Source organism: Carettochelys insculpta, chromosome 8 (genome assembly GCF_033958435.1).
Source record: "Carettochelys insculpta isolate YL-2023 chromosome 8, ASM3395843v1, whole genome shotgun sequence".
NCBI lineage: Eukaryota > Metazoa > Chordata > Testudines > Carettochelyidae > Carettochelys > Carettochelys insculpta.
Genome location: NC_134144.1, coordinates 37,423,699 through 37,543,333, shown reverse-complemented (window position 1 = coordinate 37,543,333; position 119,635 = coordinate 37,423,699). Strand labels below are relative to the sequence as shown.

The 119,635-nt window shown below is 42.0% G+C and overlaps 3 protein-coding genes and 1 long non-coding RNA gene across 13 annotated transcripts; 3 read left to right on the top strand and 1 right to left on the bottom strand.

The window, feature by feature from the left end:
* Window positions 1–7,353: 7,353 nt before the first annotated feature.
* Window positions 7,354–75,219, top strand: LOC142017252 (uncharacterized). Of its 3 annotated transcripts, XM_075002123.1 has the most exons (36): window positions 7,354–7,393; window positions 11,819–11,988; window positions 13,208–13,776; window positions 15,927–15,947; window positions 18,976–19,035; window positions 20,373–20,426; window positions 20,758–20,802; window positions 23,815–23,841; window positions 24,385–24,429; window positions 25,043–25,087; window positions 27,299–27,352; window positions 30,508–30,576; window positions 32,507–32,575; window positions 35,164–35,232; window positions 39,163–39,231; window positions 39,976–40,044; window positions 40,125–40,193; window positions 43,152–43,220; window positions 44,898–44,969; window positions 48,425–48,493; window positions 50,177–50,248; window positions 52,729–52,797; window positions 52,918–52,986; window positions 54,614–54,682; window positions 56,094–56,162; window positions 58,396–58,464; window positions 60,721–60,789; window positions 61,564–61,632; window positions 62,502–62,582; window positions 63,527–63,562; window positions 63,944–63,980; window positions 64,192–64,749; window positions 67,120–67,346; window positions 68,179–68,269; window positions 69,899–70,087; window positions 71,295–75,219. In XM_075002123.1, exons 2-36 carry the CDS (start codon window positions 11,832–11,834, stop codon window positions 71,300–71,302), a joined length of 3,483 nt encoding a protein of 1,160 aa, XP_074858224.1. In that variant the 5' UTR covers window positions 7,354–7,393; window positions 11,819–11,831; the 3' UTR covers window positions 71,303–75,219. The 3 variants fall into 3 exon arrangements, with proteins under 3 accessions (XP_074858224.1, XP_074858225.1, XP_074858223.1); XM_075002124.1 differs by lacking the exon at window positions 69,899–70,087; XM_075002122.1 differs by lacking the exon at window positions 71,295–75,219 and having other exon boundaries at window positions 69,899–70,138.
* On the bottom strand, window positions 13,645–48,558 carry LOC142017255 (uncharacterized). Of its 7 annotated transcripts, none has more exons than XR_012646498.1 (6): window positions 45,238–48,558; window positions 36,008–36,055; window positions 27,659–27,893; window positions 25,828–25,858; window positions 20,716–24,298; window positions 13,645–13,734 (listed from the first exon to the last, which is right to left on the bottom strand). It is a non-coding gene; the product is annotated as an uncharacterized LOC142017255 (long non-coding RNA). The 7 variants fall into 7 exon arrangements; XR_012646497.1 differs by lacking the exon at window positions 13,645–13,734 and adding an exon at window positions 33,756–33,911 and having other exon boundaries at window positions 20,471–24,298; window positions 44,932–48,558; XR_012646496.1 differs by lacking the exon at window positions 13,645–13,734 and adding an exon at window positions 44,932–45,078 and having other exon boundaries at window positions 20,471–24,298.
* Window positions 75,220–77,805: 2,586 nt separating the features above from the next.
* BBS5 (Bardet-Biedl syndrome 5) lies at window positions 77,806–99,137 on the top strand. 2 transcript variants are annotated; one of them, XM_075002127.1, is made up of 12 exons: window positions 77,806–77,941; window positions 84,126–84,208; window positions 86,571–86,636; window positions 88,320–88,369; window positions 88,765–88,892; window positions 89,744–89,879; window positions 90,876–90,971; window positions 91,930–91,992; window positions 93,951–94,085; window positions 94,193–94,276; window positions 96,927–96,950; window positions 97,067–99,137. In XM_075002127.1, exons 1-12 carry the CDS (start codon window positions 77,880–77,882, stop codon window positions 97,166–97,168), a joined length of 1,029 nt encoding a protein of 342 aa, XP_074858228.1. In that variant the 5' UTR covers window positions 77,806–77,879; the 3' UTR covers window positions 97,169–99,137. The 2 variants fall into 2 exon arrangements, with proteins under 2 accessions (XP_074858228.1, XP_074858229.1); XM_075002128.1 differs by lacking the exon at window positions 90,876–90,971.
* Window positions 99,138–99,283: 146 nt separating this feature from the next.
* KLHL41 (kelch like family member 41) lies at window positions 99,284–111,695 on the top strand. Its single transcript, XM_075002125.1, has 6 exons — window positions 99,284–100,472; window positions 104,119–104,276; window positions 104,366–104,473; window positions 106,713–106,898; window positions 108,801–108,947; window positions 111,112–111,695. Exons 1-6 carry the CDS (start codon window positions 99,363–99,365, stop codon window positions 111,221–111,223), a joined length of 1,821 nt encoding a protein of 606 aa, XP_074858226.1. The 5' UTR covers window positions 99,284–99,362; the 3' UTR covers window positions 111,224–111,695.
* Window positions 111,696–119,635: the final 7,940 nt, after the last annotated feature.

The following is a 119,635-nucleotide window of genomic DNA, read 5'->3' as shown; positions in this document are numbered from 1 at the left end:
ATGACAGCTTTTTGAAGAACTTAACTTCAAGTGATGGCTGGCTTTAAGAAAATGTAGATTGACTTTAACCGATCTAACAACATAATGTCTTGTTGTTTTCATCTAGCAATAGAAATTCTCCATCAATTTATACCAGCTGTAAGATTCCGCATTCCTCATCTGTGTTTGAGCTCTAATAAGCATAGCTAAGAAGGGAAGCAAAGGTGATATTATGCCACTTTTATACTTCAATTACTTCTCTGTTGGCTGGGGGCAGCCTGAGGACTGTATTAAGCTGTGCTGTCTAGTTATTGCTCCTAAGGTGTCTTTGCCCCAGCTGGGGATTACTGGAATGCAACAGTGCTCTAAGTGCCATTCCTTCAGGCACCCACTTCACATGCAAACTGTACCGAACTGAGGAAAAGCGTAGTGAAAATCCAAGCTATGCTGACTCTATGCCATCTAGGTATTCTCCTACACTAGGAGACTCCCCTGACAATTAGTTAAGACAGTTTTCTAGAGCAGCCTCCATACCGAATCAGTTTTTGGCCTCTGCAGAGAGCCAATCAGGATAAGGATATTGGCAGTTGCAATGGTATTCTGGGTGATGTGAATAACAGGGCCTCAATTTAGCAAAATATTTTTGTATTTAATTTTCCCACTGAAGCCAATGGGATTTGAGCATGTGTTTTAATATGCTGAATAGCGATGGGATTACATACATGCATAAATTGTTTGTTGAATCAAAGCTGAGATTCATTAAACTAAAATAACAATATTTATATATAACTAGACACTTCCTTCTTTGGAAGAAATTAATTGTGTTGGAGGGACAGCTGAGATGACATTCTAGTGATAATTTTTATACTGTTTTTAAATATCAGACGTGTCGCTGTGTTAGTCTGTATCCACAAGAATAACAAGAAGTACTGTGGCACCTTCTACACTAACAGATTTATTGGAACATCAGCTTTCACAGGCAAGACCCACTTCATCAGATGCACTGACATGCATCACCATGCATCTGATGAAGTGGGTCTTTGCCCATGAAAGCTTATGCTCCAATACATCTGTTAGTCTAAAAGGTGCCACAAGACTTCTCGTTGTTTTTACTGTTTTTAAAGGAAGCAAGCAAAACGGGCTTTATCCTCTAGAGCACATTCTTCTTCTTGCAAAATACATTTGTTAAAAAAATTAAATACATACCAAGTATTTCTAGTCTTAACGAATGTTTGTGAATTATTACATAAATGTAAGTAATATAACAAAGAACTGCTGCAATAAGCATGTTGGTTCTAATTTATGTTATCTGTGCAGGTGGCAACCTTAACTTTCCTTTTCAGAAAAGCTTCAAAATACATCAAAGTTATATATTCTGTACATCTGCATCATTCAGTTATCTGATATGCTGTCACCTTAAGCATAGAGTGGATGTTGAAAACTTTACAGTTTCAGAAGTCTACAAGTCTAGAAGTGCATAGTATAAGACAAGTCACATACCAGGAATTCTGGTCAGAATATTGCAATGCATCACGTGCACTCATCTATAAAACTACATTCAAGGCAAAAGTACACCTGGGGGAAAAAAAAAAAGAAGTCTGTCCTGAGGTAACCATCACTCAGCCAAGCCAAGAAATTGCAAACAAAAAACCAAGTTAATCAGTTAAGAAATCATTTGACACCTCTGTTTGAAGATAAGAAATTGACACAGTGAAAGAATGGCAAGGTTTTGCTTACAGCAAGGGTGAGCTAAGTGTAGCTGCTCGGGCAGGCATGAAATTTCGTAAGTGGGGAGTAGCATGATCAGCTGCTGGGTCTCAGGCCCATCCATTTCATTAAAAATGCTGAAGTATGTTACTGTTTGTGTGTATTAACATTTATATTCCTATTATAAAAGTTTCTACATTCTACATACTGAGTTTGTTACACATGCTGAAAGAGGATTTTTTCCATATGAACAAAACTGAAATTTCTTTTGATTTGAATTACATTAAGCAGGTTTGCAGGTGGGGTACTGTGAACTTCAGGGGGGGAAATGGTGCCTGATGTAAAAAGTTTGCTCACCCTGACTTACTGGATACACACCTTCCCAACCAGAATTATGAAGCGGAGGGGTCTAAACTGGGATTTTGATAGCTTAGCTACGTCTGCTGGGCTGTGGATTTCCACTGCGGCAGCTCTTCTAAGATCACAGTAGGTTGGTCTACACTAGGGGAGAAAGTTGACCTAAGATATGCAACTCTGGCTACAACAATAGTGAAGCTGGAGTTGACATGACACATGTCAACTTTCTCCACTATCCCCACAGCAGAAGGTTGACGGAAGAAATTCTCCCATCAGCTTCCCTTAATCCTCACAACTGTGAGGAGTACTGTGGTCAACATGGATACCTTCATCGTTCAATTTAGTGCATCCGTAATAGATGCACTAAATCAAACCCCAAAAGATTGATCTCCGTAGCGATGATGCTGAAGTAAGTGTAGACACATGCAGTGTGAAGTAGCAGGTGGTGTTCAGTTTATCTACTCGCTACTCTGTTAGCTCTCCTACCAGCCTTCCCACAACCCCTTCTGCCTTCTGTTGTGGAGAGAGGCACCATGGAGTAGAGTTGTGGAACTCTCAGGAGTATGGGGTCCCCCTGAAAAGTCTCTCCAGCCTTGTCTTCAGTAGAACATGTTACTGTACTTGAATACAGCTGTGAAGAATCAGGTTAGCTAACAAGATGCTGACTTAGGCTTTGTCTGCACTACAGCATAAAGTTGACTTTAAGACACATACTGCCATTTTACAATGTGACTGTCTTCACAGCAAATACCATTAGGTCAATTTTAAGGGACACTAAGGTTGACCTTCTTGCCCCGCCCCTCTCAGGCAGTGTAGTGCCAAGTTCAAATTTAAAAAGTTGAATTAATGCTCGTGTGGAAACAGCGTTATTTTACATTGATTTTATTGACTCCCAGACGTGTCCTAGAGGTACCCCACAATACCCCACATGGGTCCGTTCTGGCCACTTTCACCTCCATTGCTCTCCAGTGCAAGAAGTAAGTAACAAAAAGCCCAGGAATTTGACTTCATTTTGTTTCTGGCCAGTGTGGCTAGCAGACCTCAAGAACACACCTCAGGAGCGATCACATCTAGCCATGAGTTCTCAGGGTTGCAGTTCTCAGAGTTCTCAGGTTTGCAAAAGAGCCCCCACATGGAACCATCAGAAGATCCAGGATCTCATTAGTGTGTGAGGTGATGAATCTGTCCCGACTAAACTGCAAACCAGCAAAAGAAATGTGGACATTTATGGGAAGATTTCCAAGGACATGCTGGAGAAAGGGTACACCATGGATGCTCAGCAATGCTGGGTCACAGTCAAGGAGCTCAGGCAGACTTATCCGAAGATAACAGGTGATCTGGATCATCTCCCAAAACATGCCACTTTTATGAGCAGTTTGATGCGATTCTGGGGAAAGAACCCAATCACAGTTGGCAAGAATTGCGTAGACTCCTTGGGAGACAATGTTCGGCTCTCTGGTGAGAGCAACAAGGGTTAGGAGATGCTGACTGCGGAAGAGGAAGATGCCAGTCATCAAGCAATTCAGCAGACATCCGAAGAAGCTGATCTTGCCAACAGCCAGGAACTCTTTGTCACCCTGGAGTCAGTCCCCTCATTGCAGGATGCTCCGGAGTCCAGCAATGCTGGAGAGGGCTCTTTAAACTGCTACAAGTGGGTTGTGGGTGGGTTGGGGTACAGGGTTACTTTTGTTGAGCATATTTTTTAAACTGCTATAGGCAGATTGTGGGTAAGGTGAGGCAGATCTATGCACCCATAGCCTGGGATCCCTAGAACACCTAGTTAATACTTCTGGGGATGGAGGTCTTATCCTCTTTGAAGATCTCCATAAGGGTCTCAGCCAGGTACTCTTTTATTTTTCTCACAAGGGTTATAGAGCAGCCTGATTTATTCTGACTTTCATGATAACACATCTTGCCACACCAAGCCAACAGTAAGTAATCTGGCATCATGGCACCACACACCATTCTTGAAAATTTTCCAGCCCTGTGCCCACAGAGTATGAACATATTTTCTTTTTTACTGTCTTATTCTAAGGAGACTGATGCTTCTTTTTGCAATCTAGAAGCAGCATGAGAAGTTTCATGAAAGTTTGCCCCTTCATCTCACTGCCCCCTGTCCATTTTAGTTTCCCACAACTGCCCTACCACACCATGTGGCTGGTGGGCTCTCTGTCTCCCCCTTCCTCCGTGCAGCTGTTGTACTCTCCTGGCCTCCGCCCTTCCCACCACGCTGCTTGTGTGGTCTCCAGATTCCCCCTGCTGAGAAATTTTTGTGGAGGGCTTTACAGTCCACAGGAGTGCCCCACTGAAACCAGCCATGCGGCTGGCAGGCTCACATCCTCCCTACACCACCATACCAGGCTGTGTGGACCCTGCTCCCAGACACTGGCATGTTCTGTGCAGGCTTTTCCTGCACAGGATTTAGGAGGAGACACTGAGAAAGTTTTTATGAGTTTTACATGTTACAGGGCTTTGTTTCCAGCCCTCTCCCCACACCTTAGCCACCAGGATCTTATTGTGTCTGCAGTGAAATTGTCTGGAGAAGTTGTAGCTTCTCTTCAGCGGAGGTTGATTCACTGTCATCCTTAAAAAGCCAAAAGTGGCCTTGGGAAAAAAAAATGCTGTGATTGTGAAAGTGAGGCCCATTCATAGCATAAGTTTGTGCATTGTGTCACATTTAAACGTTATATCTAAATTTTGACTTTGAGTGTCTTCAACAGGCAGCATGAGTGGGAGTGATAGGGTCACTGTGATGCACAGAGGAAAGGAACAAAGCAGGACCTTATCCTGCAGCAGCTGCAAGAGGCCCAGAAGGAGCAAGCCCAAGCCACTGCTGATAGAAGGCAGACACAGCAGTAGTGACAAAGAATGATACAGGAAAGGGCCCAGGACTCAGCAGAGCTCCTGTCAGCTCTCAACAAACAGACTGACTTCCTCGGGTCCACGCTGGAACTGCTGAGTGCCACCCACCACAGATTGCACACTTATACAGCCTCCTCACCCTGTTGCCCAATGTCCCCTTGATGTTGCCCAAACTCTTCTTGTCGGGGGACCCTGAATGGAGGAGGAGAGGCCAAGGAAATTCTCGTGGTCCACACCCAGGCCCTCGCCACACTGCAAAAGGCTTACATTCCCCCGCCACACTGATGGCAGGATTCCCTTTTTTTTCCACCTCTTAACCCTCCTGCTCCTCCACAGTGTTATTTAGTAGTTAACATGGGTGGGGTGCAGTTGGAGGTGCTTTCATAAAGGTCAAGCACACATCGTTGTGGGAGGTCAGGGTGGTATCAGAAAAGTTAAATTCAGCAGATTCATGTGGCTGTCTGCTCATTCATAAGGCTATTTTTGAAAGCATATCTGATTTTCATTGCATCTCTCTGTGGATTGCTGATTGCTTGCGTCTGGCTGCTCATAAACAATGCCCGGGTCATCTGCCTCTGCCATCCAGGCTGGCATGAAATTTTCCCCCTTTACTTTGCAAATGTTATGCAGAATAAAGCAAGCTGAAACCACAGCGGGGATGTTGGCTTTGCAGAGGTCCAAACAGGTCAAAAGACGCTTGAATCTGGCTTTTAAATTGCCAAAGGCACATTCCACTGCCATTCTGCGCTTGTTCTGCCATTGGAAAACAAATGGCCCAAGGAATTTCGCACCATTTTTCCAAAGCCTGGCCCTGACTCATGCCACTGCATGGTGCTAGCATGGAGTAGGTTCAGTGGAGGGCAACAAAAATGATTAAGGGGCTGGAACACATGACCTATGAAGAGATGCTATGGGATTTGGGCTTGTTTAGTTTACACAAGAGAAGAGTGAGGGGTGATTTAACAGCAGCCTTCAACTTCCTGAAGGAGAGCTCTAAAGAGGATAGAGAGAAACAGTTTTCAGTGATGTCAGATAGCAAAATAAGAAGCAATGGTCTGAAGTTACAGAAGGAGAGGAGTAGCTTGGATATTAGGAAAAACTACTTCACCAGGAGGGTGGTGAAGCACTGGAATGCGCTGCCTAGAGAGGTGGTGGATTCTCCATCCCTAGAGGTTTTTAAGTCCCAGCTTGACAAGGTCCTGGCTGGGATGACTTAGTTGGGGTTGATCCTGCCTGAAGCAGGGGGCTGGACTAGATGACCAAGGTCTTGATCAGCTTAGAGCCATTACATAGTGTGTATCTATCATTACATAGCCACTTCCTGAAGTGTCATGGAGTATTTTATTAGACAGTGAGCAGCAGGATGAGGAGGTTGATTTGGATGACATTGAAGCACTGGAGACCAGGAATGCACAGATGCTGGATGCCCTGGATGCATTGCTCGCAGTGGAGCATCGGTTCTGGAGACGTGAAATCAGCACACACTGGTGGAGCCACATCGTTTTGGAGGTCTGGGATGACCCGCAGTGGCTGCAGAACTTCCACATGAGCAAGGCCACTTCCATGGAACTTTGTGATTTGCCGCTCTTCCAGATCCCCTGCCCTTAAGCACCATGATGCCAAAATGAGACCTGCTTTGACAGCTCACAAGTGAGTGGCAATTGCTCTGTGGAAGTTTGCAATGCCCAACAGCAATTGGTCAATGAGAAATCAATTCAGCGTAGGCAGATCTACAGTGTGGGCTGCAGTGATCCAGGTAGCCAAGAAAAATCAATTCCCCTCTGCTGCAAAAGACTGTGACTCTGGGAAATGTGCAGGACATAGTTGACACCTTTGCTGTCATGGGGTTTCCTAACTGCGGTGGGGCGATAGAACACACACTCCAACCCTGGCCCCGGACCACCTGGCCTCAGAGTACATAAACCACAAGAGGTTCTTCCTGGTGCTGCAGGCATTGGTGGATCACAAAGGTTGTGTCACCAACATATACGTGGGATGGTCTGGAAAGGTGCACAACGTGCACATCTTTTAGGAATTCGGGTCTGTATAGAAAGCTCCAGGATAGGACTTTCTTCTCACACCAGAAAATCAACATTGGAGCTGGGGACATGCCCATAATGATACTGGGCGGCCCTGCCTACCCTCTGCTGCCTTGGCTCATAAAGCCATCCACAGGCTTCCCGGATCGCAGCAGGCAGCACTTAACTACGGGATGGAGAGATCTGGCTGTGCCTGGAGGGGCGGTGGCTGTGGGAGGGGAGGTGAATGCTCCCTTTTCCTTCCCCAGTTGTTTTTCTTGCTCCGCTAGCGCCCCTGCTACCAGACATCAGTCCCCCCCAGAAGCTGCTGTTTCCCCCGCCCGTCCCTCCCCGCTTACCAGAGCCGGCTGGAGGCAGCCCAGGGAGGCGGTCTCTGCTGCCAGAGGAAGCCCAGCGCTTCCCGCTCATGGGCAAAGGAGCCGCTCGAGCTACCCAGCCGCAGCCCCGAGGTAAGGCAAGGCCCGGCTCCTGCGTGTCACCGGTGGGCCAGGCACGCGGCGCTGCTGCCCGGGCGCCGGTCGGCGTTTCTCCCAGCTTTGCTCTGCTGCTGAGACACACGGGCTCCCGCCACCAGGGCCGCCGCGCTGCGCAGCTCTGCCGCGCGGGGAGACGCAGCCCGCTTGGGCACCGAGCGCCCCCGGCCGGCGAACGGGCGCGCGGCGGGAATTGTTGAGGGGCTCAGCGCTGCGAGCCTGCGGCTGGGCCCGGCCGTGCCCTGAGCAATGCCAAGAAAGAGCGGGGGGTGGGTGAGACGGGGCTGAGGGGTCCCGCAGCTCAGTCTCCTGCGGCGGCCGCTCGGCTTTGCCTGGGGCCGGCCCGACCGCGCAGACAGCAGGCGCGAACTCGCTGGTGCACGTGCGTGTCCCAGGGCGGGCCTCGGCGCCGTCGGCAGGAGCCCGGCTTCGTTCCCAGGTCAAGAGTGTTCGCGTCCGGACGCCGCTCGGCCGCACCCGGCGTTTGTGGGCTACTGGGGCAAAAGGCAGCGCCAGGGGGCGGCGCCGCGCCAAGCTGGGGCACGGGGAGGGAAGGAGCCCCGAGCGGGTGCCTCTGGAGCCCACTGCGCGCCGGTTCCCTTGCCCCAGAGAGGCTCAAGGCAGCTGCCATAAATAGGGGCGAGTGGATGGGGGTTCCAGCTGTGTTCTCCCCTAGGGTTCATTCCCCCGCAGCTGCCTTGAGAGGGGCATCGCCCGGGGAGTAAAAGCTGGAGTGGTCCCCCTCCTTGATCCTTCTCTCCCCTTGCCTAGCAGCCCTGCACCTCACAAGGCACCTGTGAATTTCTGTGTTTAATCAGAATTCACCACAATGTCTCTACAGCTAAAATCTTGAGTGCACAAGTATTTTAATTTCTGAAGCTACGGCCACATAGCAAAGGTATTTTGATATAACAGCCGTTATTTCGAAATCACTTTCCAAGCATCTACCCTATGCACATGCCATTTCAAAATAAATTCAAAATACCAGGCATGTTATTTTGAATTTTGTAAACTTCATTGTGTAACCCACACACCTATGTGTGGTTAATTGTCCCATGTAGTGGTCACCACTTCACAGGCTGTATCTACACCAGCCCCTTTCTTTCAGAAGGGGCATGGTAATGAGCAACTTGGGAAGATGCTAATGAGGCACTGTCATGAATAGGCAGCACCTTATTAGCATAATGGCAGTTGCACATGATTTGAAAGCATCACTTTTGAATCGCACGCCACCCAGCAGATAGGAATAAGGGGATTTCGAAGTTGCCAGGGTCCTTTCGAAAAGAAGCCCCGTCTGAATGAGCCGCGTGGCGGCGAGCCATGTCAATTTTGAAGTGCTGCGGCTGCCGGCATTCTAATGAGGCACTGAATATGTATTTCAGTGCTTCATTAGTAAACTTCAAAATGGCCATTTGCATGGCCATTTCGAAGTTTTGGGCTAGTGTACACATAGCCCTACAGCCTAAGTTGAAAGTTAGTTGGCTTTCAGCTCATGCTGTAGAGGTGCCTCTACTTAGCTCCAGAATAGCTATTGTGGAATGGCTTATTTCAAAATAACTCTGATGTGTAGACATAGCCTGACTGAGCAACCCCAACTACAAGAGCATGTACATGTAGCCTGGTAAGAGAAACAGTGAGAGAGAGAGATTTCTTTTTCTAAAAATACTTTGCAATTGCTTATAATATCACCTTGTTTCCAGTAGTGAAGCTATTTATAACGTGCTTGAAAACTTCTACAGTGGCCACTGGCTGCTCCCTTCCAAAAAGGGCATGCAAATGTGGCAGATAAAAAACGCAAACTAGGCACAAATTTGCATTTTCTGTGACTCATTTGCATAATGGTGGCCACTCACCATTTCAGAAGAGCAGCTTTCGAAATGCAAAACAGCCATGTGGACAGCGTTCCTTTGAAAGGAAACCCCGCTTTCGAAAACATCCTTCCTAATTCTTACATGGCTGTTTTGCATTTCTAAAACAGCTCTCCCAGAATGGCAAGTGGCTTTCATTGTGCAAATAAGGCACTGAATATGCAAATTAGTGTATCATTTGAATTTTAGATTGGCTGTATTTGCATGCCCCTTTCAGAAGGGAGGGACCAGTGTAGACGTAACCAATATGTTTCCATTATCAAATACACTATCATCATGTTGGCAGCAAGAAGAAAATTCCTGCTCCTAGGAACTTAAATAAAAATAGTTCATTCTTAAAAGAACCGGATTTTAAAGTACATTTGTAAGTGTATAATGAATTCTGAACCATTGTACAAATGCTTATAGGTTTGTGACTGGAAACCACCATAAACCAGAGAATTATTCCGTCTGCTAGGCCAGTGGTTTTCAACCAGTGTGCATGAGAACTGTCCAAGAGTGCTGTGAAATTTTGTCAGTTTCCTCTCACTGTGGCTCTTTGCAAGGGGTGGGGGGAATTGACAGCCCTGTGCCATCTGGGGCTCAAGCAGCAAGGCTGCCTGAGTCCCAGCTGTTGTGGGGTTCATCAATTTCCCCTCTCTGCAGTTTGTGGTTGGCCAACACCACAGAAATCCATTTGCACCAGATGAAATGCTGCTTCCTGGCCCAAACCAGCTGCTATGGCAAGAGGGAGGGAGAGACAGGAAGCCTGTTGGAGCTGGAATGCAGTTGAACTGCTGTGTTCTGGCTCCAACAGGCTGGTGGGTAGGGGAGCCTCTCTGGAGCCACCTCCCCCAGCTCTGCGTAATTGAGTAGCCTCTGAAATTTTCCCTAGCATGGTGTTGAGCAGATTTTGAAAATGCGTCTGTGTCCTCCGTCTAAGACAGTGTACTCTGTGTTGGATCTGAGACATTAATGCGTTTTAATCCTTGTTTAGCTTGCTGTATGCACTACTCTGTTGCAAACCTCTGTAGTAAGATCGTAACCGTAGTAAATGTAAGTAAATGTGACATTTATGAGCAATTGATTCAGCTGAAAAAAAGTAGGTGTGGCATGGAATTGTTTATCTCATTGAAGTGTGCCATGTTACTGAAAAGGTTGGGAACCACAGTGTTAGATTGCTGTCCTTGGTCATAAACTATATAGAATGCTTAGAAAAAAGGCACAAGACTGTCCAGTCTTGATCATTTGAAAATGCACCCAAGCAACTTCAAATAGGATTAATATAAAAATAAATTATAACCTAATTCAAGTATTTTATCTGCTCCTGCTCAGTTTGAGAAGTAGTGGTCAAGTCCCTGGTGGTGGCTGGACTACACTGTTGCGTTCATTGTTTCCACCCGTGGTGGAGCACTATGAGTGATATTTCCAGATTAGGAAATCTGAAGACAAATGTTTCAGTAAGTACAGGCAAAGTGACTGAATAGGGAATTTCTCCAGAATTGCAAAAAATGGTTTCATGGCCAATCAATTTACTTCCATTTAAGACTACGTCTACACTTGGGAAAAACTTCGAAATGGCCATGCTAATGGCCACATCGGAGAATACTAATGAGGCGCTGAAATGAATATTCAGCGCCTCATTAGCATGCTGCTGGCTGCAACTCTTCAAAAGTTCCGCATTTCACTCATGTGCGGCTTGTCTACACGGGGGTCCTCTTTGAAAGGACCCTGCAAACATCGAAATCCTTTTATTCCTATCATCTGACAGGAATAAGTGGATTTCGATGATTGCAGGGTCCTTTCGAAAAGGACCCCCATGTAGACAAGCTGCACACTAGTGAAATGTGGCACTTTTGAAGTGCTGTGGCTGGCAGCATGATAATGAGGTGCTGAATATTCATTTCAGTGCCTCATTAGTATTCTCCGATTTGGACATTGGCATAGCCATTTTGAAGTTTGTCCCAAGTGTAGACACGGCCTAAGAGAATTGTAAGTGGGCTGTGTAAGGGACTGGCAGTCAGCAACTGTGAAATTCTGCTCCTGGCTCCAATATTCCCTTGCTGTGTGTCCTTTTAAAAATTGTAAAAAGCATCCAATTCTTGAAGCTGTATGAAGTTAGACATCCACAAATCTAGGTATCCCAAAGTAGTGACAGTTTGGGCCTTATGTTCTATTTCAGTTCTCCATGGCTGTGTCTACACTAGCCCCCTCCTTTTGGAGGGGGCATGTTAATGAGACAGTTCGGAAGATGCTAATGAGGCACTGACATGTATATGCAGTGCCTCATTAGCATAACGGCGGCCACACGTGATTCAAAAGTGCCATTTTCGGAGTGCACACTGCCCACATAGACGGGGGCCTTTCGAAAGGGCCCCCTGACTTCGAAAGCCCCTTCTTCCTAAAACCAAATGTACAGATAGCCCCTTTGAAAGTTCTGCTTACAGCATGTACTGCTGTTTACATCATATACAAGAAAAGCAGACTCATGCCTCATTGACCTTGTGCAGCCTAAATAATAATGTGCATCATCGCTGTATTTTGTGTTATTTAGGAAACCACAAGACATGTTCGACAGATTCTGGTGTCTTTTGTGGCTACTAGGACAACATTTGTTTTTGGCACAAAATCTCATTGAAGACAAAAGAAATGTAGTAAGGCGACAAAAATCTAAGCATCTTCTGTCAAATGCTATAGAAAAAGATCCCGTTCCAAGTGATCAAGGTGAATTTTAACACATTTTTCTTAATGTTTATTCAGATTCTAGACTGTATAGTTAACTTGCTCTTCAAACAGTATATTTGCAACCTGCAGAGCTAACCCACTTACAATTTCATTTGCCATATTTTTACACTCAGATGTACAGTTTACTTGGGCTAGGTGAAAAAGAGCTTTGAAGAGTACAGTGGGAGGAGTCTTCTGTTACATTCTTAATATTTGTGGATCTCAGTAGTGATATTGTCAGGAAAAGAAGAGAGGCAGACACATTTATTCAAAACTAATTTTCCTAGTTTTTCAGAAGATTAATACTAGCTAATTCGTTAGCCCCCTGAGCCTGCAAAAGTTTATGTACACACTTAAATTTACACTCTTCTGTACCAAACATATAAGCACTCAAAAATAGTTTTTAGGTCTGAAAAATTGGGTCTGTCCCACAAAAGCTCATCACCTAACAAATTATTTTGTTAGTCTTTAAAGTGCTACATGGCTGCTTTTTTGTTTTGTGAAGATACAGACTAACATGGCTACCTCTCTAACACTTCTGCACAGTACAGGGCACTAAATGAAGTATTCTAAAGAGTTCATTGTTTGGCCTGCCAGAGATACAATTGTGTTATGATCATAAATTACATATATTACAGCAGCCTTTAGAGATTGGGAACCAAAATATGCTAAATGCAGTATGCACACACAGAGACAGTATGCCTACTTTAGAGAGCTCACAATCAAAATACACATGATAAAGGGCAGGAAATAAAACAAAGGTACAAAAAGGTCAAGTGACTTGCTTAAGATCATACTGCATGCCTGTGGTAGGCCCATGAGTAGAACCCAGCTCTCCCAATTAGCCACCCAGAAATTAATCTTCTGAGTCCCTTCCTGTAAGATACCAGGTGGGATTTCTGACTGAAGGTATAAATATTTTCAGAACATTCCTTATGGAAGGAGATTGTCCCACTTTCAGAGTTTTCCTTCACCCTCAGAAGGTTTCTTCTTCCCCAGAAGGTCTCTTCCAACTTCAAATGGTTCCTTATCCCATTGATTCTAAATCGCTCCCAAATTTCAGAAGGTTCCTCATCCTTATGCTTATTCTGCAAGTATTCTTAAACTTCCAGAAAATTAGATTCTAATTTCAAAGCCTAATACTTAAATAAAAATAGATCATTGTATGAGTTATACAGCTTCCTAATGTAGTTACACTTGCTTATCAAATTTATTCCAGATGAAGATTGTGTTCTTGAAATAGCTTTTCTGTTGGACAGTTCAGAAAGTGCTAAGGACTATAATCACGAACAACAGAAAAAATTTGTACTGGAAACAGTGAACAGTATGAAAGAAGTTCAAGTCAATTCTGGACATACTTTCAGCTGGAGGATGGCCTTGCTTCAGTACAGTAGCAGTGTTCTCATAGAGCAAACTTTCCGAGACTGGAAGGGTCCTGAATCTTTCAAATCCCGCATTGCTCCTATAACCTACATAGGTCATGGTACCTATACAACATATGCCATAACCAATCTCACACAACTATACATGACTGAAGGGACTCACGGCAGTGTGAAAGCAGCTGTGCTCTTGACAGATGGAGTGGATCATCCAAGAAATCCAGATATTTTTGCAGCTACTGCTGATGCAAAACATCAAGGGATTGTGTTCTTCACAGTAGGAATGACTAGAGTGGCTGAGGAGGTGGCTAATGCTGCTAAGCTTCGGCTTCTGGCCAGTGTCCCAGCATCAAGGTTTGTTTTCAATCTACAGGAGAAAGGAGTTGTGGAGAAAATTGTGAAAGAAATGGTATGTATGGACCAAGGATTGAAAACATTCTATCCAAATGTTTGAAAAGTTTTTATCTTTCCAGTGTTTTTGATTTTTGGTGTTCTTTTAAAAAAATCAGTATTTTAAGGATAGAAACAACACTCTGAATTTCAGTCTGACACAGTCACCTCCACCTCCATGGATCTCCCCAGTGGAAATATTCAGGCTGGATGCTGGGAGCTGAATTTGCCCTAAAAGATCTGTGATATTTTTATTATATTTCCTCCTCAGGAAAGGTATTTTAACATTAGTTATATTTGTCTAAAGGGTGACATTCTAGTTCTTCTGCAACAAGTCAGAGAGATAATATTGTTTTAGTCATAGGTTCCAAATTCACCTCTGGCATAAGCACTCCTCTATAGATTTCGACAAGGATACGTCCACATCGGAATTTGACCCTAAGTCTCTGTCAGGGTCCAGTGGGAAATCTTCCATGAAGTCTATATGCAAATGTGATTCTAGAGTTGAAAGTTTCCTACACATTTTGCACTATGTTGTGGACTGTTAACTTAGATAGCATTCCTTCACAAGTGTGGAGTACACAGCTATCTTCTCCTGCCACTATAAACACATAAACAGGCCAAACATTTGACTGAATCCTACAGACAACACTAATAAAAGGGCAAGACTGTCATAGTCAAAGTGACAATCAACCTTGAAAGGTCTACAGAATTGTAGGCTATGTCTGACAGCACTCTAACAAGCACCTGTTCAACCTAGCCACACGGACTGCCACTGACTTTGACAATCCACCTGTCCATCTAGGCAGATAGACCAGTGACTATGAGTTAGCCAACCTATCTTCTGAGGAGTTATTACTTTAGCAGATGCCCCATTCAGTCCAGACTACTACTCAGATTAAACTGCTTCATTCCCTGGTTCTAAGCCATTCTCATTTATGTCCCTTTTTGCAGGTTTCTCACCCTGCTTTAAGTCAGTTCTCCCCAGTTGATTGCTTTGATTTATAGTGTGGTTGCCTTATGTTGCTTTAGTAGTGGAGCAAAAGAACCACTACTAAACTGGGCAACTGAAAGTTACACATTGACCAGTGACAGTTCAGCAATGTTTGCAAGCTGCACCTCAGTCTTGGTAGACTGCAGGTGTACAGTTAACACCTAGCTTATTTTGAAACCTATAATTCTTAGTAAATGAACTAGAAATGTGTCAGTAAATCATCCAATAGAAAAGTTTAGACGCTGCCCTACTGAAACCTAAAACTAAGCATGCTTGATAGCATGCTGTGTCAAAAGCTATTGCCTTCTCCTTGAGGCCCATAAAATCGTTGGAAGTTAAGCACCAAAATAACTTTGAGGATCTGGACTGAGATTTCAGATATATTATAAATATTTCTCTCACAATAATAAGTGGAAACAATCTTCTCTGGGCACCTAATCAAAAGCCCATTTAAGTCAAAGGGAGTCTTTCCACTGATTTCATCAAGCATTGGAACAAGCTACATGCACCTAAATCTCTTCCACTGTGTTGTAAAATGTAACAAACTTATTTGGGAGTGTTGCTGGCTAGTTCATTATTGTTACTTGTTGCTGTATACTTACTACATCACTAGAGGTATAGCAGCCTTCCTGACAGCATTGATATATATATATATATATATATATATATGTATAAAACTGAAGATACACATCTCCTAGAACTGAAAGGGACCTCAGGAGGTCATCTAGTTCTGTCCCCTGCCCTCTTGGCAGGACCAAGCACCACCCCTGACATCTATTTGCCCCAATCACTAAGTGGCCTCCTCAAAGTTTGAGCTCACAACCCTACATTTAGGGAGCTAATGCTCAACCCACTGAGCTATCCCTCCCACGAAGAACTCTTCTGTAGACTTTAACAGAGATATGTCCACATCTGAATTTGACCCTCAGTCTCTTTGCTTATGAATGAGTTAACATTACAGAATAGTTAACTATAATAGCAAATCTGGTGGAAGTCTTTCAATAGCTTGAAATTATGTTAAGTCGATGCTGAACAAGGAATAGATTCCATTAATGGTAATCAAAGATAGAAACAATATTCTTAGCTTTCTAATTCTCTGTCTGTCAACATGCATTTTTGACAGGTGGATTATGACATGTAATTTGTAATGTTGTTTTCAATATCTATCTTCACAGAGAGATCTGGCTCAGGAAGGGGTAAGTATTTATTCTGCACAGAAAAAAAGTACCAGAATTACTGTTTAATCATGCTGTCTTGTAAACATAATGGGCTTGTCTACACTACCACCCTCCTTCAAAGGAAAGATGGTAAGTAGGGTGTTGTGAGTTTACTAATGAAGTGCTGCAGTGTATACGCAGCACTTTGTTAAGCAAATTCCCCCCGCAGCAACTTCAAAGTTTTAAACTTCGAAGTACCAGCTTGTGTCTAGCTGCAGCTCACCCGCCGGTACTTCGAAGTGCCAGGGCAATTTGCAAGTCGCTTTACTCCTCAAAATTTTGACTTTACTCCTCAAAATTTGCCCCGGCACTTTGTAGTACTGGCGGGTGAGCCGCAGCGAGACGCGAACCCGTACTTTGAAGTTTAAAACTTTGAAGTTGCTGTGGGTGGGAATTTGCGTAATGAAGTGCTGCGTATGCAGTGCAGCACTTCATTAGTAAACTCCCAACATGGTACTAACCATCCTTCCTTTGAAAGAGGGTGGTAGTGTAGACACAGCCCATATGTAATGGAATGGAATAGATATCCATGTAACAGAAAAATAATGTCTGAAGGCCTGGATAACTCAGGGATTTGATAATGGGGTGCAACAATGGAATGGCTCATATGGGTAAAGTTTCATGTGTTAGTGTTTGCTGTTTACAAGAACTACAGATTTATGTGGCCTGACGTAGTTCATATTTTCCAAGGGGAACAATATCTCAAATATATCAGATTAAGCTAATGTGTAAAGTTTTCATAAGTTTATATGTTAGGTATTAGATATTTAGTGAAATTATTTCTGTTATGCATGTAACAGTAATATATTTACAACACAAATATATAATATGGGCCTTTCTAGTCCATGTAGAACAAACAACTTCCACCACGGCCTTCCATCTTTACTGATCTCTTGCTGCAATCTAAACTTCTTCCCATGTCACCTGTATATCTTTCAGTTCAACCTCCATGGTGCATTTCCACGATATCTTTGGCATCCTTTTCTTCTTGGGGTTCCACTTATACACACTGGAGCAAGGACTGCTGTAGGTGCGACAGCACCCCCTGACTTGAAGTGGTTTCCATTATACACAGGGTTTATAGTTTTGTTCAGAGGCTTTCAGCAACCCCACTATAAAAATTGTATCTTGTTACATTATTTACGTCTTTCTTTTATGTATGTCATGGCCATGGGCAGCTCCATCCTCATTCTCTAATCTCCTGTCCTGGCAGCTTCTGTTTCATCCTCCAGAGTTTTTCATTTATGGTTTTTTTTTTCTGGCAATCCGATAAAGGTTTTGTCTAATGCAGCTGTTTAGTAAAAATTGGAGTTCAGACAGTAGGGTCTTAAGAGTCTAAGTTTCAGAACCATAGTAAGACTAACTTTTCCGTGATGTTAGCTATTCTAAGTTTAGTTTGGAAGGCAAAATTTCTCTCTCTCCCGATCATCATTAGCATTACAAAAGGAGGTCTGGCTTTTACTTTCCTGGCTGTAATGTCTTTTCACCCGTTCCATGTATTCACAATTCTATCGAGAAATGTGAAACAGTGGAATTCTTCTATGTCTGTCTCAGAAAGTGTTATTTGCGTTTCTTGTCCAAGGTTACTACAGGCATCAGACAAGAATGTCTTATGTCACCCACAGTCTTTTTGCAGCAGTAGTTTGGGTAGTAAGAAAGACCTTAAAACAGCCAGGGGGAATAACATGGATTTTTCAGCATAAGTTAGATTGCAAATGCTATTCCATATCTATAAAGAGATGAAAGGCAAAACGTGGTTTCCAATGCACAATTAGTAGGTTTGAAAATAAAGAGAGAAAATGAAAGCCATCAGAACCAACACACAATAAGAAACACCACAAAAAGAATAGTAACAGAGAAGAAGCTGTGCTAGTCTATACGCTATCAAAACAAAAAGCAGTCAAGTAGCACTTTAAAGACTAGCAAAATAGTTTATTAGGTGAGCTTTTGTGGGACAGACCCACTTCTTCAGACCATAGCCAGACCAGACTCGTCTGGCTATGGTCTGAAGAAGTGGGTCTGTCCCACGAAAGCTCACTTAATAAACTATTTTGCTAGTCTTTAAAGTGCTACTTGGCTGCTTTTTGTTTTCATAAAATGAATGTCATAAACAATAACTTTTCCTCTTCTGCCCTCCCTGCTCTAAGTAAATCTTCCTGTAACCTGATGGGGAAGACAAACTGAATGATTTCATGAAGTCCACTAGGGATCCTGCTATGCTAATCAAATTTCCCTGTAGGCATTCAGATATGGTGATGATGAGAGGGAGTATAAAACCTTAAAAAGCCTCCTGGGGAGGCTCGTTATCTGAGACGGTCAGATAAGAGTGATGTTTGGGATGCTAACTTTGAAAGTTCTGAAGTTGAATAGAGATTTAATAAATAAATAATTTTTAAAAAATTAAAAAACTTTTTTCATATGTATTGAGACTTCAGATTCTTGTGGTGTGAAAGCATAAAAAGTAACTACACATAATCTTGATGGATCAGTAATCCACAGACACAATAGACAAAAGATAGAGAGAAAAAATGTGGGAAATTACAATTTATTAATTAGATTATATGAATGTGTATATAAGTGTTTTGTTTATACATTTATGTCATGCATTCACATGCAGTGCAATAAGGGGAGGTAAAGATGCATGGTGCCCCTTATTCTTGTGTATCAGCTATCGATGCAAAAGAAAGCTGTGTAAAGGCGGCTGAGCAGCACAAAGCTGCTACATTCTCCCCCATCCACCATCCTGCACAGCACCAACCTTTCAAGGGGGTTGTGGCAAAATCAGGATTATGTAGTGTGGTATAAAAGATTTCTTGGCTTGAGAGAGTAATGACAACATTACTCATAAGCGGTAAAGTAACTATAACTAAAATATACAGGTTTTTTTTATTCTATTGCAGTAATTCACTGGTGATTGTAGAGTAACTATATGGGAACTGAAAAGAAATGTTGCATTGCTTCCTAACATTAAAGCGCACTGATTTGCTGTGAACATTTTCATTTGAAGTGTCCCCAAGCTCCCACCTGTAACTGTGAGAAAGGGGAAAGAGGCCTTCCTGGTCCTGCTGTAAGTAGCTGTCATTTCCCATCTTCCTTCTGTTAGTGCTTAATGCATAAAGGAATTTGCAATTAGGCTTGCTGCAGGCATTTTGATTAATCCTCTGAATCTGATCTGTGAGACACAAAGGCAATATAAGTATTCCTTTGTACTGTGTGGAAGTGTCAGATCAGTGTGCAGAGAGTTTGCCTGCTATCCTTGAACTCTTCCTGTGACATTTTCTCTGAAAGGGAACAGCAGTGTGATTTATAATCTGCCAGAGATCTGCTTTGCTCACGGCAGATGTACAAAAATAAGCGTGGTTAAAGAAAAAGTAGGCACAGCCTGTGTGGAAGTGCAGAGCTATTCTGATTTAGTCTGACAGCCAGATCAGATGGATCTCATTAACTCCAACTCAGGAGTATGAAAACCTGAGATAATTTGAGGCAAGAAGGAAAGAGAGAAAAGAAGAGAAACATCCTCTAGGACTTCCTAATGTTAGGAATTGCCAGCTCCAGAGGGAACTGGCTTGGGGTAAGGATACAGAAGAATGAGCTTCCTTGGAGAGTATATAGAACAAGACCCTCCAGGAAAAAATGCAGTTCTGTATCAGACCCAATGAACTAAACTCCAAAGTTTATCTATTAAATTGAATCCTGAAAGTTTTAATAGCCCAATATTATACTCATTAAAATCAAACTGAAATACATAAGGATTATATGTTACTTGCCCAGGATCAGAGTCTGTTGTAGGGTTAGGAATAGTCTGGACCCTATCAGTCTTGACTATTTTTCATTGAACTTGTAATAAAGATTGAACCTTACTGCGTTTGCATTGTACAGAGCAGCACACTTTGTTCAAAGTAATCTATATTATGTATTGTTTTAGTTCAAGTTACAATAATGCACCACTACATGAAGAACATAGCTCTCTTTTATGTAAAAGTGTATATTTCAACAAGCTCAAAACAAACATGGATCATTTATCAGTACTAAAATGAACAACTATGAGCTCTGCAAAACCATCTGTTGAGGAAATCAACTCCTAGATGCTTTATAGCAATGATAAGAAGAAAACAGGTTTTCTATGAAGGCAAGCATGTCACTTCCAGACATGCTGTTTGACATCTTTGATAATTACACTGATTTGGTTCATGTTCATGAAACAAATGTCCAAAAGGTCCAAAATATAACTTCTAAAGTCCTTCATGTGCTGCCAAAATAAAATTATTTTCTCTCATAACTTCTTTTGTGGTGATGTTACTTGGACCTATCTAAAAGCACTGACTGATTTATATAGAATTTGTGATGTGTGACATATAATATGTGAATTTTTTATGACAGAACTTTTCATTCTGATGTTTTTAGGGTAAAAAGGGTCGTCCAGGTGATGATGGTGCGCCCGGCCAAAAAGGAGTTAAGGTGGCATGATTTCTTAAAGATTTAGTAAAAAGCACTTGACATTTTCATTTGAATTGAAAGTCTCTTGCAATAGTACTGTATGTATTTAATATTTATGTACTGAGAAGATATATCCAAGTTATTTAGTCTTCCTTTTCTCTTGAAGTACAATACACAATGTAATTTACGAACAGCTTCTTACTTAATATCTTGCATATTAGATAATTAAAACTTTGGAAGAGGGAACTAGTATGCTTCCTTTAATATGTATACTAAAGAGAACAATGTAAGTACAGTTTAAATCATTTACCCTGTCCTTATTTTACTGATCTTGATGTTGAATTCTTCATAGGGGGAGGCAGGTCTTAATGGAATTCCAGGAAAAGATGGAACAGAGGTAAAAAGGAAATCAGTATTTTCACTATTCATTACTTTGTTCATTAACTTCAACAAAGTGATTCCATATTTGCAATAAACATTATAATAATCAAGCAGAATTTTCAGTTCCAATTTACCAGCAAGTGATTTATTAACACAAGAAATAGAAGAGCTAGAAAAAGTGAAAAGAGTATTGTTGTTTGAAAAAACATGTATAACTCCTATTTAATAGTAATGGCAGTTGTAAGTACACACTTGCACTGGGGTTATACACTTTCAAATGGTTAGTTCACAATATAATGCACGTAACACTGGCTATCTTCCTTACTAGGAATTGTAGAAAATTTATTAGGAAAGAAAAGGGACAGAAGGAGCAGTGTGTGGCCAGCAGAGTTGGTCTATTGGTGTTGGTCCATTACCAGATGGAAATGGTAGAATTATTAATAATTATCCAGAAAAGTTAGAAGTATTCAGTACCTATTTCAGTTCTGCATTTGGCAGACAACAGATGATATACTCATCTCGTATGTTGATTATGATGATGATGATGATGGCTGCAAAGAATGGGACAGTCAATCCCTTGTGTTAAGGGATAGTTCAATATTTAGATTTACCAAGCCAGCACAAAATAGCTTCTCTAACACTTTACTGGTTACCCAGAAATCAACAACTGTCATTTCTAGTGGGGTTCTACAGGGATCAGTTATTGGGTGTATACTAGTTAGCATTTTGAATCACCTTGACATCATCAATAACCCTTGAAAGCAACATAAAATCATAGCTGATAAAGTTTACAGATGACACAGATAATGAAGGAAACATATCACTGATGCAAAACATCAGTTGGTAAGCTGGGTGCAAACAACAGTATCCATTTTATTATGAGTAAATGCATACGAGTAAAAGGACAAAGGACTGTCTGGGAAGCAGTAATTCTGAAAAAGATTTGAGGGCCATGATAGATAAGTAGCTGAACAGAAGCTTCCAATGCAACAGTGTGGCCAAAAAGGCCAATGTCGTCCTGGGAGGCATAAACAGAAGAATCTCAAGTAGCAGCAGAGAGACTATTTTACTTCTGTATTTGGCCCTGGCATAGAATACTGTGTCTGGTTATGGTATATACAATTCAAGAGGGATTTTGATAAATTGGAGAGAGTTCAGAGAAAAGGCATGAGAAATGATTAAAGGATTTGGAATCAGACCTTATAGTGACAGTATCAAGGAGCTCAATGTATTTAACTTCAAAAAAGAGATGTAAGAGGTGATTTAATTACAGTCTACAAATACTAACATGGGGAACAAATGATAATGGGGCCTTTAGTCTAGCAGAGAAATACATAAAATGAGCCAATGGATCAAATGATGAAGTTAAATAAATTTGGACTGTGAGTAAAGTGTACATTTTTAAGTGGTGAAGATAAGTAAACACTGGAAAAAATTACTAAGGGTCATGGTGGATTTTCTATCATAGCAAATTTTTAAATCAAAATTTGATTTCTTTTAAAAGGAATTATTTTGGGAAAGTTATATAGCCTGTGTTATAAACATAGACCAGACTAAATGATCACAATTGTGCCTTCTGGCCTTGGAAACTATTCATCTGTTTCCTGATGTTAAAGTTATAGATTTTTTAGGCCCTAAGAAATCATTTTGACCATCTAATCTGATTTCCTGAATAACACAGGCCCGTTGCATTCAAAGACAACATAATACATTAAACAGAAACAAAGCATTACTTTTCCATGTAAAAATGGCTGTAGCTGGCATAGGGAAAAGATGTGATCCTAAATGGCAGTGACAATACTGCTTGGGAATGTGAGGGAAGGTGGTCTGCAAAACATTCTGACATGTCGTCTGTTCTGTGAAAAAGTTTGAAAAGTTCCTGGTATGAGCTCAACATTTACCACTGAAGTAGTTGTCACTATGTCCTTGATCCAGCCACTTGATAGACATGCTTTCATTGGCTTGGTGGGAGTCCACATAGACACTGAGGTCTGCATTGGCAGATATCCTAGCAGGACTAGAAAATGTATTGACAATGGAAAGAAGACCATCTGCATTTCATTTTGTCACCTGAATTTATTAACGCTTAGTTCAGCTTTGTAGTCCTTCCACTCATACAACTGCCGCACAAGGACTGGAAAAAAGACAAATGCAGCCACAGAAGAAGACTCCATGGGTGTTGCCCGGCTGGAGAATCCATGGGAAAAAATTAGCGGATACAGAGCATCCTCCAGTGCCAAGCTCCCCCATCTTCCCTTTCCTCCAGCGCATCTCCCCTGACAGCGGCCCTGTGCTTACCAGCTCCTCCTTCTCCCTCCCAGCACTTCTGGAGTGCCACAAACAGTTGATTCACAGTATTCAAGCTTTTGTGTTGAGGGGGAGGAGTGTAGATGGGGCACGCTCACAGGAGGAAACAAGGAAGAGATAAGGCAGAATGGAGCCAGGGTGGGAAGAGACGGAGGCTTGGGGAAAGTGGTGGAGTGGGGACAGTGCCTGGGTGGGGTGGTTGAGACCCCCCAACAAGATGAAAATTCAGTGCCTATGATTGCAGCAGTTCTTCCAGAGCTGCACTTGTTTTGTGCAGGGCACTGAACATTTTTCCCATCCTTAGTTTCCTCCAATTTTGTAAAGAGTTAGGCAAAAAGTGTCAAATTTTGAGGTCCTCACCATACCGACGGCACTTCTACCTCTCCAGAACCTTTGTATTTATGTTTAAAGGAGTGTCAACCTAGTGTCAAGCTCTAGATCTCTAGCCTTTGTATAATTAAAATCTCGATTTAAAATTGCATTGACATAGGGTATGTTGTACATGTAATCACAGATATTATTGTAGATACCTGTCATAAACACAGCTGTGCTGCCACTTCAGTCAGAAAACCAGTACTGTATCTGAATATCTATTACAGCCTGATGTGTTAGGTTTTTTCTGTAAAACTATGAAGTTCCAGCTTGTATAACAATGTCACGAGTAATTTACTTAAATCTGGTTATAATATCTTCCAACCTTTTTTTTGTTGTTTCTCTCCAGGGAAAATCTGGCTACAAAGGAGAAAAGGTATGATTTGTAATGGGAATATTTATTGACTTGTGGGTATTGTCTCACAATTATACACATCAACTTCTCTGGTTGGCTGTTCATGAGAAGTTGTAGCATTTGGGATGTATGTGCTGGCAGGCAAAACATAGTAGTAGCATCCTTCAGTCTACGTAGACTATGGATCACGCCCTTTGTAGTTCCATTTGGCATCCTCATTTGCAGCGTCGGCTGTGACTGTGAAGACCCACACGAGAGTGACAGTCCTTGCTGCATCTGTTGCATATGTAATGGGTGTCTGGCAGGTCCTTGCTGTGCTTTCTGTGGGCTCGCTTCTCCTTTGCTAGCTGTCTGATCCTCAACTCACCCTTCTGAAGGCCCTTGTATAGGTCCTGCCTCCATCTGCTGCGATCGTCTGCCAGCTCCTCCCAGCTGCCTGGCTTGATATGTACTTCCCTGAGGTCCCTCTTGCAAACATCTTTGTAGGCAGGCAAACATAATGAATAAAAAATATTCTTGTAATCCTAAGTAAATGTTATGCATATTTATGATTTGTTTCCTAAGGGGGAGAGAGGTGACTGTGGCACGCCAGGGATAAAAGGTGACAGAGTAAGTGTATGTTTAATTATACTTTAAGGAAAACATTGTTACAGAACAATGTGTCTTCTAAGGAACGGTGAAATGGAGTATGGGGAAGTTGCAGGATACGAATGCCTGAGATTTAAAATTTGATATCCCTGAATAAGGAGCATTGTGGGAGATTTAGTGTCAATATTATTTATAAAGTTGAGGGAGAATACAGCTAACAATTTTTAAGATCAAATAAAGATAAACTGAACAAAAGTAATTTTGACAGGAGTTGAATCAGGCCCACTCTTAAGGTGGAAGGTGGACTGAAGGGTGTATGACTATGAAAATGGAAACCAAGATTTTAACTCCAGCCCTGGGCTTGAAGGTTCAGTGTGTGGTAGTTGTAAACATGTGTAATGATTTGTTAAATGTTTGATGCAAAATTTGACTCAGGTTTGTATCAGACTTCCAATTCATCCTTACAGTACAAATTTAACTACTATGTCTTTGTTTTCATATATATGCAGTCCTTTATTGCAATGTGTTGACATCTTGATTTGTTGGTGCTCTTCAAGCTATATTTTAATGTATCTGAATATACTTTTCAAAGTTTCAGATTTTTGTAGGCACTTTTTTCTTTCTTGGTTTTCAGGGTCCAGAAGGTCCAGCTGGCCACATAGGACCAAGAGGTCTACAGGTAACAAACAGAACAGATGTACTTTGCCTCCTTTAGTTCACAACATAGCCAAGCTGGGATGGCTCAGCTGCCTAATTTTCTAGAGCCAGTCCCGTGCAAAATATTCTGTGCCTTACACATATATTCTCTTTCATTGCAATAATGACAGGGATTTTTGGAGTTCAGTGATTATGAACTGGCAGAAAGAAGAGAGTGTACAATGGACACCATAGCAATGGGAAGACTCTACTGTTGTCCTGTCCGATTCTGTGGGCATTACTAAATATATATTTATTCCTGAACTGGAGCTTCAGGTAGTTTGGCCCGAGTGTTGATCTCCACTGTACATCAGAGACTTTGTTCTCCCCTGAAAATGTGTTCAATTTATTATTTTCAGGATTAATTTAGCACATTTGTATCCTTTGTCTAATTCAGAATGTCATATTCTGCATCTACAGGTCAGCAACATCATTTGTCTTTGTCCTAGAGCTTGCTCCTTTACAAAGTACCAGGAGACCCTTCTAGAGTCCAGTTCTGGTTTTTTGTTTTTTTTTTTTACTAGGACAGCGTTCCTGGGTGAAATCTTGGACCTATCTGGCAGCAAAACGCCCTTAGATTGCGACGGGGCCAGGATTTCATTCTTTGTCTCCACTGCTCTGAAGGAGGAAGTGGGGACTAACCCTTGATTAGGCAGACAATGACAATAAGCAACACGTTTTAATAAACAGAAAGCATATACAATGTCAGGCCTGCCGACCTACCTTAATTGAATAGTTGTTTTAAGATGTAATGCTGGAAAAGAAAAAACATCCATAAGATAGAGCCTTATCTTTTATGAGACCTGGGCACTGAACTGTTGAAATAAACAAGCATACTATTGAAATCTGACCTATGTAAATCAAAGTAATTGGGCCAGATCCTAAGGTGATGAAAACTGGCATAGGTCCTCGGCAGTCAATGGAGCTAGCAGAGGCAATGAAACTGTGCTGATTTTACTTGCAGAAGATCTAGCCCATTTTATCATTTTCTGTTAGGGGCTGAAAGTGATGTATATTGCTCAAGCATATTCTTATATTATGAAGGAATTAGAACAGTCCAGAATATTGCTAGTTTGTGCATTTTCAATCGGTTCTATTCCCACTGGAGGCAATGAGGTTTTGTCACATAAAATAGCCCAATCTCCTGCCTATTATTTTAAGAGAATCAGTTATACAAGCAAACTTGTAATACCACTTCATAAAAAACCAAAAACAATCCGAAAATCTTTATGAAAAATATGTAACCCAAGCAAGTCAAAGATATACATTTTAACTTGATTAAATTTGCCGTAACACCCTTTTACTGGGAGCAGTATTTTAAAAAAGAACTCCCAAGCCGTACATAACTAAAATCTGGATAAGCCTGCAGTATTGCCATTGTTGTGATGAGCTGCAGATCAGGGATCTCAAACTCACTTTATTTTAGGGCCAGTGCCAGTCTACAAACCCTCTTAGTGGGCCAATGGGCACCCTGCTCTGGCTGGGCTGCACAGGGCAGGGGGCTCCATGAGTTTTCCACCTCCTACACATCCCATCATCCTGCCTGCCAGACCTCACCACCACCAGCTCAGTGGGGCTAGAGAAGTTTCCAGCTGCTAGCTAAGCACTGCTGCTGGCATGTCCCTTTGACCTGGGGAAGGTATGTGCAGAGCTGTCCTGTCCATAGCGCTGGGGCACTCTCTGTTTCCTGCCTCCATGGGGAAGCAGAGCCATTTGGGTTAGCCTAGGAAATGGTGATGGAGTGGAGTAAGCTGCTGCATTGCTCTGCTTCCCTGCAGTGAGTGTGAAGGGGTTCCAAGGCTGCATCCTTGGTGGGGAAAAGGGGTGCAGTGTGGGGCAGGGGGGAAGGGGTGGTGGCAGGGTATAGCTGGCAGCCACATGTGGCCAGATTATGTAATTGCTCAGGCCAGTGCTGGCCCATGAGCCTGAGATCCCTGCTGTAGATTTAGATGACTGTCTACTTCTGTTCTACTTAAGAAAGACCCAATTTCTGTCCTCAGATGCTTATGCACTGCTCCCATTGACTTCAGTAGGAACTGCATTCTTGCATACCAGAGCACAATTTAAATGTGGTTTAATTTGGCAGCCTTTGTGGCAAAGATTTTCCTGTGGATTACAGTAAATTATTTGTTTCTCAAAATCCCTTGCTCTAAAAGTCTGGAAAACTCTGATAAAAATATTTATGTTTTGACAGGGTTCCCAAGGGCTACCTGGAGACCAAGGGCCAGAAGGTGTGCCAGGGTCAAAGGCAAGAATAAAAGGATATCCTTTTTATTTCAAATGTTTAGACAAATACAGTTGTCCAGACCACAGTGATTTTTTTTCTCCACCTTTCCTGTCTTTTTGTGTTCAAACTGTTTTGGCTAAATGGGGATGGCAAGGAATTCATCTATCCAATGTCCCAGCAAGTTACCTAGCAAAGAATTAGTCTGTTCCTGATGTTTATGAGAGTAGATTCTGCTGGATGTTGTCTTTTCAATAGAGTTACTTCTATCCCATTCTTCTAGTACTTGAACACAAAGTATATTACCCCAAAATATTTGTTGTCACTTACCACTCCATGTATCAGATGCATTCAATTTAGAAGACAAACATGTTTTACTTTCAAGTGCCAACCAAGGAAATTCAGCCTGGGATCTGAAACCCGTATGGTGTTCCTTTTGGATTGTGCCTTCTTGTTAGTAATATGAATTCTGCAGCTGGATCTCCTTGAATAGCCTTGTTGATTATGCACATGAAAAGAGAGCAAATCCATTGTGTTCTCTCATAGCTGAATTGGCACTGCAATGCTAACAAGAAATGAAAATCAGATCATAACTTACATGCATCAGAAAAGTAAATCTGGCCTGGAATCTGCACGGTGAACGACTCTGAATAAGGAGGGGGTGCTATTTTTATGGTGTCAGCCTTCTAGACTTGCACAGGAACTTTCCTATGGCAGTAGAACAAAATCTCCTCTATGCCCTTTGAACGACCACAAACAGGCTGGATGCCTTCAAGTGTATGACACCAGTGTGTTAGTTATTGGGTCCCCCCCACCAATACAACTTCGTGCTGCAACATGCAACTGGAAGTAAACTTCTCCTTTAGCGTATTGTCCAGGGATGGAGAGGGCAAGTGCTCACCATTCTGAGATCCTGAGTTCCCTGACAGCCTCCTCCTGTGTACACCCTCATATCATCATGGGTTGAGCTCATCATCAGCCTGGCTCATTACACTACTGAGCATCCTATTCCCATCCAACCCCAATTAAATCCACTCCAAGGACACTAGCTGGTAACTTAGTGCTGACAGTCCTGGGTTAGCTCTTGGCTTCTTGTGCTGTGCCACAGGCAGAAACTGAGCAAGATTAAAAAAGATGTTGGACATTTGTAGGAATAAGAATATCCAGAGCCATGTATAACTAATTATGATAACAGTGTTGGGGGAAAATGTAAACTTCATGCTTGAGGGTGTATACCTATCCATGGCAATTGCCGATCAGGACGAGAACTAATGACAGGAGCAAATTATCCCACCTCTATCTCCTGTGGGGTTCTTAGACATTCCTCTGAAACATCTGGTACTGGCCACTTGCAGAGACAGGTGGATCACAGGTCTGAGCCAGCACGGCAATTCCCATGTTCCAAGGACATCAGCTTTCTAGAGCACTACCAACTTTGCAGTTAGAGGTTCAACTGTCACCGTTTAAGTCAATGGGAGTTTTTGTCATTGATAATGACAGGACTAAGATCAAGTCCTCAAATGTAGGCTTGAAGAGAAGTATAAAAGTAGGCAGGCTATCAGTGGGAGTAGGTGCCTAAATACTTTTTAAAAAATCTGGTCCTTGAGTGTTAAATACTATGGGCCTGATTCAAAGCTCACTAAAGTCAGTAAGTGCCTTTCCATGTACCTCAGTGGGCTGTGGATCAGACCTCTAAATTCCAAGATTCAATCATTCAATTAACTAACTTTTCAGTTAGAAAAATATATTTATGCAAGGTTTCTCAGTATAACCCACAAACAATACCGAGAAAGCACCTTCTTTCACCTGGCATGTCTCCCCTTTCTAATACTAACATTTTGTGGGCCACATTTCCCTTTTCAGTGTATAAATCCCAAAAGGCTACATTCTGTTTTTTATTACCAGAAGCACTCAACAATCCTTAAAATAACAAGACTGACACACAGACAAGAAGATTCAGAATTAAAGTGACCACAGTCACTGAATCAGAGAAATTAGAAATGGGAAAGAGCTCTTAGGGCTAAACTTGCCTAGCCTAGTAAATTTGGTTCGTTTAAACATTCTCATTAATTTCATTGTGCCTGTTCCTGTGAGAAAGAATAACCAGTGTAAGAACCAGGTAACCTAATCTGTCTCACTACCATTTTGTGTTTTGATCCCTTGTGCCTTTTATATTCCCATTTTAATCCATGGGCCTCTATCTATCTTCCTGGGCTTGCATCACTTCTTCAGGGAAGGCAAACCAGCAGTCGTGTAGCACTTTAAAGACTAACAAAATAAGTTAATAGGTGATGAGCTTTCATGGGACAGACCCATTTCTTCAGGTACACTAATCTACAGTAAAAACTTGGTTATCCAGCCCCCAGATAACTGGCACATTGATTAACTGGCATGTTGCAGGGTTGGCTGACTGGCCGGTAGCAGTGGGGCCAGTGGCCGTGCTCCAGTATCTGGCACTGGGGTTGCCAGATAATAGAACTTTTACTCTATTAGGTTTTAGAGATTTCCCCGATTTAGCTCAGTTCAATGTAGACTCAATGTAGGTTACCAACATTGTAATATAATACCAGTGGGTTTGAAATATTCAACTCCAAACAGGAGTAAATCACTTAAGCTGGGTCTACACAACAAAGTTCTGTCTACAGAAGTCACTGTCGACAGAGTTTTGCCAACAGAATTTCTGTCTACAGAACAGGTCTACACCTAATAGGGCCTCCCCCTGTTGATGCCATCTGTCAACAGAGAGCAGCCAGACTGCCCAGCCCTCTGTCGACAGCACAGGCCATTGGAAGCTCTGCAAACAGGGCTGCCAGGTGAACTGAAAGCCCTCTGTATCAACAGAGGGCCCCCTGGAGCGTCTACACTATTTCTGTCTACAGAATCTGTCTACAGAGGTGCTATGCCTCAAACTTTCACGACATAACTCTGCCAGAAAAAAGGTTGTGTTCCTTCAACAGATTTTAAACAGAACGCATTTGTAGTGTGGATGTTCCCTAGTTTTGTCAACCGAAGGCCTCTTCTGTCGACAAAACTCTGTAGTGTAGACACAGCTTTATTGTTATTCATATTCAAAATTCATTCTTTTTAGACAAATTGCATGAGTCTGGTTCTTCTAGAAACCTACAATGCTTTGAAATGTTTTAAATGCAAAATTGTTTCCTTTTTATTTTTTTAAAAAGGGTGAAAGAGGTCTTCCGGGGCCACCTGGATTGACTGGAGAGACTGGAATAGGATTGCCTGGCCCAAAGGTAAAAATTCTAGTCATATAGTATAGTGTGCATACCTTTGTAAAGAATAAAAACAGCAGCGGCTAAATATATGCACTTTTGATGTATCATCAGGAAAAGTACAATAAGTGCTGAGGTTGTAATACCTGCAAAGCTAGTCAAACTGTTCATAAATTTTTAATACAAAAAAGCTTTATAGCACCGGTATTATTAAAACCAGTGACTACATGGCTAATTGAATATGAGACAAATTTTGTCATAAACAAAGGAATATTCTGTTATGCACACACTTGGTAATTCTGATAATTGTCTCAGAGAACATGAGGTTACGGTAAATGAAATGCTAGCCTTCTGAAAAAGGGCTGTATCTGATGCATACTCTACTTGGTTTGCTATCAGTGTCTCTTTTTTAGGCAAAAATTGTAGGCCTCTCAGCTGCCAAAACTCTTCTGAGTTAGGGTTCAGAAGGAGTCTCCATTAATTTGTCAATTATCAGTTATCAAAATTCATAATTTAAAAATGCTACTGTCAAACACAGAGAATTACCAAACTACTCACAGTGCATACTGTGTCTTATGCATACATGTAGGTCTGAATCATGGTCTAAATTTAATTTCAACCTTCAAATTCAAAAACCATGTTTGAAAACACAGTTTATATAAAGAAAAACGTTTTTCCTTAAAATAAAGCAAAGCAATACTGGACAGACGTTGCAATCACACAGAATATTTTGGGGGCCCATATTGTATTAGTTTTATGAATGGCTTATATATGATTGGGGAAGGTTACTACAGCTCCTCTAGGTACTAAAAAAAATTAGTGAAACTTTTAGTTTCAATGTTTCACCTTAAACAAAACTCTAAAAAGGTACCACCTGCTGTAGTGGTGTGAAGATACTGATTCAGACTGGATTTTCCAGATAATTGGAGACAAAGGAAAGATGGTTGATGTACAAGGATGAGCTTGAACTGACACAGGGTCTTTGTGCTGATCAAGAAAACAGACAGGGCCTTCTGTCCAAGGTCCCAAAACTTTACAGTAGGTTTGAAAAGATTTTGACCTATTAGGATGCCATAAAGTTGAGGGTGACCTCTTGTAAGCTTTTAGAAAGTGCATAGGAACTTTTACTGGGTTTTTATATGTTCTCTCTAAAGTTTTTACAATAAGGTCTTGCTTACAAATTGTGTGTGGTTACTTGTAACTGCTAGCACCAGTCTGGTCTTGGCCCTCAGAGAGTAATCAAAACACAGGCAGTGGCCTTTAGGCAGCTGGGGATATTGCAGGGTAAGGCAGAGAGCTGTGCAACCTTACAGTTCCAGTCAGGAGGGAGAGAGGCATGGGTCCCTGACCCCGAGAGGTAATTGCTGGGAGCCAGAAACTTTAAGTGTGTGTCCAGCTGCCAGTTATGTATCTTAAAGGTGATTTTAAGTACATGAGAATAAGATGTGACATATGATTGTTAGTAAGATCACTGAGCTCACAGATTCCATGATCTTAATAGAAGTTCACAACTTTTTCAGCTTCAGTCCCCTCCATTGAGGCTTGGGCTTCAGCTCCAATGTGATCATACTCTGATTTTGTACATTTTTTACCATGACTGTTCCATGAATTTTGACTAATTTCACCATGACCAAATAGTATCAATTGCTATAGTCCATGGTTATAAGCCACCTATTGCTGATTTTGATTCTATTTGTGGTGTGGCAGCAAAGCTCCTCCATGATCACTGTGTCAGCATTCCATTCATTCCCCCCATGCCATGAAACTGCATCAGTTCCACTATCTACTGGGTCTTCTATGTTGCCAGGGAGGTGAGGAGATTAGGATTTCCCTCACTATTATTACATGCAGGTAGATAAAACACCGCACAAAGCATGCATGATTAAAAAGTGTTTATATATTGTGCAAATACAAAAAAAGAAAAACCACTTTTAAAAATATATGTTTGAAGGGTGACATTGGCTCGACAGGAAGACCAGGCCCTGTTGGCCCACCTGGAGCTGGTGAGCCAGGACTGCCGGTATGTTCTGTGTTATGATGGCGGGGGGAGGGGAGAAATCCCTCTGAAGGCCTATATCTTAACAAGTATTTGCATGCTATATTATTCCAACTCTTTTCATCTTTAGCATAATTCTCTCTTGTACATGTCAAATTATCTAGGGTTTTCATCTCCCTCAGTCATTTGAATAGTCTATCTCCCATTCCTTATCTTCAACTGCGGTTCTGCTCTTTGAAGTAACTATGAAAAACTGCACCTTCTTACTCAAAAAAAAATAAAAAATCTACTCTTGCATGTATTCTAAGCAACATTCGATGACTTAAGGTTTTACTGCCTTTCACTCCACTTAGCGCTACCAAGCTAACACAGCTAAGAGAAAGATATCTAGGTTCTGTTCCTTCTTGTGGATTATGAACCCACTTCTTATGTTATATTCCAAAGAAATGTATCTGTGCAATTTCTGTAGAACCGTTTAGGTTGAATAGGTTTCCCTAAAAATCATAATTTGGTCAGCAAAACCAATGACTGATGGAAAAGTGAACCCTTCCACCCAGTTATTGGGTTTGTAGGGCTGTCAATGAGGATTTCTGCCCTTCCTCCACATATCTTTTAACTTACCAAGTCAAGTCACTTGAGGCAAAGCTGAGGCCCAATTTACCATTTTTCCAGTGTCAATTTTTGGATTAGAACCATTCTTCAGAGTCAAGTGCAATCTTTCTCTAAAACAGTGCGGTTTATTAAACTGTTCAATGTACTCTGGGCCAAATTATCTTCTCTTCAGTTCAGTGAAGTTGCACTACTGTAACCAAGAGGAGAATGGGGTCCAGAATGATTCAGGCATAGCTTTTTTCCCCCATAACAGGAAGAAATTTGAAAGAATAATTTTGTACAACAGTTTCCCTTTAAAATGAGAAAGCTGTATTTGATGAGAAATGGACTGATCTCAATCCAGCTTGAAAAGAAATTCATGCAGAAGAATGAGCACTTCTTGTTGAAGGGGTCTGAATCCACTGGGTAAACAGCCTTATTAACACCAGTAATGGTCAATCAGTAAAGGTGCCCTTTTCATTGTCTGAACTGGCTACCCATACTGCAGGTAGCTACGTGGGAAAGAGCAGCCTCTGTGGAGGCCTTACATCCCTGATCCTCTGCATGTAGATGCAAAAAGATGGGGAAAGGACAGAGACACGTCTGCCTGTACCTCTATATGCCAACCACCACAGCTGTACCATTGCACCAGGAGATGCGATCATGTACTAGATGTCGAACTGATGTCACTCAGGGTATCCCCTTAGTGTAGAGAAGAGGACATGGAAGCAGATTGCAGGTCAATGCATTGTTGCCACACTTGTGGCTCCTGATAAAGCAAGAATAAAAAACCCTACTCATTATTAGTCTCAACGCCAGATTCTGCATTTGGTTCTATAACTCCCTTCTCACTGGGAATGACAAGCTGGAGGTGGAAGAATCAATATCCTCAATCTTTTGAGGATCCCTCCTTTCTTTTGCAGTTCCTACTTGCTTTACAATCATTATTTAACAATAAACTGCAAAACGTCTGGAAAATTGTGTTTCTGGTTAACTGTTTGTTTTTTAAACAAAAATATAATACTGAAAACTATAACAATTTGAAAGGGAGTTTCCTTTTTATTACTGAAGGCAGTAGGATTTTCTCCATCTACATAGAGGGTAGTTCTGAAGCTGTACAGAAGACCGTCTCCAGTCATAGTCAATTTCCAGGCTGTGTCTACACTTGCATTGCTCTTTTGAAATAGGAATGCAAATAAGGGAAATCAGAAATGCATATGAAGTGCTGATTTACATATCTTGTGCATATCCTAATTTTTTTTAGGAATTAGGAATCTTTTGAAAACGGCATTTATTTTTGAAAAGCCCCATCTGCACTGCTTTTTTCTTTTGAAAGAATCTCTTCTGGAAACAGATTATGCAAATGAACCACAAGATATGTAAATCATTACTTAATTTGCCCTTCTGATTTCCCTCATTTGCATTCCTTTTTCGATAGAGGAATGCAAGTGTAGACACAGCCCAAGAGATTCTACTCTACTGATGTAGTGAAATCTGTCACTCTGCCATTTTCTCAGGATAAAGTTGTGAGGCAGAAATACAGTGGCTCCCTGTGGCTAACCAGCCTAATATGTGAAGATGCTGGATCTATCTTTCGCACAGACCTTTGCCAGGTTATGCTCCCACTAGCATAACACAGAGTCATAGCTCTCTTCATGAACTTTCTTTCATATTATTTTGTGTAGCCTTTAGTCAGCTTCTTTCTGGTTATGTTCAAATGTTAAAAAGTATTAATAATAATTTCCAAAGGATGGGGAAGAAACAATTAAGATGAGTCAAGAGAAGGAATGTTCAATGACTCAGAAGTAAGTCACTAAGATAATCCTGTAAAACACGTTATTGCTGCAGGCCAGAAATCTCTCTTGATTTATTGTGACTATCACATTACTGTATTATTTTAACAGGCTATAACTATGTACCAAATTCAAAGAGGTGTTCAAAGAGCAACAGCAAGGCATATTGCTCTGTTATCAGTTTGATTAGTTGATATTTTCTGCGCTGTTTTAAATTTATTTTAACAGGGGCCTCAAGGACCTCAAGGAATTCAAGGAGAAAGAGGTTCACCAGGTGAAGGGCTTCCAGGACCAAAGGTAGCATAGCAGACAGTACATAAGACCCAATCTTTATTCCATTTAAACCAGGGACCCACTTTCCATTTACTGGAATGTATACAGGCCCTGATCTATGGTGAAAATTTTATCTAGTCAAATTACCCGACAGGCTCGGAGGCAAATAGGTCACTCAGTTAAACTAGTACAAATTCATTGAAGACAGTGGTTCAAAGTTTCTCTCTGTCATAGCTGGTCTTTATGGAGGGAGGTCAGGTATTTGGTATTCAACCATAACACCTGGTCAAAAAGGGAACGTGGCCATTCCCTCCTACATTTTAAATCTTCACCCACTCTCATACCCCAACCCCCACATCAACGTGCAGCCCCCTCACGCTTACCAAATCCCTTAATTTCACCCCCCTGCTTTGAGCCCTCCCTCCCTCATCCTGAGCCCCACCCCAGAGCTATCACCGTCTCCTGCATCCCAGTCCCTTTTCTCAACACACAGCCTCCTCCCACACTCTAAATCCATTGGCCCCACTCCCCAGCCTGGAGGCTCTTCCAGCAGCTCAAACGCCTGACCTCCAGACACACACCAGAGCCTGTACCCCAACCCAGAGTTCCCACATTCTGAATCCTTCTTTTCTGGCCTCACCCCCTAAACTCCTGCCCTAGCCCAGTGAAAGCTTATGAGGGTGGGGGAAGAGCAAGCCCCCAAGGGAGGGCAGAATGCAGTGAGTGGGGGGATAAGGCTAAGGGAAGGGGCAGGTCTAGGGTGATTGGTTCTGGGTTGTTAAAAAGTTGTCAACCCTACCTTTGAGGGCTCCATAGCCTGTAGTCTCTCACCGCTGCTTTGGGGGATCTGAAAAGGGAAAGGAATTGGAGCTTTAATTTTAAAAACAGCCTATAGCACCTTGCTTTGGAAGGTAGTCTTGAAAACAGACTAATCTAAAATGATGGTTCTAGAGTGAAAACTTGTCTTTGATTTTTCCTGTATCTTCATACCCACTCCCCTTTACCTTTATCCAGTGCTCGCATTAGGGTTAGTGAAAATCTTGACCACACATCCCTGATTCTGTAGAGAACCCCAGCTGAGGCAAGGACAATATTTCCTTGGCCATTGTTGTTGGCATTCAGATACTAGTTCACTGATGAGGGAACAGCACTGAAAATATTGCTAGTTCTCTTCCAGATGTTGGCCTGAAGTTGAGTCAACTCCTAGGCTGACCAGCTAATGCAACAGACAGACTACAACAACAGACAAATAGCATGAGAGATAGAGAAGTCTAGGTATGGGACTCACAAGAGACTCCCATATTCTAGTTCCTGCCTGAAACTGATTCCCTCTGTGATCTTCTATGCCATTTTCTGGTGTATTATACCCATTTTATAAATGCAGACTGGCTCTTAAATACCTCCCAGAGAAATTGTAATGATTATGTTATGTGTAAATGTGCTACAGATACTAAAGGTTACCAGAATTTATATTAAGTCTTCCAGTGATTTGGGATTTAATGACACTCAATCCTCAAATGTGCTTGAATGAGTGTTTCTTGCAGATCTTTAAAAAAATATGCTCACAGCCACACATAGCCCCAAGCATAAGCAGGAGTGCAGGCAGAGGGCCTAAAGAGTACATCTGTCCTAACACTTTGGCTGCGTCTACACTAGCAAGTTCTTTTGAAAGATTTTTTGAAAGAAGGGGCTCTTTCGAAAGATCCCACAGAGTGTCTACATGCAACAAGCATTCTTTTGAAAGTAAATTGAAAGAATGTGATGCTCCTTTCAAAATCACTCTTCCTTTCCCATTTCAGGAAGAACACCCCCTTTCGAAAGCTTCTTTCAAAAGAAAATGGGTGTAGATGCTCCGCAGGGCAAAGAAAAAACAGTCTTCATTTTTGATCCCGGCCCATTCTTTCAGAAAAACAGGGGCTGCGTAGATGCTCTCTTTCAAAAGAGCAGATCGCTCTTTTGATCCACTTTTTTATGTGGCTAGGTCTACACTAGCCCCTTCCTTTCAGAAGGGGCATGGTAATGAGCGAGTTGGGAAGATGCTAATGAGGCACTACCATGAATATGCAGTGCCTCATTAGCATAATGGCAGCTGCATGTGATTTGTGCCACTAAATAGGAAGAGGAGACTTCTGAAGTCCCAGGGATCCTTTCAAAAGGCCCCCATCTACACGGGCGGCATGCAATTCAAAAGCAGCGCTTTCAAATCATGCGTGGCCACCATTACGCTAATGATGTGCTGCATACTCATGGCAGCGCCTCATTAGCATCTTCCCAACTTGCTCATTACCATGCTCCTTCCTTTCGGAAGGGGCTCATGTAGACGTAGCCTGTGTGGATGCGCTCTTTCAAAAGAAATTTTTTCGGAACAGATCTTCTGGAAGTGCTTCTTTCGAAAGATCTCTGTAGTGCAGACATAGCGTTTGTATTTCAAATGTGAAAGGAGTCAGGTAAAGTTGCAGTATATCCCAAAGAACTAATGCTCCCTCTACCCGCAAAATCCCCAAAGTGATTCTGGGCACTGTTAGAAGTGATCATGGCTGTCAGACATTAGTTACATTTGGGGGAGTGGTGAAAGGTCATTTTTGCAGGTAGGGCCCCAAATGCGAATGTTGGTTTTCCCTTGTCTCACCTCTCTTGCATCTTATTTAGCCCAATACTGCAATAACTGGTCTTGATTTTGGCTGTTGGTATCAGAACATTCACTTTTAATTAAATTAACCATGATTTTGGATATATATTTCAGGAGCAATCGTGTAAGTTCTCTGATGTTGTTAGTGTTGATCCCTTACATTTACACAGCAAAGAAAACACACAAAGAAATCACTCCACCAGTACTGAAATGAGCCACTATTTAGCAGTGCCAAGCGACACTCCATGACACGTTAAGGCAGTGAAGAATGCATCTAACTGAAGCAACAGAGGGAATTCAGATAAGCAGAATGAATGTTTTTCAACCAGGCTGGAGTATGGCCAAGAAAGCAAGATTTTTAGCACTCCAGTGCCTACAAAAATGCACTACATTTTACTGCCAATTTGAAATGAAGCCAAACATGTATCAACAGATTCTATATTATTTGCATAATCTCCAGTCCTGTTGCCAAGTATGTCCTGTCACTGACATTAAATCATGTCTTTTCGAAGCTGATTTGTAAATTTAAAAACCAATTACACGGTTGCTTCTAAAAAAGCATGTTTGTTAAAAGGTCAGAGTTTGGACAGAAGGAAATTATATGCAGATATCCTACAGCAGTAGGAGTAAAGAATGTTATTTTAAGTAGGAAATTTTTTTAAAATAAAAATCTACAATCAGAAATTTAGTGGCAGAAGATCTTTAGCTCTACTGACTTCACTATGTAGAACTATGATAATGTATAGCAGCGGAGGGCAGCTACTATATGCTTTAATAAATAGAATTTCCTTGTGTTTCTATCTTTTTCTCCTTATTAACTTGCATTTTCCTTAAGACCTCTTTCTGCAGTTAAATTTCCTTTAAAATACTCCTTTGGTGTGTGAAAATCCATCTTCCCATAATACCCCTTGTCTATTCCGAATCACCTTCCATTTCCATCATTATGCTTGGCTGCCAAATGGAGAAAGCCATTTGGTACTCTCAACTTATTATATTAAAACAGTGACACAATATGGATTCAGTGCTGAAATCCGTATTCAGGCAGAATGGTGAGTCAAATCGTGCTGACCTTATTTCACAAAGATTGCTCACATGAGTAAATGAGCAGAATTCAGCCCTGAGCAGGTTATGAGGCTCAGCCTGCTGACATTTTAAACCATTAATTTGAAAGGAAGTTGGATTGAGCCTGTTGTGTTTGAAATTAAAAGAAGGGTAAAAAGAAGCTTGTTCACTTCTCAGTCTCAAACTAAGGGCTGTTCTCCAACTTGTATCAAAGAGAGTAAATGATCACAGATTGCTGAAGTTAACAAAATTTTTTCATACAGGGTGAACGTGGTTTTGATGGTCCAAAAGGTCCTCGTGGCCAGCCAGGCATTGGCATAAAAGGTGAAAAGGTGAGCAGTAAATAGATCAGGCGGTTAACAAATTACAAAGGAATCTGAATGCAGTGGGAGTTGATATTAGCAACAAAAGATGCAGTGAAGCAAAATGAAGAATTTGATATCTACAGTAGGAGCCTCACAGTTACTTATTTTATGGTGAGATTTATAGCCAATACACTGCTCCAACCTATTCTAAGATCTCTTCATAGTAAATGTGAGCTGCAACAAAAAGTGATTGATTCTGTGGGAAAGTTAAGGTCTGGACTAGAGGCGAAAAAAGACTAGCAGTTGTTTACCATGTGCTAAGATGTATAAACGGATTCTTTAGAAGTGTAGAGTCAGAGCCTCAGCTGGTGGACATCCATTGACTTCACAGGAACTATGCCAGGATACACTAGCTGAGGCCATGTCTATACTAGAAGGTAAAATTGGTTTTAGATGCATAGATACCAAATTACACAGCTGGAGTCAATGTATCTATAAACTGATTTTTGCTGCCATCCACACAGTGGAAGGTCAATGGGAGAAACTCTCCTATCAACTTCTCTTACTCCTCGTGACTGCCAGGAGGACGAGGGTCAATAGCAGAGCCATGACAGTTCAATTCAGCGCATCTCCACTAGTCATGCTAGATTGAACCCTGGAAGATTGACCGCCAGCAGGTTGATCTTCCCCGAAGCATAGACGTAGCCTGAGCATGCAACCTAAACTGTTTCCATATCTGTACAAAGTAAACAATTGTACTATGTTCAACAGGGTGAAGTTGGCCCACCTGGTTTACCTGGGCCTATTGGGTTATCTGGCATTGGTATTCAAGGAGAAAAGGTGGGATTTTAATTTTTAAGTGTTTCTGTAAGTTTGGGGGAATATTTTACATTTAAAGATTAATTATAAAATCTTTTCAGGGGGTAGAAGGTCCAAAAGGACCTCCTGGTCCAAGAGGACTACCTGGACAAGGGCTACCTGGCTCAAAGGTAAGGAAATTCACTGACGTAAGAGCTACAGTGGGAATTCCTGATTTACCATTAAATGTCACATGTAAGAAATGTCTTAATTTTATATTAATAAAGTATTGAAAGTAAGTACACAGACTCAGCTACAATATGTTGTTATGATACTAAATTTGGGCTCCCACCCCATTGCAAGGCCCTTGTAAAACCAAGGCAACTGCTGTGTGCCTAGCTTTTTTCTATGGTCTGCTGCTATCAAGGAACCTTTTGGGACTCTATATGCCAGAAACTAGGGTTCTCTGCCTCATACTTGCAGTTCCTTACATAGGCTGCAGGCACTATTCCTGTCTCCCCAGAAGAATATTTTAAGCTTGACTGAACAGTGCATCAGTCGTCCAGCAGTTGCATTCTACTTATACCCCAACCTCTCACCCAGATTCAACCTGGAGCCCCTTTTACACTGCAAGCTGCTTGGGCCCAGCCCAGAGCCTGCAGCCCCTTCTGAACCCTGACCCCCTTTCCCTAATCTGGTAAATGTGAGTAAGAGTGGGGAAGAGTGAGCAACAGGAGTGATGGAGTGAGCAGGGAAAGGACAGGGTAGATCCTGGGTTGCCCTGAAATTCAAAAAGTGATCTCAGAAGAAATATTGATAATGAGCAAGAAATATGAGTGTGTAAAGTTATTCCAGTGGTCTCTGTGGTCCTTACAGATTAACCTTAGGGAAGTCCAACCTTTTCACATCCGAGATCACTTTTTGAATTTCAGGGCAACCCAGGATCTACCCTGTCCTTTCCCTGCTCACTCCATCACTCCTGTTGCTCACTCTTCCCCACTCTTACTCACATTTACCAGATTAGGGAAAGGGGGTCAGGGTTCAGAAGGGGCTGCAGGCTCTGGGCTGGGCCCAAGCAGCTTGCAGTGTAAAAGGGGCTCCAGGTTGAATCTGGGTGAGAGGTTGGGGTATAAGAGGAATGAGGAGGCACTGGAATCCATACATTTACTGTGATTCCATCCAACTGCATTGATTCTGTCACCAGTAATATTTCATGAAATATTTAATTTTCACTATCTGAAGTGCTGTTTCTGATAGCCAGTAGTCTTGATAAGGGATCAGACAGGATGGCAGCTGACACAGCTATACGGTAGACCCCCCCGACTTGTGCAGGGGTTGCATTCTTGCACAACCCTGCATAAGTCAAATTTCATGCAACTCAGGGAAGCCTGGCTCCAGCAAGTGGAGAGAAGCCAGGAACTAGGCAGCAGCCTGGGTCCCTGCTCCCCTCCCCTTGCAGAGGCAGGAAACTGACCAAGGCAGCGAGAGTCAGGGTTGCTTCCACTGACAGGGGCAGCGAGAGTCAGACTTCCTCCCCTGACAGGAGCGGAGAAACCATCTCAGCTGCCACCACTGACACAAGCAGGGAAACCTCTTCTATCGGGGCGGCAGCACTGGATAGTTTCACTGCTCCTCTGAGTGGTGAGGGGTTGGCGTCAGGCTCCAGCTCCCTGACACTCAGAGTCACATTAACCTGAGACGCATGCAACTCCAGTGCTCCTGAGTTTGGACAGAGTCGAGTTTTCTCAAATTTGTTTTAGATTCCAAACTAGAAGCCTGGCAGCCATACTCAGTAATTTGTCTTATTAGTGTTCTGAATAGCATTACCACTGCTTTCTTTTCTCTACCATGGGGAGCTGAAGAAATGCATCTAAGTAATTTGATTCTGCCTTTACATTTATCTCTAATATTATCAATATGATCCTTCTTAGTGAGCATGCTGTCAGATACAATGCATAGCACTTAGCTATTTTGAAATACATTGTCTGCACACATAGTGCTTATTTTGAAATAGACCCAGTTAAGATAGGGTATAGTGCTTATTTTGAAATAGCTATTTTGAAACAGACATTATTCCGTGTTTTAACAGCACCTATTTTGAAATAGCTATTTCAAAATAAGCGCTATGCCTCGTAGAATGAGGGTTACCAGCTTCAAAATAACTCAACTGCTATTTTGAAATAGTGGTTTTGTCATGTAGATGCAAGGATAGTTATTTCAAAATACCAGCTGTTATTTCAAAATAACTATGCTGTATAGACATACCCTAAGTTTTCCTTCAGGTAGTTTTTTACAACTGCTTTCCTGCTACATATTTCTTGGCTTTATGTTCACCATCTGGACTTCATTATTAAGCCTGGCAGTAATGACAAGAGAGACAAAGTCTCAGGCCCACACTGTCCTCTTCAGGGTCACAATCACCCTTTCACAGGGTCTCAATTCTGCATCCTTTCTCATCATTAGGCATGTTATATAGATGTAACAGGGTAAGCAATCAAAAGGGGGGATGCTAATGAGACACTTCAGAATATGCTAATGAGGCACTACAAATAGGAAATAAGGGGATTTCGAAGCGTGAGGGGTTCTTTCAAAAAGAGCCCCATGTAGACAAGACGCGCATGATCAAAAGTGACACTTTCAAAGTGCTGCGGCTGCCATTATGCTAATCAGGTGCTGCATATTCATTGCAGCACCTCATTAGCATATCCCAATGTGTCTCATTAGCATCCCCCTTTCGAAAGTGGGGTGCTAGGCTAGATATAGGCATAACGAGAAGTAACTAGGGAACAGAAAAGAGCTCCTCACATTTGGAATGATTAAAAGCAGAGAGAAGTTGTACTCATGATATAAAGGGACGGAAGATTAAAATGTATTTGAAAGTCAGATGTGCTTTCAAAATGTCTGCTACGTTATTCAGAGATTTACAGCATTCACCACTTCCAGTGATAAGTTTCCCAAGAAAGTACAAAGTAGTCAATGTGCTGGAGAATTTAGCCCTATAGGTCAAAATTTTAAAAAGTTAGGACATTAAATAATGGACTTTACTAAGATGAATGCCCTTTCTGTACATATAAGATGCCAAGAAAACAGAATCTACAGAGTCTTATCATTGTGATGTTAATGCTCTTCAAAAACATTTTCTGTTTAAGGGTGAACAAGGCTTGCCAGGAGAGACTGGAGCACCAGGAGGAAGAGGTCTTGGGGAACCTGGTTCAAAGGTCTAGTATTAATAGAGAACTCTTTCCTTAGACTTGCACTCCTAAATTACTTAAGGGCTGCACCTACACTATAGCGATCTGTTGACAGAAGTTACTGTTGGAAGAGATCTTTTGACAAAACCTCTGTCAACAGATCACGTCCACACACAAAAGCAGAGAGAAAAAGTGATCCGCTCTGTTGACAGAGAGTGGCTGGATTTCCTGGGCCTCTCTCAACAGAATGGTCAACCGACAGCACAGCAGACAGAGCTGACCTGTAACCCGGAAGCCCTGTCTGTCAGCAGAAGGGCCCCAGAGAGTCCACACAGCATTTTTGTCAACAGGTTCTGTCAAGAAAGGCATTCTGCGTCATGCGGAGAGGCAGAAGGCTGTTGGAAAAAGTGCTGAGTTCTGTCGACACACTGTTGACAGAACACATTTTTAGTATGGACGCTCTGCGAGTTTTGTCAATAAAATGCCAGTTTTGTCGACAAAATCCTCCAGTGTAGATGTAGCCAAGCACTTTTGAAGCACCCTGAGCACTAAAATGTGAACTTCAGAGCTAAACTTTAGGTGGCTAGTTTTAAAAACTTTGGCCTCTAACTGTTAAGAGCACTGTTAAGAGCACTGGTGTCCATTAGCCAGAAAAGCTAATGATCCAACCAACAGACCAAATGATGCACATTGCATATATGCTAAGAAGACTTTTCCAGTGACATAATGGGAAAACCGCAACTAGATTGTGACTGTCATTGTATAACTGTGTGAGATCAAAATCAGTCATATATGGACAGCTGAATACAAAATATATACCTATGTTTATCTGAATCCAACATTACCACATTTAAGCTGACCCCTAATATATATGCTCAGATCCTTAGCAAGTGTAGGTGTAGTTTAACCTAGCACTACTGATTCAGTGGAGCTTATGTTGATTTATATTACAGTAAACGCTTTCATATCCAGCAGCCCCAGGACCGGGAGGTTGCCAGAATTTCAAATATTCTGGCTAATAGAAAGGTATACCTAGAAATGCACAACACTAAAGAATAACAAGATGAGATATTAAGAAACAAACAAATATGTATGCAGAGTACTTTATTTACCAACAACAGTAGTATTGTACACTTAAACTTATACTGTATTTGCTGTATTTATTTGTATTTACTTTCACTATGCTGTACTTATGGAAAAATTACTAACATTTACTTGTTGTTAAAATGCATTTTTTGAGTGTTCTGGATAATAAAATGCCAAATATGAAAGAGTTTACTGTAGCTGCAAGTTTGGGCTCAACATATATTAAGCTCAATGCTAGGATTTACTTAAAATAGTGTCACTTTTATTAGTTAAAATGAAAGGATAGTGATCTTTTAAAAAAAGTAAATTGAATATAATTATGGAGAGATAATAATTAAGAACCTTTCATTGCATAGTTAATCCTTAATATACAATGTATGCTCTTAATAATCAGCTAGTACAATATTTCCTGATCAGTCCTTCCTCCCAGGTCTGAAATTCAGAGGAGTTCTATGTACAGAATGACTGAAAAGTTAAATCTCATATGCCTTAGTGTTTTCTTACAAAAAATTAGGAGCCTTTTTAAAAAGGAGGTTTCCCTGGTTATGAGAGATAATGGTACTACCATTACATTAACACTATTGACATGTTTTTATTGATCTTCATTATTTTTTCCAGGGAGAACCTGGTTCTGCAGGACTGGCAGGTCTACCTGGTCTTCCAGGAGAAGATGGAGCCCCAGGACAAAAAGTTTGTGTTTCTTTGTTCTGAATCTTCCACTGCACTCCTCTGCTCCCTTGCTGCCTGCCCCATCCCTTATATTGATACTCTGGTCCAGCAGAGAGCTCTCCCATGGAGTCTAGGACAAAGGGATTGACATTGCTGAGGAAGGCATGGCCGGTTGCTCCACAGAGAAAGGGAGATCCATGTACAGTAATGACCTTACATGTGTACACTGAAATTTCTCAATGAGGTCCTCTAACAAGGTACACTCACCACTGAGTTGATTAGCTCTCACCTGGTCTGGTGCCTCCTCCTTTGGTTGCTCACACCATGGACCACGGTTTCTCTCTGGACTCAGGATACTCCCTCTGCATGACTCAGCTCTCCATCCAGATCACTGTCCAATCCACCCCTTGCAATGTATCAAAGTCCCTGGGGAAAAACAGTCTGTACCCCATCCCAGGCAGTCTTCTGTACCAATTCCAAGTCTATGCCACCTTCTCAGTGGTTGATATGGGAACACACACTCCCACACTATTCCTGGTTTTGCCTCAGCAACCCTATGCCTAGCAACCAGTCTCCTCAATCCCAGGCAGACACTGTTGCTATTTACCTGGAACACTTCCAGCCTTGCCTTGTTCAAGCTTTCCTTATCCAACTTCTCTGGATTGACTGTTGTTTCAAAGCCCAGATCCCAGGGCTTACGTTCCCTGCTGGGTTTCATCCTTTCCAGGGAGTGCTAGCAGACCATCTCCCTGCAGCCTCCTTCTTTTTCCTCTTTTGTGTGGCAAAGCAGACTTGACTGGATAGTTTATAGTTGTCATCACCTATAGTTCCTCATTACTTAGTGATTTATAGTCTCTCTTTTCCCTGTGTCTTGCAGGTAATGTAACAGTATCTTTTAATAATACCCCATTTCTCCAACATTTATACTAATTAACCAATGTAATTTTTTCTTATCTTAAGCTATTTAAATTCCTCAGAAAGGTTCTCCTTTTTTTCTCAAAGCCCTTTTGCACCTACAAAGCTCATCAATTGTTTCATTCATGGTATAAACCCTACATAGTTTTTGAATAAATAAATCCAGCAGTAAACTACTTCCATTCAAGCCACAATAGCCAGACAGAGCTGTAAACCAAAACACTTTATTAGATCTAGCCCTGTCCAAAAGTATGTTATAAGCTACTAAAGTTGGGGCTGCTTTTTTCAGCAAACATCCTGGCTTTCTACAAGCTTAGCTTCCCTCTGCCCAGCTGAGCTTCATCATCATTTAGCCTTTATCAGTCCCAGCTGTTCTCCAGGTGTATTCTATTTGGTTAATTGGCTCCTGTAAATCCCACTAACCCCATCAAAGCTGGTGTGGTGTGAAATGAACTTCACATCACAAGTCCACAGTTAGTACTGGGGCCTTCCATATTGCCAATGATACCAAAAATTGATATGACTGTATGTGAGGATGAGCTAGAAACCTCTGACAGTGCCTTTATCATTTGCAAATATAAATAAATAAAAATTTTGGTTCAGAATTCTCAGTGCAAAATTATATCTTTATGAAGTCTTTCACAGAACTATAGTAAGAGAGACAGCCATGTTAGTCTGGACTGCCTTTTTGTTTTCACAGAAATATGTTCACTATATCTGAGTTACTTGACGGCACGGGGCTGGGTCATTGACAGTCAGACCCAGCGGTCAGAGCAGGAGTCAGGCTTAATGATCAGAGTTGACATGCCAGACCCGAGGAAGTCAGAGAGTCAGACCCAGCAAGCAAAGCTAAGGATCAGAACTATATTATCTGAAATCAAGGAAAGGAGAATCACAGCTGGTTCCATGGCAGGAGCAAGGCTCAAAGAGGACTGGAATAAGGCCAGGGAGCAAGGGTTAGGCTCAAGTAAGGCAAAAACAGGGCAAGGAATCAAGCAAGCAGAGGAAGGGAGAAAATCTGGGGGCATGTGTGCTGAGCTGCCAGTGCTCTGTTACTGCTGCTGAGCTTATAAATCAGGTTGCTGATTCTGTAGTCAACAGGCACTGGAATTAATCAGGCAGTTCAAGGGCAATGCAGCAGAACCTGTTACTTTCCAAGTAGCATAGTTAGCAAAGGAACAGGCCAGCATTCTTGGCTTTGAATGGTTATTGGCCAAATGTAATGCAGAGAAGAGTGGAGCAAAGCAGGAAGTTCTCCCCAGATTCGGCAGCTGTCCATGTTCACTGAGGTATTGATTAAGAATCTGCACAGAAAACCAGACTTTATCATCTACAGTGAAAACTTGGTTCTCAATAAATAAATAAATAGAAATATCATCCAGCTAAATAATAATGAATCAGTACAGCATGTCCCAGAAGATACTGGAGGTTTGCTGGCATATGGCATCAACTGAACAGTGTGGCCAAATACTCAGTGACCATACTGGATATGCAAGGTCATCTTCCATTCATCTCTCTTTTTAACTCCCTCCTCAAGAATCAGAGCAGAGCATCAAGGAGCTATCCTTCTTAACAAAGATTGGGGCACCCACCAGGGAGCAGACCCTTTCTGTAGCTTTTCTTGCAGATAGGTATGAAAAATCTGAAGCTGTGGTTCAGAGAGGCATATAGGTGACCAAAGGGAACCTTGGCACCTGGCTGAAGGTCCATCAGGCAGTCATAAGTTCATTGTGTTTCCTTTGTGTGTGTTTCCTTTGTTGAATACATGCACTTCAGTTTCTCTAGAATACTGCAACATTTTATGTCTTTCAAGCACATTATTTCTACACACCTGGAACAATAGTCTATGTCCCTGACAGACATAGCTATGCCATCCTAACTTCCAATGCTATTGCCTCTGATGCAGATGAATTACCTACACCAATAGGAGAACGCTTTTGGTCGGCTTAAGTAGCTGCACTGAAGTGCAAAAGCGCTGCCAAAGCATTTTCAGTGTGTAAATATATCCTAAGACACTTCAGTGCTCTAGTCTCTCTCTAGGACAGGTTTTACCAGCTCAAGTAAAATATATTATGCAAGGGGACACCTAGTGGTTAAATTTATAATACATTTTGTATAACATTATACTTCTATGTTTAAAATAATGTACTGAGCATGACATTGTTTATCACCAGAAACATATCTCCTTGTGCATCCTTGCAGGAGTACATAAATGAAACTATTTGAACACCTGAGGCCCCCTTGAAGCCAATGGGAGTTTAGCTATTGTCTTAAAGGACCAAAGATTCCGCTCTTGCTCTTTCTGAGCTGCAGTTTATTCAAACTAATTCAGAATTTATCTTAATAAATGTCCATACAAACTCTTCTGGGGTATTGTTTACTCTGAATACGCAATGTAGGAGTTTCTATCTGGGTATACAGACTAAAGGGAGAACTTCTACCTCCAGCCATACAACTTAAAAGTAAACTTAAAAATAAAACTAATTAAAAATGCAACTAAATTCAAGTGCTGCATTATTGCTTTGCTGATTTTTTGTTTTGGTTTGTTTTTTTTGTTACAGGGGGAGCCAGGAGTTCCTGGCCTTCGAGGTCCTGAGGGTGCCCCAGGAACTGGAATACAGGGTGAGAAGGTAAGAATTCTTTGTGAAAATTAAAGTTAGCAAAAGCAATGCTCAGAGAATCTTGGTGAAGTACAGACAAATTTAATGAAGAAAAATTGCACTAAGTGATTTTATGACCTGGCTGCGGAGTTTGTTTCAATCTGAGCCCCATAAAAAAATTAGTGAAACTGATAAAATAAGATGAAAAGCAAGCTTCCACTGTGGAGGTGAACAAGCAACTAGCCAGCAGCAATACAACATGCTGCTGCAAACTATTGTCTCCCATCCTGTAGCTCCTCAGGTACGTGATCTCTCACTCAAACTGCTACTCATCTAAGGATGACTCAAACAGATGTTTTCATGAGTGGGTCTGTGTTTGCGTGATTTGGTGGCAGGAGGATAAATATGTCTGATAATTTTCTAGCAATCCTTCTGGACACCTGAAAAAAGGGATTTTGACAGTGTCTAAGTAGAAGCACATCCAGTCCTCTTTATATAACCCAGGGTCACCGTAACAGTATGTTTTAAGGGCTAAGAGAAACTGAAGACTGTAAATTACGGTTATCTAAGAGTAGTTCGGAAGAGTTCCCCTCAAGGAAATATATTTAGGTGCTATCTGACAGAATAAAGAAACAGTTATGCCTGGGGTTGGAACCCTGTTTCAGAAGTTCAAAGGTTTAGGCTTTCTGAATGGTTATATTGTGTGCATTTTTGTTATAACTAAGTTCTAATAGTTTTAATAGTTACCTCTTTACAACCAACACTCCATCTTAGCATTTTTCTGTTTAGAAACATATAAGCAACTTATCCAGCTTCGCTGTTTTGGCCTGTTGATTTTCTCTGACAGATAGATCTTATTATATATATAGTACTTTTACCTTTTAGTTAAAATAGTTCTTTAGTTATTAGATGTTTTATTAATTATTTCATGTAAATAATATGTCTATTATTTGATTCTACTTGATGGACTCAACTTTACTGATGCAAGCAAATTACTCCTTTTTGGGTCTAATTCTCTTCACAATGGTTTTGTTCCAGTGTAGCACCATTGACATTTAAGAAGCACAGACGTCATTAGAGGACAATTAGGTTGACTGATTGTAGCTGAATTAATTGACTTTCCCTTGAAATTTGTGAAAGTTTCTTGTTCAGCAGCTATAAAATAATGCCCCTGTTTAGTTCATAGCCTGCTGGGCAATGAGAGCTAAACAGATAATTTCCTCTAGGCCCCATTTTTTGAAGAGGCCTAGCAACCAAGTGGTGTTGTGACATACCATGTGGGGTCACAGCACCACTCAGGTTTCACCCAGCAGCCTCTCCTCCTCCATCATGACAGAGGAACAGACAGGCAAATTTGAGGGAGTGGTGTTGAAACGTGTGAGGTCACAGTGACTAACTGAAATGTAGCCCAGACAACCTCTCTGTCATGATGGTGGGGTTCCTGGGCCAAACTGAGTGGTGTAGTAATCCTGCATGCTTGGTCATAGCACCCCTACACAGTTTGAGGTGAGTGCAAGGTGGGTTTGCTCTTCAACCCCTCTCTGCCTTTCCATGGTTATTTTTAGAAGAGTGGGGGAGCTCAGTTTCAGATTTTGCCCTGGACCCAAGAAGATGTGTGTAGCCCAGGTTTGACTGACAGTTACACAAGATTTCAAATGCCTTTTTGCTAACCATGTTGATAAAATGTAGAATGATGATTCTTCATTTGTGTAGGGTGATCAAGGTCAGCGAGGTGTACGTGGATTATCAGGACCGACTGGAGTACCTGGACCTGCCGGTGCTAAAGTACTCTTAATGTTATACTGTATCATTATAGCTGAGGTCTTGAGCCAAAGATCAGCCTCATCAATAGTGAAGATGGTGTGGTGAAAAGGTCATTGCCTCCTACTTTCAAGCAGGGGGGTCCATGTCCCCAAATTTTGAGATCCTGAAATCAGGCTCACCTGAAGGGGGAGGAACAGAGGTGTCCAAGCCTTATCCTTGGCACCTAACGGAGCCTGAATAATAATTACTGCCTGTAATGGCAGTTCCCCTTCTCTGCTATGGCAGAAAAGTGATCAGGACAAATCTAAGCAGGTTATTTGTGAACATACGTGCATCAGGCTGCAATGCCATCCACTCTCTCAACTTTGATCAAAATCATAATGGAGGCTGGCCAGGCCAATTTTTGAATGTGCGGCTAGCAACCTGACACATAGGCCGTGTCTACACTAGCCCAAAACTTTGAAATGGCCATGCAAATGGCCATTTCGAAGTTTACTAACAAAGCGCTGAAATACATATTCAGCGCCTGATTAGAATGCGGGCGGCTGTGGCACTTCAAAATTGATGCGGCTCACCGCCATGTGGCTCGTCCAGATGGGGCTCCTTTTCGAAAGGACCCTGACAACTTTGAAGTCTCCTTATTCCTATCTGCTCATAGGAGTAAGGGGAGTTCGAAGTAGCCGGGGTCCTTTCAAAAAGAAGTCCCGTCTGGATGAGCCACGCAGTGGCGAACCGCGTCAATTTCGAAGTGCCCCAGCCGCCCGCATTCTAATGAGGCGCTGAATATGTATTTCAGAGCTTCATTAGTAAACTTCGAAATGGCCATTTGCATGGCCATTTCAAAGTTTTTAGCTAGTATAGATGTAGCCATAGGGTTGCAACATCACCCATGTTTGGCCCATTTTGGTTGCTTCTTCTCCCACACACTTCATGCCAGGCACTACATTCAGCCCTTTGGCATGCAAAACACTTCTGCTGTACCTTCTCGCACCCTTGATCTGACTTGTCCTGTATGCCAGAAATAACTGCAATGCCATGAGCTCTCTTCTGTAAGAGATATGAATAGCCAGAAAAGTAAATACTCTCACCACTTGATGCAAAACTTATTCCTTCAGCTAAAGGATTCACTCAGTAAGTTCTTTAGATATGGAAACATAAAATGCCCATTCACATATACCCAAACAAACATTTAAAAAGCCCTTTAAGCTAATCCCATTATTTTTTCTAGTCTGAGAAAGAAGAGGAAGACTACTGTTACTACTAGATTTAAATATTTGGGAGATACTTAGATAACACAGTGACAGGGCTGTCTTGGGGTATGTCTACACAGCACTCTTATTCTGAAATAAGCTATTCCAGAATCATTTATTTTGAAATAACACTGCTACACACAAAATACATTTTTGAAATAGCACTTCGCTATTTCAAAACACAGTGTCTACACACACAGAGCCTATTTCAAAATAGAGCCATTGGATGCACTATGGCTTTTTTCAAACTAGGCACTCTTCCCTGTTCTAACAGCACCTATTTCAAAACAGCTATTTCAAAATAGGCATTATTCCTTGTAGAATGAGGTTCACCAATTTTGAAGTAAGGCAACCACTATTTCAAAATTATTTGTGTACATGCTAGGGCAGTTATTCTGACATAGTATCTGTTATGCCAAAATAACTTTGCTGTTGTAGACATACCCACACATATACAACAAGAAGTCCTGTGGCACCTTATAGATTAAGAGCTATTTTGGAGCATAAGCTTTTATGGGCAAAGAAGCTTATGCTTCAAAATATCTGTTAGTCTATAAGGTGCCACAGGACTTCTTGTTGTTTTTGAAGATACAGGCTAACTCAGGCCCTCCCCCGCCCCCCCAACAATAGATACATATGGAACTGACATGACAATTTTCTTCTTATTTACACTGGTTTCATGTTAATGTAACTTCGCTGACTTTAAGTTACTCCTAATTTACCCAGAGGAATCAAACCTATCATTTCTAGCAATTTCACATCTCTCCTCCAACTTTCTCTGAACTCTCCTCATGTTGACAAATAAACAAGGGGCTGGGGGCTAAAATGGGTAAAGTATAGAGAAATGAATGTTTAAGAAATCCAAGTCATGTATTTTGAGGTAGAAATCTCGTATTTTAAGATAAGAAAAATGGCTGAATTTCTTAGTGTTCAGTTTATTGCAGTAGTAAAGCCCACTGAGAGTCGTCTCATAAACTCCAATGGATTTTGGATTGAACCTGTAGTGCATTAGTATAAGAATCTTCTAACTTGAAATACTGTACAATGAACCAGGAGAAAGAAGAATCCCATTTTCCACTAAGGAGTCAGTACTGTGCTGGTAACCAGTCTAACCACATTTGTCAGAACTTATCTGTGATCACTTGCAATTTGATAGAACATTAAAACATCCTTCAAGAAATGTTGCTGCCCAGGTGCTGCTCAGGCCCACCTGTCATTAAAATCCATTCTACTTTTCCTCATTTGCTGTAGGGTGAACCTGGTGGGCCAGGACGTCTTGGAATGCCAGGGCTTCCTGGTCGAGCTATTCCAGGACCAAAGGTAACCTCTGCACTCCAAGCGGTCTGATGTTTATGATCATCAACACATGGAATATATTAACCATGTGCTGACTACTGAAGTGAGCTAATTAAACCTGCATATCTGTTTTCTTAATCATAGGGTGACATCGGGTTACCTGGTCCTGCTGGCCCAGTTGGAGAACCAGGAGTTGGGATTCCTGGTGCAAAGGTAAACCCCAAAGGGATCCCAAGTTTGGCTTTCTCCCATAAGTAAATATCCCGTAAGTAGAACAGCTGGTAACCAAGGATAGCAAATGCCCTATAACTGTCAGGGTAGATAACTGCAGTAGGCTTGCAGAATCCCTTAAGTACGACCAGAAAAAGATATTTAAAACCATCTTACTCGTAATTTCTTAAATAACCATTTGAATACTTGACACCAAAATATCAGTTATTGACTGTATTAATTCCTCCAAGCCACAGCAGACTTTATTAAGGATCTTTGGTTTAAGCTGCCTCAATATGTTTAATTTAATGTTGGTAAAAATTTTGCGAACAGAACATCAAACAAATAAGTTTATTAACTCTTATTATTCATATATTACTATCTATTGCTATGGTCCCCATTGCGGTTTGCTGAGTATCTATGGAATTATTTTAAATAGTTTAAAATAAAAGAGTCTGCCATTGTTTCTTTACAATCAGAATGTTTGTGAGTGGGTTGTGGTACAAATGTGCATAACTAACCCAGGGAGCATCATGTTTAAAAATCTGCTACGTTATGAGTTCTGAAAGTGATTGTCTGTCCTCATTCTTCTGAAGAGAGAGTGTGAGTTCCATTATCTAGGCTCTGCTTCTGGGAAAGTTCTGTCTTTGCACTTACAAGCCTCCAAATGTTGGTTAGTTTTATTGTTCCATAACGGTTGTGAAAGTCACGACTACAGAGGAAAAGAGAAGCTCTCAGCTAGCTAGAGTCAGTTGCATGGTGAGCTTGAGCTTTCTGTGTGGTTTTTTTTTTTTTTTTGGTGGGGGGTGAGTGGTGGGGGAAAGCAAGCGGAGAGAGCAGAGCACTTGGGTGGTCACAAAAACTTATGTGAGGTGCACATAGGGTGCTGCATTTTCTCCCTGTTGCAGTGTTTTCAGGAGGTGTATTCATTCCTAATTATGAATTGCAGGAAGATCAGCAGTGTAACCAGGTCAAGTCAATAGTAACCAAGACGACGGAGCAGAAGGTCTTGAAAATAGGAGATTATATAGGAGAGTCAAATTATTACAAATACATCCACAGCCCTTCAGTCTTGCCTAGCTCCATCTTTAGAAAGCTACTTTTCATCTGGGTGCTATTTAGGGTAGATACCAAGAAAGCTGAGAAATAGTGCTGTTTTATATTTGATATCAAGGGCCCACAAAGTTAGATATTATTGCTATTTCTGTTTTTTTCTCCTTTGTCAATTTTGTGCCTGTAACAGTGTCTTGAGTACAGTTAGAGTTAGCTGTTGTCGGTGACAGTCTTCCACACAGTAATAGAAGAGTGAAAACCATTTTAAAATATTAGAAAATGAGCTTTTGAAATGACATGAACTAGTAAGGAACTTGGGAACAGAATACCTGAAAGTACTTTAAAAACATTTTTCTAAACTGACTGGATTTCAAGTTGATGGTTTCCCTTTCAATCCTCTGTTTTACCCACAGAACAAATACATCATCGGTCACTGATAAACTGAGACATACAAATAAAATAAAGCCATTTACAGTATTTGTTTGCCAAATCCTGCAAAGGAGTTTCATTTTTGTGTAAACCTACCCAACAGCAATTATACGGGCATGCACTTGAACTATTTTTCTGCTGATTTCAGGGTGACCGTGGTCAGCCAGGACCACCTGGTCCATTTGGGCCAAAAGGAGATGGTTATCCAGGCCCACCTGTAAGTAGACAATTTTTCACATCATTTCTGAACAAACAGATATGAGTAGAGGAAATAAGCCTCCATAGCTGTTGGGCCACAGAAAGTTTATGGGTGTCCTAGGCTCATCTGCCATTGAGGCTCATCATTCTTTTGAGAGCGAAAGGGAAATTTCCCACTGGGAACAAAGAGTTTCTAACTCCTTCTAACGACCAAAGTCTCTCATTCATTTGTTTACAATTTTGAGACCACAAGTAGGAAGTTTCTAATGCCATCACTGGTGTTTCAAGCAGAATCCTTACTATTTTAAGGCAGGGCTTGTTCTTCCCTTTTGACCTAGCTGATAGAACAGCCAGCCAGGGAAATGATACAGAACTGTGGCATCATGTTACAGTTCTGAAAAGCAAAGTTTGCACTGCTGTACTACACTAGTGGGACCTCTGGGAGGCATCATGCTTCAGAGAACTCCTACAAAAAGCAGGCATAAAGAGCAAAGCAACATTTGTGTTCCTCTTCTGTTGGCCATTTTTGCCGACTTAAGTGGTGGTGAGGGGACAGAGAGATGATCTCAACTCCTTCTCTTCCCTTTCATCCACTTTCAAAGGCTAGGGCTGACAAATGCTCCCTAGCCCCTATGAAGAAGGTTAGAAGAGAAGAGGCTCCTTATATCCTCATCTTTCTTTTGCATATGCATGAGCCAGGCACAGTCTGATGCTTTAATCACTTGCATACCTGTACTGTGCCAGCAATACACACTACAGGAACATGACTGATATGGCAACATTCCAGAGCATAGTGAACATTTACTGGAATGGAGCCCAAAGTGTCCAATGATTATGAGTCAGCACAGATCTACATTAAGTTCTCTAATATTTCTAAGTCTCAACAATTAAAGAAGTTGATGTTTCAAAATGTTGTCAAGTGAAGTTAGTGAATGTCAAAATAAAAATTATTGTTATGTTTTCTGATGCATTTGTGAAATATGATGCTGGAATTCTTGCATCTGGCTCATGGTATCAGAGGATCCTCTATCTCCAAACATGCATACTGTTCCTATACACTTCAGCACATCCTTTCATTAGGGTCGGATTGTGTGTTACTTATAAAGGAAGAGTGTCACACAAAAACACAACCCATCATTTCTAGTTATGAGATGTACTAGTTTGCCAGTACTGTGTTACCAGACAGGTTGTACATCCATGGTGACAGGTATCACAGGGGTAGCCAAGTTAGTCTGTATCTTCAGAAACAACAAGAAGTCCTGTGGCACCTTGTAGACTAACAGATATTTTGGAGCATAAGCTTTTGTGGGCAAAGACCTGCTTCTTCAGGTATCTGTTAGTCTATAAAGTGCCACAGGACTCCTTGTTGGTACAGTTAATGTAGCCTCAGACTAGATTAATCGTCTGCCTGTGTGTGTCTTCCATGTTAGGGACTTCCAGGTCTCCCAGGAGCTCCTGGTGAACAAGGCCCCGAAGGAGTTGGATTACCAGGACCTAAGGTACAGGCCATTAAACTCAAGCATAAAGCAAATTCTTCTTTACATAGATATTTCCTTTGGATAGGTTATATTCAAAATGCAGTCAAGTCTGTTTAATCCAGATTTGGTTTATTCATTAGCATATAAACTATCCCTAACAGAGATTTCTAGTGCATGGAGAAAACGTGTACTTTTTCCATATATTACTGCTTATATTCCTCTGTATTTTTAGAAGTATATTGTTTGAAAACAGACCAAACACACTCCGTATTCAAGGCAGTTATGGCCAAAGGATTTTTTGTTTTCTCTTAAGACAATAGTTACAGCATGTTTAAAATAGAAATAGTAATTTATGATTTGCCTAACGGAAATCTCGTGCGGCTTCTCTGACAGATACTAGTAACTACTAAGGAATAGTCCATGGTGACACCATCAAAGGGCAACAAAGGGCTATTATGGACTATGCATACAAATGGAAGAGGCTCAAAGAAATCTACAAAACCACAGGGAGAGCCCAGATTCTGCTTCAGTTGAAATCAATGGCAAAACTCACATTGACTACAAAACGCATCTGATCAGGTCTATACTTAGCTATGTGTAGCACCATTATCTGTTTTAGATATGGTATAGTATCATCATTAATGTAATTGCCCTTTCATGGTGCTCCATGGTACTTTTATTAGGTGGTATATTTCATTCTTTTGTTCAAATATTGCTTCAGAACTCAGTTATCCCTGACAGGATTTGACGCCAGTTAAACAATAAACTTGTATCCTATATATGTCTTTCCAATGACTGGTGAGTGTACAGAGAACAAATAGATATCACTGTACTTTTCTAGGAAGGTCACCTAGATGTCCCGCCAATTGTTAATATAAATAGAAAGGAGCTGGCAAGGTGATTTGAATTATATTTTGACGGTATTTCTACCACAAAATGTTTTATCACATTTTATATCTCTTGACATAAAACTCCCTCCCAATGTGACCAGAATCCCGACTGTCCCAAGACTGTGAGGGGAACAAGTGCCAGCAAGCAGTAACTAAATAACATGCAGTCTCATTAAACTCCCATTAGAGTCTAAAGACAGACTCTCATTGGCTCAAGGGCAGATGAATCAATTCCCTGGTCACTATATAGTAAGAGTACAGGTTTAACTTGTTCTGTACAGGTTGAACCTGTCTCATCCAGCACTCTTGGGACTTGACCAGTGCCAAAGGAGAGAATTTGCTGGACCACAACAAATCAATATTGTCTGGCACATTCCCAACACTTCTACTGTTTACTGGGCTATTAGAAGACATTTAGGAATAAATTACAGCTAAATAATAGCACAGAACCCTGAGAAACAGGATTAGTAGCTGTATGCAAACTTTATGGGACCATGGGACACTTGGACACACCCATGGTAAGTGAATAACTGGATAGTCTGGATAACTAAAATCATGCCGGATTACAGATGTTGCCAGACGAGAGCATTCCAGATTACAGAGGTTCAACCTGTATTGAAATTATAGTGTATTTATGACAAAGGCCATTGTAACAGCTAAGGAGCTAGTCTTTTGTTCTTTAGTAAAATTGCACAATTTGTCAGGGTTCATTCTTAGTTTAACATGTTTTCTGTGACCCATCCAGCCCCGCTCTTTAATCAGACTTGTTCAGGCATGTACTTTGGTATTTAACTAATTCCTCTATTTCCTTTTGTCTCCCTTTAAGCACTGCAGACAATGGAAATAATAAAAACAAGTGAAATACTGCTGTTCACTTGGCCAGATACAGTTTCCCAATTCAGTGGGTGTACTATACTACACATTGGGTGGGGAGCCCTAAACCATCGGATAGTGTATTTTACCCCTCAGTTTGGACTCATCTCCCCACTGTTGGCATTGTGATCTGGCACAAAGGGTCAGAATGTCACTTGGGCAACCACCAAACCTGAGTGGCACCAGATCCAGTGATGACAGTGAGCAGCCAGGCCCAATTCCACAGGTCAGAAAACATCATTCTGGGACGAGTCAGTGGTGAGTTCATGCTCAGGCCCATCTAGGCTCCTGCACCTCATCTTTTCCTCTGCAGTGGTGGGAAATATCTATATTTACCTAGGGTCCAGTGATAATTACTCTTCTATGTGATGTGTCAATATAAATACTTCAGTGATTTTGTAGTCCTGATTTCATAATTTCTGTGGATGCAATTGAACCTATAATCCCATGACTGAATTCAGTAGGTGTTTTCAATAAGTATCAATTTTCAGGGTGATGCAGGTGTTAGAGGACCAGTTGGTCTCCCAGGTCCCCCAGGAGAAGGCCTTCCAGGACCAAAAGTAAGCCAATTAAATGGTTATGTCTCATTCCTTCAACAATTTTCTTTAAAAAGAAATATAATGTTTAATATATATTTTGTCTTCATGCTACTCTACAAATGAGTCCCATGAGTAGTAAGACAGAAAGAGAAGTCAGCATCCCCATTTTGCAGAGGGGAAAATCAGAGCTAAAGTAGTTAAGCGATTCACCCAGCCCACATGCTCTTTTATCTCTTACTATATACAGAAATAAAAATTTGTCAATTTAGTGATTGAACTCTCTCAAAGAAGTGTCACTTTTTGCAAGCTTACTATGGGTAAGATCCTTCCTCCCTTCAATCATGAGCCATGAAATCCTTGGCTGTAACAAAACTACTGACACAGGATAGCATCCTGTGAGCCTGTCACGTAATTTTGTAACACTCCCACAAGTTCCGTCCATATCAGAATGGTGGACAGAGTGTTGTCCAATGAAACTCTGACTACACTGACACACATTTATAGGGATGGGCATGTCTGTTGCTGAAGCTAACGAAGTCAAGATGCTATAGTAGCAACTACAGAGCAGCCACAGCCCATACGCTGAGTACAAGCTTAGGCCTGCAAGGCTATCTCTATATGGCAGGTGCTATTTCGGGATATGAAGGTATCCTGAAATAGCTGCCCGCATCTAGGTAATGCACCTGTTGTCAAAAGTTTTTGGGCTAACAGATGAACTGTTCCACCATCCCTAAACACATCACATGAGAAGTACAGGGATGCCTCGAAATAGGGCTTTACTTCAGCATGTGGCACTGTTTACACAGAGCCACATGCTAAAATAGCCTATTTCACAGTTAGGGTACCATGTAGACATAGCCTAAGTGGGCTCCACTGTATGATTAGAGCCTTACAAATGATGCAAACAAAACTTCATGCATAGAGATCAATTCATCAAAGGAGTAAGAAGCACATTTTGTTTTTCAAAATCTATTGAATAACCTTGATTTCCTAATTTTTACCAACAGATCTAGTGATAATGATTAGAGTGTCCTATTTATATAAAATTCATGAATGTTAAAGTGTTGATTGCAGTTATGTTCATCTGAGTAATAGAAAATCCATGTATCAGAGAGGTAACCATCTTAGTCTGTATCTTGGAGAACAAGAAGTACTGTGGCACCTTGTAGACTAACAGATTTTGGAGCATAAGCTTTCGTGGACAAAGACCTGCTTCATCAGATGCAAGTAGGCCTTTGCCCATGAAAGCTTATGCTCCAAAATATCTGTCAGAAAATCCATGATTTTCTTTAGAATTCCATTTTAAAGGAAAAGTTTATAAATAGGCAACAAATTACCATTTGCTTGGTTTGCCATATATACTCATGCATGTGTCTTGAGATGTTTTAAAAAGAATTTATTGCTGGTTGAAGGTGCAACATTGGAAATTATAGTTTTTTATCCACAGTGCACTTGTCCCTACTGCTCCACCCATGTCCCACATCCTTTTACCGGAGAGTTCACCTGTAAGAGTGAGAGTGATTCACCATCATTGTCCACTGTCAGTCTTTAGTGACTCCTCTGAAAGCTGAACCATAATTCAACCGAGAGAAAGCTGTGCTAGTCTATACACTATCAAAACAAAAAAGCAGTCCAATAGCACTTTAAAGACTAACAAAATAATTTATTTGGTGATGAGCTTTTGTGGGACAGACCCACTTCTTCAGACCATAGCCATACCAGAACAGACTCAATATTTAAGGCACAGAGTATCAAACATAGTGATCAAGGTTGACAAATCAGAAAAATATTATCAAGGTGAGCAAATCACAGAGTAGAGGGCAGAAGGTGGGGGGGGGTGTCAAGAATTAGATGAAGCCAAGTATGCAAAAGAGCCCCTATAATGACCTAAAAAATTCCCATCCTGGTTCAACCACGTGTTAATGTGTTGACACATTATGGTTCTCTGTGCCTTAAATATTGAGTCTGTTCTGGTATGGCTAGGATCTGAAGAAGTGGGTCTGTCCCACGAAAGCTCATCTCCTAAGAAATTATTTTGTTAGTCTTTAAAGTACTACTGGACTGCTTTTTTGTTTTCATAATTCAACCATTAGTCATCTGATAAAATTTGAAAAACAAGTATCGCCTTATTGTCTCTCTGATGAATTCTGGCCAGGCTACTTCTAGGAGGACATCAAATGTTACAGAAGAGGGATATGAAATTGTATGGTGGCATAAGAATTTGTGTGTTTTTTATGAGACAATATGTTTAACAGGTATGGCTTTTCTTCTATTTAGGGAAATGTTGGACGGCAAGGGTCCCCAGGCCCCATGGGACCTCCAGGTGAAGGTATTCAGGGATCTAAGGTATAAAAACCTCAATAACTTCAATGCTCCTATGTAGCTTAGGGGAGAACCTGACCATCAAAATATAAACAAGATGAGAAACAAATAACCTGTAATTGAATGAAGAAAAAGGAAAATTCTCTCTCTCTCTTTCTTTCTCTGTGGCTATGTCTACACTGGCCCCTGCCTTTCAAAAGGGCATGCAAAAATAGCTGAGCAAACATGCAATTGAGGCAGATTTGAATATTCAGCACCTCGTTTGCATAATGATGGCCACTGGCCATTCCGGAAGTGCTGTTTTCAAACGCCAAAACTGCCATGTAGATGGGGCTCCTTTAAAAGGAAGCCTCACTTTCAAAAGCACCCTTCTTCCTGAAAAAAATTTGGCTTTCGAAAACAGGACTTTCAGAATGGTGAGTGGCCGTCATTATTAAGAAGGAAAAGAGGCATATCTGGCCAGCTTGTGCAGCCCTTATTCATCCTGGTAAGGACTTGCTCCTGTGAGAAATCCCAGTCACTTAAATTTATCTTTTTACACAAAGAGGTGCTGGCAGGATGAATAAGGGATTCACAAGCTGGTCCTTCTAAAGGGTAGAGAAATGAAGCTCAGAAATATTCTTGATGGGAAGCAAGAAAAGCATATGCTGAAATATATCTGCATAAAGAAATCTACATAATCTGTGATATCATTTTGTATATTCATTAAAGTATCTTCAATATTGCCTGCCTTCAATTAACTTTAATGCATGAGGAATGGCCATCAAGTGTTAACATTTCTGATGGAAATATCATTAGGGTGAGCAAGGAATTCAAGGAATGCCAGGACCTCGGGGGCCTCCTGGGGAAGGATTACTTGGACCAAAGGTACAGTATAATATAATGTCTGGTGTCCAGTTCTCCCCTTGAAGTCAACATACAGGAGTCAACTCCCAGTGGAGTTTCTTTTATTCCTGGAGAGAGACTAGGGATGAGAATTTGTAGGCAATTATGTAATAAAGAGTGCAGTTAGAGATGAAGGAAACAAGTAAACAGTATTCCAGATGTCCTGTTTTCTCTTGCCGCACTGTAGGCTGATTAGGTTCTGTAGTATTCAGAGATTTTTAAATTAAGGTTTTACTAATGTGACAACAGATTATTCCATTTGCCATCTAGATCAGTGGAGCCGGGCCCTTGGACCTTCTACTCTCTTGATATAGTAGAGCTTCTTTTTATCACCATACATATTTCTAAAAAGTGAGCCAAAGAGAAACTCACAGGAGAAGGCCAGCATTGTAAATCCAGAACTTTCTTCCCTCATGGATATGTATCTGATTACAACTTACACAAGTAAGAGTGAAATAAAACAATGAAAAGCTGTATCTGATCTGAGTGTAATTTATAGGTACTGTTGTAAGTAATCTGAGCTTTATCCTGAAAGGTGCAGAACACCTCACTGTAAAGTGCTCGGTGACTGCTTTTAAATAAGTGGGATTTGGGAACATCTAGCCCTTCACAGGATCAGACCTTTGCTTTAATATTTTAAGTACCTTTCACAGTACTACAATTGAAATGTGTTTTGAAATATGGATTATATAACGTACTACAATAAAAAGGAGCCGAACGTGGGTATAATAATTTTTAGTCCTTTCCACTAGGTGCTGCACGGGCTTTCAGCAACAGCTAGATATTAAAATAAAAAGTTTAACTGAATGGTGTGACTTACAGCTGTTGTCTAACTCATGCATCATTCCAAGGGTGATCGTGGTGCTGCCGGTGAAAGAGGAAGAAAAGGAGAAAAAGGCAACATGGGTGATCCTGGTTTGTCTGGAGAACCTGTGAGTTCCTACCGTTTATCAAATAGTTTGCTGTAAACAAATTTTAAACACCCTCAGTATATGCATAAAATGTGTTCACCATTTCATTGCAAATAATCTGAAATGCTTTTATAAAATGAGTCAAACTATGCAAGGATTTTAAAGACCACATTCCTTGTAAAATAGACATTTCCATGTTCAGTGAGAGTCCAGAGGCAAAATAATATAAGCAGCTTCTTCCTTAGAGAAGTGAAAAGTCCATCAACAGGCTCCCCTCTGCTCCCTGGAGCCAAGAAACTGACCAGAGTTGCTGCCCAGATCAGTTTCCTGGCTCTGTAAGAGGAAGGGAGGCAGGAGCCAGGCTGCAGCCTGGTTCCCAGCTCCCCGCCACTTCAGGGACTGCTCCTGTTAGGGGCAGCAGCCAAGAGTCAGGCTGCCATCCCTGACAGGACCAGTTTCCCCACGTTAACCCAAGACACATTCAACTTGGTTGTGCATATCTTGAGAGTTTACAGCATTGATCCTCTCATTGTCTACTTGTGCACTCAAAGGGCAATCCTCGAATTCTTGCAGCTGCTCCTACAGTAGCAGGTTAGGAGACAGAATGTTTTTAAGAACTGGCACTTGCAGCGCTTGACAGTTAGGAAGCAATTTGCACAAGTTCTCCCTTCCTTGGATGGCAACTCACAGCTCTGGCAGCTGGAGGTTTGGAGCCTCCTTGTCTCTGTAGCATTCTGATCATTCTCCTGACTAGACTCCAATTACAGCTGCAGTCACACAGGACTTGTACATGCAAAAGGCTGTAGATATTTTGTGTTGGACTCAGCCCTAATATTTTAACAGTACTTTTATAGAGAAAAGAGTTCTTATTAGCTAAATATTATATCATCACAGGGCTAATAAAATAATGACTCAAATTACAACTGTGGTTACAAATCAATTGCTAATAACTAAATATATTGCAGGGCAGTACTGGACCCAAAGGAGAGCAAGGCTTAACAGTAAGCAAATCCTATTGTAATTTCCACAAATGCAAGATGTTATGAGTTAATGCATCACATGGGAATTACTATTTGAAATGTTTCCTGACTAAGTTTTAAACTGAGAACATTAATAATAATTCATCTCACAACCGACTAAATTATCCACATTTAAGAAACAATATAAAAGGTGTCTGACTTAAGTCACACTGACTTCAATAGCACTTAAACAGTCATGTAAATAATGCAGCTGAGGCTCAGTAAAGGCATTAATTAAGTTCACAGCATGAAAGACTACGACATTTTTACTCAGAGTATCTGAAATTAAATGATTGGCAAGGGTAATATAGGTCATCTGAGCAAGTACAATTGTCAATGTTTATTATTGCTATTCTTATTTAGAGAGAAGATATAATAAAATTAATTAAAGAGATATGTGGTAAGTGGTCAATCTTTATTAATTTACTTTTTACCTTTTCCTTTCCTTACCTAATGAGTACAGAATAAAGTCATCATTGCATAACCAGTTTATGGTAATATAATAAGCCATACTCCAGATATAATGGAAGCAATATCTTTGTGTATGTGAACAAGACTAAGTTTAATAATAAATTAAGAACTAATCATGATTTTTTGTTCTTCCTCTGCAGGTTGTGGCATTAAATGTAAGGAAATACCCATGGAGCTTGTTTTTGTGATTGACAGCTCGGAAAGTGTGGGACCAGAAAATTTTGAGATAATTAAAGACTTTGTCACTGCGTTAGTAGATAGAGTAACAGTAGGAAGAAATGCCACCAGAATTGGTCTTGTACTCTACAGTTTAGAGGTTCGGCTAGAATTTGGACTTAACAGGTACACAACCCAACAGGATGTGAAACAAGCAATTAGAAAAATGTTGTATATGGGGGAAGGTACATACACAGCAACTGCTATCCGCAAAGCAACACAGGATGGATTTTTTGGTGCTCGAAGTGGTGTGCGAAAAGTAGCTATTGTAATAACAGATGGCCAGGCAGACAAAAGAGAAGCTGTTAAACTGGATATCGCTGTCCGAGAGGCCCACGCAACCAACATTGAAATGTATGCGATAGGAATTGTAAATACTTCAGATCCAACACAAGTTGAGTTCTTGCGTGAACTTAATCTGATTGCGTCAGATCCTGACAAAGAACATATGTATCTGATAGATGATTTTAATACCCTTCCAGGTAGGTGCATTTTGTTTTAACCATGTAAAATAGTTGTACAGTAAACCCCCGACTTACACATAGGTTGTATGCCAGGCAACCACATGTAAGTCGAATTTTGCACAAGTCGGAGGAGCTGGGAAACTGACCACCACTGCTGCACTGGTCAGTTTCCTGGCTCCTAGGACCGGTGGGGAGCCATGAACCAGGTGACAGCCTGGCTCCCAGTTCCCCTCCTTGCAGGAGCCGGGAGCAGAGGGGAGCTGAGAGCCAGGCTGTTGCCTGGTTCCCAGCTCCCCACCATTTCTGGGAGCCAGGACACTGACCAGTGCAGCAGCAGCAGCACTGGTCAGTTTCCAGACTCCCACAAGTGGGCGGCGGGGAGGAGATGGGAGCCACCTGGTTCCTTGCTCCCTGCCACTTACGAGTTCGAGTCATGTTAATCCAAGTAATGTGCATGTCTAAATTGCGTCAACAGGGATTTTACTGTATACTAATACAGAGCATTCTAAACTTGTCCAAGAGAAAGAATGGCTTGTTTTTCCTTTCTGTGTAAACATCCAAACATCTTGATCTAGAACATGGTTTCCCAAACTGGGGTGGGGGGGTGAAGAAATTCCAGGGGAGGGTTCAAGGTGACCCAGCCCCCACCAATCATTCCCCCCACCTGAAGAAAAAGCCTGCCTTTGCTTCTGGCTCTCAGCCCCTGTCATTTTATGTGAGTGACCTGGAGCAGCCGGTATAAAAAGCAAGCAGACGGCAAAGATCCACGTGGAGCTAGCTGCCTTCTCCAAAGATGAATGAGTGCGTTGTGGGGGAGAAGAGGAGAATGGGGTTAGATGAGAGCTGGAGTAAGAACGGGGGGCTCGTCGTGCCTGGTTTTATGGGATGGGAGGAGCTTGGGCAGACAGCTTATGGGGCTCGGGCAGCCAGCCTGCTTGTGGGACTCGTAGTGCTTGGGCAGTGGGCCCCAGCATTGCAGGGTTCAGGTGGCTCAGACTTGCAGCTGGCCCTGGCAGCACGGGGCTCAGGCTAGCAGGTGGGCAGCTGGCCCCAGCAGTGCGGGACTTGGGCAGCTTGGGCTGGCAGGCAGGTGATTGGCCCCAGCAATTTGGGGGTTGGGCAGCTCAGAATGGCAGGTGAGCAGCTGGCCCTAACAGTGTGGTGCTTGGGTGGGTGGCTCGGGCAGCTGGCCCGCGGCTGGGGCAGGCAGGGAGTAGGTGGGCAGCTTGTCCCAGCAGTGCAGAGCTCAGGTAGCTGGCAAGTGGCTGGCAGGGTGCGGGGGGCGGTGGCTGGCCCCAGCGGTGCGTGGCTGTGGCGGGTGGTTCTAGCAGCACAGGTCTCAGGCGGGCGGGTGGCTGTCACGGTCAGTTCTGGTGGCTCGCCTGGGGCTCAGGTAGCTGGCCAGCTGAGGGCTGCACCTGGCACCTTCAAGGGGCCAAGAAAAACTGTGTGCTTATTTTTAATTTTAAATAACTTTTTATATAAGTTTTTGTGTTTATTTTAAATTACAAATTGAATTTTATGTTACAAGGGGTTAGATGATGGTAAAGAAAAGGTGGGGGGGGTGTGAGGGTTTCTCAAAAATCAAAACGGGGGGCATGATGCCAAAATGTTTGGGAACCACTGATCTAGAACATACTAAACGGTACTACGGGCACCTTGGAGGAATGGGAGCCAGGGTTCTGTACATCATCTTTGTAGCCACTAGCTTGCAAGGCTGGTAAAGTCATGGTCCAACTAGTTAAAGCTGCTTAAAGATTGCTCTAATTTACAGTAGGCTGCACATGCCAAAATGGAGTCATACTGACAGCTGGGAACTGCAGGAGCATTGAGATCGTCCAGTAACACCTGCTATGCCCTGCGGCTGGCTGAAGCATGGTTCTAAGATTCTATGCTGGCTCAGTGCCAACCCAGATTCCCACTTACAAAATGGGAATTCTCAAATAGGAAATTAAGCCTGGTGTTCAGCTGATTTACACCTCTTGCATAGCGCAAAGCAGCCAGAGCAGGGAGCAGGATCTGGCCCAGTGAGCCAAATCCTGATTTCTTACTCACTTTCATGGGATCAGTTACATGACAAGATAAGCAGGATTTGATCTATTATGAGGTAATAACTAAAGAGCTATTTTATGAGATTCCACATAGTTGAATCTCTCTTGAATAAGCACAGTTGGTTAAATTTAGATGTTCAGATCTTGTTTTATGGCACAGTGTACCATATATACTGGAGTACATGTCATGAGGACTTAGGGAGCTGGAAGATTTATGGTGAATTGTCCAGAAGCGTCAACTGTATTATTATACCATATAAATAACATAAACAAACATTTTCTGATTGAGTCTCTGTTTCCATAAATTATGCTGTTCTTTTTTATTTTTTCCTTTAAGCTTTGGAGTCCAAATTAGTAAACCAGTTTTGTGAAGATGAACACGGTGCCTTAATATATAATCGTATTGGACATGGTGCAATTATAAGTGGACCATCTATCCATTCACTGTCTTCCACTTCTTCACATTACTTACCTCACAGCAACAACGTTAATGGACACTCAGTTACATCAGACAGCGAGGGAACATCTGTGAAAGAACGCAAGCTTTCTCAACCATTATTTCCGGTATGAAAATGAATAATTTATTTTGATAATCAACTGGCTTGTATGCACACCCTTGTCTGCCAGCTAATGGATGCAGTATATCAGATTTTTTTAAGCCCTAGTGTCCTCTACTGGTCAAGCTAGTGAAGTGACTCTTTTACTTCACTGGGGATTCTCAGAGCCACATGTTGTGAATGAGAATTCTGATACAGCATCCATTCACCTAGCTAACAGATAGTAACAGTATTCTTGGAGAGACAAGGATTGTTACCATCATGTTTAGTAACATTTGTGCTATAGTGTAAAGAATGAGGTATTGACAGGGCAGTTATACTCTGAAAAGTAACTCTAAGAAGTGGCATTTCTACTCAATGATTCTATCTTGCATTTTTTCCTAATTCAAAACTCCTCTTGTAACAGCCACAACCACAAACCTGCTTTCTGATGAGACATGTCAAACTATTCTTCTGGCTCACACATCACCACCAGAAATAAATATTCCCCAACGTTACTAAATTAACAATTCTCTGGCTGATGCATGATCCAAAACAGAATATACATCATTCTCACATACCACTATAATCTTGGCTAATCCGAGTAAAAGCATTATTCTTTTCAGAAAAATAAGCAGGTTTAACTTTGAATTTGCATAGAGAGTTAATCAGGATACTCAAATGGTGCCATTTTTCATCACTCTTAGTACTTTAACAACATTGATGGTTTCCCGGGAGAATCCCATCTAGTCCTCGTCTTGAAAATCAGAGTGACCTGTGAATTCTTCAGGAGTCCCTTTCCTTTTCAGGGACATGATTAACCTACAAGCATTTTAAACAATGTTAAATATTTGTTTCAGACCAAAGAATCATCTGTGGCAGTTTATGAAGACTACGAAGAGGAGTCTGAGGAAAATGGGCAGCCGTCCTTGCCCTCAGTGAACACCAGAGGTATTTTCACGATCATCTTGCTTCTCACTATTTCACTTCCGAATTCTTCTAGGCGAGAGAGAAAAATACTAGTTATTTTGTCTTCATCTTCAGTAACTGTATCATCACTGCTAGACAAAATGCTGTCACCATCTCCTTCACCAGTTTCCTCTGTGTTGCTTACATGCAGCTCAGGTTATACATTATACCCTATTTTTAGTTTCGGTTACCTGAACATTAACCTTTAATAGAGATCCTGAATCAGAATTAATTCTTCAGGACTAACTATCTTCCTAAGTTTGGTAATGCTGTGATGGGGAGGAGGGACCATTTTAGGATTTTTTAGAGTGGACTCGGTCCCATTGCTTCCCCAGCATCTTTGTCCAACATGTCTTGCCTTTCCCAGCTGTCATTTCCTGCTACTTCCCTTATGCTGGAAACAGAAAGAGTGTCCAGGGCCAGAAAGAATGTGAGGGGAGGTATGCACTCAGAGATGTGGGTGTGATTCCCAATATGAGGAGACATACTTACACTACCTCTCATCAAGTTATTGTGCTAAAAACAGAATGTAATTATGGCAGCATGTGCTGTGAGGTGCTAGGTACGCATATATAGTAGTGCCTAATTCCCATGCACCCTCATGTAACTCGAATTTTACCTAAGTTGGGGGGGTGGCATTTTACACCAGCGGAATGCACGTTCTGCAGCTGGGGAAGCAGCAGGAGCACCTTTTGAAAGCTAAGTCCTGGTGTTGGGGGGTGGGGGGGAGCAGCTGGGAAGGGTTAAGCCTGATAGTGGGTTGGGGCCATGGGAGGGGGGCAAAGTGGTTAAGCTTGAGGTGGGTTAGGGCTGCAGGGGAATGGGGAGGTGGAGTTGAGCCAGAGCCGGGGGCGGGTTGGATGAACTGGGGCGGGGCAGGGGTTGAGCCACAGCCACATGCGGGGGTGGTGAGCATGAGCCACGCATGGGAGATTTGAACCTGGGCCGGGGGGGGGTTGAGCGGGAGCCAGAGGTGAGGGGTGGTAAGCTGGAGCCAGAGCTAGGCATGGAAGGTGAGCCAGAGCTGTGTGTGGCTGGTGAGCATGGTTGAGGGGGAGGTTGAACCAGGGTCGCATGGGGCTGGGGGGAGTTGAACTGGGCCCAGGGGGAGCGGGATTTTGAGTTGCAGTTAACTCACGTTAATGCGAGTTAAGCGCAACTCGAAATCATGCATTTTGAGGGTTTACTGTACTTGGAACAGTTAACCTATTCCATAGTTCGCACTGCCACAGATATCTTCTTTTATCATTGATTTATTTCATCAGCTCTTCTGGTGTGTGCAGTACTTGATTACCACCTCTTGCCTTTATAAATGAAGTGTACACATCTTAGGGAAAAAAAAAAAACAAAAACCACACTGAATACAGTTTCTGATTCTAACAACTATTCTAATGCTAGGGCTCCAATACCACAGTACCAGAATTTAGATGGATTATGTATTGCAGGTAATTAACATAAAGGTTTTAAACCAGAAGCTCTCACACACAGTACCAATTCAAGAATACCCTATATACTCCCTATACTTTGTAGCAGTAAAACAGTTTAAAATGCACAAACATTGAGATCTGAGTTTTCACATGCTGAGAGCTCTTTTATCATTTGTTTTTTAAGATAATATTCTGGATCCACGATGTAAACTGAGATTAGACCAAGGGTCATGTCGTGTGTATATAATAAAATGGTATTATGATAAGCATGCCAATGCCTGTGCTCAGTTTTGGTATGGTGGTTGTGATGGAAATGCTAATCGCTTTAACACTGAAGATGAATGTAAAAAAGCCTGTGTATATTATTCTGGAGGTAAGTTTACAGGATTTTTTCTACATTAAAAACTACTAGTGTTTTGTGTGATTCCCTAGTTTAGTTGACTATCAGCTATCCTATGTTACAGTAAACTCTTTCATATCCTGCATTCTATTATCTGTAACTCTAAAATAACCAGCATTTTAACCATAAGTAACTTTTAGTAGCATTTTCTGTAAGTACAGGACAGTGAAAGTAAACACAAACAAATACTGTGTGGCTGCGTCTACACTACAGCCCCCTTCTGAAAGGGGAATGCAATAAGGCAAATCAGAAATGCAAATGAAGTGCTGATTTACATATATCATGCTTCATTTGCATAATCACACTTTTGGAAGAGAGTCTTTCAAAAGAAAAACAGCAGTGTAGACAGGGTTCATTCAAAATAAACCCCGTTTTCAAAAGCACCCTTCTTCCTGAAAAAAAATTAGGAGGAAGGGTACTTTCAAAAATGGTGTTTTATTTCAAATGAACCTAGTTTACACTGCTGTTTTCTTTCAAACAACTCTCTTTTGAAAATATGATTATGCAAATGAAGCTTGGGATATGTAAATTAGCACATCATTTGCATTTCCAATATGCCTCATTTGCATTCCCCTTTCGAAAGGGGACTGTAGTGTAAATGCAGCCTGTAAGTTTACAGGGTACAATACTACTGTTGTTGGTTTTATGCTTGGTGGTTGTTGGTATTCCACGTACATCTTTGTTTCTTAATATCTAATCTTGTTTTACTTTAGTGTTATGCATAGCTAGGTATACCTCACTATTTTCCCCAAATATTTGAACATCTGGCAACTTCCCAGTCCCAGGGCTGCAGGGCATGAAAGAGTTTGCTGTACATACAAAAAAAAAAAAAAGTTAAAGAAAGTTAATAACAAGTCAACCATTAAAAAGGTAGAAAATGCCTAAATTAAAGCTGTCTGTGTAACCTTAATGTTGCCCTCTTGTGCCTAAGCAATATGGTATGTGCTTTACTTACACAACAAAATCCTTTTTCTCTACAGGATCATATTCAGTAGTACACAGAATGGAAGCTTTCCGTAGCACAGTTGGATGCTAATCCTAGATTGGGGGTCCATAAGTACTACTGTTAAACAAATAATATGAGTAGGCAAATCTAAATAGTATCTATGTCTTAGCTTAAGTAACATTTTTATATGCATCTCTGAACAGTATAGTTATGTGTTTTTCCCCTCTGTTACAGATAACTAAAGCTTGATGTTAATTCCGCAACAAAGACGACTTCTTTTTTTTTTTTTTTAAGTAAAGCCTGAAAGTTTTACACCAGTGCTATTTTTACACTTGTAAAGTATTTTGATATAATACTTCGACAGATCTCTGTGGATCATGTAACATTTTCAAAGCAAAAAATACTCAGGGGTTATCATCACCTATCTGTCAACTTGCAAACTGTCAATATTTGAGCTTCAAAGAGAAGTACAAAGGAAAGGAATTTTAAAAGGAATTTGCATAGAGAAGTGTTTCTTAAACTATGTTCCAAGGAACATTGGTGTTCTATGAACAATTCAGAGGTGAACCAAGAGTGTCTCACACTTTTAATATCATACCACTGATGGTATATATTTTCTGTTATTGAAATCAGATATAATGTTACTTCTTCATTGCTATGATACCCGATTAAATTACTTCATTTTGTTTTTGCTGTACATGTTGCTGTTTGGGGCTTTTTGGTGGGAGGCAGGTCAGTCAAGATAATTTTTTTGAAGAAAATTTTCACTGGTGTTCCAAATTAAAAATATCATTGTTTGGTGTTCCATGGTCTCAAAAAGTTTAAGAAACACTGACATAGAGAATCCTTGAGTTATTTATGCAGCTCGACCAATGAACAGTTCCAGATCTTGGAAAAGTCACGTACGTCCTCTGTGTTTCAATCCACCCATTTGTAAAAGGGAGAAATACTACTCTTTTTCCTAATGGAGAGGGTCTGAATTATAAGAACTTTAAGTTTACAAAGTACTTTAAAATCACTATGAAAGTTATTGTATACATTCAAAATATCGTATTCTTAACTATACAAAAACATAGTACTTTTGATGTAAAGACTTTCTCTATTTTCCATGGGCTAGCAAGGTAGATTTAATCTACTGTATTTAAAAGTGTCTACAAACTGGTATTTCTAAGATAGATGAATTCAGTCCTAAAATAGTTCTTTAATTTTTAAAGTATCTTTAAAAGATGTGTGTGATTTTAAATGCATTTTAATATTCTAACCTCAACATTTTTAAACTCATTTATGTTCAGAAGATCAACAGCAGCCTTGGCCTGACAATAAAAAGCCATTCTGAATTACTGTCAGGTGACCATCCGTCCCATTTTCCCCAGGACAGTCCCTTATTTAAGCTATCCCAGAGGCGTCCCAACTTTTTTTTAAGAAAATGGGGAAACTGTCCCATATTTTGTGGGGTTCTGTTCCCCGGCACCCAGTGGCTCAGGGTGGCAGCTGCCAGGGAGCCCCACTGCAGGGCAGATGCCCAGTTCTCTGCACCCTGTGCCTTGGCGCAGCACCTCCACTGCTAGGAAGCTCCTCTGTAAGGAGGCTGCCCTGTGCCTCAGGAGAGCAGCTCCTGCTGCAGGGGAGCACCTCCATGGGGAAGCTGCCCCATTCCCTGGCACTTCATGGTGTCAGTCCCTGCTGCCAGCAACCTCTGCCATGGGGAGCTGCCTTGTTTCCTGGCACTCTGTGCCTTAGTGAGTGACCTCCTGCTGCAAGGAAGCTCCTCCCTGTGGCAGCTGCGGTGTTCCCTGGCCCCCACTGCTGTGAGGCTGTGAAGCCCCTACTCTCAGCACCTGCCCTGCCATGAGATTGCAGAGTCTCCATTCTCCACTCCCCACCCCCATTAGGAGGCTGTGGAGCCCCCATCCCCAGTGCCTCACTGTGGGGCAGCACTCTCCATCACCAAGGAGCCCTCGCATGGGAGAGCAGCTCCCCCATCTCCATAGGCCAGTGTCCCATATTTGCCATAGAGCAATGTGGTCACCCTAAATTATTGTTTAAGTCACTGCCCATGTATATTGCTGCATTTATGAGCAAGTGTAGCTGTATAATTGGTATTAATCAAACTCTGGACTACAAATATTGTCTGTAATAAAATTTTGTTTTACTGCCAATAGAGAGAATAATAGCAGCTTTGCAGAAATAAAGAGCTGTTTTTCCTATGATATTTAACAATCACACAAATTCGTGAACACAGTACACAGGACTGAACCTTTTAGGACAGGGTTGCACAAGGCGGGGGGCATGACATCTCATAAGGGAGGATCAGCAACATCGGCTGTTGGGTTTCAGGCTCATCCATCTTATTAAAAATGTTGAAATAGACGTTACTGTTTCATGCATGTGTATCACAGTTATATACCAATTTAATAAAGTATTTACATTCTGCACATTTGTTTTCTTATACATGCTGAAAAGGTTTTGTTTTTTTAATATGAATATAACAGAAATTCCCACTGGTTTGGAATATATCAGACAGATTGCAGGGGGAGGAGTTTGCTAACTGAAGGGACAAAAAGTGGAGCCCGACATAAAAAGTTTGCTCACCCCTGTTCTAGGATATGTTCACCACTCATATACATTGTTAACCACTATATATCTGGGATCTTATATCAATATCTGCAACACTATGTCCAGAATATCAACAAAATTTACAGCACATATGAGGTAAGAATACACCCGTAGGGTATGTGCTGCATTTCCGACACGTAATCATGGAGGGCTGCCTTTCCACAGTGGCTCTGCTTGGCACGTTGTGCTTCTGCGCCCCTACTTCATGGGGGAAAAAGAGGCAGGGCTGAGCTCCCACCTCGCAGCTCACATGCCACTCTTGGCATGCGTTCTGGGGCTTGCTGACCGCTGTACTAAGGTATGGCTCTTTTCCCTTCTGCATTCAAGTCTGGCAGCTTCCTCTTGCTCACTGCCTGAGCCAGCATGCTGCAGTTTTCCAAAAAGGTTATATATATATCAAGTTAAAGATACCTGAAATGATTAATGTAGGCTAAGAAGGGGGCCAAATAACTAGACAGACCACATCTCAGGGCCATCAGGCAGTTTAAGTAATCCCTGGACTAAACAACAAGGAAGCCCAGCTGAGGGGGAACGAACTGAACTGGATTCATACTGAATGCTGGTAACAAGAGGGGCTGCAGGGAGGAGTCTGCAGTCACTCCCTGGGAGAACGAAGGTGTGTTCGGAGGGTATAGAACCAAAGTAGACTACAGTTATTCCACAGGAATAGGGCCAGATTATCTTCTGTAGGCACAGGGCTATTAGATTTTTGGGGCCCCTTAGGCTCCGGGGCGAGGCCAAAAATGAGGGGTTGAAAGTGAGTGTGAGAGCTGTGGGTTGAGGCAAAGGAGTGGGTGCAGGAGGAGTAGAGGGTTCTGACTGTGGTTGTGGTCTCTGGGGTAAGGATAGTAACAAGGAGTTTTGGGTATAAAAGGGAGCTGCAGGCTGGAGGTGAGAGTGTGGGGTTGGGGCAGGAGTTAAGGTATGGGATGGGGCTCAGGGCTGGGAGTTGGAGTGCAGGCTGCTTTATTTGGGCAGCTCCTGTTTCCATCTCTCAGGAAGAGAAAGGGACAGGTAGTTCTGCGTCCTGCCCTGTGCTCTCCTGCAGGCACCACCCCCACAGCTCTCACTGGCCACAATTCCCAGCCAATGGGAGCTGTGAGGATGGAACTTGCAGGTTAGGGAAGTGAGCTGATGGAGTTTCTCAGTATGTGCAGGTCCAGCACAGGGGGAAGGGAGCGGAGAACAGCAACATGCAGAGCTTTATCTTCCCAAGCCACACATGGATGGATAATTTGCATGGACTTTAGAGGCTGCAGCCCAGGATCCCAGGCTGAGGGGACCCCACACAAGGATCTGCATTTTTGGAAGCCCAGATATCTTTCTCTGGGGCCATCCTTAGCCCAGGCCTCAGCCCTGCATAGAAGGAGGGAGTTTTGGAGTTGGCAAACTCAGAGAAGGGGCACGGAGCCAGAAAGATAGAAAATTATCCAGGGTAAAGGGGAAAAGGTCCAGCACAGAACAGACAGTGACTGCTGATTAGAGGATCCTTGGGATGGAACCCAGAGGAGAAGGTGGGCCCAGGCTCCCCTAGAGGCCCTTGGGGAAGTGGCACCAGCTAGGTAGTGAATGGGAAAACTGCCTGAGCCTGTTTTTCAGAAGGCATATTGATTCTCCAGGGAAGGGCAGGATACACGTGAAAGCTCATTACCTAATAAATAACATTGTTAGTTTTTAAGGTGCTATAAGACTGCTTGTTTTTAGCCATCGGGGTAAGCCACAAGCAGAGCATCTTACCTTGAAAGAAATACTGCTTTCTTTTGTTGTAAAAAGTTCCGTTTGAGATATAGAACTGTTTTTATAACGTTTAGTTTTTTTCAGTAACTCAAAGAACAATTTTATAAAGGAAGGTATGTGGGAAATTTCAGTCTACTCCATTTCTTTGATGGCTTCCACATATTATATGGGACTAAATTAATCCATGGTGTGAGCAGAGTCAAGTTAGTGGAGCTACACAACGGTTGAAATTTATCTCAAGATTTGCAATATTATTATTTACAGTGCAAGTGCCTAATGGTCTCAGGTTGGGTTGAGGGCTCCACTGTTCTCTAGCTAAAAAGATGGTCACTTTCCCAAACAGCATATGATCTTGCCATTGGTGCTCATGCTCGTATTCTTCACTGGCACTTTCTCTGAGCCCATGTTTGTAAGGCAGTATCACTAAAAGAGCTTAATATAAGCAGTAGTGCATAGCCAAATTATTTTAAGCAAACAATTAAAATGTATTTAACAAAAGCATATTTTTCTATGCATTACTTCACTGCTTTTTACAGTAGACATGTCATTTGTATTCAAAGTGTGAGAAATGTCATGGTACGAAATATAACTGGAGATTCACTATTCAACTGACATGCACAATAGAAAATTGTTCAGTAATAGGTAACCTAGTTATTTATCTGACCCTAATTTATCTTTTTTCAAAGTAACCTGGTTGAAGATGTAAGATATTATAAATATACATATAACTTTGGATGTCATTTATCATTTTGGAACTTCTACTGTTGCTGTTGGAAATTAAAAGAAAGGATAGCAGAACAACTGAGTTTCTGTATTTTCAAATAATATTTTTGAGAGTATTCAACTGTGTACAAGCAGAGCATTTTGAGGCATCTATTTGCTCCAATCCCCGAATGGCCTCCTTGAGGAATGAACACACAACCCCAGGTGTAGCAGGCTAGTGCTCAAACCACTGAGCTACCCCTCCCCCATTTTTTTAAAATAATTGGAGATACACATCTCCTAGAACTGGAAGGGACCTTGGGAGGTCATCTAGTCCAATCCCCTGCCCTTTTGGCAGGCCCAAGCACCATCCCTGACATCTATTAATCCCTGACATCCAGTCTTACTGAATTTGACTGTCCTGATATTTATGAATACTGAAAAAACTTTTAAAATTTAGTATTGCTATATGTTTATGAAGATCTGGCCTCGCCACACAGATAAGCAGAGAAGGAAAATGCCCTGCAGCCAGAGACTCGATGTTTATAATTTAGGGTAACCACACTGCCATAAGGCAAATACCAGACACTGGACTCAGGATGGGCGGGGCTGCTATTCCATGTCAAGGCTCCTCAAAGATGGGAACAGCTGCCCCACTGTGAGGCACCATGGATGGGGACTCAGCAGCCTCCTGATAGAGTGGAGGATGAGCTCCATAACCTCCCACCAAGGGGGCAGCACCATCGAATTAAGTGTCTGCCCCAGGGCAGAGCTCACTGGCAGTGGTGCCAGGAAATGGGACAGCTGTCCAATGGAGGAGCTCCCAGGCAGTAGGGGCTGCCACCCTGAGGCACTGGATGCCAGAGAATAAGAGCCCTGCAAAATACAAGACAATCTGCCCATTTTCTTAAAAAATTTCAGGTCGCCTGCGAGAGACAGAGCTTAAATAAGGGACTGTCCCAGGAGAAACAGAACAGATGCTCATACTATTATAACGTATTATAAAGGAAGCTGCACTGAAAGACGTCAAGTGGCTTCCAGCAGTGCCCAGGATGTGTCCCAGCAGCTGCCAAAGAAGCCCAGGTTGCAGACCCAGCTTCAGTCAGTGGCTCTCAAATTTTTTTGGTCTGCTGCTCAACCCACCCAACACAACCCTCTTCACCGCCCCTCAGCCACCCCCTCCCCATGAGCACAAAATGCATTTGCTTATCTCTAGATACCTTGAATACCAAGTTGCTCATACTGGTCCACTGGAGCATAAAGAGGAGCTCTGCAGCTGCAACACAAGAGGTGGGGCACAGGGCTGAAAAGCCAGGGTGGGCTCCCCGCGCGAGGGAGAGAGGGTCCCAAACCAGTGGCCCACCGGCGAGATAGCGTGGCTGAGGGGAGGAGGAGGAGAAGAAGGAAGAGGAAAAAACCCCGAGCCTGCGCCAGCCGCTGGTGCAGAGCAGCTGCTTGCAGGGAGCCGCCAGCCCGGCGAGATGAGAGACGAACGGCGGCCAAGGCGAGGGAAGGAGCCGAGCCGAGCCGGGCCGGACCCACTCAGCGCACACCCCCAGCCCGGGGAGTGGCTGTCAGGCTCCAAGGCCGCGTGCAGGAAAGGAAACAGCCCCGCCCCGCGCTCTGTGGGCGGAGCCAAAGCCTGTGACGCCTGGGAAGTTTGTTCCTCGCGGCGCTCCGTCGGGCAGTTGCCAAGGGAGGTGCCGCACGCGGGACAAAACGCCCCCGGGCCAGTGCGGACCCTGGTGAGGACTGCGGCGAGCGATGACGTCTGTGCTGGACGCGCTGTGGGAGGACAGGGATGTCCGCTTCGACATCTCCCCGCAGTGAGTGACGTCCCCGTCGTGGATCCTCCTTCCGCCGCCGCAGGGCCTGGCGCCCAGGGGGGGCCGGGCGGCTTTGGACAGCTGGCCTGGCCCTGTCTCCCCTAGACCCAGAGACGGGCCAGGCTGGGCGCGTCCCGACGGAGCCGTGCAGGCTGGGAACAGCCCGGCCCTTCGGCTGGGGTTGGCAAGAGCGCAGCGCATGCTGGGAGGAAGCGGTGTGAGGGGTGCAGGGTCACTCCGTGTTCAGCTGGCGGGAGATTTAACACGGGTATCAGTCCGGCTGTTCAGGTTTTCCATAACCGGGATCGGAATCAGGACTCAGAAGCAGGCAGTTCGAGCTCATGCGGTGTATCTAATCCTCTGGGAAACTGCAGTCCTGCTTTCCAGAAACTCCACTGGCATTTACAGTCAAAAGTTAATCTCTAGCTGCAGTGATTGCAAAGGAAATCTCCAAAATGTGCACCAAAGTACCCAGTGCAAAGATGTGTGCCCGTCACTTAACTAAGATGTTTCCTTAAATGCCTGCCAACCATAATTTTAAGTGCCAGCATTGCTGTGCATTGAATTTGTATAAAATGGGATTTTCACACATCTTACTATTTAAAGAGTGAATTTCAGCTTTGTGCTACATGTAAGTGAAATTTTGGAAGATATTGATGCTTCTCTTCATCGTCTCCTGCCTCCCCATAAGTTAATACACACTCATGGCCCCAAGAAACCTAGCAGAGCCCATAGGCATTCTGAAACTGTACCATAGCCAACAGAGTACACATTTGTGTTTTGCATTTATGCACAATCTACAGTGAGTGACTTACATGGGAGAATCTTAGAAGAGTTTGTGTCCTACATATCTGACCCCTGTTTATAGAAGACTTTGGCCTTTATTGTGTCTAACAGTTACCATATGTCAGATACCCAAAAAGAGGACACTGCCAAAGATAGAGAGCTGGAGAGGTACTTGAGAGGAAGGGGTGGAGGGTGCAGTGCTGTTCCCTATCACAGTGGGAGGGTAACTGAAACAAGCCCAGGACACTAAAACTTCTTGTGGGACTTCTGCAGGAATAGGACTGGGAGCTAAGATATGGGTGGTTGGGATACAGCCACTGTGGCTTCAAGGGGAATGGACTAAGATGCAGCAGAGGGAGCAGTCAGGAAGTGTATCAGTTCAGACACTTTCTGAGCTATAGATTTTCTGCTCTTATAATCCCAGACATTTCATGTTATTTTTAAAGTCCTCCACACATAGAAGGCTCAAAAAAGAAACAATATCTGGAAAAATATGGACAGGTGCTGACCCTAGTGTGCAACATCACTGATTGAAGCAATTTCAGAAACATGCAGTTGAATAATTAGTGCTTCTCTTGTTCTATTACATAGCAAAGTTGGATTCTATTTAGTTTTTAAAAAATTCTTAAATTATAGTGAGTGGCACTGGTCCTTGAGAGAGCACAGTGAGACACCCATTCTCTATAAAGTAATCAAGACAGAAAAGGAAAATCAACACAGTTTGCATCACTAAGTCATAGTTTTCTAGGTAAGATTGAAGGATGCTTCATTGTAAGAGAACAAAATTAAATTTGCTCTGGAATTTGAACATTATGCTGCAGGAGTGAAGCAGAATTTGTCCACATTGTGCTGCAGAGTATGTGTTGCCCTGGATATATCCTCAAAAGAAATGAACATGTTAAACTAATACACTTGTGGTGTGTCTACACTATGAAATTAAGTCAAATTTGTTAAGGTTGATTTTCTAGCATCCGATTTTACAATGTTGAGGATGCATGTCCAACTGGCACATAAAGTTGTCGGCATGTGTCCCCATTAGCATTGCTAGCTTCAACTTTGTCAGCAATGCACTGTGACTACAGTAAGACCTCGAGTTATGTGGGGGTTGCATTCCTGCAACCCCCATGTAACTCAAATTGTCATGCACGTCTGGAGGGAGACGGGACCCAGGCTGCTACCTGGTTCCTGGCTGTCCTGGGCTTGCAGGAGCCAGGAAACTGATGGGCTGGTCAGTTTCGTGGCTTCCAGAGTGGCGGGGAGCTGGGAACCAGGGTGCAGCCTGGTTCCTGTCTCCCCGCCACTTGCGGGACCAGGGAAACTGACCACCACCATTGTCTTGTATTTTGCAGGGCTCTTATTCTCTGGCATCCAGTGTCTCAAGGCGGCAGCCCCTGCTGCTCGGGAGCTCCTCCATTGAGCAGCTGTCGCATTTCCTGGCACCACTGCCAATGAGCTCTGCCATGGGACAGCCTCTTAATTCCATGTTGTCCTCCTGCTGGGAGGTTGTGGAGCACATGGCTGGTTAGTTTCCTGGGTCCCCTAAGCAGCGTGGAACTGGGAACCAAGCTCCTGTCAGGGGTGACAGTCGCATTAACCCGAGACGTGTGTATCTTGAGGGTTTGATGTACCTATCGCACATTTCTCGTTGCCCTGTTATACTGTGGGTTTCTGTCCCAGTGTCTGACAAGACAAAAATGTGCCACACGTGGTAGTGGGTGCATATTATCAGCATCCCATAGTGCACTTATCTCCCACCCCACCCCTTTGGAAAGCAATGGCAAAAATTTTTTTTGCACCCTTTTTTCATATCCATGTAGATGCCATTGCAAGGCTAGCATGGAACCCATACAGCTTAAAACTGTTGTGGCATGTATTGTGAGCATCTCATACATTGTGCTGCGGTATGTGCAGAGCCTAAGCAGCTGTGAGAGTGATGCAGATGCCGAGGACGACATGGACATCTATGAATGTGAGGCACTGCAGAGGAGGAACAGGGAGATGCTGGCTGGTCTCCAATTCACACTCTCTGTGCTAAATCCTGACTTTATTATCCAGTCTCCTTTCTTCCCTATCAGCCTGCCTCTCCTTCAGCTTGGTTCTCCTCTGCATATTTAACCGTGCCCTCTCCACACAGGTGGCTTCCATATGCTCTATGAACATATCTTCCCACATTCATTTTCTCCTGCAGATCTGTGCCAGTCTTAACATCTGGTGAGGGTGAGCAGTGGTCAAAGAGCACAACATAAGTGAAGGCTAGACATTAAGGAAATAATTTACAGTAAATAAGTTTAACAGCACACAAAGGAATCTCACGAAGGAACCTCTGTGAAAGATGATGGGGATGTATTCCCTGCAAGGAAAAATTTGGACTATTAAGCGTCCTCTGCTTGACATGGTTTGCTTCCAGCCACGGTAAGGCGCAGATTGGAGGCGCGCTTTCAAGCCTGTGATTGCAAAAGCAGTTTCTGCAGCTGTGCCCACTGCAAGTGGAGGGCGGGGAGGAAGGGGGCTAGAGACTTTGATTGTTGTCACCACGTGTGCCTGGCTCTCTGGGTCCCAACATGGTCTCCCCACCCCACTCCCTTGGATTGAACAGTGAAAATTTCCCTTCCCCCAGCAGCCCAAGAATGGCAGAGCAGCTTGTGCTGGCCTCTCTGTGGCTGTGTGCCCAGCTCTCTTAGTCACCGCCACAGATCACACTCAATTGCTGTAGCCCACTGGCAGCATGATTGAAAAGGAGAACTCAGCAGAGGTGCCCTCCCTGTCATAAGGGTCCAGTTGTGAAAAATCCTGGGAGGAAGGGGTGAGATCCAGTATTATAAAAAGTTCCTGGCTGTCAGTGAAATCAGCTGCTCCATGTGCTTGCTGACCATTATCCTCCTCCTCCTCTTCCTCATCCACAGTGTCCTCCTTGCTATTGCCAGAGACTGCCTGAGGATTCTCTTCGGAGATATCCACAGATTCTTTGGGGACAGTGGTTGGGTCACTCCCTAGAATCCTGTGAAGTTGCTCATAGAAGCGGCATGTTTGCAGTGACAACCCAGAATGTCCATTTCCTTCTTTTGTTTTATAGTACGCTTACCAAAGCATCTTTATTTTCACATCATGCTGCTTGGCTGGTGTATCCTTTTTTGTTTGTGCCCAGTCAGATTTGGGTCTATATGTCTGCATTTCTTTTGCTGCTTCATAGGTTTCCCAGCACAGATTCATCCTCCCATACAGCAGTGAGGTCCTGGATCTCCTGCATGTTCCATGCTGGAGCTTGTCTGCAACCCTGGGAATTTATGGCCAGATGTGCGCTGAGGTGTGCTGCCTGCTGCACTCACCATGCTCTCCATGCTGGCCAAACAGGAAATCAACTTAAATTTTCCAGGGCTGCTTCTTGCACACATGGAGAGCAGTGGAGTTGAAAGTGGTGGCCAGAGTGGTCACATAGAGGCACTGTGGGACACGCCAAGAGTATAGACTTTCCCAGCAGTCCATCTGTGCTACCCTAAGGTCAGCCAAGCTAGGTTGAATTTGGCATTACTCCTCATGAAAAGCAGGAATACAAAAGTCAACCCTAGAAGCCCTTAAAGGCAAAGGAATGGACCCTGTAATGTGGACTCAGTCCTTAGAAAGTTGACCTCAGTCACCTAAATTGGACCTAATTTTCTAGTGTAGACCAAGCCTGAAGCAGTGCATTTCAACCAGGAATACCTGGAGGTACTCTTAGCTCTTCTAGGGCATGTATTAACTCAGCCTTGTTTTACAACAGTCTAAATAAAAAGCACTAGGGAAATCAGTACAGGCTGAACCTTTCTAGTCCAGCACCCCAGGACCTCACTGGTCCTGAATCAGGTAATTTAAACAGTAAAACACATTCTTGATCAAGACTGATCCGCTAGACAGTGAGTTTGTCTACAGCTGTTTACCTGCTCATCTGTTCATTTGCTTTCTGCCACTAGCTACATCTACACTACAAAGATCTTTTGTAAGAAGTCCTTCCGGAAGATCTCTTCCAAAAGAACATTCAAAAGAGTGTGTCCACACACAAAAAAGCAGATAAAAGAGTGATCTGCTCTTTCGAGAGCGAGCATCCACATAGCCCCCACTCTTTTGAAAGAATGGGCCGGGGATGGAAAATGAAGACTGTTCTTTCAAAAGAAAGGCCCTGGGGAGCATCTACACGCGTTTTCGTTCAAAAGAAGGTGCTCTTCATGAAACGAGAAAGGAAGAGTGATTTTTGAAAGGAGCACCATATTCTTTCGATTTATTTTTGAAAGAATGCTTTTTGTGTATAGACGCACCATGGGCTCTTTCAAAAAAAATCTTGCTAGTGTGGACACATCCACTATGTTTAGAGCCAGAAACAACTGTGTAATACTAGAAAGACAAGGACCAACACAGATAGTATGCTGCATATTGCTAGACGTAATTAAAACATGATAGTCCTAGCATCTATTACTCTTATTGCAAATATTTAAACAAACTGTGATATTTCCATCATATTAGCAAAGTTTTGGGTCCCATTCTTTTATTCCAAGTAGATGGTTTGTGCCTCATGTCCTCCCAATCAGTTATAAAACTAGCTGCACAATAGGAAAATGAATGTAAAAGTAATGTTGCATGCCCCTTTAACTATAAGTAGCTATGTAAGTGTTTAGTGTTACTAAAAATATTTTTTTCTTGATTCACAAGTGATTTAAAAATAACTAGCATGGTAGAAAGAAACAAAGAAACCTGGCAAAAATTTCATTATTTGCTCTTTCAGAGGTCTACTGTTCAAGTAAAACACAGTAGCATGATATATTTGACTCATTAGTTCTGGTTTATTTTTTCCGTGTGTTGTGTTTTTATGAAATTATGTTCATGAGGCCTCCCTGTTCTTTTTTTTTTTTTTTTTTTTGCCTTACACCGACCCTGATGGTATAACATCATGAATTTCAACAACCAACCAAATGGCTAGGTGACAAAATATGTAGCAAGTAGTTATGTCAAAAGAAAACCTGCAAGTGAAAGTAGATAGAAAATAAGGCAGAGAACTGAAATTCAGTTTGGTATCTAAAAAGCAGTGTGAACTTTGAACTGTAAACAACAGGCATCATCATCATGGACTAACTGCATTTCCTCTCCATTGAAATTATACTTCATGGTACTTTTCAGATATGATGAACATGTATAGTTCTTACACCAGTCAATGGAAATACTGCATTTGTTGGGGAAAAGGTGATAGGAAAGTGAATGTGTGGGAGTAGAAATGATCACCACTTTGTTGGGCCTCAGAGGGTAAACCCAATCATTTCTTAATTGTACCTTATTTTGTTATGTCTAGACCAGAGTATTACACAGCCTGTTTAAAGGGGAAATGAATAAACAAAATGGTAATATTCTAATGAAATAAATGATCGCATTTTAGACAAATGAAAACGAGACCAGGAGAAGTTCTTATAGACTGTTTGGATTCTATTGAAGATACCAAAGGAAACAATGGCGACAGAGGTCAGTGTGTACCTAATGACATTCTCCTCTTTGTAACTTCTAATTAGTTCTATCACGGAGAGTTTGAAGCAGCTGCCACTGAAGTCAATGGGAAAACTCCCAACTCACTTCAATAGGAATAGGAGTGGATTCTGAATGCACAGTTGTCAGAAGGAAGTAAAGAATTACACCATCAGGAAAACTTTGATAGTTCTGCATTTTCCTTTCAGACATAAAATATAATGTTCTACAGCTGTGTGAACCTTGTAAGAGAGAGCTACTGTATGAATAGCTGATACTGATCATTAGTCTTCTTTCTGAAAAAGATCTTAGGAAAACACACCCATAGACCATAGATAATGAGCAGTCCTGTGGCATCTTAGAGACTAACATATTTATTACATCATGAGTTTTCGTAGGTAAAACCTGCTTCTCCAGATGAAAAATGGACTGACTATAGGTCAGGCTATACTAGCGTGTTCCTATGGTCAGAGAGAGGACATACATCTGTCCTCTCAGGGGTACCCATGAGATAGTGTAGTAGGTACCAATGGCATGGACTTGATGGAAAGCAAAGTAGGTAATGAAAACATCATACCTGCGGGTTCTTTTGGAATTGAAAGCCTGGTTAAGGTGCAATTCATTTGTGTTCAGTTTCCTCCCTGAAAACAACTTGGTGATCTTTAGTTGTAATCCTATAGAAGGTTGCATAGGCCTTTACAACATTTGTATAATTTCTAATGAGCATGTGTTTAAATTTTATAAAGCAAAAGGATTTCTTTTTTCAAAGTTTATTGCACAATCTAATTATCTCATTGGTTTCTTTGATCATAGTTTAAAGTGCTTCTGTGGATAGAAAAAGTGATAAATTCATCATAGAGTGTCATTGGACTAGGATTTTAAAATTGTGCTATTATCAGGTAGCTACATTTTATAATTATACAGCCTATTTCTCAGAGGATTGATAGAAATGGTAACAGAATCTTCATTTATCAGACTGTTGCAAGAACTGGAACTCTTTAATTTGTTTAAATTAGGTCATTAGCTTTCCTGATGCAGCATCTTAAATACACCGTAAGATCTTTTCACTAATGAAAACCACAGAGGAGAATTCCTTTGTCTCTGCTTGAGAGGAAAATTTTGGACCTTGTGGGGTCTGCATCACAAAAGCTGGTGTTGAGCTGAAGTTGCGAATGGAAGGAACAGAGCGGATCTGTATAAGGTCTCTGGATATAGGGCTACCCTGGAAAGTAGTTCAAGTCAATTAACTCCTCGTCCTCCCACCTGCCACCAGTAGTCCTTTGTAGATTTTGTCTATTGTTTTCCTAAAGAGTACTGCAGCTTTGATGAGGTTAGGGGAAAGAATGTGAGTGAGAGCCATGATTATTTTTGCTTGTTTTTTTGGGCTTATCTCTTGTGGGTGTCAGAGAGCGTATGGAGAGGAACTGGGCAAATACTTAACTTTTTGGGTCTATGGCAGTTCTGGAGGTTAGGGAGAGCCGTGCAGTCTGATTCAAGACTAATTGCAAAAAAAAATCAACAAATTAAAGATACTGCTGTGGAATAAACAGCTTCTTTATCTGAAATGTTTTGTTTCATTTCTAGGGATTTTTAACTTTTAAAAATAAAATAGCATATGAAAGGCTAAATTGACAAAATGACTGGAGGAGGTGTGGTGCTGTCCCCTTTATAATCTGTAAGGCATTGTACATGGACATAGAAGACGTGGATTCACTTCTTCCATTTGCCTGGTGCGGAGAAGGCATTTGAATGTAGGTCTCCCAGATTTCAAGAGAATCCCCTATCTACTGGGCTGTTGGATATTGTTAAGCTGGTCTCTCAGTTACTCCTGTTGAAACTATTTTGTTTTTTATAAAACACTTGAATAATCACTGGGCCAGAAAAAGTATGAGAATGGATATGGGTTAGTGTCTAAGGCTCATCTGAGTAGGAGAAGACCCAAGTTCAGGTCCTTGCTCCAAAGACTGTTGAAGAGATTGAGAGAGACCTGACAGGATATCCCAAACAGACTGGTTGGGAGAAGTCCCATGTCATTCTATGGTTGTAATGAACTCTATCCAAAATCTGCATCTGACAAAATGGATTTTTGCCCATGAAAGGTTATGCCCAAATAAATCTGATAGTCTTTGAAGTAGCACAGAACTCCTCATTTTTGCAGCTACCCCTCTGATGCCTATCCAAAATAAAGATGGTTATATTAAAAGAAAGATCAGTATTGGCATTTGGTTAGCAGAGGGTTTTCAGGAAGAGGGAGAAAGGCAGTTATGTTTAAATGTTACATTTGATGGAGCACTTTAAATGTGAGATTTCAATCTAGGCAGTTCTCAAATGTAATTTAAAATGTTGCACTTTTTATTTTCAGGTAGACTTCTAGTGACAAATTTACGAATTATTTGGCACTCATTGGCTTTACCTAGAGTCAATCTCTGTAAGTATTCCCTTTAATCAAGATGAGTAAAGTTTTGTATTTTCTTATGTAGTAGTATCCTAAATTTTCACAACACTAATGAGTACAGCAATAAAGTTACAGTCTGAGATTTTCTGCTACTGCAAAGTCTTCAGTCTCCCATCCCTACCTACCCTGTGTACAATTCAGCAATATTCATTATTCTTTTCAGCAATATAGGAACTGATCAAATAACTCCTGCATAAACTGTCTATGTTTTATAACATTTTCTCCAACTAAATTCTGAAGATAACAACAGAGTGTCTCAGGCCTGGTCTACACTAGGGATCAAATACGCAATTCAAGCCAAACCATTAGCATATGAATTGATGATCAGGATTGACTTTGTTCCCTGGTGTAAATCAAGGATCTTTGGGCTCATGCCAACATCCCTTACTCCACCCATTAGTGTGGAGTACCAGGCTAGACAGCTGAGCCCAGAGAGATCAATTTTGCCATGTCCACACACATGCAGCAAAATTGATCCCTGCAAGATTGGTTGTGGCACGTCAACCCCCCATAAATATAGACATACCCTTATAGTTTCCCTGAAGCCTGTAGAATTTGGAGATTTGCCTAGAAAGAATCATTTTGTTTTACTGTACTTTGAATTACCCACTTGTCGTATCACTATATGCTGTTCCTATCTCTTTATTCTTATGAGTCTTGATCCTTGGTTTTTCTCTCTTCACAAACATATAATTCACTGTTACAGGACCTGATACTTAAAACAGACGTCTAACTTCAATTGTATGAGTAGTCAGTGAAACTGCTCAGGTGCTTAAGTTGATCATTTTCTTAAGTAACTTCCTGGGTACATTTCTTTGGCAGTCATTTTGCTCCAGATACACAATTTCTAAGAGCTAAAGAAGTGGAAGTCCCTGTGCTCACAAACTCAGTCCTCCCTGCATTAGATGGGTTGGCCCTCCGTGGACCGGTGCCCTCCAGACCTGACCAGTCCTGAACAAGGGAATTTGTTGGCCTGTAGGAGGTCTCCTCCCTCCACAGGCTGCCCCGCCCCCTGCCACCGGCTCCAATTCTGCCCTTTCTGGTCCCCCTGTCTCCAGCCCTCCCTACCATTGGCTCAGAGGGGCTGCTACCAGCTCTGGCCCCAGACACTGGCTCATTCCAGACTCTGGCCCTGGCTGGGCTGCCGGATTCTGGCCAGGATGCCAGCTCCATGGATGCCAGGCCTGCTGGGCTTCGAGCTCACCAGGGCTGCTGCCTCCCCTGCCACTGGTCTCCCAGCAGCCTGCTGTCGTCCCCCGAGGCTCCTGGTCTCGGAGCTCTCTGGGATCTCTCAGGGCTCCCTGCCAGACTACAGAGGTTGCTGGACCAGTGAGTCTGGGTTTTGGGAGGTACAACCTATATTATGTATTTGTGACGATATTTTTTTTCAAGATATATCAAGTTTGTTTATAGTCTTAAGGACAGATTCACTGCTGATGTAAGCAGATATGCTTCTATCCTTCTATATATTTTTTCTAGATATTTACAGATGGATTATCTTGTTTCTTATCTATATATTTCTATCATTATACATATTTTTAGATATTTGCAAATTGATTATCTTATAACTCTCAAAGTAATGTATTATCACATGTATGGTAATTTACTGAAAATTTTCTACTTATCAAAATTGTGCTTTTTCCCCCCAATTTTTAGCTGTTGGTTACAACTGCATTATAAATATAACTACAAGAACAGCTAACTCAGTAAGTTTCAAAATACTTAGTAAACTTTTAAAAAAGTGTAAAAGTACCATATGCACTCATTGCACTATTTAAATAATCTGAAAGTTCATCTTTAATCATAGAAATACTGTAATGGTGACATTTTTATTTTAAATATTTAGAGATAAACTTTTAATTTAAGGAATGGGTTTGTTATTATAAGAATCTTGGAAAAAATAGTGCCTTCAGTGGGACCAGAATGTCAATGACCAGGAGGCCAGGAAGTCAGTGTAAAACTTCCATAGATTACTCTGAGGCCAGAATTTCTTGTTAAGTACTTACAGTTCAGATAGGACAAAAAAATAGTGTGTTTGGATTGTTGGTTGTCTTTCTTACAGTAATGTCAAAATGTTAAATATTGACAATTTTTCTTACAGAAACTACGAGGCCAGACAGAAGCTCTTTACATATTAACTAAATGTAACAACACACGGTTCGAGTTCATATTTACTAATGTGGTTCCTGGGAGTCCCAGACTCTTCACTTCAGTTATTGCTGTACATAGGTACCGCATTTAAAATAATGCTTACTGATTTTTAAAATTAGATTAAATCAGCTATATAGGCAGGATTTGGGATTGTTGTCTCCGAAGAGGCAGGGTTGAGCACCTTCTCCACTTCAGCCCGGCCAGCGCAGCCCCTGTCCACAGCAGGAGGGCTGCTCCAGTCCCCCCAGCTGACCTCCCATCCCCAGACACACTTATGTCCTGCCTGGGCTGCCACAGATAAGGGCTGATCTAGCTGGGCTAGACCACTCCTACCTGTGGCACTCCCAGGCCACGTTGCTGCAGACAGGGGCAGCTGTGCCTCCCATCAGCGGTGGCCCTGAGGGGCTAGAGCAACCCTCTGCTTGTGGCGTGTGGGGGTCACTCCAGCCCCTACTGGCTAACTGTAACCCATAAGCCTCATTCATTTAGGGTAAGGCTTATTGGCTAACTGGTTAAATGTTAATATCCCTAATACAGATGTGAACATGTATGCAGTCTAATGCAAAGGTGAGCAAGATATAGCACACAGGCCAGATCTACCCAGACAAACTGCCGAATCCAGCCCAACACCAGTGACCCAGCAGGAGCTTCAGGCAGGCCTCCTGCCTGCCACGCCCCTGCATGATATTCAAACCTGTGGGAGGTCACGTACTCTCTGGGTGCCCCAGAGAGGACAGGCCTTGCACTCCCCCACTCCCAGCACAATCTTGCCGCTCCCATAGTCCGAAAACCAGCTTAATACAATTGCTTAACTTATATGTACAAGGTAAATAGAAGGGGGAAATTCTGAAATGTTTTACAAAGCTTTGTTAACATGAGCTATGAAAAACACTGAAATCTTCAGTTTGGGCATGTATTTTTATTTGTAGAGCTTATGAAACTTCTAAAATGTACCGTGATCTTAAGCTGAGAAGTGCGTTGATTCAAAACAAACAGCTGAGATTATTACCACAAGAACAAGTATATGACAAAATTAATGGAGTCTGGAATTTATCTAGTGACCAGGTATGCTTAAAACAAGACTATATACAATTTTACTAGAACTGTGCCTCATTTTTCATCTTCCTAGCAACCGTACTATTATAGTTCTAGACCCTCACAGGAATTCTTTGGTTCAGTTCATGAACAGGATACATGAGACACACTCTATCTTGTGCATATGCTATTCAGTATAACAGAGTACTCTTTTCAGCAACCTGTCATGACATTTGTGAGATACTTTCCAATTCTATATACAAGAAATTAGATACACAGCTTCTGTTAACAAGAAGTATTTGAGGGCCTAATTCTCTGTGCATCATTCTGAAAGTATACCCTGCTATTTCTAGAACACTTTGCTGCATATTTGTATTGTCTACTTGCAGTTTTTGAGTGCTTGCTTACCTTTGTGTTCTAGTTGCTAACAACTGAAAACATTGGAATAGAAAATTATTTTTGAGGGGGGGAGTTGCTAATAGTTGCAAGTGACATACAATATGTCTGTGTTAATTTCCAGGACACTACTTATTTGTTCTTGTTTAGGGCTGTTATTTGTGTACTTTTAGTTCAAAATGGGCATAAGATCAGTCTTGAGGAGTAAAAGAGTTCTTTACTCTCAGGTTTGGATTTTGGCACACATCTTCACAGTCACCTAAATTTAACCCACATGCCATTGGACTTGTACAGTATACCAGTTCTGGAACTATACAGTGAAAAGCACTTGAAAATTTCACATTCTCCCCTTAGGTTTACTGCACTGTACTGTGGTACTGGTTTGCTGCAGTAATGCTAATCGCTCAGGGGTTTTCATCACTGAAGTAATGATAGCCTTTAAGAACTTCTCCTACTGCCATTACAGTCAATGGTAAGACTCCCATTGACTTCAATTAGGCACCATCAAATCTTCATTGAACTTAATGTGCAGTCCTATTATATTAGCATTTCAGTGTGGGACCTGAGTAGGTCTAACAACGAAAACAGGCCCTACATTTCAAAGGCATTCTGATGTATCTATTTTTATAGGGAAATCTGGGGACTTTTTTCATTACTAACGTGAGAATAGTTTGGCATGCAAATATGAATGACAGCTTTAATGTCAGCATACCATATCTGCAAATTGTAAGTATCTTAACCTCAGTAATCTTTTTTAAGCCTAAATATTGTATGATATGGGCCAGATTCCAGACTTTGATTTACAAAGTTAACTTACATTGAACTTAATGGGAGTTGCTTGCTCTTCTTTGTAGGAAGGTTGGGCCTTATACCTCTTGTAAAGAACACTGTGTCAAAATTCCTTGACAATTCAAGCCTTTCAGGATCAGGACTTGGATCCTGGGATCTGCATTTCTGATTCCCATGGTGCTTACCGTACTTGCATCAGTGTCAGTAGAGGTTGGACCTGAGGACCTGAGCCTTCCCAAATGCGGGAGTTGCTGCACCAGGGGAGCTCAGGCCACTCTGGGCCACCCACTCCAGCCATCAGGACTCCTGGTCCCCAAGAGCTTCCCACCTGGGGGTGGCAGCTGCTCCCTCCCTGGGCCTGGTGGCTGCTCCATGTCCCCAGCCACTGGGGCTGCCCCTCCAGGGCCAGTGATGGGTCTGTGCCGCAAGCTGCCTAAGCCCCCTGCCCAGGGCCAGCATGGGCTCCACTCCCCTGGCCAGCAGCGCTCCCAGCCTGGTGCCGATGGCTGCTCTGTGCCCCCCAGCCACCAGGGCTGCCTGCCAGAGCAGCTGAGCCCCTAGCAACTTCTGTGGCTGGGGCTCTCTGGTCTAGTAACTTCCATGGTTGCTGGACCAGAGAGTCCCAGACAAGAGAGGTTTAACTAATGTATGTGTCTCTGGAATTTATCTTGTGATCAAAGTTTTCAGAAAGGACCACTGCCCAGACCATGCCATCATTTCTGATGTAATCTCCACCAGCTGTCAGGGATTTGGATTTGGAATTGCAAGTGGTTAAAGATGCCAGGCATTCAAAACTGTTAATTACAGTTAATAGTATTAATACATTGTTTGTATCAAGGAATAAAAGAACACTTTTTTAAAAAACACATTTTACCTCTTTTCATTTTGTAACCAGCGTTCAATAAAGATTAGAGACTCAAAATTTGGCTTGGCACTTGTCATAGAAAGTTCTCAGCAGGTAAGATGTTTCAGTAGCATTCTTTAATTATTTTCTTTTTTACTTGTAAAGCTATGTAATTCTGATATTTAGTATGCTCTTTTTAAACAATGAATAGACTAAACTCCTGTGCACTCTTCAGCGTTTAAACAGAAGAGAACTTGGCTACGTATAAGGCTAAAATTGTAGTGAAATTATGGCTGTTGACTTGTGAATTTACTGAATAAAGATTATGATGAATGAACCACCAGCTGATTAATGAGGTATCTGACTAAAACACCAAGGCTGTGTCTACACTTGCATTCCTCTTTTGAAAGAGGTATGCAAATGTAGTAAATCAAAATGCAAATAAGGTACAAATTTGCATATCTGGCCCTCATTTGCATGTTCTCATTTTGAAATAGCTTCTTTCAAAAGAAGAAAACCAGTGTAGACGCTTCTCTTTCAAAAGTAAACCCCATCTTTGAAAGAATCCTTCCCATTAAATAAAGGGAAGAAGGATTCTTTCGAAGATGGGGTTTACTTTCGAAAGAGCAGCATCTACACTGGTTTTCGTCTTTTGAAAGAAGCTCTTTTGAAATAAGAATATGCAAATGAGGTCACAAATATGCATATGTACTTCATTTGCATTTTTGATTTACCTCATTTGCATACCTCTTTTGAAAGAGGAATGCAAGAGTAGACACACTCCAACTGACCAGCATGGCCGCTTAATTTGTCATTTATTTAGGTAATCACTTCTTACTAGTGTATCCTGTAAGCTGAGCACTTGGGTGGCCACCCAGGAGAGAGTCAGGTGCTGCCCAGCTGATTAGCAAAGAGCCCACAGCTGTGTGGTTGTGTTGGTGGCACACATCTGCACATGCCTCAGTGGATATAACAAAATTTATTCTGCCCATGGATTGAAAAATGTAGAGGGAACATTGCTTTTTACACAGGATTTCTAGTTTAGAGAGAGCAATAATGGATTACGTTTCACACTGTGCATCTTAAACCCAAATCATCATGTCTTCTTTGCTAGACTCTGTAAAAGATTGGTAATTTCTGCTGGTGACCTTGATCAAAATTGTTTCTACAGATGGAAAAAGTTATTTTGGCTAAATCAAATGCATTCATTATAACTGAAAAGCTGCCTTAATAGTAGCACTATGATCGACTGGATTAAACATTAATTGAGCTGTTCAAAACTCCTGACTACAGATCCTAGACTTGCCACATCCCCATGGCTCTGTTTCCCATCTGAAAAACAGAACATTAGTGCATAGCTTATGCATTTTACAGGGCGTAAAATCCTAGCCCACTGGAAATCAGTGGGCCAGAATTTTTCATCTTAAGCCTACACAACAGTTTGAAATTTAAGAAATGTTTCTATACAAGTCCTCATTATTAGGATTGAAAACATGCCATTCAAGAGAGAGTGCATTGTCTATAATTAGGGTCCTATCAAATTCACAGACCATTTTGGTCAATTTCTCAGTCATAGGATTTAAAAAATAGTAAATTTCCTGAGTATATATATTTAAATCTGAAATTTCATAGTGTTGTAACTGAAGGGGTCCTAACCTAAAAATGAGGTGGGTTGTGGTACTGCTACCCTTTACATATGCCAGCCTTACTGCTGTTGGTAGGTTGCTGAGTCAGGAGCTGGGTGCCTTCTCATAGCCGCTGCAGTCCAGCTGCCTTGCTCTAAAGCGGGGGCAGTGCTGCAGCACTGGCGGGTCACTCTGGTTACTGGCAGGAGGGAATGAACCTGCAACCTTCAGGGCCAAAGGCATGTGCCTCTACCACATGGGTCCCCAACTGAGAAATTCTGGTTTGCACTGTGAAATCTGTATAGTGTAAGATAAAAGTACACATAAGACCAGATTTCAGTCTGTTACATGTTTTTCCATGGCTGAATTTGGTAGGGCCTTATCTACAAATGTCTTTTATATATAAAGATTAGTTCATTATAGTACATATTTTTCTTTTCTTTGTAGAGTGGAGGATACGTACTTGGTTTTAAAATAGATCCTGTGGAGAAACTACAGGAGGCAGTGAAAGAAATAAATTCACTGCATAGAGTCTACTCAGCTAGCCCTATATTTGGAGTGGATTATGAAATGGAAGAAAAGGTATGCTGTTCCTTTTATTACAGAAGCCATGTGCATCATTGCACTAACATAATAAATAAAATTACATATACACATGTATTTGTTTGTTTCATTGCATCAATTTACAGCCTCAACCTCTTGAAGATCTGACAGTAGAACAAGTTCAGGATGATGTGGAAATAGAATCTGATGACCAGACAGATGCTTTTGTGGTAAGCTTCTCCAAAAAAATACAAAAACAAAAACCTACCCATAATTATTGATTTGTTTAAATATAAATCATTTATAGGTTTGGGTTCCTACTAAAAAGATAATTGACTCTTCTGATGTTAAGTAACTATCTAGAAGCCTTTTGGGCATAAAGTCCAAAACTGTGTTGTAGTCTCTAACCATAAACACATATGCTTTTTTCAACACTTTTTAGAAAGCGGTATATGTCAAAAAGTTATTGATGCTCAAGGGATTTGGCATTTAAATAGTCACAGGTAACTTGCAGCATGCTTTTAAAATCCTGTAATCAGGTCATAAACTTATTATAATTGAGTCAACTTTCTTTCTGGAAAGATTGAAATTACAGTGTTGTGTCTAGAAGGTTGCCTCAGAATTTGCCCCTGTAGGATTTCAGGATGAGATGATATTAAATGTTGCCCATAAACCTTATACGAAGAAGTGACAAGTACTTATACCTTCCGTTGACATAAACACAAGAGGCTATATTGATAAAGCAGAGGTTTTTCTGAGATGATTTTTCTTTCCCAACATCCAGAAACTACTTTGTAGTATAATCATTAGAATGCAGAAGTATTTTTATGTTAGTCTAGTCCAAAATACACATTGTCATAGCTCACCTTCAAAACTTGAAAGGCATAGCAATCCTAAAACAACCCTACTAGTCTGTCCTATTCCTGGTTTATCTGGGTAACCTTCATCTTTTTTTCTCTCTGGCTATGTCTATACTAGAGCAATCTGTTAACAGAAGTCACTGTTGGAAGAGATCTTCCGACAAAACTTCTGTTGACAGATCACATCCACACACCAAAGCAGATTGAAAAAGCTATCTGCTTTGTTGACAGTGGCTGGACTGCCCAGCCCTCTTTCAACAGAACGGCCAATTGGAAGCACAGCAGACAGAGATGCCTGGTCACCTGGAAGCCCTGTCAGTCAACAGAAGACCTCCCGTACCATCCACCTGGCTTTTTTCTTGACAGATTCTGTTGAGAAAGGCATTCTGCCTCATAGTGAAGAGGCAGATGGCTGATGATGAAAGTGCTGAGTTTTGTCGACATGCTGTCGACAAATGCATTTTGTGTGTGGATGTGCCAAGTTTTGTCGGCAAAACCCTGGTTTTGTTGGCAAAGCTCTCTACTATTGATGTAAGGCTTGTATTTTTCCTTTTTCTCTTCTTTCAGGTTGTAATTTCCTTCCTTCTGCCTTTTTTGACGTGCTCAGGGTACTTTTATGTCAATGATCTTGTTATCACAGTTATCATCCTTTTGTCTTATATTTGGATTTGTCTGGGTTATCCATACTTTGTCACTTCTACTTTGAATTGTTCTAATGTACTCTGTACGTAAGCATCCTACGATAATATTTGGAAGCTGTAATAAGTAGAGAATGCAGTGATCTATTTCCTTAGCAGTAGTTGCCATAGGGAACATATTTCATCTGAACTCCAAAGGCTGGCTCCTTAGTAGTCTCCCATTGTAACTGAAAGTGTTAGTATCACTATAGAGTCACATGTAATTTCAGGCCTATTTGGGAAAATGCCAAGACAATTGAGGTCCACTGAGACACTTCTTTAAGTCCCTAAATGTAATGGTCTAACAGCTCCTGGTATGTACTTTTCAGAAGAGCCCTCGATTCTGGAATTTGTTTCTCCTTCTTGTCCAAGAGTCAGTTTGATTTTTCAAGGGATGTTGTAAAGCCCATCTCTTTATACTGGTCTTTGCCTGAAACAGGAATGACTTTGCTTAAGTGTTAGGTTAGTCCTTTAGGCTATATCTAGATTTCCGAGAATTGTCGGCAGAGGATATGGAAATTGCTGAACAGATTTGCATATCTTCCGCTGACAGCTCTGTTGGGATAGACTTTCCCAACATTTGGCCCGGCCACACAGGGCCAAATGTTGATAAAACCCCCTCTGCCAACACATCCCTGTCTTCTTCCTTCTACAAGGAAGAAGGTATGTTAACAGAACACTACTGAAGAGACAGACTTCTGTCACAAGACCAGCTCCTGACAAAAACCTGCAGTTTAGACATAGCCTTAGTGTTGTTGATTAAAAGTAGTTTTATCAAAATTATTAATTTTTGTGCACATACCCTAAGGTATTATGAATGGGCCATTTTTACAAATGGAATAATAAATGTTGCTGCATGTCAGGCAGGATCAATGAGCATGCAATAAATTCTGCTTCTGTTATTTCACAAAAAGAATCACTGTAAAAATTAATATGAAAATAAATTTAAATAAAAATAGCTTTATTATGAATAATGGATAATTTAGCAGTTATGTAGCTATGGAGGTTGACTATTATATTATATTAAGTAACTGCTTTCTGGTTGAAGTTTTTACAAAGTAAATTTTTAGTCTTATTTATAAAATTAATGTAATAGATTCTGCCAAGCACACCTGTACATCTCAGAAGATGTGCCAAATATTGTTTTAAACAAAAAGGATTTTGTTTAACGTTGAAATTCATTTCAACAGTAACTTTTTAATAGAACTGAGAAGCCTACAGTAGCTCAGTGTCAATAGAAAAATTATAGGTAAATGGGGAAAGTATTTATTGAAATTACATAGGAAAAAATTTTCAGTTATTTGTTGAGTAGATTGGTAATAGATTTTTTTTTCTTTTTGTAGGCTTACTTTGCGGATGGTAATAAGGTAAGAGTAATTTAACATTGTAAAATGTGTATTATTTAACAAGTCACAATTCACAGAGTCTGCTTAAATGTCTTATTTCCTTCCTCCCTGCCTCCACCCTTCTCCTCGAAAAAAAGCAACAAGATCGGGAACCTGTATTTTCAGAAGAACTGGGACTGGCAATAGAGAAACTGAAGGATGGATTCACACTTCAGGGACTCTGGGAAGTAATGGGTTGATTTTAGATTTAACATTATTTTCCTAATCCAAGAAAAGCATGTAGTCATCATGTTAGTATCAGATCTTTAGGGAGACTGAAAATATTTGAGTAAGAGAGAGCTATTGTATCAAAGAGAAGGAGCATATAAATATTGTACAGTGCATAGTTAACTTATTTTGTGAAAGAAGACTTGTTAAATTGTGCATTTGTAGCTATTGTATTGTGTATTTTTGTATACAGTTCTTGTGCTAAATTATAATATTTATTTGCTTTTATTTAAAGAAGTGCTGATAATTGTATCTGAAGAGTATTTCCATAGTGACATGTTCTTAAAATGTTGGTGTACTAAACAAAAATACATTAATGTGGGTGGGTTTTTTAGAAAGACTAGTTGTATCATTGGGCATTATTGTGGTATTGATATCATTTTGACAAAATTAAACTGTACTATTCCAAATATAGCCGCTAGTTTTCATATTACAGATTGAACTTTATGTATTGGTATTCCAGGTTCTAATATTGCAGATACGGGTATTCCAGGTGCTAGTTCTCATCCAAAGACTCCAGTACTTTTTTTCTTTTGTCACAAAGCACTGACTTGTTCATGTATTCAAAGAGGAAAATCAAGAAATGATCACACACTACCTATCTTTTGCTTCTGACCCATCAGACCTTTAGAATGTTATGTGTTACATTCAGAGAGAAATGAGTCATTTATTGTTTAGAGGGAAGATGCAGCTGTTCTGTTTTCTAGTGAGATGAGGTCTTACTATTTCCTATAATTGGAAAAAGTCAAATGAGCTCCCCTTTCAGCTGTTGTTTTAGCAGCTGACAGCACTAGTGACTTCGCTGTGATATAGAAAGGAAGAAAAGCCTGTTAAATATTTAGGTAAAACTTATATATATAAAATGATAATTAAATGAAATCTTGTTTATAACAAATGTATGTTAGAAAGTTGGGGACAAGTTCTGCTCTCGTGGAAATCAGGGGGTATTTTGCCATTCACTTTCATGGGAGCAAGATCAAGCCCTTTGTCACTAAAGTATATTAAGCAAACTCTGGGTTGTTAAACTTCTACTTTTCCAAATTTAATAGAAATCTAAGCTTCCCTTGCCTAAATTCTGAAACTTTGAAACAAAAATAATTTGAGAGTAACTTTTTGCTCTCCTTCCTTTGTGAAACTGTTCAGTTTGTACTGCTTTTTCTCAATTTTTAGTTTTGTGAGAATTCACACTGAACTTTCATGTAATGACATTCTTTTATTTAAAAAAAAATCCATTTCTAATGTACCTATTTCTTTCATTTTACAGTTGATAGGATTCCCTTTACTAATACTACTTTTAATGTTATCCTAAAATAAAAACTCAAAACAAATACTTGGGAGGCAGGAGAAGGGAATTATAATATGCCTAGGAAAATGATCTCGAGTGAGAATTACATTTTAAGAATTTTAAAAAAAAAAAAAGCTTAATTTTTAAATGATATTTTAAAATAATTAAGTGTACTTTTGCTTGGAGAATCATATATAAGTTTGCAAACAAATTATCATTTATTGTTTTAAATAGAAATCTAAAATGAAATACATACTTTTCATTAAATTATTTCTCCAGAACGGTGTTATTTTTTTCTAATGATGTGTGGATATGAAAAAAAAAATTCTAGCACAAAATAACTGTCTAATTAATCACAATGAATTTTACTTACAACGAAGTATCAGACATTCTGACTGGGAAACTTCTGTGAATCAGTCTTAAAAACATTTTCTGTGAATTCATTTTGAATAGACATAATATCATAACTGCTAGCTTTACCCTTTACAGATAATACTTTTAGTGCTTAGTATTCCGTAATTATATCTGAGACCTGACCTAATTATTAGATATTTTCTTAGACCAGATTCTGCCATCCTTACTCACATGAGTAATACCCTACTCTGCAGGTTTCAGTGATTAAATGTGTATGGTTATCTTGAATAAAAAGCAACAGTTGCTTCTTTCAATCTATGACAGCTGCAAGAGCAACTCTTCTTTCCACACCATCCACCCTAAATTCCAACTTGTAAGAGGCTGTACCTATATTTAGTGGGCAGGATTAAATTACAGAGACTTCAGCCTAGGCAAAGCACACTGATCTGCCTTTTTACAGGCAGACCTTATTGCAGACAACAGCGAAAACTTTCAGTTCTCTCACACATACCCATATTACGAACCAAATGGATTCCCAACGGGAACTCACTGAAGAACTTCGACTTTACCAATCCACACTTCTTCAGGATGGCCTCAAAGAACTCCTGGATGAGAAAAAGTTTGTTGATTGCTACCTAAAAGCTGGTGACAAAAGCTTACCTTGCCACAGATTGATACTATCAGCTTGTAGTCCTTATTTCCGAGAGTATTTCTTATCTGAACAAAGTGAAGACCAAAAAAAGGAGGTAGTTCTGGACAATGTGGATCCCAGCATCCTGGATATGATTGTCAAGTACCTTTACTCTGCAAGTATTGATCTTAATGATTCTAACGTGCAAGATATTTTTGCTTTAGCCAGCCGCTTTCAGATCCCTTCTGTATTCACTGTGTGTGTTTCCTACCTTCAGAAAAGACTTGCTGTTGGGAACTGTCTAGCCATTCTTCGCTTAGGTCTCCTCCTTGATTGCCCAAGACTTGCATTATCTGCCCGTGACTTTGTGTCAGACCATTTTGTGCAGATTTGCAAAGAAGACGACTTCATGCAGCTAGCCCCCCATGAGCTCCTTTCCATTATTACACCAGACAACTTAAACGTAGAAAAGGAAGAAGTGGTATTTGAAGCAGTAATGAGATGGGTCCGAACAGACAAAGAGAACAGATTAAAGAACCTGGGAGAAGTTTTTGACTGCATTCGTTTTCGTCTTATGGCAGAAAAATACTTCAAGGAGCATGTTGAGAAGGATGATATAATTAAAAGCAACTCAGATCTTCAGAAAAAAATCAAGGTGATTAAGGATGCCTTTGCTGGAAAATTGCCTGAGCCACCTGTAAACAAAGGAAGGTCAGGTGAAGGGGAAGTAAATGGTGATGTAGGAGATGAAGATTTACTCCCTGGATACCTCAATGACATTCCGAGACATGGTATGTTTGTCAAAGACCTTATTCTTCTGGTCAATGACACTGCTGCAGTGGCTTATGACCCTGTAGAGAATGAATGTTACTTGGCAGCCCTGGCAGAACAGATTCCCAGAAATCATTCCAGCATAGTCACCAAACAAAATCAGGTGTATGTCGTCGGAGGATTGTATGTGGATGAGGAGAACAAGGATCAGCCTTTACAGTCATACTTCTTCCAGGTATAATCTCATATTCATTGGTATAGCAGTAGTTAAGGAAGAGTATTTAGGCTTAATTTTAAATGTATAATAGGGTAATGTTTGATTTAATTTCAGTCCCATGATTTTTCCTTCAAAGTTTACTTGTTGCTGTTGTATTTGAAATTCCTCCCAGACAGCACAGTACATTAAGGACAAATGTCATCTTTCACTTTGACATGCTGGACTTTTAACAGTTGCCTTAATGGTAGGCTTCTAAATTAAACTGACTCCTGTTCAAACAAAATCTCTTATGAAAATACTTATTTTGAGCATCCAGTACACCAAGTAAACTCCATAGGAATTGCATGTCCTCCGCGTCATTCAAGATTAAAGCCTAGGTGAGTTCTTAAAGTGTAATTAACATGTTTTGATCACTCCAGGCCATTTTTGGAAGGTATTTAGGCATCTAAAGATGCACCTAATGGGATTTTCAAAACTTGCCAGATTCTTTAGCCCTACTGATTTCAATTGGGTGCCTAGGTACTTTTGAAAATACCACTAGGTGCATCATTTAGCTTTTAAAAATCTGGCCTTTAGCATACTAACCAATTTAACTCTTTTTTTCCTCTCATAAAACATCAATAGGTGTCCTACCATGTTGTGGGCTGACAAATTTCCAACATTGTAAGTTTTATTAAATAATTTGAAATGTCAGTTTAACCCCAACCTTCTTAAACAGGAAAACAGCCTGTGTTCATACTCCAAATGCTATATTTTAACCTAGAGTGAATGTAGACATTGTGTTTTATTAATACAAACTATGGTTGAGCCTTAACTATAGGTGGCACAGATATCATAAAATTACCACACATATAAAAAGCTCATGGTGTATGCTTCTATCAAACATATCCTGGGCTTTTTAGATACATAGTTACATGCTGTACCTTTGGACATTTCACCTGTCCCTTGATTTAATGGCTGGGATTCTGTGACCCCAAATCCTTGACTTCGGGGGTGGGGATTGGTCTGAAAACAGGACGAGATCTTTTGTTAGCATATGATAACAGCACGGCATACTAAAATTATTTAATTTTAAAGTCATTGGCACATATTGAAAATATCAATTATTGCAATTGTTTCACAGGTTATGAATCAATTTATAATTTTCAGATACTGAGATTATGAGCTGTTTATAAATCTATAAAGAATTGTAGCAGAGAGAGATTATATTAGTACTGTTTCATTTGATTAGTCATAATGTACTAGTGAAACACATACAAAACTTGCTACAAGTAGTTACTTGTGGCACAAGTGTTACATTAGATTATTTCCTGGAACTAATCTAGAATTATGTAACTGATTTGCAGACTATAATTCCATCAAAAGATTTTTAGTGATGCATAAACCACAAGCATGAGGCTAGTAATTTAACAGAACCATTTTTTTTATAAACATCTTTCCCTGAGTATACGCCCTGAATTTCTGCTGTCCTCCTGTCCCTCTCCCACTCATCTATCCCATTGCTACTACTACGTGCTGTTGCTGTGGCTCACTGCTAGAATCTCTCTGTTCTTGTGCACTACCAGCTTGGTGATTGTTTCAAGTTTTAAATCAGCAGACCCCCAGCATTCCATTCGTCATGCGTCCCCGCTTCTCCGCCACTTCTGCCTTGTTACCTAACCACTTAATTAAGTGCTTGGCAAAGTGGGAGAAAAAAAAGTTATTGCCCATCGAGAAGCTTGTCCCTAATTGTGCATCACTCTATCAGAGTTCATATACAAAAGAAATCCCCCATACCATTACACTGCTGACTGACTGATTATATTATCAACTATAAGGAGTAGGATCCAAGGAAATCTCTGTCCCAATATGCAAAACTCTGCCTGAACTGGCTTTATCCCACGGAGGAATCTGTGTCCATGAATTCCCAAATAAACTACAGCAAATAAGCAGTTGACTAACAGGGAAAATGAGTGAGTTACGGAGCCAGAAGTTTCACAGGAGCTTGACCTAGACCATGGAACTTGTTTCCACGAGGGACATGTCACCCCTCTCAAAGGCTATGTCTAGACGAGAGGGATTCTTCAGCAAAATGTCTGTTTTGTTGACAAAACCCGTGGAATGTCCAGATTCCCAAGACCATTTTGTCAACAGAATGCAACACTTTTGTTGACAGCCGTACCCCACTTGCCATGAGGGAGGACACCTCTGTTGACAGAGATCTGTCAACAAAACACTGGTCTGGATGTTCTAAGGGGCCTCCTGTTGACAGAAAAGGTCTCCAGGACACCTCACAACCCAGCCAATCTAAAATTTCGTACAAACCTCACTACTTTGAGCTTTCTCACACAGTCTTATCACACAGACACCCAGAACATCCAATGTAAAAATCCACTATAAACTACTTGCACTACTTTTCTATAAGCTGGAAAGCAAGGAAAAAGAGACATTTCTATTCTTAACTGTTGGGGAGGTACTCCGATACTACTGAGGGAAGGGTTATAAATGTGTAGTTAGAAATGTAAATCAACCTCATGTAGGTCTCTGAAGACATCCCAGGGTCTCTCCTTTTTTTGACCACTGCTCTTTTTCTGTGATTACTTTCAGCACAGCAACGGGAGATGGAAATTAAAACTAAGTCTAGATTATAGGGATTTGTCACAGACGTTTGTTACAGGCGTTTGTCAGAAGATATCTTGTGACAAAACCTCTGTCGACAGACTGCAAAAGCAGATTGAAAGAGCAATCCACTCTGTCAACGGAGAGCGGATGGACTGCCCGGCCACTCTATCGGCAAAACGGCCACCCAGAAGCACAGCAGACAGGGTTGTGTGGTGTCCCAGAACCCTTTTCTGTCAACAGAAGGCTTCCCACAACATCCAGACCAGAGTTTTCTTGACAGACCTCTGTCAATGGAGGAGTTCTTCCTCGTAGCGAGCAGACTATGGCTGTTGACAAAAGTTCTGCATTCTGTAGACTTACTGTCAACAGAACGCCCCTGGGAATCTGGCTTCTCCTTGGGGTTTTGTCGACAAAACGGCCATTTTGACAACAAATCCCTGTAGTCTAGACACAGCCTAAACCTTCTGTGTGCCTCTTAGATAAGTTAGTATTATGACCTGTGGGACTGGAGACAATTGCACTGCTTCCCTCCTGGTTTGCTCAGAAAACAAATCTGGGATGCGTGTTTTAAGTCTTGTAGAAAAGTCACAGTTCACCTTCACTCAACGGTGTTCATTCTAAGACCTTAAGGGGTTGGGAAGCACTCTCATGGGAGGAGCACTTTTTGCTCCAGCAGCATTAGAGGGAAACTCTGACCTTTAAGACAGAATGCCTCACGGATGCTATGGGATGGGTGCTGGATAGATGCACTCACCTCACTCTGATTACGGTATAGCCAACAATTCTCTGCGCATCCCCCTACACACTGTAGCTCGTGCTTCAATACTAATTAACAAGAAACAAAAATGACCACGAGTATGGGTGGGAGACGAGAAGGAAAAGTTGGCAGTAAATTGACACACATCAGCTAATCCAAGGGAGTTAGGGGAAGTTAGAAGAAATACAATGTGGAAGCATTAATGATCCACTTACCTCATCTAAATCTATTTCACCAAGTAGTTTTTATTGTGTGGGCTTCTACTATGCATCTTCCTTGACATTTCCTATTTTGATGTTCTTTCAGCTGGATAGCATTGCTGGTGAATGGGCAGGCCTTCCTCCACTGCCTTCAGCCAGATGCCTTTTTGGTCTGGGAGAGTCAGACAACAAAATATATGTAGTTGCTGGCAAGGACCTTCAGACAGAGGAGTCCCTGGATTCAGTATTGTGCTATGATCCTGTGTATGTTGACGGTTTACATTAACTGAGCATGTTCAAAATACCCCTCCCCGCATTTAAGTTGTCTTAATAGTATGATCTTCCAACTCCAGGGCAGTCAAATGGAGTGAAGCCAAAAAGCTTCCAGTCAAATTGTATGGCCATGCAACAATATCGCACAATGGAATGATCTACTGTTTTGGAGGAAAGACTGATGACAAGTGAGTACCAAATAATTTCACGGCAATTAGTCGTATTGATTTGATGGGTGTCCTCACACTCAATCATCAAAGCACATCTGTTTGCATCTGTCTGATGGCTTGGTATGTGGAATTACAATAGGATAGCTAGAATAAAATCTTCCTGATCACGTAAAGCACCTTATGGCCAATTGACTTGGTTAACTGGCTTTCTTCTTTGTGTGTTACGCTATATTCCATTGTGCATATGTGATTCAATGTTTGTCATGGGGTTCTTCATAAAAGTTTATTCCTAGATTCTTAGTCAGATTATTCACCCCAGCTGCTTGCAGCACATTTATGGCTATATCCAGCTACTGATACTCCTGATTTTAATCATTACAAATTGCAAAGTCTTATTAGCACTGTATTTGGAGCTGTACTGTGATGATTTCATTAAAGAAAAAAGGACTAAGAGCATGAGTAGAAATAGGATGTGTCTCAGTGTGTCACGTATTATACCGTTGAGAATAATATGGAACACCCCAATAGGGTTACCTGACAGACCATATGCTACAATCAGAAATGAGCTAATTTCTAAAAGTATGTTGTCTACTATATGACATAATCAGCGCTGTACTTGGTGCTGTCGTCTTGAGGTTCCTCCCATTCCAGTATAAACATGAAGTGAAATGCTTGCTTATCATGTAGAGGACATAAAACAAGGATTGAAGATGTCAATGAGCAGAGCTTGACATGGGTTTGTAGAAGAAGATGAAAATGTGTACGGAACTTTCCAACATTGAACATTAATGCAACAAACCACTACATCAGAAGATAGTTTGAGAAAACCTTAAGTCTTGTAATCTAGAAGCTATGATGTATAAATTACATTTTAAAAGTGCTTAGTGGACAGTCAGTAGGACTTGCCTCTTTTGCTTTTTATTTGATCATGTCAGTACTCCTTTTTTCTGAAGATTTCTCTCCAGAAGAGAATATTTTGCAAAAAAAATATAATATAAATCCACACAGTTACTTATTTGGTTATCTTAAACTACACTGTGAGTCTGTGCTCACAAAAGCTCATGCTCAAAACTTTTCTGTTAGTCTATAAGGTGCCACAGGACCCTTCGTTGCTTAAACTACACTGTAGCCCTTAAGCAAATAACCTCTTATCCTGACTGATCTGCCACACCTACACCTCACAGAATCATAGAATACTAGGACTGGAAGGGACCTTGAGAGGTCATTGAGTCCAGCCCCCTGTCCTCATGGCAGGACCAAGTACTGTCTAGACCATCCCTGATAGACATTTATCTAACCTGTTCTTAAGTATCTCCAGAGACGGAGATTCCACAACCTCCCTAGGCAATTTATTTCAGTGTTTAACCACCCTGACAGTTAGGAACTTTTTCCTAATGTCCAACCTAAACCTCCCTTGCTGCAGTTTAATGCCTCCTTAAATACACTTTTCTTCCTATGAACTCTAGTCTTCCAAGTGTAGTGATAGTACCAGAAACAGTAATGCACACGTTGAGATTTATACATAATTATCTAAAGCAACTGGGTGATCATCTTGTAGGAATCCTTGGGCTCAGTCCTCTCTCTTTGTTACCATAAGTCAACGCATACCAACTTAAGCAAGCTATAAAAAACAGGCACATTTTTTGCTCCTATATAAAGCACCATACACATTATGGCACTGTGTAAATAACATATGTACCTGGTACTATGGGTGAGAATGGGGAGTTAAGGAAACTCATCATACTTTGTCCCTGCCTTAAGGAACATATAGTCTAGAAGAAATGAGAGAACCTCATGTTAGAAGAAAGAGGGGGATGATAATTAAGGCGGCTCCTCCATAGACAGAGGTTTCTCAAACTACACAGCTAGTTTAATGAATTGTGCTTGTATACATATTGACTTCTACAAGAATTGGACGTCTTTGTACAGCACAGCACTCTGCTTGGGAGAGCAAACTCAGTCAGAGAGATCTAAGTTAACATGTTCACGTTAATAAAACAAAGTGTCTAGCTTTTCTTTCTAGATTTCTGCCCAGGCCATGCCACGCCACACACATCTGCCTTTGTTTAGCCATTCACCTATTGCTGAGATAAAGCTTGACAAATAGGAACACTATAGAGATAGGTACTGTATTTGCCATTTTTTCCGTGAGTATACATTACACACAAAATCCATTTAAATGTAGTGTCTCTTTAAACATACCTGTCCAGAGGATTTACCAGAGATACTTTAGAGTTTTTCTTTTCCCCCCCCACAGGAAATGTACTAACAGGGTATTTATATACAATCCCAAGAAGGGAGATTGGCGAGATCTGGCTCCCATGAAAGTGGCTCGCTCAATGTTCGGAGTGGCTGTCCATAAAGGCAAAATTGTGATTGCAGGAGGTGTTACTGAAGAAGGCCTTTCAGCCTCTGTCGAAGCTTTTGACCTCACCACTAATAAGTGAGTGCATATCCAGATAATTTTTACACAATTTTTATTTGAATTTTAGTGACTAAATCGCCTTATTTTTAATTCATTTTATTCTGAAGAAAATGGTAGAGGCATTAAGGTCAAGGAAAACAATTCAGCATAAACTGTTTGTTTCACAAATAATTAATGTTTAATATAAAAGCTCTAAGTAGATTTTCAGTGTTAAATCCATGCTCTTAATTACAACTTGCACAAAGACTATTTGGCTTTGTCTGTACTTTAAAGTGTAAAGTGCTGGTGCAACAGTGCCTTTATGTAGCAGTGTAGCTTTCCCAGTGCTCCAGGTAAACCACCTCCATGAGGGAGGAGCTAATTGCACTGGAGCTGTGCTCCCAGTGCTGTAGCCTGGCTTACACTTGCATTTACAGCACTGGAACACACTGCACTCGGGAATAATTTTTCACACCCCTGTGCCAGAAAGCTGCAACACAGTGAAGTGCTAGTGTGAGCCTAGCTTTTATGGTAAGTCATAATGAGATGATAGTAAAATAAAGCCAACTTAGAAGGTATGCTGATCTTTTTTGTACTAGATACCTACAAGTGAAATATATTCTTTCACAGAGCAAGTCATATTTAGAATTAGATATAAGAAGTGCAAGTTTCACCACAAAATCATTCGTGTAAGGAATGTATTGACTTTAGCTTCTACTCTATGACCTTTTCCTGTAGAAATGCTTCAAAAAAGCAAGTCAAAATATAGGTAATTTTATCTATCGTCATTAATACTTTTCATGACTCTCTTACCCACTCATTTCTCATTTGAATCTAACATGGTTGTTGCAGTTACACTGCTGTAAATCAGAAATAAGTATCGGCATGAGTGGCTTACAGCAGCATGGGAGGACAAGTGAACCTGTTGGCCCTGTTCAGCGGGATTGGGTTTACCTCTCCCAATGTTTTAGGGTTTTAACAGCCATGATTCTGCATAAGGGAAAACAACATTGCAGTGGAAAACTCATAACAATGCTAAGTGTAGGGACGTTAATGTTTAACTGGTAAGCCTCACCCTAAATGGATGAAGCTTAGGAGTTATTATTAACCGGTAGAGTGTGGAGCAGTTCCCCCAGCTGCCACGGCAGGGGTGTTCCAGCCAGGCTGAAGTAGTCCTGATCCGTGGTAACCATGGGGTGGTGGGGGGCAGGACAACTGAGGAGTCTGTTCCAGCGCAGCTGGGATAGGGGCTGCTCCAGCCAGACTCCCATGGACAAGAGCTGCTCCAGCTGAGCTTTAGTACCTCTGCCCACGACGTTCCCAGACTGGACCACTTTGGATGAGGGCTGCTTTTTAGCAGTGCTGGAATGCCCCCACAGCAGCGCTGCAGGCAGGGACACTCCAGCTGGGCCGGAGCAGCTCTTGTTGCTGGCACACCACAAGCGAGGACACTCTAGCCTAACTGAAGTAGCCCTTGTCTATGGTAGGAGGGCCTCCCCAGCCACCCCACCTTGTTTAATCAGTTAAACCTAACATTTAACCAGTTAACTAATTAAATGGGATTTTACATCCCAAGCTAAATAAGCTTGACTCCTCGTGCTCCATTGTGTTAGTAGTGGTTCAACAGAACGAACAGAAAGTGCTGCTGTAGGAAATAATGGGGATTTTCTCTGCATAAAGGATCTTGAGCATGCACACTTCGGCCTTAATGCTTGTGAATGGAGACACAGAACATCAGCATTGATGTACTGAAGGTTTTGTTTTTCTAATGAAGATTAGGGCTGCCAGGTGCTAAGATTCCTCAAACTAATCCTTTACTCCATATGATCCTGCCAGCCATCACTATTGGCCTGGGACTTCTCAGATACTCCTTTCATTTCCTTCAGAATATTTCTCAAGTATTGTCTGACTCATTTGGTTTTGTTTATAAATAACATATAGGTGGGAAGTTATGCCTGAATTCCCCCAGGAGAGAAGCTCTATCAGTTTAGTCAACTTGAGTGGATCCCTATATGCCATTGGTGGTTTTGCTATGATTCAACTTGAGTCCAAGGAATTTGCACCCAATGAAGTTAATGACATATGGAAGTAAGTTCTATTGTGATCACATTTTCTAAATGGAAACTCACCTTGAGGTTTACAGAATTAGGCTGCGTCTACACCATGAGATAAATATGAATTTAATTCAGTTAGCTTGATTTTACCATGCGAGTGTCTTCACTGTAAAGACCATTTGCTCAATTTTGAGTGCGCTAATTTCAAGATTACAAAATCAGTTACCTGACAGGTATAGCATCAAGCTCAAATTCAGAAGTTCAATTAAAGACCAGTGTAGCAGTGCCACATCTTAAAAGCGAATTTATTAGCCTCCAGAGGTGTTTCATATGTAACTCACAATGCCCCTCTCACTGCTACACTCTAGCCCCTGCTCTCCAATAAGAGGAAGAGCATGATTCTCCAAGCGGGAGCAGAGAGCCTTTAGCTGTGGGCTCATTAGTTTTCTGACAGCCCGAGAAATGACTTCTTTCTTTCTATGCTATTAGCACCATGAGCACATCCATCCATTCAAATAGCCCTTGCAGAGACTTTGCAGCTCTGTCTGTACATGTGCTATTTTTTTCTGCGCTGCCTGGCACCAGCCCGACCTGCCATACCACATCAACAAGGCTGTGCTGCGGATTGTGCTTGCATAATATGCCAAGAAACTTCTTCTCAGTGGTTTACATTTTTGTGCAAATCCCTTCCCTTCCCTACAGGTGCCACAGAGTCTGGGTCTTTCCTGTGCTGAGCCACATCATGTGGTAGCCCCCAACCCAATAATAGGATAGGCCTTCCATTCAGTGCTGGCAACGCTGCCAGTCACGTGGGAAAGAGAGGGCTTTGCTGCCGCCATGTGGGAGTGTCCCCTGCTGGTTAAGATACTGGGGGCTTTGCTGCCACCATGGGGAAGAAACAGCTCAACTGGTCATCCAGCGACATCCACCCCCCTTTAGCCCATACCGGGGCTGGCTGCTGCTGCTGCTGGAGAAAAGTCTCCCCCCAGCAGCTAAGGGGCTCGCTGCTGCCAATGGGGGAGAATACTTCAACAGGTCATCTAGCGAGACATCCCTCCTTGGCCCATACCTGGGCTTGCTGTCACCGGGGGAAAGCAACAATTCTTTTTTCTGCAATGATGGGAGTTGGGATGGATGGCCAGTTGAGAATACAGTCACTGCACCCCTGTTGGCAATGTAACGTGTGGGGAAACCAAAAATTCTTTCTCCTTCCATTCTTCTTGGCCTGTTTGGGTCCATAAAGTGAAATACATGTTGCACACTAACTCTTTAGCTAAAGTGCGCTAAAGTCACCCCATACACAATGCTGAAAGCCTCTCTCTGACAGTGCGTAAACAATTTCAAGCTCATGTTCTCTCATGAAGAATGTTCTGAAAGAGATAGCAAAGAGACTACTACCCTATTTTCACTTTCACTCACACTGGTAGCTAGATGAGCTGTAATCCACATATACGTTTCTAGACTAAACTCTCTTAGGGAGAATTACAAACACACACATTCTGAGTGTCTGACTCTGAATCAGCTACCATTGTTTGTGACTTTAGCTAACTTAAGGTGGGGGCAGCAATTGGTGGGATGGCGTAAGGGATTCTGGAAATAAATGAGCTTGAGGAATGTTTGGAAGAGGGAGAGAGAAGATATTTAGAGAACATGCATTCACAGATTGTTCTGGGGATGAGGGATGCATGCTGCAAGGTGCAAAGCCAGTAACAGTTTAACACAAAGGCTCCTAGGAGCTCGACACATGGGCTGTGTCTACACTACCACCCTCCTTCAAAGGAAGAGGGTAATTAGGGCATTGGGAGTTTACTAATGAAGCGCTGTGCTGCATACGCAGCACTTCATTAAGCAAATTCCCCCCTGCGGCAACTTTGAAGCTTTAAACTTCAAAGTACCGGCTTGCATCTAGCCGTGGCTCACCCACCAGTACATCAAGGTGCTGGAGTAAATTCGAAGTCCCTTTACTCCTCAAAATTTTGAGTTTAAAACTTCAAAGTTGCCGTGGGGGGAAATTTGCTTAATAAATGTGCTGTGTATGCAGTGCAGCACTTCATTAGTAAATTCCCAACACCCTAATTACCACCCTTCCTTCAAAGGAGGGTGGTAGTGTAGACACAGCCATGGATTAGTCTCTGTTTTATATGTGTATCAAAGATCTAAGAAACTGAAGTGGATTAACAGTATTTTGTTAACTGCAGGTATGATGACGAGAAGAAAGAATGGTGTGGTATATTGAAGGAGATTCGCTATGCCTCTGGAGCCTCCTGCCTGTCAGCACGTTTGAATCTATTCAAGCTATCAAAGCTGTAAACAAGGCTGAAAAATTAAATATGATGAGGGAGTTTTGATTACAGCAATTTTGTTTTTTGTTGCATAAAACAAACTGTACAGAGATTTATAGCGAAGTATCCCCTAACCTGTTCCTGCAGCTGTGTTTTAAATGATTACTGATTTCTGTAGATAATAAACCAAAACTAAACTTTTTTCATTCAAGGTTAGAATCCGAAAGAATTCTGATTGATGTAGATTGGAACGGGTTTTAAAGAAATGAAGCTATCATATAAACCTCAGTCCTTCTCATGTCACCCCAGTGACATTCTCATTGAATTGACTATACTACTCCTCCCTTTCAGAAGGGACATATAGATGCATTCATTCAAAAATGCAAATGAGGTGCTGATATGACTATTCGGTGACTTATTTGCATAATGCCAGCCACCCGGCCTGTTGAAAGTTCTGATTTCAAAATAAAATAAAAAAAATAAAAATAAAAATAGCTGTGTAGCAGGTGTTCCTTTGAAAGGGTGCCCCGATTTTGAAAGCACCCTTTTTCCTAATTTTTCTTTTTTGGCTATTTCATGTACAGATCTCTGGAGAGACAGATTTCAGTATCAGAAATAAACTTATAAATTGAAGGGAATTTAGGAAACACCATAAAATGTGGAGAGGGAGATACAGGAGTTTTCTTGCTACAGTACAAAGATAAAAGAAAATCCATTCTATGTTGGACACCCCTTTTTGTTTCTCCCACCTCTGCACTATGCTGAAGCTTCTTCAGGCACCAAGGGCTTAGTTGTTCAATTTGTGATATGGGGCATGGTAGTAGGTTGTAGCAGCATATTCACACAGCGCTGTTCAGCCTTCAGTAGCCATGTGCGTGCTTTGCATTATCACCAACTCTTCCTACAGTGAAGAGCAATGCCTTGATCTTTGCAGCATCTGATCTAACATGACATCTCCCACGTGTTAAATATCTGTGTGCATCACTCTTCTGGGAAGAAGAAGCTGCTCAACGTACATGGCTAAAGTCAGCAAGCCCTTGTCATGATTTGTTTTAAACTCCAGAGATCTACAAAAAGCAACAAGCCTTGTGAGCATTCACAACTGTTTGCCATGCAACAGTTTCCACAATTTGAAAGGGGGAAAGAAAGTAAGAGTTAACTTGGGACACATTTAGTAACTGTAGCTAGGACTCAACAAGGAAAATTCATCAATAGGTTTTATGGTGGTATTTTCATTTTTTAACAAATTTAAAATTATACAGATTTCATGCAGCCTTTGACCAAAATAGAACTGTTTTAACAGTCTTTATAGGAGAGCAGGTATTTTTACAGCACCTGAATAAAGAAGCACCACTAACCTAAGTCCATACAATTGTAGCAAACATGTAAGGACTGCATGAAAATTAAAAAGAAAGTCAATATAAATGTAGATACTTACAGCACTGCCTTCTTGGGGTGACAAGTTAACATGTTTCAAAAGCACAGGCACCAAAAGGCATTCCAGGATGACATTGTACAAGTATACTCCCGGATCTCATGTTTTTGGTTTTCCTGGAAGCACATCAGCCAGCTCCTCAGCTGACGTAAACTGACAGTCTTGTTTAAGTCAATTGAATGACCCTGATTTACACCATCTGAGGAACTGGCCCTATAATTAAGAATATCTGTTTATATTGATCTTATGTTGCCAGCTATGTTATATTGCTTTGATAATTTAGGGTTTGTACGCACAGAGAAGAAATTGCAAAATAGCTAGGGTGTGAATTTAAAGTGCACAACTATTCTTCTCTAAATCTCATATGGACATTTACTGTACATTAAATGTTTCTTTGTGCCATTTACCCCAATACATTTTAAAGTGTTAATATTGTCCATAATGAAAATTAACATATGGATTATACTGTTAGGTTCCATGTCCATTTTACCTCAGTGTAGAGGATGAGGAGGAAGAGGAGGAGGACTGGGTTTCAATAAGCGTTTTCATATTTTTCAGCACTCAAAAAGCCTTTTACTGTGTGGTCTATAGATCAGCCTTATCCCTGCTGTTGTCCATTGTATGAGAGTCAGCAGCAAAACTTGAACTGTACATATATTTCTGCAGCAACTAGAATAATGCAGGGGCCAGCCGTGATTGAGGCCTTTAGCTAGTGCCGTATGACTGGTTTTTTTATTACTTGAATGCAAGATAAAGTATATACATGGCTTTAGTTCTAGTCACTATATTCAAGAGACTGTAATAAGGCAGACAGAGTGGTAGTTTATTGGCTCTTCTCTTGGTAAGCACACAGGCTCTCAAATTTCTCACCTGTTGTTCAACACTTACCCAAAATACCCACTAGTGGTTCTGCAATTTATTCTGCCAGCTCTTTCAGAGTTGTTGGTGCCTGTGCTATGAGCCACAGTTGCAAGTAAAAAACCTCAGACACGTTCCACAAAGGCTAAATTCGGACTTCAGACATACACTTAAGACACTTGTTGCTGACCAATATGACCCTTATTGGCAACAATCAACACTTGCTGCCAGATAGTACTCTTTACAAATAAATTGTTACTCCTTTTGAATTGTAAAATCCTTTGGCTGGAGACCACCACCCAGAGCGTGGCACACAGTCTTCACTAAATAAAGTAATATTTAAAGATTTACATATTTAAATATTTACTCTAAAGGAACAATATAGTAAATAGTTTTGGAGTTTTATGCAAATTCTATATTGTAATATCAATTTTTGTCAAGTAAATGATTTATTTGAATTCTTAACTAATTCATTTTGTTTAAGTACTACAAGATAACAGCAATGCTGACTGATAGCATTAGTAGAGAGTGGTGTTAGGAGGAAGGAAAAACAAACATACCACTAATTTTTAAATAACACTCACTGATTTAAGTCTGAATGAAAATTATTTCAAACTAAATAAACACACCACTTTAAAAAAGAAAAGAAGGAAAAAAAATACTTGTTTCAGTGGGTTTTGTGTGTGTTTGTTTTTTTAACTTTTCCAGGACAAATGTACTTTCTTAATCCACTTCAGCAACAGTTTTGATCTAGGCTTTACTTCTCCGTACAAATATTTAGCACAGAAACCAGCCTTGCATAGTTTACAAACGTCAATTAACATGGAAACAAGATCTGTGTGCCTGCCTCTTTACCAGGATCACGAAAAGCCTAATTGCTACAGAGCAGTTGTATTCATCTTCTCTCATGTGCAATCCAGAAAGAACAGGCATGTCAAGGAACTCACTGCCCACCTTCTGCCACAAGCCCAACTTCCTTTCTTGCCCTCCACAGGTGTAACCTGCAGTCTGCCTATAGGAAAGCAAGTCCCTGTAAGGGCCTCACAATTTGATCACAGCTTTTTGCTCCTTTTTTACTGCAGCCTCACCTAGGTTTCCTCATATGCAGTTCTGCTAGTAATAGCACTGACAGTGTTTGGATGATTTGTTTTGCAAGAGAAAGAAATTGATGGGTGCTCTCCAGGGCTTCACAGGGGTGCATTCCCACTCTGCAGTGGAAGAGCAAGCAGCAGCACTTGCAATACCTGTCAGCTTCATCAGGTGTTTGGGTCACTCTGCGCACCCAGCCAGATCGTATTTAGCAGTGCTTAGTGGAGCTGTCTGCACATGCTCAAAGAGCCTTACTGAGACAGAGAGAGAGTTACTGGGCATGTGTGAGCCCTGTTCCCCTCAGTTCCTCTTCTGCTGCCTCCAGCACCGGTCAGAACCAGAATACATCTGCATTTCCTCCATCTGGTCCCAAAGAAACCAACTCGACACGGCATCCCCCCAGCTGTCTGCTATCCTGCAATATGTCACAGAGCTTAAGGACTTTTGTCTTTCTCCCTTAGCTCCCTCAAAGTCCACTTCATGGCCATCACAGCCCTACATGAGCCTATAGAGGATGTCTTTGTGTTTTCTCATCCTGTCACAAGGAGGTTCCTAAAAGGGCTGAGACACACTTATCCTCCCATCAAACCACCAGTCTCCACCTGGGACCTCAATCTCATTTTTAGGGCTCTGAATAGTAACAGAGAAGAAGAGGTTACTCACAGAATCACAGGCACTTTCTCATGCTCCTCTACTAACATCATATATGCCATCATGTGCCAACAATGCCCAGATGCTTTGTATATTGGACAGATGTCTAACTCCCTTAGACAAAGGGTCAATGGGCACAAAACAGACATCAAAACACTCCAGATCCACAAACCAGTTAGTCAACGTTTTAATGGAATGGGGCATTCTGTCAATGACCTAAAGGTATGTGTGTTACTGAAGAATTATCACACCGTTCTGGAAAGGGAAGCAGCCGAGCTGGCTTTTATATTCAAATTCGGCACATTAACACATGGTTTAAATCGTGATGGGAACTTTCTCAGTCACTATAGGTGCTCGTCTGCATACTTGGCTCAATCTAATTCTTGACCTTCCCCCCCACCCCTCCACTCTCTGATTTGCTCACCTTGATTATCTTTTTCTGATTTGTCCTCCTTGCTTACTGTTTTTGGTTCTCTGTGCCTTAAATATTGAGTCTGTTCTGGTCTAGCTATGGTCTGAAGAAGTGGGTCTGTCCCACAAAAGCTCACCTAATAAACTATTTTGCTAGTCTTTAAAGTGCTACTTGACTGCTTTTTGTTTTGTTAGGGCTCTGAGCGTGAAACCCTTCAAACCAACGGCAACATGCGCACTCATCCACCGTTGTATGAAGGTGGCCTTTCTGGTGGCCATAACTTCCACCAGACAAGTGGGGGAAATTGCAGCCCTGATTACACTCACTCTTCCTGGTCTTTCATAAAGACAAGGTGGTGCTTAGGTCTCGCCCAAAGTTTGTACCAAAGGTCTCCCCCACATTCCACTGCAATGAGCCCATCAACTTACCTGTCTTCTCTCCTAAACCTCACGGAGACAAGACCCAGGCAAGGTTCCACTCCCTGGCTCTCAGCAGGGCCACTGCTTTGTATACAGACACAACTTCAAAAATCCACAAGTCCAACAGATTGTTCATTTGCACTGTACAGCCATCTCTGGGACTTTCTATCTCCTCCCACAAGCTTTCCAAGTGGATAGCAGAGTACTTAAGATTCTTGTACTTGCTATTTGACAGGGAGCCCCCTGCCCAGCTCCATGCACATTCGGCCAGAGCCATGGCCGCATCAACTGCATACATCCAGGGCATTCATCTATTAGACATTTATAAATCAGCTGCATGGTCATCTAACCATAACTTCACGACACACTATGTGCTTGACTCTTTCCCTCCCAGGGAACTCTATTTGGTCAGTCCATCCTCACGGCTGCTCATAAAGGCACTATGTCACCCAAAGCTCCCACATCCAGCGGACACACGGCTTCGCGGACACAGGGCTTCACAGACACCTAAGGTGGAGCACCCACAGGACAGACTCAAAGAAGAAGAAATGGTTAGTCACCCTCTGCAGTAACTTAAGTTCTTCAAGACAGGTGTCCCTGTGGGTGCTCCACCACCCACCCTTCCTCCTCTCTAGTTCGGGGCATCCTGTGTGCCTATCAGGGCATAGAAGGAGTGGAGGGGAACTGGGCTCGCACATGCTCAGTAACTCTCTCTCGCGCTCTCTCAATAAGGCTCCCTGAGAATGTGCAGACAGGCCACTAAGCACTGCTAAAAATCATCTGGCCAGGCATGCAGGGTGCCCAACCACCTAAGGTGGAGCACCCCACAGGGACAGCCATCTTGAAGAACTGCAGTTACTGCAGAGGGTGAGTAACCCTTTCTTACTAGTAAAAGCAAAAGCAGTAACCAGTTTCAAGACAGCTAGTTTAGAGCATCAGCTGTTTACCCAGGCTAGATTTAAAGGGAACGCACCAAACAGATGTAACAGAATTTTTTTCTCAGCATAAGGGCTGCCCACCCAGGGGAGGAGTCCTAACAACCAAGCAATCATAGGCTATGTCTAGATTACAGTGATATGTTGGCAGAAGATTTTGTTGGACAGCATCTTACAACAACCCCAATGGGGAGCAGGACCCTGAATGGTGTTGGCATCGGGATCCCCTCCCGTTGTGGGTTTGGGGCCCCCATCAGGGCTGATTTGGGGCCAGGACTGGGGGGGAGGGATGGAGGAGGTGGAGGCTGCAGCAGTGTCTGGGTGGGCAGGAGAAGCAGTGGGGCCTCAGGGGAAGAGAGAGTGGGCATGGCCCTTAGCCACTGGAGCAGGTCCAGGACACCCTGCAGGAATGCCGGCGGGGCAGGGAGGGGCAGCCATGGGTGGCTGGGCCATCATATCCCACCAGATGCCAGTGGCAGCATCCAAGCGGGACATGAATTGGTCCCAGGTCTGCGACTGCCACTCTGTGTCATGTCCTTGTCTAGGAGGGCAGCGTTGTGGTCCCAGGGAGGTTCTCATACATGCTCCAGTGGCTCCTCTGGCCGCTGGCTCGCCCTGGTGGTGAGATTGGGGGTGGCTCAGCCCTCGGACGGTGTTGGTCCAGCTGTAGTGAAGACAAGGAGGAGAGACAGTGAGTCATTCAAGCAACACAGCCCCTGAAGCCATGCTCCTCCACAACGAGCATCAACCAACATCCCCCAGGCCAAGGGATGGGGACGTCCTGGGAGCAGAGCCATGTTTGGCCAACATGGCGGACCCTGCCACACGGGGACTCCATGGTGCCTCTGGGACTGTGCTGACTGCTGCTCCCCCCACCCCCCCGACACACACACTCAACAGACTAGCAGCCAAAGTGGCTGTCCAGCCATGGCAGTGGGAGGTCACCTCATGGATGGCGGGTGAGCCAGGAGCAGCCTGTCGCACTCACACACCTGTGGCCCACGGCACTGTCTATGGGAGCGAGTGCTGCCTCTCACGTGCAGGCATGCCAGGTGCCACACTCCTCGGTGTGTCTGGGGTCAGGCCAGTGCCCTTGTGGCTAGCCCACTTCCAACCATGGCAGGGCCTGGGAGGCCCCGCTCTGGAGCCTGGGGCTTGTCTGGCCTCCTGTGAGGCTAGCAGCGGGATGCCAACATGGGGGATGTCTATTGGGTCCAGGTGGCACACACTAACGTATACATGGTTCCATGTGCCAGGATCACACCACGAGGTCCTGCCCAAGCCGTCCAGGCGACACTCACAGCATGCTGCATCTGCACGCACCTCCCACACCCTGGGATGTGTGATGCATGGGGTACTCACTGGAGGGACTCTCATCCAGCTTTAACAATGCCCTGGACACGGCCTGGCTGCTGGGATCCAAGATGATGTAGTGGCTGTTGCTGGCCTTCAACTCCATCTCCATCTGGCTCCAGCAGGGACTGGGGCTCAGAGGCCCTCCTCCTCCTCCTCCAGGGCTCCCGCTGTGGTGGAGGAGGCCTTGAGCACCATGTCTATGCAGTGGTGTGGCAGGGATGTGTCTCCTCCCAGGAGGCCATGCAGCTCCCTGTAGGAGGGGCAGGTGGCAGATCCTGCCCTAGAGCATTGGGCAGCGTCCCGGGCACAGAGAGAGCTCTGGTGCAGTTCTTTCATCTTTACCCGTACCTGCTCCATGCTTTCGGGGGAGTTTGGCCAGCATGGTGGCCATCCTCATATACATGAGGGCATTGTGATGCTTTGCTTTGGGGTCTTGGAGGGTCTCCTCCTCCTCTCACAGGTCCAACAGGGCCTGAACCTCAAGCCGGTCCAGGAGGGGGCCCACCTCTTGCCGTTCCAGGGTGGCTCCTGAGACCCCTCAGGCTGGTTGCTCGAGGGCCCTGGGAGGTCGCTGGCTCCATGCTGGTCTGTCATGGGAACCATTGGCTGGTAAGGAGTGGCTGCGAGGACATGGGACACAGCTGTGTGCTGCATGCAAACAGCAAAGCAATCAGCTTCCTGCCACAGGATTTGCTGGGGTCCCTGTGGCTTTAACAGGGGCCGGCAGCAGGAACAAGAAAGCACTGATTGCTGTGGACAGGGTGTCCCCTGGGGCACCTGTGTGGTGCCCTGGAGGCTTCTCCTGTCAACAGAAAGCCCCCAGAACATCCAGACTAGTGTTTTGTTGACAGATCTCTGCTGATAGAGGCGTTCTTCCTCATGGCAAGCAGGATACAGCTGTTGACAAAAGTGCTGTGTTCTGCCAACTTAGTGTTGCCAGAATGCCCTTAAGAATCTGGACGCTCTGCGGGTTTTGTCAACAAAACGGCCACTTTGCTGACACAACCCTCTCACCTAGACATAGCCGTAAAGCTCCTGAGTAAAAGACTGCTTCTACATAGCATTGCTACACATCGCCTATGTCTTCCTACTGCAGACATTCTCTTGTTTGTTCTGTGCCCTTCTCCTGCATTTCAGGATTGTTGAGAAAACAAAGCCATGAGTGCTTATCGAACTACCGGACATCCTGCAACTTGGGAGATATTGCTAAGAAGTCCCTAAAAGCCTGTCAGCCTGTAGGCATGGTGTCGCTTACCTCTTCTCTCACCAATCCCAAGACAGTATT

What these genes read in the sequence shown, in the direction of transcription:
- LOC142017252 (XM_075002122.1), top strand. Translation starts at nt 11,832, where the DNA reads ATGTTCGACAGATTCTGGTGTCTTTTGTGGCTACTAGGACAACATTTG. An exon ending in AAGGGCTTCCAGGACCAAAG is followed by an intron (nt 35,233 to 39,162) that starts GTAGCATAGCAG and finishes TTTTTCATACAG; the next exon opens with GGTGAACGTGGTTTTGATGG. An exon ending in TTGGGGAACCTGGTTCAAAG is followed by an intron (nt 43,221 to 44,897) that starts GTCTAGTATTAA and finishes TATTTTTTCCAG; the next exon opens with GGAGAACCTGGTTCTGCAGG.
- BBS5 (XM_075002127.1), top strand. Translation starts at nt 77,880, where the DNA reads ATGACGTCTGTGCTGGACGCGCTGTGGGAGGACAGGGATGTCCGCTTC. An exon ending in GCATACCATATCTGCAAATT is followed by an intron (nt 90,972 to 91,929) that starts GTAAGTATCTTA and finishes TTTTGTAACCAG; the next exon opens with CGTTCAATAAAGATTAGAGA. An exon ending in ACTTTGCGGATGGTAATAAG is followed by an intron (nt 96,951 to 97,066) that starts GTAAGAGTAATT and finishes CTCGAAAAAAAG; the next exon opens with CAACAAGATCGGGAACCTGT.
- KLHL41 (XM_075002125.1), top strand. Translation starts at nt 99,363, where the DNA reads ATGGATTCCCAACGGGAACTCACTGAAGAACTTCGACTTTACCAATCC. An exon ending in TACAGTCATACTTCTTCCAG is followed by an intron (nt 100,473 to 104,118) that starts GTATAATCTCAT and finishes ATGTTCTTTCAG; the next exon opens with CTGGATAGCATTGCTGGTGA. An exon ending in GTATTGTGCTATGATCCTGT is followed by an intron (nt 104,277 to 104,365) that starts GTATGTTGACGG and finishes TTCCAACTCCAG; the next exon opens with GGCAGTCAAATGGAGTGAAG.